Source organism: Bidens hawaiensis, unplaced genomic scaffold (assembly GCF_021521415.1).
Source record: "Bidens hawaiensis isolate Kalapana, Puna unplaced genomic scaffold, B.hawaiensis_p1.1 tig00004357_1, whole genome shotgun sequence".
In the NCBI taxonomy this organism is placed as follows: domain Eukaryota; kingdom Viridiplantae; phylum Streptophyta; class Magnoliopsida; order Asterales; family Asteraceae; genus Bidens; species Bidens hawaiensis.
The window spans coordinates 680,371-800,733 of NW_027491262.1; the positions used below are offsets into that span (position 1 = coordinate 680,371).

The following is a 120,363-nucleotide window of genomic DNA, read 5'->3' on the forward strand; positions in this document are numbered from 1 at the left end:
GACATGCAGAAGATAGAGATAACTAGTATAGTGATATTTAATTACGTAAATTTGCTTGGATAAAATACAAACAATTGTACGATAACGGGTGAGAAACATATAAATATAAATAAAGGGAAAAGTTAAAATAGAAAGGGATACAAAATTAAGAAATGCTAGAAGATTTGTGATCACATAAAACTCTCTAAAAAAATTCAAAATAATAATAAAAAAAAAATCATAACTCAATATATAAATAGAAAACGAAAAAAATTAAAAAACTAAAATGCCCCCCCCCCCCCCGGTCATTCCCGTTAAAAAGAAAAAAGAAAAAATGATGAAAATGAACAAAAGACGCAATTATAACTGAAAAGGGGCACAAAAGATCACAAAATATAACACAATACCGAACAAAATATAACACAATGTTGAGTAATATATAGCACAATATTAAGGAAAAAAAACATAATGTCAAGGAAAAAAAAACACAATCAATGACGAAAATAAACACAAAACACAACGATAAACAAAAAGACGCAATTATCTTTTTCCCTCAACATTGTGTTTTTTTTCCTAAAAACGAGGAAGACGGTGGAAAGATTTTTGTGTTTTTACTTTTTTTGTTTTTTTAATTACATTTCGAGTTATAATTTTTTATTATTTTTTGGGAGGTTTTCTTGTGTGATTAAAAATAGCACTCATTCTTCTCATTTTTGCGTCATTTGTAGAATAACTTGACCATATAAACAAATACATTTATTAATTATGCTAATACTGGAATAATTATTATTACTTTATAGTTTTTGAATTAGAGTGATTATTATTAGTTTACTTTGTCTTTTTTTTTATTTTATGTGTAATTACTGTAGTTCAAAACTATAGAGTAATAATAGTGACGCTAGTTAATTATACGTTTAGTATGTTAATTTTATTTGTGTCGGACACCACCCCTACACAATTCAAGTAAACAAACATATATACAAATAAACTTATTAATTATGAGCATCCCAACGTTGGATCCTTGGGAACGCTAGCTAATCTAGTGGTGTTGTAGCGTGTTGTTTTCATATAATTTGATCATTCGTTCTGGCATCCACGATTTTACTACTATTTCCAGTTATGTAACTGTGACTGGAATTGTTACCACCTACAATGTAACTATCAATACATATTTGAGATGAAGATAACCGTCAATGCAAACGAGACGTTAATGACACGAGCATATATGCTCAGTAGAAGGTGTTTGTGGCACGGACATGTAATGCTATTGACCTTGTATTATTGTATTTCTATGGTTGTATGGATTTGTTATGTATAAACTTTTATGTGTTTTTTAAGTTGGGATGATCAATACGAATGCTCACACACCCATCTCATTTTACTGTACATGCTAGCTACATGTCTACATCTTTACCTACTTACTACACTTATGTTGTTTGCATGTTCCCATGTGTTTATTGTTTCATTTGTACCATATATATCATACTAAAAACATGATTTCTATATCATGATCTCTAACTTGCTTCTCTATTGTTGGTTAAACACGTTGCATTTTATAAAACTCTGAATAAAGTTTTGCTAAATAAGAGCATTCATGTTGGAATCGTCATCCCTATTACTATAATTTAGCTAAAAAAACGTCTTAATCATCGAAAAAACCCTCATACTTGGTTTTTCGTATCTATCTCTATTGAGTTAAATAATAGCAATTTGTTCTTTTTCTCTTTCTTCAATCAAAACCACTAAAAAAATACCGGCAATAGAGAGTGAATAATAAAGAGAGTTACAGAAGATAAAAAGTTACATCGCCTACAAAGTTTTGGATCAATCATATAACGGACAAAGATCCGATCAACTATACATATGGACCTGATTCAACGACAGAGATAATTTTGGATCCATTGGGCTATTCATGAGTTTGATAATTGTTATTATTTTTACTTGAATTGGGCTTGGGCTCACTGAGCAGTTGAAACTAAAAGAAAATTGAGGGTTATATTCCCAAGTCCTAGCCTTTACTTAAAAATAATAATAATAAATAAGAAAAATAAAGTGAGTACTCTTTTTTAACCAAAGAGCCTTTGGACTAGTCGTATTCAAGCGTGATGTAAGGTCGACCTCCAAAGATGTTGTGGGCTCTAGTCTTGATGTGAACAAATGGTATAAATATAATAGTAGATTTAGAGTGTATGCAAGTGTACCGTTAATAAAAATACTATACTTTTACTTTCAATATTTTCTATCTTTTATTTTTTCTCTCTTATCTCATGTTCTCCCCACTTAGTATGAAGCAACGGGTTGTTCCACCTTTCCACTTTACTCGTATTTACTGATTTGATTTCTAAGTTTTTCAGTTTAACTTGTAGCCTAATCATATGTGTCAAGTCACTTTAATACAAATAAAATTATATCACCTCACTTCAACCTAATTCTACTTGTTGTATACCGACTTTCATTTTCTTAAAATGTGAGTTACTTTGTATATTCTAAAACGCTTCTTGTTATTTTTAAGATAAATGTAATTTATATGAAAATAGAGTAGATAATAAGTTTTTTTCAGGTGTCTTGTAATTTGCATGAAGGATGATGAAAAATTATGGAGAGGAATAGACAAATGAGAGTGTGTCACCTTAGACTTAAGAAGTGTAAGGAGATTGATGGAGGATATAAATAAAAATTATAAAAAAAATAGAAACAAGGCGAACCAAATCTCCCCCCCCCCCCCATCCGTTTCAACAACCCGATTATGAAAGCCGATCTTCTAACCTGATTTGTTTGGGATGATGGATGCCGAGGGTAACTCGAATGATGCCCCTAACTGTTTAAAAAGATAGTCCTCTTCATAATCTTAATCTCTTTTTATTCTTTTGTTTTATTTAGACGACTAAAGAAAAGTATAAATGTGTTAGCTAAAGGAGATCTAATGATGCCTTATTTGTGGAAAAAAAGATCCCAATGACTAAGTGATTATTAGTAGAAAAAGGGTAATCATGGCTTTAAAGCCCATGTTTTCTTTCCTTCATATGAAAAGAAACTTTAAGGCATCTTTCCAACCAAACACATCAACATTATTGGTCACAAAGAATCTTATTGTCACACAGTGTATAAGAAAATAAGAATAGAAGTCATATAATAAATGGCAAAGTTTTTATTTCCTTAACTTATTTCCTATTATAATCTTTTTAAGATCATCTGTCCAATACAAGTTGCAATTTATAGGATCTCGTTGCTTAGCGAAGTTTTAAATCAACCTCATAAATTTTTCGATAACGAATTCTCATCATTATAAAAAAAAAGGTTTGGGTGTGTGTATCTGACTTGTCTTTCTCTACCTCCGTTGAGAATGAAAGATTTAAATCAAGAAGAATCTCAAAACCATCTTTATATCACCTTTTGTGATTTACAAGTCTCTTATGTCTTCATCTTTTTGTTCCTCTCAGTTCTTCGTCTTTTCATTCCAACGGACGCACTTCTAATATTTAATTGTGATCTCACATGCTTTCCTTTATTTCGAAACCTTAATTCCTAAGTTTTAGTGCTATGATTTGGAGTATATATTCCTCTATCCTCCACATACCGACTTATTTCTTTTTATTTGCTAGATATGACTTGTTAGATTTCTCTCATTAACACTTGATAGTTTACCTGCAAATAATAAGTAAAATAAATTATAATTTTTGATTTTTAAGGTTTGATATTTAATGATGTAAATTTACATGTAGTAGAACTTAATATATTTATACAAGCACAATTTGGAGTTGCTTTAAATTACATTTTCATTCATTTGTTAAGTTATTAGTGTCTATTCAAAACACATGATCACAGCCTAATTACCTTTTTTTTGTTACAAGTTTGTTTTCAAAATGATGTACTCTAATAAGACACGAAGCAATGGGCATGAAAGACAAGAGGGCTATAATAGGAGAGGGGGGCTCTATGCGAGCTGTCAAGGTATCGATGGAAAGAAGTTAGATTCCGATATAAGAAATATTCTCACATAACAATGAACTTGGATGGAAACCCAAAGGGCTATGATACGAGCGAAGTGAATGTCGCATGAGATCACAAGAAGTGACATGTTCACCAATGTCTCTAAAACACGAGTTCTAACATGGAGAAAATATCAAAGAGGCCCACGTAATGACATAATATTCATATACTAGAACTAGTAAACATTTTCAGTATCGAAATTCGTCTCAAACTTCCCAAGAGAGGGGCTAACGGGATAACTTTCTTGTTTTGGGCCTCAAGCCGGACGAATATTGTCTCAAGCACATCATTGGAGATTCACCATCTTCAAGTATGATAACTTATGCATCATTGTTTCTAATAAGCATGAAATGTCTAGCAAAACTATGTGATTGAATAAACATATAATTGGCTCACTTGCTAGTCGTGGTCTTTTCTTTTTCCGTTTATATAATTAGTTGGATAAATATCCCCCCCCCCCCCCCCCTTCAAATTGTGTTAACTTGACAGGATAAGTGTTTATTTAAAATATGAGTTTTAATTTTTGTTTGCAAGTTATTTAATTAGGTATTATGTGAATAATCTAACAACATATAAGCATAAGTGGAAGAAAAGAAAACTAATTTTATAAGGTACAATTAACCGAAAAAAAAAACTCGAATCTTGGGATAAAATCTTAAGAATCACACTTTAGAATTTAGGCCACATAATAAAAATAGCTCCTTCCACGTGAAATAAAAGGCGTTCACACACTAATAAATTATTAATTATCACATTTTATAAGTGTATACAATGCAATATAACTATTGAGGACACTTTAAATGATGAAATAGAATAATTTTAGGAAATTAATTGCTCCCTTTGTTAACAACTTATATTCTTCGTCATGTTAAAACTTAAAACGATTTAAAAGTTTCAATTGTTTTAGAAAACAATATATTATGTGTGAGTAAAATGATTTACACATGTTCTTGCCTTAATATATTGACTAACTTGTGTAATGTTATGCCATGTTATATTCTATTTGCCCGCCCAACTATTAGTGAAGGCCAAACTACATCAGATCATTGTTAACTTGTTAGATTTACATAAAATGAAATTTTGTAAGAGTATTCACGTTTGGTACTTCATCCCCATTCATATAATTTATCAAAACTCATATTAATCCTAAAATTTGTTTTTTCTTTTAAAACTCTATATCACAAATCACAACGTGTTTATTTAATTACATAATATTTTTATTAGAGTTTTTCTCTTTTTTCTACTAACTGTCTTGTCTAAAACAGAAGGTGGGTAATGGATGTAATACTTTATTTTGGCCTAACAATTGGTTGGGGATTCTTCTTTATGCATAATTTGATTGCACCGGTTGGAGGCTTAAAAAATTGCGAGACAAGTGATTGTCGGGGGGGGGGGGGGGTGGAATTATCAACTCCGGTAGTTGAATCAAGTGCTAGAATTTTATGTTTTAAATGTTCTGGATAAGTAGTCTTGGTTTATGGATAGTGTCTATGAGTTTTCAGTTAAGGTAATTCAAAGTTCATTACTAATTTTATTTTACCAAAAGAGTCATGTTATACGATATGCAATCGTGGTTCCAATAAAATTTTACACATTGGCTTAGTGACTTTTGCCTAACTAAATTCCATCAAGGTTGAATTTAATCGACAAGGGGATTTATGTTCAAGTCCTTTAGATCCTTTGAGTTCCAAAGAGGCGGACATGTGATTCATATTATCAAATTTTGTGACATTACTAAGAATATTTGGAATTTGATTGAAAAGCGGCTGAATATTTCCTCTAGTTCTTCAAATTGCCAAATTAGCTAATGGGTTTGGTAAGCCTGATTTATGGCTCAAAGGTGATAAGGTCGATCTTACGTTTTTACTACTTGATGCATCATTTGGCGATTCCAAAATATAACTTTATTTTACAATAGCTAGTAACTTTATAGTATTTTTTTTATTTTATAATTTCACATTCTTATCTTGTACTTGTTTTCTCTTCTCCTGACTAGTTACTTGTTAGGGGTGAGTTACATATAACTTATAATATCCCAACTTTAAAAAAAACAAGAAAAAACAAAAAAACACATGGATAATTATTGTAATTATCATTACTGACTATATGAATAAATTAGGTTAGAGCCCGTGTTCCACACGGGTGAACAATACAATAAAAATAAAAAATTATTATATGTAATACATAAATTTAATTGTTTCATATAATAATTTTTATATATGACTTTTTATTAAGATTTTGATATATTATACACTATAATTTTAAGTTGAAAATCAAATCTTGATGTTTGATTTATTTCAAATAAAACATTCATGTCGATATTGTTATATTAAATATTGTGTGTATAAAAATGATATTTATAACAAAATGTTGTCACAGATTTAAAAACTAAATTTACAAAGACTAAGGTTTTGTTATAGGTTGTGTTAAAGAGATATAAGAAGACAATATCATATTGTGAATTATGAAAATGTTAACAATTAAATATAATTTTGGTTTTATACTTGAAGAGAAAGCACATTTATATATGTGAAGTTAAGAAATCAAACATAATTACCATTTTAGTGGAGTTGGTAAGCACAGTTGGTTTGAAACATGAGGTCTTGGGTTTGAAACCTGTATCACACAATAATATATTTTTCAAAATTTTATAAAGCCTTACGGGTCATGATTATAATAGAAAAGCGGGTCATGGACCATAATATAGTAGGAAATAGTGACATGACATCTACTTGGTATCTCATATGAAGTGCATAGTTAAATGTCATGTAAACAACTTGTGTTGCTTTAATAATATAAGTAGATTAGATTAGATGTGTTTAAAGCGTTATAGATCATTTATAAGTGCATCAATCATCAGTCTATTCATGCTTGTATATTTAAAATTAGTAAAATCTGATTGTATTTGAAGAATAATAAAGTCACATCTAACAAGCTGATGGTTTTTCGGTTTTAAACCTAGTAACGAGTCATGAAGTTTGATCATATTATTTCACTGGTGCGTCATGAAGTTTTAAACCTTGCTAATGAGTCATAAACTTGGCTTCGGCTTGTCATATTTGACAAGCTGATGGCGTATCAGTTTTAAACGGCACTAATGAGTCATAGAAGTTTCATCACATCATTTAAGCTGTTCACAAAAATTGTTAACAATTAATGATGTTAAACAATAAAAACATGCATAGACATGACAACTGATTTAAACTAGCAATGACACGTATAAAACCATCGAGTATACATGGACACCTAACTCTCGTTACTCAAATATACTATGAATAATCTCTCTTCAAACACCAAAGCATCAAAGATGGTCCATGTAACATCTGCCCCGATCCGACCCGACCCAGGTACCCGTTTCTCTTATCCGATCTCTTTCTTTTATGATTTAATATTTATACTTATATTTTACTTTTAATAATAATAATAATGTTTTCCTTCCCGCCTCTTTCTCTCTCTTTCTTTCCGCCGTCCCGTCCCTCCTTCTCTCTTTCCGCCCTCTTTTCCCTCTTGTCGTCGTCCCGCCCTTAAGCCTTGTTTCCCTTTTTTTTTCTTCTAACTCTTTGCTTGTCCTTTGTTCCTTCCCGCCTAAGGTTGTCTGCGCAGCTCCACACGCCAGGCTCCTTACAAGGAAGCCTGCGTGAAGACCATCTGTTCCAGCGATACGGGAAATGAACTCTTCTCGCAGCGCGCTAAGAATTGTAATTCTTCTCGCAGCGCGCGAAGGACGGTAGTTCTTCCCGCGACGCGCTAAGGATTTGTAGTTCTTCTCGCAGCGCGCTAAGGATCGTAGTTCATCCCTCGACGCGCGAAGAATTATAGTTCTTCCCGCGGCGCGCTAGGAATTTTAGTTCCTCCCGCGGCGCGCTTAGAAATGAAGTTCTTTCCGCGACGCGTTAAGGTTGTTTCTGTCTGCCTTCGCGCTCGCGCTCTCTTGACCTTCTGTGTCTGCCTTCGCGCTCGAGCTTTCTCGCGCTGAACCCTTTGAGTTTTCTTCTGTTTAATCTAGCCGTTGCTTTTGTGATGTCTTATCTTTTGAGCTGTTGACCTAATCTGCTTTATGTCTGAAAAGTTACTTTCGGCGCAGCATGCGCACCAACCCCATTGGTTGACAGAAAAAGTGACTGACATTATCTTTTGAGATCTGCTTTTTCCATGCTTGACCAGTACCTTTTTCTGATCTGCCCATGCCTTTTTACTGTTCCCTGTCAGCTTTTTCTCTTTTTCCCTGCTGCCATATCTTTTGATATCTTTTGCTTTTGGAATCTTTTACTTTTTGAGATCTTTTCCCCTTTTTCTAGGGATTGTGTCCCCTAGGGTTTCTCTATAAATAATAATGTTATTTTCCTAACACTACACACACAAAACACTTAATCTCTCCTGTTCTCTCTTGCTCCTTGCTCTCTCTGCCGTCTTCCTCTCTGCCTCCGTCTTCCTCCCTGTTCTGTCCTGCTTTTCCGGTAATATATATATATATATATATATAATAATTTACTTATGCTAACTTATAACCAAGACTTAAAACAGATCGTTAAAACAATAATCTTATTTATAGGTTAACTTGTGCTTGTTTAAAGTTGGTTCTTGCTTTATCTTACACCGCATCGTTTATCAAGTGAGTAATCTCGTACCTAATCCCTTTTTATTTTTAATGTTTTGGGATGTTCATGTGTTCATACAAACTTAGAGTCTTAAACTTGTTTATGAACTTTAGTCGCGCAGTATCCCATGTGTTGAGGACGTAGACTTGGCTGTTTATTTGTATGTGTGGATCATTAACCGTCTTGTCGGTCTATTCCGCAGTTCTCATGGTACCATTAGATGAACACGGGAGAACTATCGTTTATGATTTTCTCTTTTGTTTACACATGCACAGTTTGTCTTGTTTGTGAGCTCAATTGTGAGCACTGGCAGTCTATGAATCTTAGAGTTGGTCCCGATCAGATTACACCCTTGTTGAAAACCAGACATACACATGTTGCGCGCAGATTTATTGTTATCTATGTATTGTATTAAACTTGATTTCTCACCAACACGCAAGTGTTTGACGTTTTATTTTAACACATGTTCAGGTTTGCAGTAGCTGTTTTGGAGCTTGTGGACACATAGGAAGTTTTCTTTATTTTGGACCTAGATTAAAATGTATCAAGACAAGTTATTGTTGTTCGAATATTATGATTTATAATATATTGATTTATGATGTTTTATGTTATCTTGTTTACCTTGCGCGTGCGCGAATGAATGTATTTATTAAATATTGACACCCAATAGTGTCACGAGTAATGAAACAATATGTGGCGCCCCGATGTATAATCCGCCTTTGGTCGGGGTGTTACAGATTGGTATCAGAGCTCGTTGACTTTAGGATAGGTGGTTAGACGTAACGGCCTAGAATACCTAAGAGTCCCTTCTCGCGCATGAGAGAAATCTCATGTTTGCGCGCTTATTGTTAATTACTCGTTATTTATGAATATGCTCGCGCTTGCGCAGTGTATGATTTTATGTTTTATTTCGCGATATTTCGATTTTTGTTGAATTTCGATTTTATTGATTTTACTTACATATTCGTTTGTTGGGTTTGAAAATCCGAAAAGTCATGGTGATACATGAATAGTTGATTTTTAATTTCCATTTACGATTATGTTCTGAGGTTGGAGACTTGAAAAGTCATGGTGATACATGAATTGTCAACTTCCAATACTCATTTTCTTGTATATTTTATATTGAAGATTGAAAAGTCATGGTGATACATGAATCGTCAATCTCCAATACTCGTTTGCTCGTATATTTTAAAATTGGGAATTCGGAAAGTCATGGTGATACATGAATTGTCGATTCTTGATTCGAATTTGTTACCTTTATTAAGTCTGCATTTAGGATCATTTATTTTACTTTAACTTTTGATAGTAACTGACTCCGTGAAACCAAGCTTTTCGAGGTTATACTTTGCGCTAAAACCAATATATTAACTAAAATTAAAACTTTTATAGAATGCCTCCGCTATCTCGCCGATTTCAGAGAAGAGAAGCCTCGCGCATGCGTAGACAGCAACGTTCCCAGGAAATGGCCACCGCAATAGCCCAAGCTTTGAGCCAAAACAATACCAACACCTCTGGTTACAACATTAAGTCCTTTAACGCGGGTAACCCTCCAAAGTTCACAGGTCTTGAAGGAGCCACCGTGATGCTCCAGTGGCTTGAGAAAATAGAAAACACTTTCCTCCACACCCAATGCCCCTCAGACAGACGAACCCTGTATGCTTCCAGTGTCCTGGAATCTAGAGCGCTTACATGGTGGAATGGAGTAGCTCATGCGCGTGGCGCAGAAGCTGCTTCTAGCATGACATGGGAGGAATTCAAGGAAATTCTGACGCGAGAATTCTGCCCTCCCAACGAAGTTAAGCGCCTGGAGGAGGAATTTTGGAATCTTAAGCAATACAGCGGTGAAGCGCGCGAGTACGCGACGCGCTTCCACGAGCTAAGCTTACTGGTCCCTCACCTTGTTGCCCCTTCCCGCCGAGCCATCGAGAAATTCCTTGGGGGTCTCCCCATGGAAATTCAAGATTCTGTATGGGCCAGAAACCCAGCAACCCTCTCTGACGCCATCGAGTTGGCCGCTGTGCTCAGCGACAACCATGTCAGAGCAGGAACCCTGTTCCTGCGGGGAACTGAGAAGACCAAACCCACCAAGACTGCCCCTGAACCAGCAGAAACCAAACCAGAACCCTCAAACCGTAACAACCTCAAGCGCAGGCGCAAAGCCTATGCGCTTACCAGCCCGCCCATTGTCCAGCAACCCGCCTACCAACCTCCAGTACACGCTCCTAACCCACTGTCAACCTACCCAACGCCTCCTGTAGTCCATAACTATGCCTTAACCAATCCAGCACTCCCTGCCCCGCCAACTAAGAAACCTTACACAGGAAACCACCCCTTTTGCCCAACCTGTAGATTCCACCACCCACCTCAAGTCCCATGTCGACTTTGTACCCGATGTGGCCGCGCTGGTCACCTTGCAGAAAACTGTAGAGTCCCTCTCGCCAACCCAATTGCGCCAACACCACCAGTCTACCCGCAGAACCCACAACCAACCTACCAAAACCCACGACCCAGATCGTGCTTTAACTGCGGTGATCCCAGTCATTTCCGGAACGCGTGCCCGAGACTACAAGTGCAAATCACACAGGCGAATCCGGTGAACCAGATTTCAAACCAAGTGACGCGTGGACGAGCTTTTAACATAACCGCGCACCAAGCGCAAGCGAATAATGACGTAGTTAATGGTACATTTTTACTTAACGGATTTTATGCTTCTATACTTTTTGATACTGGCGCCGATCGAAGTTTTATCTCTCGCGCCCTCGAACAGAAGCTTGCGCGACCGCGCGATAACTTAAAAGAAGATTTTTCAGTTGAATTGGCTAATGGTGAAATTATTTTAATTAACTCAGTGATTAAAGATTGCACGCTTAACCTTAACGAAAACGATTTTCTGATTGACCTCATCCCTATGCCTCTTGGAAGCTTTGATGTTATCATTGGTATGGACTGGCTCTCGCATAATCGCGCCGAAGTTATTTGCGCCAAGAAGATGGTTCGCATACCTCGAGAAAATGGTGATCTTCACATCTACGGCGAAAAACCCTCCCGCGGTCTTAAACTTATGTCTTGCGCCGAAGCCCGTAGGCTCATGCGGAAAAGGTGTATTGCATTCTTAGCCCATGTGGTTAAACCTGCTGAAGAAAAGAAGCTTCGCGATATCCCTGTTGTGCGTGATTTTCCTGAAGTTTTTCCTGATGATCTTCCTGGTATCCCTCCCGCTCGTGAAGTCGAGTTTCGTATTGATCTTGTCCCTGGTGCTTCCCCCGTGGCTAAATCTCCTTACCGTCTTGCGCCCGCTGAGATGCAAGAATTGGCAAGCCAACTTCAAGAGTTGACTGCTAAAGGATTCATTCGCCCTAGCTCTTCGCCCTGGGGTGCTCCGGTGTTGTTCGTTAAAAAGAAAGATGGATCGTTTCGCATGTGTATCGATTACCGCGAGTTGAACAAACTCACCATTAAAAACCGGTATCCCTTACCGCGTATTGACGACCTCTTTGATCAACTCCAAGGTGCCTCTTGTTTCTCCAAGATTGATCTCCGCTCTGGCTATCACCAGTTGCGCATCCGCGATGAAGATGTTCCGAAGACAGCTTTTCGAACTCGTTATGGCCATTTTGAATTCTTGGTCATGTCCTTCGGTTTAACCAACGCACCCGCCGTTTTCATGGATCTAATGAACCGGGTGTGTAGGCCTTTCTTGGATAAATTCGTGATTGTGTTTATCGATGATGTTCTGGTGTATTCTAAGACCAAGGCCGAGCATGAGCAACATCTTCGGTTGGTGTTGCAAAAGCTTAGAGCTGAGCAACTCTATGCTAAGCTTTCCAAGTGTGAATTTTGGTCGGATGAATTACAGTTTCTTGGTCATGTTGTAAACAAGATGGGTATTCATGTCGACCCATCCAAAATTGAAGCAATCAAGAACTGGATTACGCCATCCTCTCCTTCTGAGATCCGTTCCTTTCTGGGCTTAGCTGGTTATTACCGGCGCTTCATTTCGAACTTCTCAAAGATCGCATTGCCTTTAACAGCTCTAACGCACAAAGGTAAACCGTATATTTGGGGCTCGAAGCAAGAAGAAGCCTTTCTGACGCTCAAGCGTTTGTTGTGTGAAGCTCCTGTTCTTGCGCTACCTGAGGGTAATGAAGATTTTGTCGTGTATTGCGATGCATCCAACCAAGGTCTCGGTTGTGTTCTTATGCAACGAGGCAAGGTTATCGCTTACGCATCAAGGCAACTCAAGGTTCATGAAAAGAATTATACAACTCACGACCTCGAACTTGGTGCAGTTGTTTTTGCCTTGAAGATCTGGAGACACTACCTTTATGGTACTAAGTGTATCCTCTACACTGACCATAAAAGCCTTCAGCATATCTTTGATCAGAAGGAACTCAACATGAGGCAACGCCGATGGAACGAACTCATCAGCGATTACGATTGTGAGATCCGGTATCATCCTGGTAAGGCTAATGTGGTAGCCGACGCGCTCAGCCGAAAACCCTGCCAGCTTAACTGTATCTTGCCGCGCACCCAGCTTCACTTCGCGCCGATCCAAAGCAACCTTGAATCGCGCATTCGTGACGCGCAGCGCGCATCCATCAGTAATGGTAACCTTCGCGCCGAGTTAGCGTGTGGCGCGGAAGCACATTTTGTCCCTAATCTGAGTGGAATTCTCTGCTATCTCAATCGCATCTGGATTCCCTTTGATGAGAATCTTCGCGCTGATATCCTGAGTGAAGCGCACAAATCTCGGTATTCTATTCATCCTGGCGCTGATAAGATGTACAAGGATTTGCGCATTACTTATTGGTGGCCCGGTATGAAAAAGGATATTGCTGTGTTCGTAGCTAGATGTCTGACTTGTTCTAAAGTGAAAGCTGAACACCAACGCCCATCTGGTTTGCTCGAACAACCAGAAATTTCTACGTGGAAATGGGAATGTGTAGCGATGGACTTTATTACCAAGTTACCTTTGACAGCAAGCAAACATGATAGCATTTGGGTAATAGTGGATCGTTTGACTAAGTCTGCTCACTTTCTGCCCATTCGTGAAAACTACCGTGTTGAGCAACTCGCGCAGCTTTATGTCAAGGAAATTGTCTGCCGCCATGGTACTCCTTTGAGCATCATATCCGATCGCGATGGCCGTTTTATATCTCGCTTTTGGAAATCTCTCCAATCTGCGCTAGGAACTCGCTTGGACATGAGTACGGCATATCATCCTCAGACTGACGGTCAGTCTGAGCGAACTATTCAAACTCTTGAGGATATGCTCCGATCTTGTGTTCTTGATTTTGGAGGTAATTGGGATTCACACCTGCCTTTGATTGAGTTCTCTTATAATAACAGCTATCATTCCAGTATTGGTATGGCCCCATTTGAAGCACTTTACGGTCGTAAGTGCCGCTCCCCGATTTGTTGGAGCGAAGTGGGTGAAACTCAAATCACAGGACCCGAACTTGTTCAAGAGACAACCGATAAAATCGCCAAGATCCGTGATCATCTGCTGACTGCCAGAAGCCGACAGAAGAGTTACGCAGATCGTAGGCGGAAGCCTCTCGAATTTCAAGTTGGTGATCTTGTTCTCCTAAAAGTATCGCCTTGGAAAGGTGTTGTCCGCTTTGGGAAGAAAGGTAAGCTTGCTCCTCGTTATGTTGGTCCATTCAAGATTCTCGCGCGTGTAGGAAAAGTTGCCTACAGACTTGACCTGCCGCCCGCGCTCAGTAATGTGCATCCAACGTTCCATGTATCCAATCTCAAGAAGTGTTTAGCTGACGAGAACCTTCACATTCCACTTGATGAAGTTCAAGTTGATGAAACTATGCATTTCGTTGAGAAGCCTGTTGAGATTATGGATCGCGAAGTAAAGCAAACCAAGCGCAGTCGTATCCCTATCGTGAAAGTTCGTTGGGAGTCCAAGCGCGGAGCCGAGTTTACATGGGAAAGGGAAGATCAAATGAAGATCAAGTACCCGCACCTGTTCTCTGCGCAACCTACTTCGAGATAAATTTCGGGACGAAATTTCTTAAAGTAGGGGAGACTGTAACATCTGCCCCGATCCGACCCGACCCAGGTACCCGTTTCTCTTATCCGATCTCTTTCTTTTATGATTTAATATTTATACTTATATTTTACTTTTAATAATAATAATAATGTTTTCCTTCCCGCCTCTTTCTCTCTCTTTCTTTCCGCCGTCCCGTCCCTCCTTCTCTCTTTCCGCCCTCTTTTCCCTCTTGTCGCCGTCCCGCCCTTAAGCCTTGTTTCCCTTTTTTTTTCTTCTAACTCTTTGCTTGTCCTTTGTTCCTTCCCGCCTAAGGTTGTCTGCGCAGCTCCACACGCCAGGCTCCTTACAAGGAAGCCTGCGTGAAGACCATCTGTTCCAGCGATACGCGAAATGAACTCTTCTCGCAGCGCGCTAAGAATTGTAATTCTTCTCGCAGCGCGCGAAGGACGGTAGTTCTTCCCGCGACGCGCTAAGGATTTGTAGTTCTTCTCGCAGCGCGCTAAGGATCGTAGTTCATCCCTCGACGCGCGAAGAATTATAGTTCTTCCCGCGGCGCGCTAGGAATTTTAGTTCCTCCCGCGGCGCGCTAAGAAATGTGATTCTTCCCGCGGCGCGCTTAGAAATGAAGTTCTTTCCGCGACGCGTTAAGGTTGTTTCTGTCTGCCTTCGCGCTCGCGCTCTCTTGACCTTCTGTGTCTGCCTTCGCGCTCGAGCTTTCTCGCGCTGAACCCTTTGAGTTTTCTTCTGTTTAATCTAGCCGTTGCTTTTGTGATGTCTTATCTTTTGAGCTGTTGACCTAATCTGCTTTATGTCTGAAAAGTTACTTTCGGCGCAGCATGCGCACCAACCCCATTGGTTGACAGAAAAAGTGACTGACATTATCTTTTGAGATCTGCTTTTTCCATGCTTGACCAGTACCTTTTTCTGATCTGCCCATGCCTTTTTACTGTTCCCTGTCAGCTTTTTCTCTTTTTCCCTGCTGCCATATCTTTTGATATCTTTTGCTTTTGGAATCTTTTACTTTTTGAGATCTTTTCCCCTTTTTCTAGGGATTGTGTCCCCTAGGGTTTCTCTATAAATAATAATGTTATTTTCCTAACACTACACACACAAAACACTTAATCTCTCCTGTTCTCTCTTGCTCCTTGCTCTCTCTGCCGTCTTCCTCTCTGCCTCCGTCTTCCTCCCTGTTCTGTCCTGCTTTTCCGGTAATATATATATATATATAATAATTTACTTATGCTAACTTATAACCAAGACTTAAAACAGATCGTTAAAACAATAATCTTATTTATAGGTTAACTTGTGCTTGTTTAAAGTTGGTTCTTGCTTTATCTTACACCGCATCGTTTATCAAGTGAGTAATCTCGTACCTAATCCCTTTTTATTTTTAATGTTTTGGGATGTTCATGTGTTCATACAAACTTAGAGTCTTAAACTTGTTTATGAACTTTAGTCGCGCAGTATCCCATGTGTTGAGGACGTAGACTTGGCTGTTTATTTGTATGTGTGGATCATTAACCGTCTTGTCGGTCTATTCCGCAGTTCTCATGGTACCATTAGATGAACACGGGAGAACTATCGTTTATGATTTTCTCTTTTGTTTACACATGCACAGTTTGTCTTGTTTGTGAGCTCAATTGTGAGCACTGGCAGTCTATGAATCTTAGAGTTGGTCCCGATCAGATTACACCCTTGTTGAAAACCAGACATACACATGTTGCGCGCAGATTTATTGTTATCTATGTATTGTATTAAACTTGATTTCTCACCAACACGCAAGTGTTTGACGTTTTATTTTAACACATGTTCAGGTTTGCAGTAGCTGTTTTGGAGCTTGTGGACACATAGGAAGTTTTCTTTATTTTGGACCTAGATTAAAATGTATCAAGACAAGTTATTGTTGTTCGAATATTATGATTTATAATATATTGATTTATGATGTTTTATGTTATCTTGTTTACCTTGCGCGTGCGCGAATGAATGTATTTATTAAATATTGACACCCAATAGTGTCACGAGTAATGAAACAATATGTGGCGCCCCGATGTATAATCCGCCTTTGGTCGGGGTGTTACAGTCCAACAACATATTTGACACCCAAAACTTACAAAATTGTAACAAAATTAAATGTAAATAAAAAGAAAAAAAAGTGAAAATTTCATGATCAAGTTTAAAAGGCAATCTAAGAGGTTAGATGTCAACCCACTTAACTCTAAAAAGGTTCCAACCAAGAGAATCAACAAAAGCCAAAGATAAACTTTCTTCCCACACCAAAACCTCTCAAACACAAAACATTCATGTTCCCACATCTTGTACTATGTTAACCACCACTTGTACCTTAACTAGTTTCACAATCCCCAAAAGCAAAAGTTTATTTTTTATGAAGATCTTGAGGAAGAAGCTTCTATGATATGGCTCAATCAATCAATCTTATGTCTACCCTCCTAAAGATGTATTGTCAATTCAATTAGCCCCATTAACCATACCCCACCACCACTTTCATTGGTTACAAAAGCTAATATTTAGCACCTTACAATACACTCTTTACATTACACAACATTAAATTGAAAAACTTCAATCTAACTTTAGCCCTTGTGTTACACTTGAGTAATGAAATTGCCCTTTGCCTCATCCCAAAATAATATCAACAGCTCTACTAGCATCAAGCATCAACTTACAACTAGTGGTCCAATTGAACCTAACAGGTTTGAACCCAAATCGGTACTAGACGTCAGACGAAGTCCGTCTAGTTATACTACTGGTACTACTACTGCTACCCCTACTAACAATAATAATAATAATAATATTGTGGACCAGCTTCCGCTGGAAAACAATAATAATAGTAACAGTAATAATATTGAGCATGGAGTCATGCATCAATTTGAAGAATGGGATTCAATAATGAAGGAACTCGGGTTACATGACGATTCGAGTAAGTCGGCTTATCCGCTCGATCTACCCGAGCTGCCCCCGATTCATACCGAAGCGAATAATCCAGCCGCGGCTTTGTTATTTCACCCCGACTTCGAAAACTTGAACCCGAATATGAACGCGCTTGATTTCATGAGCCACGACAACGAAAACGACAACAACGGGTATGATTACGTGGACGAGTTGATCCAGATAGCCGAGTGCTTCGAAACTCGGTCTATCCAGCTGGCGCAAGTGATACTCACGCGGCTCAACCAGCGGCTTCGCGCGCCTAACGGGAAGCCACTGCAACGAGCCGCGTTTTATTTCAAAGAAGCGCTTCAGGCACTTCTCACCGGCCCGACTCGGCCGACTCAGTCGCCTTCGGGTTCGGAGATTGTGCACGCGATTAAAGCGTACAAGACGTTTTCGAACGTCTCGCCGATCCCGATGTTCTCGGACTTTACCGCGAACCAAGCGGTGCTCGAAGCCGTGGACGGTGCGATGATCGTCCACGTCATCGATTTTGACATCGGTTACGGTGAGCATTTAGCGTCTCTAATGAAAGAGATTGCGGAAAAAGCGGATGTGCGAAAGGCTCATCCGCCCACGGTGAGAATCACCGCGGTGGTTTCGGAAGAGTTCGAAACTGAGTCGAAATTGATCAGAGATAATCTCTGGCAATTCGCGCGTGGTCTTAGACTACGGTTCGATATTGATTTCGTGTTGTTTCGAAATTTCGAGTACTTATCGTTTAAATCGATTAAGTTCATCGACGGTGAAAAGACCGCAGTTCTCCTAAATTCGACGATTTTTCATCGGATAGGCGCGGGTTTTATTGACGATGTGCGGCGAATTTCGCCGCACGTGATCGTGTGCGTTGACGAGGAAGGACTGTTCGGGAGCGAACAGTTCTTCTTCCGTCAGACGGTTATAGATGGTTTAGAATTTTATTCTACGCTACTAGAATCGTTGGAGGCCGCGAACGTTGGCGGTGGCGGTGGCGGTGGTGATTGGATGAGGAAGATTGAGATGTTTGTGTTGTTGCCACGGATTACGGCTGCGGTGGAGGCGTCGGGGCGGCAGGTTCCGTTGTGGCGGGAGGTGTTCGGTAGGGCGGGGGTGAAGGCGGTGGCGCTTAGTCAATTCGCGGAGTTTCAAGCCGAGTGTTTGTTGAGGCGAGTGCAAGTGAGGGGGTTCCACGTGGTGAAACGACAAGCGGAGATGGTGTTGTGTTGGCATGGTCGTCCGCTTGTGTCCACGTCAGCATGGAGGTTTTAGGGTATAGGGTTTACGCCATGTAGTAGTAAAAAAATAATTGTCAAATAGACGAATACGTGAATACCATCACAGGCTGCTATTTTGTTTTTTGTTTTCTGGCATTGTGAAAAATAATTGGGATTTAGGGGATGATATTGTGGCGTTGTAATCACCTAAAGAGATATACAAGCACATATATTAATGAAATGATCTTGTGTTAATACTTAGTATCAATATATTCATCTGTGTACATACTTTAGGCCTTAAAGAAAGTTGGCTTTTAGAATGTGTCTGAACTTTGTTGTCAAACACGAAAGCGCATATCTATCGCTCTCTACTTATTGAATAAGGTTTTATGGTCGACACGGTTCTACGGTCGATTTTAGTAAACCAAAGGCAGCCATAGGATAATCTTGTTGAAAAATTAGTTTATGTAAGAAGGCTAAAAAAAATACTACTATGTATGTTTTTATTTTATTATCAACCTAAAGACAACAATCTTTTATTTATAACCACTAAAATCATGATTCATCTTTTTATATCTATGTGATGCTATATGGTTGTAATCTTTGATTACAACTTTAATTGACCTTTTTACCTATATCTATACAAACTTTTGTGTACAACCATAAAAGAACATAACATTACATATCTTTGTTCTGTGTAAACAGTATACTTGTCACTTTTTATCTTTGTAACCATTATAGCCACTCATTATTCTTTCTACATATCTACTTTTGAAAGAGAGAGAACAATACCAAAGGAAATGTAAACATCGAGGAACAAACGAGGAAATGAAACAGGAATAATAATACATTAACAAGAACAAGAAGAGATATCCCGCATCAACACGTGTATCTATGTTTTGTAGGTTCCGTATCACTCGTGTAACGATGAATCAATCTTAGCAAATACATTTAAGTAATATTTTGAGGATAATATGATGGAATAAGCATGATAATCACTGATTGAATATAATAATTGATCTTTTAGATTGATCAAAGTCGGATGATTGCAAAGACTAAGAACAAAAATACACATTTGGGAGGGATAAAAGGGACAAGAGATTACAAATATTCTTGGTTCATTCACTCACAAAAAGGCTTATATACCTAAAAGCCTTTTCTCTCAATCTAGATAACTAATATACCGGTAAGGCAGTAACACGACATGAGTAGTTATGCATCAAGCGTTGAAACCTCATCATGTGTCGCTGATATGGTGCCATTGGGATCGTATTATTGTTAGTGGTTAGGTCATGATAATCAAATTTGTAAGAGAATATTCCTCATTGATTGCATTGTGATGGGAGCATGCGTGTCCAGTCTTGATAGTAATCAAATAATTTGAGCAGCTAACGAGCAAAAACTCACTTAGGCTCGAGCTACGCTTGGAATTTAAACAAGTCAGCTCAGATTGGCTTGAATGAAACCGATTTTGAGCAAGTTTTTTTCAAGCGAGCTTCAAGTCATAATCAAAGCCAAGAAAATTGTTGGAACAAAATTCGGTTCGGCCCAACCCAGTTCACAACTTCCATTCAACTCGGCCCACGATTTGTTTGCCGTCATTAAACAAGGTTAAGACCATCAAGCCTCGGTTTGTGCTGATTAGCCGGATAGGCCCGTTGGACTCACTGGAATTATAATTATAGCTAAAGAAGGTGAAATCTAATCAGAAAATACTCAAAAGTTTCACAAGTTTCCTATCAGATGCCACCTCTTTCGCTCGGTTTAGATTCACAACATTTTAGTTCGACCGGTCAATCCTACAGTCAGTTTTCCATAATACAGACAAATATTCATCCTAAAGTTGTAGTTTTAGCAACTAAATTGTCTGATCATGTCACATTCTTAATTCTGACCTTCATCTGCCCGAGATTTACTATGAAGTATGAACATCAACTTCCGACATGGCTTCAGGTTCACGAAACTTACTTAGCTTATCCTGTTCAAGCAACATCAAGCTATTAACTATCAACAATTTAAGACAAAAATAATACTAAGAAAGCATTTTATTAGTAAGTGTAAATTATTTGGAGTTGGCGCAAACCTTTATTGACTCATTTTCGGACTTTAGCTTCTTGCATTCCTCTGAGAGTTTTTGCAGCTCATCTTTTAGCCCCTGATTCTCATTGCTTAGTACATCAACTCTAGCTTGTAACTCTTCACACTCAGCCTGCATATACATTATTAATATACAACTAAATTTAAGAGGTTAAATCTGCATGATTTAAGTGCGACTAGTAGCAAAAAAGAAATTAAATGTCTGATTATACGTCACAGGTTCATATCCAGCATCCATATGCTTCTAAAAGCCATTTGGTTTGGGTCAGTTTTGAGCTCAAGCCAAACCAAAAACCGAAAATTTAGTTTTTTGGTTTTTAAAATCGTTTTGTTTTGGTTTTTTCGGTTTTGGTATTTGAGCTTGAAATTTTTTGGGCCAAAAATTTGCAAAAATACCAGACCCTTGGGGACAAAAACAGGCACAATATAATGAATTTGGGCTTGAAACTTTGTGTCTAAAATTGTTTGTTAATTAATGATTAATTGATTATTACACATTTGGGCCTAAAAGTTTTGGGCTACACAATTTATTAACTCTTCATGAGTTAACATTTGAAAATAAAAGTTATAATCCATAAATTCAATGACAAAAATCGATTTTTCCGGTTGTTATGGGTTTGGTTATAAAAGTCAGGTTTGGTTTTTACAAGTTGGTTATTTGGAACATGCAAAACCGAAACCGAACCGCAAATTCAGTTTTTGAAAGAACATAAAACCAAAAGTCGGTTTTGGGTTGGTTTCGGTTATTTCGCTTTCATGCTTTTAACTCCTTAAAGGCCACCACCCGGGGAAGTTGCAGTTTACCTGGTCCCATTGGTTAACATGATAATGGTGGGGCCGTGAGTTTTATGGTTATGGGTTCTCACAGTTGCTAATAAAAATAAAAATCAAGCTAAATTTCTTTTATTCGTTCATTTAATAACTACCTGCTTGCGCATTCTCGATCTCCTAGCTGATTCACGATTAGATTGCTTTCTCTTCTGTCGCTTTAGTTCCCGTTCATCCTGCTGTATGTTGCATTACTTAATTAACTTAAACATTGCATCCATATGATATAAACCATCTAATAGCATCTAAAAAAGCCTATATACATCAGAAAAAAAAACTTCTTAATTTTATACATACCCGTGCCCACGGTCCCATTATCGGTGGTGGCACCATTGTTTGAGGTGCACCAGAAGGATTAGATTGCATGTCTACAGCAACATTTCTATCAGTTGCAGGCATATTAACAACAGGATTCTCATTCTGCAAGTTGGCTGCATAAAATGAAAACTATAACTTTATATCATGAATCAAAAGAGGCAAGAGTAAAAGGTCAAGGTTTGAATTACCATCTGAAGAACCATCATTCTCACTCTCAGCACTGTTAATATTCAAACTTTACAATCAGAATTACACAATAAAAATACAAATAATGTGTAAATTAAACTTAAAAAAAAAACACTTTAAATCTGCATGATGCATATTCACCTTTGGGCAGTGGGACCCTCGTTCACTGAACCTGATGCTACCTTCGGGCGGGTTCCCATATTCGTACCAGGATGAGCAAAAGCTTCTGGCGGAGAATATAGAGCAGGATACGGAACCGTAGCCCCGTATGGTGGCATCATAGGATGCTGAAATTAGTTATGCATATGCATACATTAGTATATCCATAAATCATAAAATCTAACAACTAACTGTAGATGATGAATATGATGATGATGACCTGGCCTCCCCATATGTATGGATGTGGAGTTGGAGATGCAACAATTGAGGGAAAGAATGGTGGAGGAGCTCCACCACCATAATAAGCCTGACACAAAACACGTAAACCTCGATAATAATCTAACAAATTTCTAAACAAAATGATTATATCATATTATTCATTCACCTGCATTGAGGTTTGCCAATCAGCATAAGAAGGTGGATTTGCTTCCTGAACATCAGGTAAGAGTGTGTGATGATTTGTGTGACACAATTAAAAAACGTGTGTATATTATAGAAATGAACAGTTAATAAAACCTGAATTACAGTAGGTTTTGAAGGCTTAGCTGTTGACTTCCCTCCTTCACCAGCTCCCATATATATCAATTGGTTCAATATATGATATGCCAACCTTCTTTCAATTACAAAAACAAACTAAGCAAAACAAATCATAAAATATCACAATGTGTGTGCACGGTTCGGTTTGGGTCGGTTTCTTAGCTAAAACAGAAACTTAGATTTTTGACTTTTTGAATATCGTTCGGTTCTGGTTCTTTCGGTTTTGCCACTTAAGCTTGAAAATTTGGACCCCGAAAACTTTTCTTTGGCCCAAAAAAATGAATTTGGGCCTAAATCATTTTGTTAATTAGTAACTAATTGATTATTTCACCATTGGGATAAAATATATTTAAGTAACATAGTTATTAAATTCTTATAAATTACTTAACATAAAAAATAACGAAAATCTATAAATTCGATTCCGTTTGGTTTTTTCGGTTTTTGTTAAACACAAAACCAAAACCAAACCGTAAAACTAGACCGTTGGCCTTTGTTTCAGTTCGGTTTTCCGCTTTCATGCACAGTTCTGCAATGTCTATTTCTACCAAAATCATACATAATAAGGTTCAAGCCCTAATCATACTCACAACCTATAATTAGCAACAACTGACTATACATAAGAACAAAGTTTCTACCAAATTACTTAACTACAAAACGATTTATCTAAAAAAAACTGTTGAAAACAGAGTAACTGATAACTATCAGATCCAGATCAGAATATGATCATTCACTACAACAGATCATATAATAACATATTTATACTATTTATATACGTAGTAATAGATCTGTTAACAAAAATAGATAAAACCTAAATTAAATAGATAGTAGCCTGTTCAGCTGCCGTTAACGGTGTTACGAAAGAATTAAATCAGTTATGATGTTAATATTTATGTGCGTAGTAATAGATCTGTTAACGGAAATAGATAAACCTAAAATTAATCGGAAATAATAAGCTTTCGTTGAAGCGGTTATCCGAAGGAATTGAATTGAATTGAACAGATATGATGTTAATTAGGTCATATTTATAGATCTGTTAACGGAAATATTTAAAAGCTAACATTAATCGGAAATAATAAGCTGTTGTTGAAGCGGTTATACGGAGGAATTGAATTGAATTGAACATATATGATGTTAATTAGGTCAGATTTATAGATCCGTTAACGGAAATAGATAAAACCTAAAATTAATCGGAAATAATAACCTGTTAAGCTGCGGTTGAAGCGGTGATGTAATCGGAGAATGATCGGAATAGATTTCGTTGGTTGAATTTGGTAGTTCCGCCGAGAGAGGGTGGTGCTGCGGTGGTCCGGTGGGAAGGTGAGATGGAAAGGATTAGATTAAAGAGATGACACGTAAGGTGGAAATGGCACCAGGTGTCAAACGATGAGAGGTTGGATGTGACGAGGCATCGAGTGGTAGGTGATGTGGATACAGATGGATGGTGGTTGTTTAATACGTGTTAGGAAATCAAAAGCAAATGGGAGTGTACTTCCTCACTTGTCAAGATTAGGAACCATGGGTTTGTTACGGGTTAGACTATATTGAAAGCGAAATCAAGTAAAATTGATAAACATGATAGAATCTTTTAAAGAATCCATACGTGTTTCTCACATTTGTTTCTTTTTTTTTATATTTGGTTTCCTGACGCCGGAAGCTGTGAGTTTTTTTACTCGGGTCCAATGGGTCGTACATGGTACTTTTTCGGGCCCTAAGTCATTAAGTTTCGTTTTTAGCAGGATTAGGTTTGCTATTCAAAATGGGATTGCGGCGTAGCTTGTTGTCGTTTACCCGTCACTTTATTGTAATACAATTGTGTGACATTTGTCAATTTCGGGTTATTTTATACTTGTATTCTTAATGTAAACCCGACCCGTTTTGTATCCCGAACCTTTCGATATTATCAAAATGATGAATTGTATGTTAAATATTTGTTTTATAGTTGTTGGATAAAAAAAACACCCTTTTCGGTTCTTAAAATTCCCCGAAAATGCTCAAAACGAACTCCAGGGACTAAAACTACCAAAATGGAGACTTGAATGACCCATTTGTAGTTTGTGCTTCTTGGGTCTATAACCAACCCATTTTCATGAAACACCCTTTATGAAAGACCCATTCAACTTACTCTATATATACACACCCATCTTCTTCATTTGTGCTTGCTCATTTCTTCATTTCTCTCTCAAATTATTGAATTCTAAGGTTGTTCTTCATAAGCTAATCTTTCATTTTAACTAACTTCTCAATACCTAAAGCTTGATGTTACAACATATATATAATATACACTCCTTGTTTACCTTCGGTCTTTCATTTCTCCGGTCTCGGCCGGTTGAAATGTCGGGCTAGTAAGGCAAGGTTACATAGAGGACTTTGTAGTCCTTGTTTATATATTTAACAAATCTAACCATATAACTTGTTATACTTGCTTAACTTCTACATATTTTAGTTTATTGTTCATATTTGTCAAGTTCCATGGTATTGGGTATGTGGTGACTAGCCTCGGTTTCATCCCGAGTTGAGAACCGAACCAAAAACCGAACTTTTGTTTAATTGCATTATTGTTAACTTTTTGAATGTAAAACTTGAGTATTATTATTTATAAGTTATTTTACAAGTTCCATGGTAATTGGGTATGTGGTAACCATCCTCGGTCTTATTCCGAGTCAAGGACCTAACCAAAAACCGAACTTTTGTTTAAAAGCTTTATTGTTAACTTTTTGAATGTAAAACTTGAGTATTATTATTTATAAGTTATTTTACAAGTTCCATGGTAATTGGGTATGTGGTAATCATCCTCGGTCTTATTCCGAGTCAAGGACCGAACCAAAAACCGAACTAAACCGAGTTCATTCGCTTAAGACACACAAGTGTGTTTTTAGCCACCAAAACTCATATTTTTCTTCAAGATTATATTTTAAATCAATTTTAGTTAGTTTCTAAACATACTTGGCATGTCGGTAACCAACTTGATCTTATAACAAGTTCGAACCGATAAGGTTGTATACTCGCTTAACGAACGTTAAGGTTCTTCACAATAGAACTACATACTTGGTTAAGTCTATTTTGATTTTATTGAGTTATCTCATAACATTTATTATTTTGGAAAGTTAACTGTGAGCTTGGTCAATTATCAAGTCTCGAACCGACAAACCCGAACACTCGTTTAATCCTCGTTTTGGGTATTCTTATAACCAAGGGTTTTGCAATATCGCATTTTAACCCACATTATTACTTAACATAGGTTGAGTAAAAAAAAAGAAAAAAACTAATGAATAGAATACCGAGACCCGGTTTCGAGTAAACTTATTTTACAAAACTCGTTTCTTTAATTTCTCAAATATTTACATTTTAAATCCTAAACTTTATCTATTTACTTTATTTGTCATCTATTTTATTTTAAACCCTTCCAAGACTACCTACTAACATAAGACCCGTTTAATATAGGTCTTGCTCGTTAAACCGATCTCTCCGATTATTCACGACACTATCTTTCAAGTTACTTGTTAATGTGAGTACGTTTTCATCCCCCGTTTTCCATCTTTCATTTTGGGGGTGTCATTGCATACTTATTCAAATTCAAATGATTTATACTTGAGTCTTAAACCACAACACGTATTGTATATGTTTACTTAAATAAATGCTCGATTTGGTGTTATATGCTTTACATGATTATGTGCAAATTCTTGAATGCTAAGGCGGGTAGCCTCTTGAATGCTAAGGCGAGTAGCCTCATCAAAGTATGATCATACGTTAATTCCGAGTATATATGGTATCCCCATATAGAAAGGCGTCGTCAATGTATTCTTATTGACGATTTCATTATTGTCGTCAATGTATTCTTATTGACGGTTTTATTATCTAAATTGTTGCTATTATTTATTGTTTTCACATACTAGTTGTGGATTTCATACTATATACTTATTGTCCAAAACTATGAAAATTGCTCACCAACCTTCGTGTTGATAAACTCTATTTTATGCAATGTTACAGGTTTGATGTTAGCTTGATTGGATTACTTGAAGAAACTTATTATATTGGCTTTAGGATATTAGAAAATAAAAGAACAAGTTATTTGTTTATCTATCTATTTGGCATTTTGTATGAACAATTGTTGTGTTATTTATGATGATATGGATTTAAATGAGTTGTTTAAATATTGTAACTTTATAGTGTCATTGTGCAATGAGCAATCATGTCGCGCCTCGATGTTTCCGCCTTCATTGGTCGGGGTGTGACAAATTGTTTCTAGTTAATTAAAATAATTAAAAAATAAGAATATAAAATTATAAAATTGAAAATGGAAGCACCATTTCTACTTAATCAAGCCTGCTTATTTTGTGGATTGGGTTAGTTTGGATGGAGTCGAGTCAGAGCCTTATGGCACCATTTCTACACACGGCATGCTTCAGAATATGGTTATGCTAAATCAGCCTCATGACTCATGAGTAGGGGTGCAAACGAGCCGAGCTGCTCGTGAGCTACTCGAGATCGGCTCGTTAAAAAGCTCGAACGAGCTGAGCCTTATCGAGCCCGAGCCCAGCATGTGAAGCTCGTTGGGCTCGTCAAGCCTTATCGAGCTTGTCATAATATTACTTCACAACATTACAGCCCATGTAATATGATTCAGGCCTATTATAAAATTACTTCTGACCCACTTAATATTACTTTCTTTCAGAATATTATAGCCCACTTAATATGATTTCATAATATCCAGAACCCTTTGCCGCCTTGGATATTGAATCGACAGATTAAGAAATTAAAATACTCCAGAACTCCAGAAGACCAAGACCAAAACGGTGATTGTGTTTCATAGTGAATGACGATAAACTGCCTGCCCTAGAAATAATCGAGGATACTTAGCTGTTGATCCAGGTTTATTTTGCAACTAATACTGTTATATTGTTTGATTTTATTAACCAGGCACTATTACTCTATTAGTCTATTATATATAGATTCACTTTTGTTCAATTGATGCCATCATTTGATGTTTATTGTTTTTATAAATGAAATTATCTACAGATTGTGTTAAAAAACATCTTTTCATCACTGTCACAAATTAATATTCAAAATATATTTATATATTCTGTTGTATTGCATGAAAACTAAAAAGCTAGTACAATATATTATTAATATATTAGTATGTAACTCATGTATTCAATATGTTACATTCACGCACTTTAATTTAAGTATTTAACATATTGTTTCTGTTATGGTATGTTGATGAATGATGATGGCCTTCTAAATTCATGAGTGACATTTGTTTTTCCGTTGATGTTATCAGATCTTAATATTAATGAAACAAGAAACTAAAAAAAGATTTAGTTCAATGCAAGGCTCAACATCAAATTCAAAACAACAAGGAGGTAAAAAATAAACCATCTCAATCTGCACAAGATTACATTAATCTTGATGGGGATGAGAACCTTGATGCACCTCATAATCAAAATGTTAATGAGGCTGCAAGTGCAGAACCCGATGATAAAGATGATGTCTCTCTTAAGCGTAAACGCACAAGGAAAGCAAAAGTGTGGGAGGATATTGAAGAAGTGACTCTTCCTGATGGGACGGAAAAAGTCAAGTGCATTCATTGTAAAAGACTTTTGTCTGTAAGCACATGCAAGCCTACATCAACATGGGCAAGACACATGGAGAGTTGCACGAAACGAAAACAATTATTAAGAACTCAACAGTTGCTAAACTTTCAGCCAGCTGATGCAAATCCGGGTTTAAATAAGTCGTTTCCTTTTATTTTACCTAATGCAAAGTATGATGCTAACAAGATGAGGGAATCAATAGCACACTGGATAATGGCAACCGAGTAACCGTTTAGCATTGTTGAAGATGACATGTTTATATACATGATGAAGACGTCAAATCCAATGTTTGAGAAGGTAAGCAGGACCACAATAACGACAGATTGTTTTAAGGTATATGAGCACGAAAAGAAAAAATTGAAAGCTTCTGTAAAAGAAGCTTCAAATGTTAGTTTGACAACTGATTGTTGGAAGTCATCTCACCAAAAAAATTGAGTACATGGTCATCACCGAACACTTCATTGATCCGAACTGGAAGTATGATAAACACCTCTATACCTTTTTTTTATTTCTTTTATAATGTTATATGTATATATTCTTTCATTTATTTATTTTATTAATTCTGACTTTAGAAATTATACATCATAGATTGCAGAAACATGTGTTAAGTTTTATGCATGTACCTCCTCCTTGCACCGGTCTTGATATTGCAGATGGCATTTATAAATGTTTAAAGGAGTGGGGAATTGAGAAAAAGATCTTCTCCATTTCTGTGGATAATGCTTCATATGATGACAGGGCAGTGAATACTTTAAAGACTAACTTTGATAGAGTTAAGAAACTTCCTTGTGGTGGAAGGCTATTTCATGTCCGGTGTTGCGCGCATATCTTAAATTTGCTAGTTAAAGATGGCCTTTCAAAGATTGATTTCGTCATTGAAGAGGTTCGTGAAGCTGTGAAATGTATAAATCATTCGGAGGCAAGGCGTCAGACATTTTTGACTGTTGCACATCAGCTTCAAGTGCGTGATAGAAAGTTACTAATTGATGTTCCAACGAGATGGAATTCCACATATGATATGTTATCACTTGCTATGAAGTTTAAAAATGTTTTTCCAAGGTATGTTTTATAAATTTCAGTGTATTTTATATTCCATAATTAAGTCTTTATTTTCTTAGGTTTATGTTATTTTCTAGATATGCAGAATACGAACCACATTTTAAACACTTACCCACCGAAAAAGATTGGGAAAATGTGAAAGATGTGTGTGAAGTTTTGAAGGTTTTTAAGGATTGCACAAATGTCAAATCTGGTAGTGATTATCCCACTGCAAATTTATACCTTATGGAGGTTTACAAAGTCAAAGAAATATTAGACAAAAGTGTATTATCCGAGAGTAATTTTATTCGTACCATGACTGAAAAAATGAAGGAAAAGTTTGACAAGTACTAGGGAGAGTGTCACTTATTGATGGCCATAGCTGCAGTGCTAGATCCTAGATTAAAAAAGTGGTATGTTCTTACCCACAAATATACCCAAAAGCTGAAGCCAAGAAGAATATTGAAGACGTGTTAAATGCATTAACTAACATGTATGTAGAATATTTGAAGATGTATGAGGAATCAATCAAAGACGCTACAAGTAAAAGTGGATCTTCTGGAGGGAGCACTACTTCAACGTCTAATTAAAATGCAACAAGTTCAGGATGGGAAAGTGGAGAGGCCAAATAAATCTGAACTTAAAATGTATTTAGAAGAAGGTGTTATTAAAGGACGTAAACAAATGAACTTCAATGTGTTAGATTGGTGGAACACTCACAAGCTGAAATATTATGTTTTGTCAAAGATGGCATCAAATATACTTGCAGTTCCAGTTTCAACTGTTGCTTATGAGTCAACATTTAGCGCGGGTGGGAGAGTTATTGATCCATATCGATCTACATTATCGCCTTCTACTGTAGAAATGCTAATTTGTGGAGGCGATTGGATTAGACAAATGTATAGAATAAAGAAGCTAAAGATAAGTTTAAAAACCTTAAAAGATATATGTTTTTTTTATTTTATATTTTAAAGTGCTGACTTTATGTCTTTGTTTTTATAGAAGGATGACACACCGTGTGAGGTTTTACTACCAAGTGGGAAACAGTACTAAAATAAAGGTACACATATTGAATAAATTGTTTAGCTAAAACTTACATATTGACTAAAGAGAACTAAATTGCACATACGTTCTGTTGTAGACTTCTAGTAAACTTTCTTGAAATTTATTTAGTATTATATATAAATTATTGAATATATTGTTGATTTATTGTTTTAGGTTTTATATTACAGTGGCTCGGGACTTTTGTTGAACATTGGCTATGGAAATTGGAGAAAACGGGAAATTTGGATGGCCGTTTTGTTATTTTTTTTGAAAAAACATTAACTTGTTCTAGCTACTCTATATGTTTATTTTTGTTGGTTTTGTAAGTTCGTATGGTTATTTGGACTTATTTTGGTGGTTTGTATGGTTATTTTGGTTGGATTTTTAATGTTAACTTTTATATGAGACTTTCAAGTTTCTAATCAAATTTCTCTATATTTATCATTGAACCAGTTACTGCTAAATCGAGCTTATTGAGTCGAGCTTTGGCGAGCTTAATCCGAGCCTGGGCTCGTTTAAAGAGTTTTTTCGAGCCAATCGAGCCGATCCCGAGCTTTAAGATGTCCATACGAGCCCGAGCTCAATCCTGAGAACATAGGCTCGACTCGAGCCGAGCTCGAGCTTCTGAAGAACTTAACGAGCTGAGCTCGAGTAGTGCATGGCTCGGGATGAGTTTCAGTATTTGGTTAAGATGTTGTCTAATAATGCCTAACCAGCTTACGTGTCATTTTTCATTGATTTTGCCTACTTTTGAAAAGTTAATATTGAGTGTTTATCTAAAAAGATTTATTTTATCCACACGAATATTTTGAAATTTCAGTGTTTTATTAAGCCTTTGACTGTGCTTTATTTATATATTATACGCATGTTGTTGTTCGAAATTCCTTTGGTGAGGTGTGGGAAGATAAACCATGACTAAAGCTATTTCAAACTTGTAATCGCCTATCTAATACTAGTCTAGTCACTAGTGTAGCGAATTTATTACTTATTCATGGTTGTGTTGCCACAATGACTAAACACACAATGTTATCGTCCACTTTTTTTTTAACTATGACTTTTATAAAAAGCACTGAATAACCAAAAGCAACTTTCACAAACGGAGAGAAATCACCAACAAAACAAAGAAAAGAGCTACATGAAAGAAAAATTACACCACCTTGACCAATCTACATTCCTATTTTTCGATCTATACTTGTACCAAAGAAATCCGAGCGATTTAATTTCTCCAATAAAATCTTCCAAATTCACCTGTTTGCCTTCAAAGATCTTCTCGTTTCTAGCCTTCCAAATACTCCAACACGTGATAATCACGATCTTGTGAAACGCCTCCTTTTCAACTTCTCCAAGAACGACAAGCTTATAAAGATCTAACACGTCTCTTACCGTAAAACCAAAAATGGGAGGAACTTTGCACCAACGACTGATATGTTCCCACACCACCGCCGAGATCAAACACCCGATGGTGATATGGTCCACCGTCTCGTAACTGAATCAAATAAAGCACACCGGCAATCCTCCACCACAATGTTCCTTTACCAAGAGCATTCTTTGTTGGAGTTCTGTTCTTTTTTTACCGTCTACTTTTACTACTAGTTTAGACTAAATTAAATTTATGAATTATAACCTGTATTGTTCAAAAACCATACTCTTTTTTATGCATAACATTTTCCTCACCTATATAAACAAATAAATCCACCAGTAAACTTGTTCACTCTATCACAATGGCTTCCAAACAACTTCATGTTGCACTACTAGCCAGTCCGGGCATGGGCCATTTAGTCCCAATATTTTTACTAGGACACAACCTTGTCACACACCACAGCCTCCGTGTCACCATCCTCGCCGTCACCGCCACCACCACTCACTCCCTAACACAACTCCTTACATCCTTCACCACCACCACCAACCTATCCATCATCCAAATCCCCGCCCCGGACGTCTCATCCGTCCTCCCCACGGACGCCAAAGTCATTACACAACTTTGTGTCATGATGCGTGAAACAATACCCGCAATTCGCACCACAATATCCTCAATGAACCCTCGTCCCCACGTCCTCGTTGGCGATATATTCTCGACCGAATCTTGGCAAGTTGCCGAAGAATTCGGGATACCTAAGTATGTTTTTGTCACGAGCAGTGCGTGGTTCACCGCATTCTTTATTTATTCTCTAGTGCTAGATAAACAAGTGGTGGGACAATATGTTGATCAAAAAGAACCGTTTGAGATACCCGGATGTAAACCGGTCCGACCGGAAGATGTGGTTGACCCCATGCCGAACCGGTATGATGAAGCTTATAGCTTATATCTAGACCAAGCTATTGGTGTGACTTTAGCAGATGGCTTGTTAATTAACACGTGGGAAGATCTTGAACCACAAACTCTTGATGCATTAAGAAATAATGAGAGTTTGGGGCGTAAACCGGTTTACACGGTTGGACCGGTTTGCAAAAGGTGCGAACCGGACATGTTACAACACGAGGTTGTTAAGTGGCTCGATGAAAAACCGGATAGGTCGGTTGTATACGTGTCGTTTGGGAGCGGGGGATTAATATCGTTAGAGGAAATACATGAGTTGGCTTGGGGTTTGGAGATGAGCAGACAACGATTCGTTTGGGTGGTTCGCCCTCCAGTTGAACATGATCCAGACAGTTTATTTTTTAAATACGGTCAATTTGATGGTCCATGTGATTATCTACCACAAGGTTTTTTGTCAAGGACTAAAAAAGTAGGGTTTGTGGTGCCGTCGTGGGCCCCACAAGTGGAGATTTTGAACCATGTGTCTGTTGGTGGGTTTGTGACACATTGTGGATGGAATTCGGTTCCGGAGAGTATTACTTCTGGATTACCAATGATTGTGTGGCCATTGTACGCGGAACAAAGGATGAACGCAACTATGTTGACCGAGGAGTTGAAGGTGGCGGTGCGGCCCGAGGTGTTGCCCACGAAGAAAGTGGTGGGAAGGGAGGAGATTAAGAGAATGGTGGTGGATTTGATGGAGGGTGAAAGAGGAAATGCAATGAAAACGGAAATGAATAGATTGAAGGAAGGTGCAAAGAAGGCAATTAGCGAAAATGGTTCGTCTTATCTATCAATTTTTAAGTTTATTGAGGATTGTTGGTCTCGTATTCAGTAGTTAAAATTACTAGTGAACCATAACGATATGTATAATTTACCAAAAGATGACAATGGCAAAAGAATATACATATAGATTAGAGCATCTCCACCCATTGGTTTTTGTTGACATGGCATGACGTTTGAATTGGTTTATGGGTGAAAACAAACGTTTGTGTTACGTTTGGTTTGCATTCTCAAACGTTTGGGAGGTGTGTTTGTAGTGGCCCCACCACAACCACTACACACAAATCATATATATATACACACACATATATATACATATTTATTATATTTTAAAGAGGTTTAGATTGGTTTATGGGTGGAGGAAAAGTGAGATTTTTTGATGAAAAATTTAGTATATGATGTGACGATGAGGTGGACATTTGAATTGATTTATGGATGGGGATGCTCTTTTATTGTAACTTTATGTTAAACCTAAGTTTTAATGTTGTGTTGAATGCTTATGGTATAATCTATTAAAAAGGCTAGTAAGTGTGTGGTTCCAACCTACCTACTCTACTATATAGTACTTATTATTATATTCAAACTGCCATTATTAGTAATTAGTCAATAAAGTTATACCGCCATTTTTTGTAATCAGTCAATAAAGTTATCTTTTCATTTATGATTAATTAAACCAATGATCCAGTGTTTTGTAACCGGCCCCGGCCGACCGGACCTGTCTAACTGGGGAAAACCCATTTTCCTATTAAATACAAAATAAAATGTGCATGACGGGATTCAAACCTGGTGTTATTTTTGAGATAGAATCTTTAATAATTATCGCATGAACCAACCTACTAAGCTTCATTGACATTTTATTGATCAAACATAAATGATATGTATTTAAAAAACATGTATAAAACATAAATATATGCTCACAATTTAACAATTTAAATTTAATAACAATAACAATAATATTTAGTATTGATAAAAGGTACCATTAAAAGAATGCATTATCCGCGTTTTGATATTAAATTTATTTCAGTCGTTTTTGTTTCTTGACGCACATCAGTTATCAAAGTGAACAAACCAAATTTATTTACTTAATTATTATTAAACCACATTATTTAAAGAAAAATAGTTATTTTATTCTTACAATACTAAACTAGATATGTTTCACACATCGTTTACTACAATGAACCAAATTGATATTAACCGAGTTTCTGTCGAAACGTGCAGATTTAATCCACAAGTTATAATAAATGATACTACACAATCTTAAAAAAATTAAACTTTATTTAGAAAGAAACCAAGGAAAAAGATATAAAAAAGGGGCCCCTACACCATGTGCATTCTTCCACACGACAAAACAAAAACAGCCCCACCTATGTGGACACACAATGAGACACTTGAGACCTCTCTAGCTCGTAAGTTGTTTCAAACGTGAAACTTAAATTAGAGCTTGTATACACGGGTTAATAGGGCTTAAAATGAACTGGACGTTTGTTTGATAAAATGTTTGTTTATGCTCTTCTGTTTAATAAAGGAACCAAATATGAACAAAAAAAAATTCATTCAGTAATTTTAACGGACGAATGCAGACAGAGGTTACACTCGATCAATAGTGTTCGTGAACGTTCGGTAATGTCCGGTAACATCCGTCTGATTACGTTCGTTCGGCAATGTATAATATTTTGTAATTAATATGTTTTATTTATTTGGTTTTCTACCAGATTACCCAGCCTTCGTGGCCTCATATATAAACCAAGTGAAAAATAAAACAAACCTTGATCGTTTATGTTCTTATGTTCATTATAGTCGTTTATGTATGTTTATCAATTAATGTTCATTAGTGTCCATTAGTGTTCGTTTGTCCATTAATGTTAGTGTTTTCGTTTGTCCATTAGGGTTTGTTAGTGTTCATTCGTCCGTTAGCGCACGCTTACAATATTAACGAACGGACTCAAACGGAATGGACGGACACAGACACAAATTTTCGTTCGGTAGAGTGTTTTTGAACAGTCCGTTTGTGAAGAGGTAGGTCCCAGCAGAGCCCAGTTGGACCCGCAAGACTCACCTCAAAGAGGGACGTCTGCGCAGTTGAAACCGCAAGACTCACCTTCAACAGGGACGTCTGCGCAAAGGCTAAACTCGCAAGACTCACCTTGAAGAGAGACGTCTGCGCAGAAACCAACTGGATCCGCAGGACCCACCATGCTCAGAGACGTGACGTCCTTACGCGCAGTACGCAAGCTGTTCCCGCAAGAAAAGCCTCCCAATGGTCGACGTACTCCGCCTGTTCCCGCAGTAACGGATACTAGCCATCAGGGAAGGCTACCCGCGCAGCAAGGCTACACGCACAAGGCACTTAACTCTTAAATAATTCAGTATGTCACCTGAAGAAGGAATGAGCAAGCCGGGAACACTCCCGCCCAAAGCCGGGAATACTCCCGCCCAAATGAGGCAGTCCGTACGCTACTGGAGGACCTTTTGTACTGTACCTGACGAGGTATGGACAAAAGGTCTGACCAAAGCAGCGACAGCTCACTGTGACAAAGGAATAATACACAGCCGGCCTGGTCACTATCAGCCGCTGCCTACTCACCAACCCCTGTCACTATTAGCCGCTGCCTACTCACCAACCTGTCGTAGCACGTGCATAGCCTGCAGTTGGTGGAAAAGAATAGTACACAGCCGGCCTGGTCACTATCAGCCGATGCCTACCCACCAACTACCAGCATGGCATGTGCGTAGCCCACAGTTGGCAGAACAGGAATACTATTCAGCCGGCTGTACCTTCTTGGAAACCTACCTTCGGCTATAAATACTCCAACACCTTGGAATGGTATGGACACATTACATTACCTTACATTATCTGATATCTCATTATCTTATCTTCTCTAGCAATATCTTAATATACACTTATATTTAAGAGCAATCTAGTCTGATTCTCACGCCGGAGGGTGGTCACAAGGAGGTACCCCCTTTCTCAGTGACGAGCTCACGGTGTCTGTTTTGCAGGTCATCAGAAGAACTATCTTTGCCGGACCTAACCCCTCGTGGGAAACATCTATTTAACCCCCAGATTATCCGTAATCTGCCCGGGGTCGATTAGTGTTTCTTCATTGGTGCCATCCGTGCATAAAAGCTAGAACTAATTTTCTCAGTTTTTTCAAAACCTCCGAAAAGATGGTTAACGTTACTCCGGTCCCAAGGCCAGGGAGTAACCAAGAAACCCCGGTAACCACAACCCCAGCTACTGGGAGGAACACCAGCGAGTACACAAATTTTACGAACACTACCCCGGTTACTCAAGCCGGGGCAAGTGCAGTAAATTTTACGAACACTACCCCGGTTACCCGAGCCGGGGCAAGTGCAGTAAACAATCCTCCCCTGGGATTCATTGATACCCAGGTGGAAAGACAACATACGAGGCCCCCCCGCCAAACACTCGAACAAGTTAAAGCGTGGGCGGAAAAACGTCAAAGGGAATTCCAAGCTGAGTTGGATGAACGCTTACGTTCACTCCAACAGGCTGAAGAATTCGGAAGCACTCGACAGCAGCTCAACACGAGCAGTGAGTACGAGTACTCGGACGATGATCGGGAGGAATCCGACACCGACGTGAACCCTCGCCACAGGGCAAAAGGGAAGCGTAAGGAAACGGACTTCCAACCGAGAAGGCATTTCGGAGAAACCTATAAACCAAGGAATGCGGCGGGAAACCCGCGTGACTTCTCCAAAACCTTCAGACCAACTGCTGCAAATGCGGGAACGTCCAAATTTGCAAGGGACATTGCGGAAGCAATCGCCCCGAAAAGTGCCAAACAAATGTCCAATATAGGCACATATGATGGTATATCTGACCCAGACGATCATTTGAACAGATTCATAGCGGGGGCAACCGTCAGCAATTGGACGGAACCCACGTGGTGTTATATGTTCCAGATGACGCTGGTTGGAGCAGCCAGAGCGTGGTTTGACCGTCTACCGATCCACCACATCTACGATTGGGCAGACTTCCAACAGAAGTTCAGCCAACACTTCAGTCAACAAAGAAAATACACTGAAGAGCAATGGACAATCCTCAACTGCATCCGAGAGGAAGATGAGTCTTTACTAGACTTCATCACGCGCTTCAATTCAAATAAGCTAAGTCTGGGCAGTATTAGCGAAGATCTTGTTCGCGCTGCTTTCATCCAGGGCGCGAAAGACCCAGAGCTCATCCGCACCTTAACGGGTAAAGATGGCATGCCATCCACATGGGATGCCATCATGACAGCAGCTAAACGTTTCGCGGAAACGGAAAAGCAACTGGGTAGAGATCTTTCCCAGAGCACAAACCTCTACACCCAGAAAACAAGAGAAAACAATGTCTTTACCGCTCGACTAAACAAAAAGAGGAAGCTAGGTATTTGGCAGTCAAGGGTAAACTTCGACACCTCATCCGGCTCGCACCCTCGGTTAGGCAGAAAGGACAACAGGCAGTCGTCGAACCGGAACCCCCGGTGGACGCCGCTCACCAAAAGCGTCACCGAGATTTTCGACACCGAGAGGCTCCCATGGCCAAAGGCTCCAATAATCCGAGAGCGTCACAACGCTGATCAGAGCAAATTCTGTGACTTCCACAGGACAACAGGCCACACCACCGACGAATGCATAGACTTGAAGGACATCATCGAGACATTCGTCAGAAATGGAGAACTCGCACACCTCGTGGCGTAAAGGATGCTGAGCAGGCCAACGCGTCTAGAACCCCAGTTGGGAAAAACACTAAAATGCAGCTACAATGTTGGAGACTACATACTGCGTAAACAACGAGATTCCGAACCAAGTGCATATCGGCTCGATGGCACTCCCATCCAAACAACATGGAATGGAGCTCAATTACACAGTCTGCATGTAGATCAATTCCAAACTTGTAAAAGAAAAGGCCCAGAGCCACTTCTAATGGAAATGATTCTCCTTATCACATTGACGCTGATAATCTTACATTTATACTTATGAACTTTCCACACTGATATGCCGGTCTTCACCGCATACATAAGTGGGGAAGTAAGTCGTTGCGTGTGGAAGGCGGCAAAACCCGCATAAACACAAAAAACGGCCAACCTTCACGCAGGTCAGTTATAGGTAAAGTTGGGTCATCCCACTAAATGAAAGTGCCGGTCCTACCCGCACAAATCATGATAGAGGAAACCGAACTAACCTATTGACAACCGCGCGTCGAACGGTTAATTTATTCAAAACACTGATATGCCGGTCTTCACCGCATACATAAGTGGGGAAGTAAGTCGTTGCGTGTAGAAGGCGGCAAAACCCGCATAAACACAAAAAACGGCAAACCTTCACGCAGGTCAGTCATAGGTGAAGTTCGGTCATCCCACTAAATGAAAGTGCCGGTCCTACCCGCACAAATCATGATAATGGAAACCGAACTAACCTATTGACAACCGCGCATCGAACGGTTAATTTATTCAAAACACTGATATGACGGTATTCACCGCATAAATAAGTGTGAAAAGTCGTTGCGTGTGGAAGGCGGCAAAACCCGCATAAACACAAAAAACGGCAAGAATTTCTAAGGAAAATATGAGGAAAACCTTCACGCAGGTCAGTCATAGGTAAAGTTTGGTCATCCTACTAAATGCAAGTGACGGTCTTACCGGCACAATCATGATAGAGGAAACTGAACATTAACCTATTGACAACCGCGCGTCGAAAGGTTAACTTATTCAGAACACTTAGAAAATCTCTTAAGGAAAAAATGAGGAAAACCTCCACGCAGGTCAGATATAGGTAAAGTTTAGCCATCCTACTAAGTGAAAGTGACGGTCTTACCCGCACAATCACGAAAGAGGAAGCAAAACTTTAACCTATTATCTACCACGTTGAAAGGTTAACTTATCCAAAGTACTTAAGAAATTGCTAAGTTAAACTAAAGTATGCACAAGCGAATCATATATTGTTTATGCGGCAAAACAAGTGCCAAATTAAATTATAATATGCATGAGCAAGTCGTATAACGTTTATAAAGCAAGAGTGACGGTCCTACCCGCACAAAAGATTTATATTCCATAAAAATTCAACTGTTACAAGAATGGCCGGGTATCTACCCGCCTACAAGAATATAAATCTATACAAAGACGTAAATCTATCCTAACAGTGGGAAGGGATTTAAAAGATCAAGCTTCAGGGCTACTCCCTCCAAACCCACTTGTACCCGCACCATCAGTTGGCTGTGGCGATTCAAGGAAGGTCTTGAGAATGGTTAGCCCATCATCAGCAGCAGCAACTTCGTTCACCTTCTCCACCACCGGGTGCGGGAAGGCGGCATACTGGTTCACTGCTTGGTCATATACAGCTTCAGTATCCACATCATATAAAGGGAAGTTGGAAGGCGGGATGCCCTTCTCAACGAACCCTAGACCAAGCAGGAAGCCAGCCTTTTCCCCATCCTCATGAGAAGCGTTGAGGGCTGCGCTCATGGCATCGTCATATGATGTGTCCGTGAAGACCCGATGCACAACCTACAAAACAAAAATACAAGTATCAAAACCTTTTCTAAGTACAAAGAAAAGCGTAAAGATATTATGAAGCTATGCATACCTGCGACAACGCTTCTCGTAGAAGCCATTCCTTGGTAACCAGAGCCTCCTGGAGGGCAGCTTGAGCTTCATTACGGGCGCGTTCGGCTTCGTTCTTTGTAAGGTTGGCAAGCAACACATCTTTGGCTGCAGCCTCTTCGACGCCCTTTAGCTTACGCTCAGTATGGTCAAGCACCCCCCTCTGTTCCAATATCTCTTGGAGCTTCTTGGCATCTTCCATGGCCAAGGCATCATGAGCCTGCTGGAGCCTCTCTAGTTTGGCTTTGAGCTCCTCATTCTCGGCGCGCAGAGGCTCCGCAACAGCTTCAGCCTTGGTGGCCCTCTCGGTTGCGTTCCGCGCAGTTTCCTTAGCCAACCGACGCTGTTCGTTAACAGCTTGGGTAGCCTTGGAACGGGCCTCGAGACGGGCCTGAACTTCAACCTCAAGGGCCTTGAAGGCCTTCTCCTTCTCCTCAGCGACGGCGGAGTGTCTCCTGTTCTCCTCCCGGATAGCCCGCGCCTGAGCTACTTCTTGGATACGAGCCGCCTTTAACTTGTCGTTTTCACGACAAAGCAGCTCGACGCGCGGCTGCATCCGGGCAAGGAGAATTCGAAGCTCGTTTGTCAGCCTACCCTCCTGGTAGCTCGACATAGCTTCCCCCAGCGCCCCACTTGGAGCGGCGTGGAGCGTCCACTCGACGCAGTCCACAGCCGTCCGAAGGGTTGTTCCTCGGCGGATGTTCCAACGTGGAACATACACTTCATTGGAATTTCGACACTGTAAAAACAAAAAGCAGTTAGGAAAAGATGATATATAAAAAAAAAACAGAGAATAGGCCAAAATAACCCTACGCTCCTGTAGGGTCGACAACAGGCCGGTAGCCGCCGAACCCATCACCCGAACCTAACGGATATCCATCCAAGAGGTCAGGCAGATGGGAAGGAGGCAGAGATTGGCTAGAAGCCCCAAACATACCTGCTGAACCGGCCGGGGGCAAGGTAGTCGCCGGTGCCGGAGGCACGGTTGAAGCCGCCGCGGTAGAGACCATCGGTGGTGAACTCACTGGAGGTGAACTCACAACCGTGGCCGCCGCTGCGGAAGAACCCACAGAAAAACTCACCGCCGGCTCAGTGAAGGACGCCGTGAATATGGCACTGACAGCCGGCGGAGATGACGTTACAGTTGGAACAGTTGCCTCAACAGGATGAAGAACTGAACCAATACTGCAAACAGGCGCAGCCGCCTGGGTCGTCGCCTCGGGTAGGTTGACCAAACCTACCGTCATGGGTCCAGAACTGCTCCTTCCCGTTCCACCCTGGAATGCGGTTGCATCCACGCCTGCATGAAAACATATTTAAATATAATGGCGGAAAGATATGAAGTTAAAGTTAAAGTTTACACTTACGAGTTCTCTTCAGCTTGAAGGTTCTGATAGGCGGGGACGAACCCGATGGAGCCGGCCTCTTCACGCCGCTCACCGTCGTCATCCTAGGCGGCCCGGAGGTGACAGCTGTCTCAACCTCCTGAACAGTGGTCTCATCACCACCAGGGTTCCCCGCCACCTCTTCACTCTCGGTCTCCGACTCTGACCGATTCCCCTGATCGGCAGTAGAGGCAACCTTCGCCTTACCCTTCCCGCCAGCAGCCTTCTTCTTCCGCGTGAAGAAAGGACCATCTGCGGATTCCTCATCAGAAGATGACAAAATTAGAGGAATTCCAGCAGAGGTTTGAGCATTGACAGGGCGAGGGTTAAATAACTCCTTACCTGGCCGCGTGGCGCTCAGAATCGGGTGGCCCAGCTGGTAGACCTCCACAAACCGATCCGCCGTTTGCTCCAAGATGGGCAACTCGTTCTCATCAAGAGCACGGGTACCCATCCGAGCGGGACCACCAGCTTCCCGCGGATGCAGGAGCGATTGTAGGTCGTTTCCCTCTGAAACAAAAAGAGAAACAGTTAGAAGAAAAACCCTAAATCAGCAAAGAAGACAGAGCATACCGTAAGGGATAGAGTTCAAACCGTATTCAAGGACGATGGGAATCTGTGGCGCCTCCGCCCCAGCATCCTTCCACACCCGGCTTATCCCGAGCATCACCATCCCGGACTCCGCAAAGCGGTAAATCGGAGACTGGACCCGGGAAATCTTGGAGAACCATTCCGCCTCCTCGTAGTTGAAGGCGTGAAGGTTCGGGAGAGCTCTCCCGTTCTTGAACGTCATCGCTATGGGGACGACGCGAGCGGAGATATAGAAGAACTCTCGCTTCCAAGACCGAAGACTGCGCTCGGTAGCGCAGATCTTCAAACCCTTGATCCGAGTGACCAAGGTATACCACCCCTGGATGCACCTCCAGGAATAGAAGGTCATCAGGCGGTCGACATGGGGCTCAACGCCCAGAATGAGGCACACCCATTCAAAATGGCGAATCTTGGCGATCGCCATTGGGTGTACCTCCGTCAGATGTACACCGTGTCTCTCCAAAACACGGTACACAAACTTCGTCAATGGGAACCTGAGATTCCCATAGATGAAGAATGCAGCATACACCCCTATTTTGGCCTTGGGGGCATCGTACACCGTCTGGTGTGGCTCAGGAAACTCAGGCTCGAAAGGCTCGAGCATGAACTTCCTGACGATGTACTGATACTGGTCGACGGGAAGAGCACACTGGCACTCGCCAGCAGTACTCTTATCGTCCCTATCAGAAGTGGACGTCGGGTTCTCGGAATACACGTCCGACTCTTCAGCAGTAACTTCAAGATCATGAGAAGACATGTTTTGAATGTAAAGAACGATTTCAGGAGAATGCTCGACAGAAAAGTTAGAGTATTCGCCGGAAATCGTTTAGAGGAAGAAGAGAGGTGAAACTGTGAGTTGAGATGCATCATCTCCTCCCTTTATATACTCATCGCAATGAATGCGATGAATTTAATGCGGAAGAGAGAGGAAAGCGCAGGTGCAATGAAACTATGACACGTGGAATATGCAAGCTGGCAACAACTGTTGACAGGACGCGTGCCGTAAACTTCGCGGCCACGCGCCCGAAAACTCGCGCCCACGCGCCTGAAAAAGCGTCTGGAATGACCATATACTGTCACATCGCCATAACTTCCTGCACGTCTTGACACTGTCAGAAGAAACCGTCGGACGACGTTTCAACAGTTTGGACTGTTCTTATCCTTTCACCAACTCTTCAAATTTCAAAAAGATTCAAAAAGATTCAAAAAAGATTCAAAAGTAAGCGGGACTATACCCCTTACCTTGGCAACCAAGTAACTATAAGACAGGTGCGAGTACAGTGTTAAGGCAAAACCCTTCACATACTTAGCACCTGCAGGGAATTGAAGCCAAGAATACCTCGGCAACCAAGTAACTATAAGACGGGTGCGGGTACAGTGTCAAGGCAAAACCCTTCACATACTTAGCACCCGCAGGGAATTGAAGCCAGGAATACCTTGGAAGTAAAGTAACTATAAGACGAGTGCGGGTACAGTGTCAAGGCGAAACCCTTCACAAACCTAGCACTCCGTAGGGAATTGAAACCAAGAAGGATCTTCTGGGCCATGCTTGCGGAAACGGGAATAACATCCCCGCATAGCGGGAACGTCGAGAACTAGATTGTTTGAAGCTCCAAGATGGAATTGGTTGTTTAAACATAATTGATCACTATGTTCAAAACTACCAAAACCTCATGGAGAATCTACACAAGTGGAACTCAACGCTCCTGACTTGCGAGGAGGTTACAGACCTACCCGCATCATACCCAAAGATCAAGCAGAAAAGTCGGGAATTTCTGCATGTGATATTAGGACTTCCGCGGGAAGAATCCCCATGGAAAACCTTAAAACTAAACCCTTTGCTTAAGTCCAAAAGTTCACCTCACTTATTAACAATTCATGAGAAGAACATTGGACTGGGAGGACTTGAAGAGGTAGGTCCCAGCAGAGCCCAGTTGGACCCGCAAGACTCACCTCAAAGAGGGACGTCTGCGCAGTTGAAACCGCAAGACTCACCTTCAACAGGGACGTCTGCGCAAAGGCTAAACTCGCAAGACTCACCTTGAAGAGAGACGTCTGCGCAGAAATCAACTGGATCCGCAGGAACCACCATGCTCAGAGACGTGACGTCCTTACGCGCAGTACGCAAGCTGTTCCCGCAGGAAAAGCCTCCCAATGGTCGACGTACTCCGCCTGTTCCCGCAGTAACGGATACTAGCCATCAGGGAAGGCTACCCGCGCAGCAAGGCTACACGCACAAGGCACTTAACTCTTAAATAATTCAGTAATGTCACATGAAGAAGGAATGAGCAAGCCGGGAACACTCCCGCCCAAATGAGCCAGTCCGTACGCTACTAGAGGACCTTTTGTACTGTACCTGACGAGGTATGGACAAAAGGTCTGACCAAAGCAGCGACAGCTCACTGTGACAAAGGAATAGTACACAGCCGGCCTGGTCACTATCAGCCGCTGCCTACTCACCAACCCCTGTCACTATTAGCCGCTGGCTACTCACCAACCTGTCGTAGCACGTGCATAGCCTGCAGTTGGTGGAAAAGAATAGTACACAGCCGGCCTAGTCACTATCAGCCGCTGCCTACCCACCAACTACCAGCATGGCATGTGCGTAGCCCACAGTTGGCAGAACAGGAATACTATTCAGCCGGCAGTACCTTCTTGGAAACCTACATTCGGCTATAAATACTCCAACACCTTAGAATGGTATGGACACAATACATTACCTTACATTATCTGATATCTCATTATCTTATCTTCTCTAGCAATCTCTTAATATACACTTATATTCAAGAGCAATCAAGTCTGATTCTCACGCCGGAGGGTGGTCACAAGGAGGTACCCCCCCTTCTCAGTGACGAGCTCACGGTGTCTGTTTTGCAGGTCATCAGAAGAACCATCTTTGCCGGACCTAACCCCTCGTGGGAAACATCTATTTAACCCCCAGATTATCCGTAATCTGCCCGGGGTCGATTAGTGTTTCTTCAGTTTGTCTGACAAAAGCTTAATGGACGAACACAGACAAAGTCTCGTCCGGTTCGGTTCGGATCATTTACATCCTTACAAATCAATATATGTTGTAGATTAATTTTCTTCGTTATCCAACCATCTAAAAGCAATAATAAAATACAAGCTTTGAGTCGACCTGCAGGTTGCAATACATGCGATCGTTTTGGATCCGAGTAGTAGGGAATGAACTTGATGGTTCAATTGGGAACAATCTACAACCTCGCTGGTTTTAGGTGGTGATAGTTTCAAAAATTTGAGGTGATGCAACTAAACAAACGAACATCATGTTTCATTCGGTCATTTATGTTCACAAACTTTCGTTTATGTTTGTTCATTTATTTCCGTTTAGATTCATCCATGTTGATTTACATATTATAGAAAATAATTAAATATTATTTGCATTTTACTAATTAAATCACCCTAAAGGCCTAAACTAATACAAATTTGTGTGTTTGTGTTCATTTATGCTTGATTGTGTTTAATAACATTTGTTCAAATATGTTAATTTATGTTTATTTATTTGTATTCAGTTATATTTGTGAACCGTTTATTTAAATTTTGAATGAACAAACATAAACATGTTCTTGTTCGTGTTTGTTCGGTTCGTTTACATAACTAGTTTTTTGATTATGTATAGACATGTAAAAAAAATTGGTTAATCGAAACCTAAGAATACCAGTTCATATCTAAAGCCGGTTTCAGCTAAACCGGTTCCCAAACCGAGCTGGACCGCCGATTCGTAAAGCGGCTTGCTCATTTCACAAACAAACTTTTTTTTCCCTCAAACCAGTTTAAAATGGAACCGAACCGGGTTTAATCAGTTTGATAAGTTCTACAGTTGGACTGGTTTGGGTCAAACCGGTTTTGACCATGCCAAACCCAAGCCGGTTCAGTTTGAAAAAAAACCGGTTTTGTACAACTCTTATTAGAGGTGTACAAAAAACCCAGTTTCACCCAAACCAGCTCATGAGCCGACTCAAACCGCCGATTTTGGTACCCGTTCCCCTTTTGAACAATCAAACCAGTTTTAAAGCAGAACCGGTTTGAGGAAAACCGGTGTTTAACCGGTTCTAAACCAAACCAAACTGACTTGGACCAGGTCAACCTCTCTTGCTTCTAAACCGGTTTTTTTGTACTCCTCCACGGCCCCACATCTGATTGTGTAACCTCGAAATGGACTTAAAACATTGGGACCGGGCCTGCGAAAGTTTTGTTTTATCCATCCACTTTGGGTCCAATCTTAAACAGGCATACCTCCATGAACTATCTGCATGCAGTCCACGTGTACAGACACACCCACAAACAATGTCTATGTCCGAATAAAGCCAGGAATCTCCTTTTGTTGTTTACCACACACCTCCAAATAATTCTCAAACCATCCAAATCCCACTTATACTCTACGCAATATAAGTTGTACCATAACCTAACACATAGCTCATACCTTGTTAAACAAGCATAGTGGAGTGCTTATTAATATTTCATACATAGTTTGGGTGTGGTTAAAGCATCTTAATTTCCCTTTGACACTAAGGTGTTGTGTGTGTGTTTGTGAGTGTAACAATGGAGGTTGGGAGAACTGGTAGAGGTTTAATGGTGCCGATTTTGGCCGCGAACTTTGTCGTGTATATAATCGTGGTCGGACTCGCGGCGTGGTCTATCGACAAGTATATTGACGGCGAGCAAAGCCATCCTCGTAAGTCGTTTCCTTAGAAAATAGTTTGTTTTGTTATTGTGGTAGCAATATTGTACTTGGACACTTTTGATGTATCTAAGTAGAATAAGTTGTTTTTTACTTTTTAGGATAAGTTTATAGTAGGTTACTTTGACAATTTAATGTTATCTAAGTTGGTTTTTGGAGTAACTTTAAAATTGTGGGCTTTCATGGGCCTTGTGCAAGTGATAAATTAGTCAATTAGGCCCGTATATAAATATATATAAAAATTTATGGGCCATGTACGGCTGCACAGCCGTCACAGGTTACATAGACGGCACGGGTTCCCACGGCTAATTTTTAGCATTATAAGATCGGGTATGAGACAAGTATGAGATTGAGATTCTTAAAACAAGTCTCCACCAGCCGTCTCTGAAAATTCCACGAAAATCCTTGAAAAAACGGAGCGCGGAACGAGTAGAAATATTTGGCCTGTGAAATTTTTAATTTTCTTTTCAAAATATATAAAATTAAAAGAATTTAAAATATGTAATTTTTTTTGTTTATATCATTTTCTCTCGAGAAAACAGGCAAGAGTGATTTTTCCCTATAAGGTTGTGTACATCGTGTCTTTTTATGTCTTTTTATAAACAACTGTGCATTTCCCCCAATAAGGTTGTGTATGTTGTGTCTTTTTGTCTTTTTATGGGCAATCGCGCATTTCCTTTATATGGTTGTATACATTGTGTCTTTTCGTCTTCTTATGAACAACGTGTAGATTTAGTTGCTTTATAAAGTAAAAATCAAAATTTATACTAAAAATTTATATGCATGCTAAAAATTTATAATAAGCAATATGTTGAATTTGAATTACATGAAGACTTGGGAGGGAACCCGTCCACAACATACATGTTAGAATTTGGATTACTTGGAGGTGCAACCGGACTATGCTCACTTGTGATCGGGTTCATGCACCACCGAGCATGGCGTAGCGCGAGTTTGGCCAGTGCTTCATCTTCGGCATTTATCTCTTGGGCTATTACGGCTGTTGCCTTCGGGTACGCAACGCAAACCCTCAGTTTCATTTTATTTTTGTCTACATTTTCGGCTGACAAATTTGTAAACACAGTTTCGTTTGGAAGGAGATCAAAATGGGAGGACGACGAGGAAAACGCTTGGTACGTAATATAACTTCTTCAGTAAAGTAACACGCATTATTGTAACACATTGTTTACTAAGAATGATGGTATATTGTAGCAAACACTTGAATTGTTCATAACAATATCGACAATCAGCCAGATGTTGTATCTAATGCTTCTACATGCCGGAGTTTTCAGCCCCAAGTACGGGCCTGATTATCTTAGTCACAGGGATGACACCGTTATTCATCGAGTACCCACGCAGTCTCAGTCGCAGCCCAGCACCTCCTCTTTGGACTAAAACAAGGTGGTTTCATATTATACACGAATTATATGACAAAATGAGACACAATTTGTATATATAGTTTGATGAAAGTATATTATGAAAATGTATACTATAAACACAATCATTTACCATTATATAAACATCTATATTAAAGAGAGCCTTGAACCTAATACCTCCCAAGTAAGAAATATTGAAATATTATTGGGATACTTGTGGACCAATTGGCCTTTGGTATTGGTCAAATGAAATATTGAAATATTATTGGGATACTTGTGGACCAATTGGCCTTTGGTATTGGTCAAATGATTTAGTTGGTTAACTAAGTAATACCCCTAGGGCTGTAAATGATTCAAATGTTCAGCGAACAGGTCGTTTAACAAATATTGAATCGTTCGACGAGAAGTTTGGTTATGTCGTTCGTTTAACAAGAATTTCGTTCGATTGGTTAAAACAAACGAACACAAACAGAGCTCATGTTCGTTCAATTGTTTTCGTGAACGTTCAATAATGTGTTCATGAGCGTTCGTTCATGTTCGTTTGTATATGCTTCTACATTTATTTATATTATATGCGCATTTTATATTCTTTAAATTATTAACCCTAATATAAAATAGAAAACCTAGAAAACCGTATTTTAACATTGTTATTGCATTGTTTCCATTATTTTCTCATTATTTACATTGATAAATACATCGATCTCAATCTTTAGGCTTCACCGATTTTATTTGTGTCCGTGAACACAGTAATTTCCTTAATTAATGAACACGGACATAAAATCTCGTTCGGTAAGTTTCATGAACCGTTCGTGAACACACAATTTTCTTAACAAAGAACATGAACAACGCCTTGCTCGTGTTCGTTCGGTTCGTTTATAGCCTTATAGAACACATTTTATAAAAGGGAAAATTCCCAAATAGCCCATTTTAAATAGAGAAGTCCTAAAATAACCCTTTTTTCTTCAAAATCTTTTATAATTTGGACTGTCAAGACGCCTTGGGAAAAGATAAAAATAAAGAGGGAACAGGCCAAATTTCGAAAGAAAGTCAGGTAAAAGATGAGATTTGGGGAAATAATGTCGGTAAAGTCCAAATTATTTGTAATCTTGGAGCAAAAGTTCAAATTTTTCAAAAACTTTTGTACTCAAAAAACCGTCTTGAGAGACTGTATTATTTTGTTTCCTACCTTTCCCGTCCATATTTTTAAATTTTTGGAAAAATATATTTTTTACAATTATACCCCTAATTAAACCACCACCACCATCCACCACCACCACCCACCCATCCACCATCCGCCACCACCATCTGTCACCACCCACCACTCACCGGAAAACAATGACGTCACCACACCTCCTCTCTTTCTCCGTCTTCATTCTCCTTACCTCCGCCGTAGCTCACAACCGTTAAAGATGATGGTGGCGAACGGCAGCTACCTCTATAGCGCATACAAAATGTCAACCTAGTGTAAACATAACATAAATAAAAGCAACTTTTTTTTTTCGAAAATGAATAACAGACCTGGCGAACCGAAAGCTTTGGTGCGCATCTTTGAGGACTCAGGATATCCATCCTTATCCAACCGGATCACCTTTCTTCTCAAGCTCCGCCGTAAGCTCACTGCCGTAACGGCTCTCCGGTAAAGATGATGATGGCGAACAGTTATTGTTTTCCAGTGAGTGGTGGGGAGGATGAAGACGGAGAAAGAGAGGAGGTGTGGTGACGTCATTGTTTTCCGGTGAGTGGTGGTTGGTGACGGATGGGGGTGGCGGACGGTGGGTGGTGGTGGTGGTTCAAGTGGGTGATGGTTGTTTAGGGGTATAATTGTAAAAAATATATTTTTTCAAGAATTTAAAAGTATAGACGGGAAATGTAGTAAACATAATAATACAGTCTCTCAAGACGGTTTTTTTTGAGTAAAAAAGTTTTTGAAAAATTTGAACTTTTGCTCCAAAATTACAAATAATTTGAACTTTACCGACATTATTTTCCTAAATCTCGTCTTTTACCTGACTTTATTTCGAAATCTCGTCTTTATTTTTATCTTTTTCCAATACGTATTGACAATTCAAATTATAAAAGATTTAAAAAAAAAGACTATTTTGAGACTTTTCTCTAAAAAAAAGTTATTTTAGAAATTTTCTCTTTATAAAATAATAGGTATAAACAAAAGCTGTTAACCCCCATTTAAAAAGAAAAGAATATTCAATGAGCATGTTGTTACAATATTTAAGATCTCAACGATCGGCATAAAATCTTTCAGATCTAGAATATTATATAAGTTTCACACGGTATGAACTCCGAGTATTTATCCTTTATTCCATTAAACTGCATTTATTTTTGTCCTTTTTATAAAGATGCCAAAAATAATAATAATAATAATAATAATAATAATAATAATAAAAATACGTATACTTGATTTCCTTAGATATGGTAAACTAACATTGTGTTTCCGAGTTTCATTTAAAGAAGGAAAAAAAAGAAAAATGAGGGATGGAAAAAATTTGTTGTGTTTCTGAGTTTCATTTAAGAAAGGAAGAGGAAGGAAAATATAAAAAGGGTGTTCCGAGTTTCATTAAAGGAAAGGAAAAGAGGGGAGGGGGGAAAAATAAGGAGTAAAATAAGAAAAAATGTATCTTTTCAAATTGAAAATATTAGGAAGGAAAGAAAATTAAAAAAAAAGGTGATGCCAAAAGAAAAGATAAGAAGAAAAATTTTTCTTTTTCTTTCACTTACTTTTTATAAATGAACTCGGGTATTAAAATATCATACTTGCAAGAGAATCATAAATTAACTACGAATAAACAAAAAAAAACAAATAAATATTTCAATAATATTTATAGGTGAAAAGTGTAAGGAAAACATTATAATATTGGGCTGGTATTGTAGATTTGGTAATGGTATCCCAATCAGATAAATAGAAAGTTTTATTAAATTGAGAATGTATTTTCTATGTGAAAATAGAGTGTTGATTTTTGTTTTTGTAAGAAAAACATGTTTGAAGCACACCAAAAAGGAAAAAAAAAAACTTTCTTTTACAGATAAGAAAAGAAAAATCGCCGAGTATGAACGTTATTACTGTTGATGATCAATTACCACTGACCATCAGTTACCAACGGACGAACCAAGTTTCAGCTTATTAGTTACTAATGATCGATCACATTGCTATTAATGGACAAAGTTGATGCTAATTTTCGTTACAACCAATGAACAATAGCAATTTGCTTTGGAAAAGTTACAACCGAGTATCCTATATTCATATTCATACAAATTCGAAGTAACTTCTGTTAGAGGCTCTAACCCTCACCTATAGGGTGCAACCCTGTTGGAACTTAGTGCATGTGTGCTGCGTTATTGCATCCTAAAGAAAAAAATCCAAAAAATCAAGTCGTAATATCCCCAAATTTGTTACGGTACCGATACTCGCTATAAAACCCAAAAGAGAAAACCCCCAAAATAAATTCGTGATATGTTAAAAAAAATATCAACACGTGTTTTACAACGATCAAAAACATAAAAATAAAATGTCAGTACCGATTCCAATAATACCGATACCTATATCAATGTTGTTTGATCGAAATCACTGTCTTTCGTCACGATACTATCATATATCATGACACTGACACTTATATAACTTACTATACAAATACTCTGAGTTGATATACAACAATATCAAATAACAATGAATAAAATTTTAATATTATTAGTTACTTTATTTTGAGACATGTGACTGTTATTAAGATCCAACAACATAGTGTGCAAGTGGAAGTTGGACCAGTTGACCAACATGTGGATGGGGTTCATATCCGATAAGATCACTAAAATCTTGATTCACAATGAACCGTTGACTGAAAGCTGTCATTGAATTTAGAAGATGATGACAAAACATGTCCGAACATTCGTTGGATCTCCAACCGTTATATATGACATAGAGTTCTAGATCACATTACACACAACCAACTACAACTAGTCTTGTAATGGCTACAATATCATTAAGTCAACGGTCAACTAACTTTCACCACCCGAAAAACGGTTTGGTGGTTGAAGAGATCAATGGGTTGATTCGGGTTCACAAAGATGGCTATGTCGAGAGACCTCCGGTTGTGCCTCATGTTTCTTGCATGGTCCCGTTGGGAGTCGAGGTTGCTGCTACAGACGTTACGATAAACAAGTTTACTAACTTGTGGGCGCGGGTGTATGCCCCTAGCAAGCAACGGTTTTTATTAAAAAGACCGCTGGTGGTTTACTTTCATGGAGGAGGGTTTTGTGTGGGGTCGGCTTCTTGGGCTTGCTATCATGACTTCTTGATAAATCTAGCTCGGGAAGCGTGTTGTGTTGTTGTGTCGGTAAATTACCGTTTAGCCCCTGAGAACCGGCTCCCAGCGGCCTATGATGACGGGTTCAATGTTTTTATGTGGCTAAAACAAGAGGCTTTGAAGGGAAGTGTTAATGAGCTAAAAGGGTGTGATTATTCGAACTTGTATCTCGCCGGTGATAGCGCTGGTGCGAACATAGCGCACCATGTCGCGTCACGGCTAGTGTCTACGCCGGTCTTGTCACCAAAGGGGATTATTTTGATACAGCCCTTTTTTGGTGGTGAATCAAGAACCACGTCTGAGAAGTATTCTACACAACCAGCTAACTCTGCACTACAATTATCTGCTTCTGATACATATTGGCGGCTCGCGCTCCCAATAGGGTTCACACGGGACCACCCATAGTGCAACCCTCATACAAGGGGTGCACCAAGGCTGTGTGACATGAGGCATTTCAAGACATTGGTTTGTGTATCTGAGTTAGACATATTGAAAGATAGAAACTTAGAATTCATCGGTACACTAGGTAGCGTGGGTGCACCGGTGCAATCTATCGTCTACAAAGACGTTGGACATGCATGCGTTTCAAATTTTGCATAATTACCCGCTCGCTCAGACCCGAACCCGTGAGATGATGACACATGTTAAGGCTTTCATTAACCAATAACTAGTGGATGATGGCTCTTAGATTGTAAGATATAGAATAGGGTTTTATTCTTCTTTCTTTAGTTATATAAAAAGTGTAATCTACATGTTACTCATGATTTGATATATATATTCTATACTCTATAGTCTACAGATGCTTGATAAGTGTAATCTACAAGGGCTATTTGCTAGTTCAGTTGGGTTAGAAGCTAAGAAGTAATATGGTTCGTTTTAGTGTTTGAAAAACCAAGTTTCACGGTTCAGTTTACGATTTGAAACAACCGAAAGTAAATTAGTAAACCAAACTGACCGAGATATTCATAAAAGATATTTTCTTTCAAAAAGGGGTAACAACGCAGTTTGTTGCCCGCTTGCCTTCTGTTTCGATGTAATTTAAATATCGACAGTAATTTGTTTTTTTCATAAATATTATGTTTAAAACTAAAAAAAATAAAAATAATAATTGAACAATTATAATGAGTATAAGTATATTTAATTATAATACTTAATTACATATAGATTATTAATTTAAACAATTTCGTGCACTTTAATACTCAAAAGGGTAAAATGGTTGATCTTTTTTTCCAAGGTTACCATCTTACTAAACTATAAAAGATCTAAAGGTCCGATCTCGTATAAAGAGATAAAAACCAATCTAACAAAACCGGTTTGGTTTAGTTCCTTCAAAAATCGTAGTTAACATGTTGGATAAAAATTTCACCAAACCCCGTCGAACCCGATATTAATTCAGTCCCACGATGGTGCCTCAATGGTTAGGAATTAAACCCGACATCACCCGATTTACTCTGGAAATGTGATATAACCTCAAACGTGATATAACCTCTCTCATGTTAGCAGCGGAGTAGGTCAGTTTAAAAAAAATAAAAATATGTAGTTTTGGAAATGATAAGAAAAAGTTTTATTTCCATTTTTAAACTTTGAAGAGAATATTTGGGAATTGACATAAGGTATTTTGACTAGATACAAAGAAATCCATATATTTAAATTATGGGGCACTTTACATGGAGTGTGTAACATAAAGCAAAACAACATTCTTCAACTTCTGGTTCTTATGAATTATGATAGAGATTTAAGTCAACTGGTTTTAACTTTTAAGCTTATCAAAACCGTATTTGGTGGATGTTAAGCTTTGAGTAGTTAGTCAACACTTTGATTATCATGTAATATTTGCCTGGTGAAGAATCTATCAAATTGAATAGAGGTGTCAATATTCGAATTGGACTCAAATAACCTAAAAACTCCACTAAACGCCTACATCAATTGTTCGATCAATTGATTTTAACGTTTCATCTGGTCGCTAAATCACTAATATTACTTTAACACTTGATAAATTATATTTTTAAATGCAACTATTTATTTTATGTTTAATTTTGCATATTCAAATGGATTTGAATTCGACCTGAATTCAAATAAGCTTATTTGAATCAGTTTGTGCAAATTTAATCGAATCTAGTTTTAAAATTTTCTAATTCAAATAACCAAAATTCAATTTGATCAAACACCAAAAGTGTATATATTCACAAGAATATTTATTGGTAATGATGTGTTTTAATTTGACTATGAACTTTGTAATTATCTTTTCAAAATACGATATATAATAATTTGACTAGAAATAAAAACTTTTTTTAGACCGAGTGACTTCAAACTCACTTCTTTTCATATAATTTTGTTTCTTTGATGTTTGGTTAGTTTTTACTAACAATCATTTTCTATTATCTTTTTCCGTCAAAAAAAATAACGAGTCATCTTCTTTTTAAACATAATCTTATCTTAAAGATATATATCAATACATATTATGGCTAAGTATAAAATAAAAACTCACTTGAGTTGTGAAAAATCTAGAACCCCATTCTCAACCACATGTTTTAATAATGTTTAAATTTTGTAGTCCACATTAAAGTGAATAAAAAATATAAATATAAATATAACTTTTTCTCTTTCCTGAAAACATATATAAAAATTAATAAAAAAATGTTAAAAAATAGCAAAACAATTTTTTTTTTATGTTTCGATGTTTTGTATTAAATGTTACAAAATATATTACATGTAACAAAAAAAAACGATGTTACATAGGGTTTTCACGGGTTTTCACAACTCAAGTGGGTTTTCATTTTAACCTTACCCTACATATTATATCAATAACTATTTAAAGAGGTTATTTGTATAACTTTCATGGCTTTAAAACACGAGTCTTTTATAGATATGAATTATTTCATTGAAATTTGAAAGTAATATTCATAAACTTTTGCATAAGTTGTTTTATTGATTAATATATTTTCTAATTATGAATGTATATTTGTTTAAATCATACGTAATCAAATGTTAGTTTTGTAGACAGGGATGGAAGAATAAAAGTTAGCTCGATTGTTACATAAAGATGAAAAATTAGTTCAATTTGTCACATCACAAAGTTTCGTAGAAGATGAGAAATGATCACTTAATATGGATGTTCATGGTCTGTTTTGGCCGTTTTTGATGAATAAATTCCTCAATCAACTCAATCACTATCTTCTTTTGAGAAACTAAACTGAACTAGGGATGTCAATGGGTCGGGTTTGGGTGGGGTTTAGGTATTCCCAAACCCATACCCGGTTATAAAGGTCCATCCCAAACACATCCCAAACCTGTCGGGTTTTAATCGGGTAATTACCTATCGGGTTTCGGGTTTTCCCATCAGGTTTCGGGTTTCCTATCGGGTTTTGACAAAATATTCGTCGGCTATACCCGGCTCAAAACCTGTTGGGTTTCTACCGAGGTTTTGACAAAATATAACTAAATCGATTACAAAAATAGTTACCATAAAGGTAAAATATCTCAAATAATTGACATAAACAAGTTTTGACAAATAATATATTGGAATATAGTATATGTATAATATAATAAGCTATATCGGGTACATCGGGTATATAATCGGGTAAATGGGTTTATGTTATCGGGTAATCGGGTCAAGTAATCGGGTATATTAGAAATCCCAAACCCGCGAAAAATTTCAAAACTATTCCCAAACCCGTCCCAAACCCTAATGGGTCGGGTATTACCCATCCCATTTATGTCGGGTTTCGGGTTTTGCCATCGGCTTTCATTGTCATCCCTAAACTGAACCTGCCATATTGTTATGTTTAAGGTGTTAAATGGGATGTGTTCGTGGGTTAGTAGGTCTAACCTGAACACCACCAGAACCCAAAAATCGGATAAGACGCGTGGACTCGGACACGATCCCCATATTTACGGATTTAGCTGAACACTGCTGGTTAACTCGAAAGTTATATTTTTACAAAAAAAAATAAACAAAAGTTTCATTTAATATAAAAGATTGTGAAAATATTTTCATTTAACTATAAAATTTCCTTTTTAGTTAAAATATTGGCAAAACATACCCATTTGATTTAATGTGTTACCTAAAAGACATTTTAAAATATAATAGCAAGAACCCGCGTAATACAGCAACAACGATTATTTCCATCCTAGTATTCGTTTTCTAGTTAATTTATCAACCCTCAAGAACTCGCGTAGTGTCACGGTTCATAAGTCATAAATATTTTTCAGGTTCATGTCAAGTTCGACCCACCAACCCATAAACACGACCCATTTAAAACTCCTACTTCTAGTAGCTCTGTCGTGCTACTTGGTATAGACGGCCCAACCCAAGCCCGACGTGAACCATTTATTCAGGTCCTCGTCATGTCAGAAATTCACTCCCAATTGATTCAGCCGGTACAATTTTACACCGACCTTGACATTTAATCTTCAAAATATTTGTATCTAAAACTCATAGTTAAAGGACCAAACATATGAGTTTGGAAATCTAATGACAAAACAGAGTGTTCCAAATTCCAAAAACACAACTCATTGATTTTGAATCAATCAGTCAAGAATCAGATTTGGTTAGTATTTCTATCTTTTTCTAGAATAACAAAAAGATAGAATATAATTTAATAATAATAATAAATCACACATGGTATTAAATATTATTCTTCCAAACTTTACAACCAAGTTTCAGTTTCACAATAATCATCATATTTATATCAACAACAAACCTCATCATCATATATCTATTATCCACTCAAAGCCACCATCGTTTTTAATTGTTTTAATTAAGATGTTGAAGGTTGAAGAATTAACAGATGAATTGAAACAAATACTAAATGCTAATATGGATGATGTCAAACAGAGGCGTGCTGCACGTGAGGCCTTTAAGGATATTCAGCTTAATATTGATCATATTTTGTTCAAGGTAATGAATTACTTAATTGTTTTTATTTTGTTTCTTTCTTTTATTCATTGGTTGGTGGGATGTATTTAATACTTATTGATGGATTTAATTTGTCGGGTGGGTGGTAGAGGCTCTTGTCTTACAGGTTGTATTATTGGTGTAATTTAGAAGGAGTAGATGCTAATTAAAAAAAGTGTGGTATGAGCTTTTCTTATTTTCTTAAGTAACTAAAATTAGTAGGCTAGACTCCGTCATTTTACCTTATTGGTATATGAAACTTAAAATTGTCTTATAATCATGACATGCAAAATAGTTTAAAGAGTTGTATTAATGTCTGATATTTGTGTTAAGCGCGTTGTTTCTAACATGTTAGACCTGCTAAGACACGATTGTCAGTCCTATTAGAAAGTAATAATAAATGGAATTTGTGATTTTATTAAATCTCAGACTTAAAGTTGTGCACAAATTTAGATCACTGTTTGGGGTCCTTGGGGATGTTAAGCTACTATGATTGCAGTTTTGACATTTTTTTATGTGTTATTTATGAAGTTGTTCTTTATGGGCGGGGTTGGGGCTCTTTTGGGCTTGAACACCGCTGAGGGGCGCTAAGAAAGGGGCGTCGGGGGGGGGGGGGGGGGCTCATGAAGACGGTTGCTATGTGGGGTGGGGGGGGGGGGAAGTGGGCCCTCCTCCTCTTATACGCACACATACATATATATGTATATATATATATAATGGGTATTAAAGGGGCTTTTGGTATTTTGAAAACCGTTCGGCTTCGGTTTTTGGTTTTCACAATGGGTTCGTTTTTGATTTTTTCGGTTCTTGCTTTTCACCGTGGGTTTGGTTTCGGGTTTTTTGGTTTTGGTATCACATGGTTTCAGATTTTTGGGTTTTGCCATGCTTGAAATATTTTGGGGGAAAATGGTCCAATTTATGAATTCGGGCTTTTTAGTCATTTATTGATTTTTTTAATAAATTACTTAACATTCAAGAAATAAGATTTATAATTCATAAATTCAATAACGAAAGTCGTTTTTTCCCCGGTTTTTTCGGGTTCCATTCGGTTATAAAGTCAGTTATTTCGGTTTTTGGTGCGCGCAAAACTGAAACCAAACCAGAAATTCGGTTTTTAGAAAAACATAAAACGAAACCGTTGGTTTTGGGCTGGATTCGGTTATGTCAGTTATTTGCAGGTCGATTATTTTGGTTTACACCTTTTGGGCTGGAAAAATGTAGTTCTAGCTTTATGCACGGATGGCGCCAATGAAGAAACACTAACCTGACCCACGACAGATTACTGGTAACCTGGGGGTTAGATGTTTCCCACGAGGGGTTAGACCCTTGGAAGATGGTTCTTCTGATAACCTGCAAAACAGACACCGTGAGCTCGTCACTGAGAAGGGGGGGTTCCTCCTTGTGACCACCCTCCGGCGTGAGAATCAGACTAGATTGCTCTTTAAATATAAAAGTATATTAAGAGATTGCTAGAGCAGATATCAGGTATAATATGATGATAATGTGATAAGATATGATCATACAAGATAAGATGAGATGGTCATACCATTTGTGGTATTTATAGCCGAAGGTAGGTTTCCAAGGAGGTATGGCCGGCTGCAACAGTGTTCCTGTTCACCAACAGTAGCCTACGCACGTGCCCTGCTGGTAGTTGGTGGGTAGGTAGCGGCTGATAGCGACCAGGCCTGCTGTATACTATTCCTTTTCCACCAACTGTCAGCTACGCACGTGGTATGACAAGAGTTGGTGAGTAGGCAGCGGCTAACAGTGACATACAGTGTAGGAGCATGCTGCTCGCCATACTGTTGTCTATAAGCTGTCGTATCTTTAGTCAGATCTTTTTCCCATACCTCGTCAGGTACAGTACAGAAGATCTTCCTGTATCGTACGGACTGGCTTATTTGGGCGGGAGTATTCCCCCTCCCGCCCTTGTGCGGGATTGTTCCCGGCTTCGCTCATTCCTTCAGGTGACACTGAACGATTGAGAGCTAAGTGCCTTGTGCGTGTAGCCTTGCTGCGCGGGTGGCCTTCCCCAATGGCTTGTATCCGAGGCTGCGGGGACAGGCGGAGTCCTTCACCATTGGGAGGCATTTCCTGCGGGACCAGCTTGCGTACTGCGCGTAAGGACGTCACGTCTCTGAGCATGGTTGGTCCTGCGGATCCAGTTGGTTTCTGCGCAGACGTCCCTGTTTGAGGTGAGTCCTGCGGGTCCAACTGGGCTCTGCTGGGACCTACCTCTTCAATGTGATATTGACATATATGTGTATGGCAGTTGTGAGTGTTGGTGCAGCTCTTTTCTTATTCCAACAGCTGGCTGGAATAAATGCTGTTGTTTACTATTCAACCTCTGTGTTCCGGACAGCAGGAGTTGCATCTGATGTGGCAGCCAGTGCTCTTGTTGGGGCTGCAAATGTGTTTGGTCGGTCGCCCTTTTGCTTACAGTCTTTCCGATTGACAGTTATAACTTGTAACTGACAATATCGTGATTTCATTGCATTTTCAGGCACAATGATCGCGTCTTCTTTGATGGACAAACAAGGAAGGAAAAGTCTTCTGATCACAAGCTTTTCTGGAATGGTATAATATATTGCTATGCCTTATTATATCTCAAAATATATTCTACATTTTGTAATAATTGTTTTTTTTTTCAAGGCTGTTTCAATGTTGCTGCTCTCACTGTCTTTCACTTGGAAAGTTTTGGCACCGTATTCTGGACCACTTGCTGTTATCGGGACTGTTTTGTATGTTCAATCAACTCAACCTTAGCTAGGAGTTTTAATGAGCCAAGCTGGGCTCAGGTTCCCCTTGTTTTGAGCTCTAGTTCTAAAGCTTTAGCTTGGCTCCTTCACTATTTATATATTAATTTTTATATATTTGAAGAAACGTGGATCTACTCGCTGGTAGCAGATCTACTTTCCTCGGGTTTTGATTGTACTATTTCACCGATGGTTCTTCTGGATCCGTGTTCTTCCACCTACAAAATGAACAAACGCCGTTAACTTACCCCTCAGAAAGGGACAGAGGGGTCCTCCTTGGGGTAACCCTCCGGCGTGAGAATAAGTATATGGTGGAGAAGATAATAATGTGTGTAAGGGAATCTCAAGAGTATTGCTTAATAGCTGAATACTCTTTGATTGTGAGACTGTGTGTTTGTATGTAACTGACTGTGAGTGAATGTAATTCAATATGATTGAATGTGATATCACTGCCTGTAACTGTCAATGATTGAGTATGAATGTGTCCATCAAAGTGGAGTTGATGCTGTATTTATAGTGCTAGGGTTTCCACTAATTGAGCTGAGATCAGATTAGGGTTTTGTTGGCCTCCTCCAATCGATTTGCGCCACGTGTCCTCGGAGACACCTGGTGCTTTTTCATTGGTTATAATCACGTGGTAACCCATGAGTCATGCTGAGCTGTCCACCTTTCATTTAGCAGCTGTCAACATCAGCATATCCTTATTCCTTAAAAAGATGCCTTCTGGAAGGTTGTCTGACGTGCACAATCAAGGTTGCCCTAATCCTGATTTGGATAAGGACGAGGTTGATTATGTGCACGTGTGATATGCGCCCATCCTGAGGATGCGCGAGGTCTTCTCTTTATTCTCACGCGCAGATATTTCATGCGCAGATGTGATATGCACGAGCATGTGATATGCGCCGCGCGCTGATGCGCTGCGCGCATATGTGATGCGCGAGCATATGTGTGCCTGGGCAGATGTGATATGCACGAGCACGTGATATGCGCCGCGCGCATATGTGATGCGCGAGCATATGTGTGCCTGGGCATATGATGCCTGAGCATGTTTTGTATGCGCCATGCGCATAGGTTTTGGCTTTGTGCCTTCATAATGTCTTTATCTTGTGGGTTGACCCGCCTTGCTCGGTGTTGAGGCGGGTACATACCTCTTCAAGCCCCCCCAGTCTAATGTGTGTCTTATCTCGCGCGAGCGCGGTAAGATAGATATTAGACTTACTGATTCGGTCTTTTAACGGGTTTTTTTTTCGTTTTCTTGGTTGTTTCCATCATTGCGTGAAGTTCTATCCATTCGGTTGAAAACGAATCGTCTGTGTACGTGACGGTTGCTGACGTGGGTCAGTGATGGAGACGTGTCAGACATTTCGTGTGCTCGAGGTGCTACAGTTGCCTTTCGTGTCCCCTCACATGCTGTCAGGGACACGTGTCGCGCTCGTGTTGGTCCGTTCCTGCGAGTGGGGGCACGTGAACTCTGGCAGCAGCCGTATAGTTTCCTTTCATGTCTCCTCACACAGTGTCAGGGACACGTGTGACGCTCGCATTGGCCAAGACCCGCGAGTGGGGGCGCGTGAAGTCCGTTCATCATCAAAATTTCTCTCTCCTGGGCCTATAAAAGCCAACCCTTAGAGTTTTTATCCTTCACCTTCTTGCTTATTCTTCTAAGCTTTTCTTTCTTTGTCTTCTGATTATCCTTTTTTCTGCTTCCCAAAAATCTGTTCTTCAGAAGTTTCCGTTTGATTTTCAGTTGTATGTCTGATTGTTCGGACTCCTCAAACCCGTCGATCACCTCAATCGTTTCTCGAAAACGCCGCGTGAAATCCGTAGTGATGTCGACGTTGAAGAAGAAAGGAAAGGGGAAGAAGGTTGCTGAGGGCTCATCGGAGGAGGTAAGGAGGACCAAGGTGGTGAGGAGGTGGAATGAAATCCCCTGCAAATTGAGGCAGGCTGATCTTGACAGCCTTATCGCCTCTCAGGGCTTTCCCACCCTGTTTGGCTGCATGTTGCCTGGGGACGGGCAAACGGCGGCGGACCTGCCTGCCGGCTATATATCCCTATATAGCCATTTTTTCACCCACTGCAACCTTCGTCTCCCGATAACAAGGTTTGTGGGTGCACTGCTGAAGTTCTATGGGATTCATATATCCCAAGTCCATCCGTTTGGACTCGTGCGCGTGACTCACTTTGAGTTCATGTGCAAATCCAAGCGCGAGGAGCCCACTCCTCGGCGCTTTCAGTATTTTTACAAGCCCAAGATCCAAGACAATTGGTTCTCTTTTATTCCTCGCAGTCAGAAGGTGAAGTGCTCCACTGTTTCATTCAAGAGCCTTCATGACTGGTCTGAGAGGTTCTTTTACATAAGGGCTGGTGTGATCCCCATCCGTATGACCATGCGCTCTACCTCTTCTGCGCCTGCGGATGAGGGTGTCCTCAAGAACCCAACTGGCTCCTGGGTTAATAAGCTGACCACTGAACCATCCCCCGCCAAGAGCATTCGCGAGGAGGCGCTGGTGGGGGTCGGCATGAGTAAGCTGTGGGCTGACAGCGCGCTTGAGCCCGTAATCCAAGTCGACGGGTTATGTAAGTTTATTTCATTGCTTTATTTATTTTTCTGCGCGAACATAATTGTTTTGCTGATATCACTTGACTTGTTTTTGCGCAGTCACCAAGGATTATATCCACGCCGCCTATGATGATCAAGTGGAGGGTGGCTCCGTCGCGCTTGGCGCTGGGGAGGTTGGTTTCCCAGATCGCTTCGATGACATGTTCATCCCAGTGGATCTGGAATTTGACTTTGATAGCGACGCGCCTGGTAAGCCTTCGCACTTATGCTTATTCCTTTAGAATACCAAAGTTTATTAACAATTCTGTTCCTTGTTTTTGCAGATGCGCTCGAAAACTATGCGCTGGAGCTCGCGGAAGAGGAGGAGGAGGAAGAGGAGGCGCCCCTACTAAAACGCAAAGCTAAGGGGAAATCTGGCGCAGGGGCCAGTAAGAAACAGAAGAAAGATGACACCCCTGTCGCTCATCCCCATGCTCAAACGAAGGGACCTAAGGAAACCCAGGTGTTTACCACCAAGGTTTCTTTAGCTTCCCTGCCTGTGAGAGTGGGCAGACCTCCTGTCCACTTGAGGTATGGTGGCGTCACCTCCTCCGTTCGCGCGGCTGAAGAGAGAAGCAGTGCCGCGCCTGCAACAGGTATACTTTGCTTGTCTTCATCTGATTGAATTGTTATTAAACCTTTGCACCTTTGAATGTTTGCAGGACCGGCGACGGTAGCAGATCAGCCGCAGGCGCCACAAGGTGCTACGGCTGCGCCGGGGGCTGCTTCGAAGTCCCCTGTTCTACCCTCTGAAAAGGGTATAATGAACTTTATGGCGATGTTCGCCGCGCGAACAGAATTGCGCCAAGGTATGTTTTGCACATTTGTCTTCTGAAATTTTCTTTTGGATTAGTCATAAACCATTTTTCCTTGTTGATTTGTTCATAGGAGTTGTAGCTGGCGCACAAGTTGCTGGTGACACTCCTGGCGCCGTTGCCGGCGCCGCTGGTTCTGCTCCTGCTCCTGCTAGTGCTGAGTCTCCCCTTATTGGGATTACCAAGGAGCAGGAAACCGTATTGCGCGCCGAACTGGCGGCGTCGAGACCTCCCTCGCCTCCTCCTACACGCAGCCCTCCCCGCGAGACTGGTTTGGAGCCCTCCAGGTCGCAGGAGAAGAGGCCTATTGAAGAAGATGAGGAGGATAAGGGGGCTCAAGCTGAAGACTCCTTGGGAGACCGCGCCAGCCCTGCGATGCCACAAGAGTTCACAGCGCAGACTTCTGGTGGGGCTGGCGCTGACTTTTCTGCTTCATCCCCGCAGGTATGTTTTAATTTGTTGCTCCGCTGCGCGTACCTCCATATAAGTATGTTTTATGACTTAGAACATTTCTTGTGTTTTGCAGGAAGGTGACCACGTTTACCGCCCGAGATGGAATATTAATGAAGACAGTTCCTTCCAATCCATGGGCGTATGCGAGGACTTCTGGGCTCATGCCGTGCCTCCTACTGAAAGGAGGTATCAGGAGGAGCGCACCCGCGCGGACTTGTTGAACGACCATATTTTCGCTGGGTCGGCTTTCTTTGCTGCTTCCCAAGAGCTTCGTCGTGATTATATTAAAGTACGCGATGCTCTTGTGGAAGCCCAGCGAGAGGCTAAGGTGGCCGCCTGGAACCTTTCTGATGCTCGCGCACGAGCTGAGAAACTCCAGGCGGAGCTCAGCGAAAACCGAGCAAGTGCCAACACCGCCTTTATTAAGCGCGGGCATGAGCTCCAAGCTGCGCGGGAGAAGCAGCAGGTGGCGGAGGCCGAAGTTGCCAAGTACGCGCGGAGAGTGCGTGTCTTGGAACAGCAGGCTGAGGCGCGTGACCAAGCTATCGTCCAGAGTATCACTGAGAAATCATCACTGGAGAGCGAGGTTGCGCGCCTGAAGAAGAAGTTGGCGGCCGCGCAGGCCGATAGAGATGAGGCCTTGGCGACGGCAGCGTCCAGCCAGGAAGCACTTGATGCTGCGCAGGCGGAGAAAGAAAAAATTTTGGCGGCAGCAGCGTCTGATAAAGAGGAGCTAAAAAAGACCAAGGAAACTGTTGAGTTATTAAACTCCCAGGTTCCTGCCCTCGAGACGTCTGTTGCTGGCCTCGCGCAGGATCGCCAATGGCTGGTGTCACAGGGCATGACTCGTTGCGCTTTGGCGATGAAATATTCCGCCGAGTTTCAGGCCCTTGTGATGGACTGCAATGCTGCCGCGCGCTTGGTGGGTCGAGCTGAAGGGTTTACGGATGGGTATGAATACGGCATGTTGAAGAAGAACCCATCCGAGTACCCTTACAAGAGCGACGCGGCCTGCGCGGACATGGCCGCGGTGGGGGAGAAGTATATGAATACTCCCATCCCCATCCTTATGCAGGTACCTTGACCTTAATGAGTTTTATTTGACTAATTTTCCAAGTGTTTTGTACTCAATATTTTCCTAATGATTTGCAGATAGCTGCGCTTGCTGACCAGCCCGACCTCGGCGCGCTAAAGAAGTTGCTCGATGAATGCGAGAGGGCTGGTAGCGATGATGGTGGCGCGGGGGATGTTGCCCCTGCCAGCGGCTCTGGCGCTGCGAAAGAATCTGCTCCTGACACCGTCGTGATAGAAGACTCCAATGAGGAGGAAGAACTTGACTATGGTCAGTTCGGAGATGAGGAGCAGGCCGCGCCAGATGCTGAGGGAGATGATGAGGGTGATGAAGCGGCTGACGTCGACGTGGAGACTTGAGAAGCCCTTCATCAAATTTTATTTTATTTTATTATTATTTTTTTTTTGTACTTGTAATTTGTAACTCATCATACTTGTAAATTTCAATTTTATGGAATGAAACTTGTTTTCTCTTTTTCACATCTTGCGCATTTCCATTCATCTCTTCATGTTTGCTTGTATAGATATAAGATATGCTTGCACGTTAAAATAAGAGCAAGGTTGTAAGGAAATTATTCACTTAACCATAGTCCTATTTTGTAAGTGGTTTCGCAGTATCTTGTTTATGCCGACATGCGCGATAACTTTTCACAATTCCTTTTCTGCGCGTCGTTGTCGCGCGGTTTTTATATGGAAGTATGAGTTTTAGCCATTACATGTCAGCATGTGTTACTCAGATATCCACTATGATTCCTCGCGCGACCTCGACCTGAGACCTTAACAACTATGATATGGCATGTACTCTGCCTAAGTTGTGTTTAAGGATTTTTATGATCAGGCTGCGCGGGATGTAAGATGGATGTTTGTGAGTGTTTTGAGCTAAGGCTCTTTGTTTTGGGCTAAGGCCCTGACGTTTTTAGAGTTAAGACTCATTAACGTGTTTGAGCTAAGGCTCGTAGGTTTGGGCTAAGGCCCTGACGTTTTAGAGTTAAGACTCGTTAACGCGTTTGAGCTAAGGCTCGCGCATGTATGTTTGACTTCGTTTTATTTTGTTTTTGAAGTCAATATAGTGTTGTCATATTGCTCCAAATTAATAAAGGAAGTGTGAAACATGTATGCAAAGGTAATAGAACAAATATTGAAAGATAGCGCGAATCATCATTCATGATGGCTTAAAAGCCTTGATTACATATTTGAACTTTTACATGAAGCATTTTCTAAGCTGTGCCGCGTTCCACGCGCGCGGTATCTTTTTTCCATTCAAATCTTTTAAAGTGTACGCGCCTTTCCCCAAATCTTCTGAAATTTGATAAGGTCCCTCCCAATTGGGGGACATTTTTCCTGGGGCTATCGCGCGGCTAGCTTCATTGTTTCGAAGGACAAAATCATTTTTCTTGAAGTGGCATTCTTTAACGCGCTGATTATAATATTTTTCCAGCTTTTTCTTGTATTTGGCTTCATTAATGATAGCCGCTTCTCTGCGTCCTTCAAGCAAGTTGAGGTCCAATCTTCTTTCGCGCTCGTTATCAGTCTTGCTCATCATGAGTACCCTATGGGATGGGCATCCAATTTCTGCTGGGATCATAGCCTCTGTCCCATAGGTTAGGCTGAACGGGGATTCGCCATTGCTAGTTTTGCTTAATGTCCTGTGCGCCCACAGGACATTAGGTAACTCTTCGACCCAAGAATGGGATTCTCCCTCCAACCTTTTCTTCAGCCCATTTAACAAACTTTGATTCGCGCGCTCCACTTGGCCATTCCCTTGAGGGTGGTAGACCGAAGTGAAGATTTGGTTGATGTGCAATTCTTTGAGCCAGCTGGATATCTTCCTGTCAGTGAATTGTTTGCCATTGTCGCTCACAATTTCCATAGGAAGGCCAAAACGGCAAATGATGTGGCTCCAGATAAATTGCTTCATCGCCTCAGCTGTGATTTTTGCTAGTGGCTTGGCCTCAACCCATTTCGTGAAATAGTCTATCGCCACTACCAAAAATTTCACTCGCCCTTGCGCTTGCGGCAGGGGCCCCACAATATCAATGGCCCATTTGTGGAAAGGCCATGCGGAGGTCACTGGAATCAAGTTGTTCTTTGGCCGCATGGTGTTTGGCGCGTGGCTCTGACATGCCTTGCATTTTTGGATTTCTTTTAGCGCATCCAAGTACATGCCTGGCCAATAGTAGCCTGTGCTCATTGCCTTGGCAACCACCATGCGTGGGCCAGCGTGTATTCCGCAGATTCCTTCGTGAATCTCCCTAATCACATAGCTTGCTTCTTCAGCATCCAGGCATTTCATGAGCGGTCCAAGATAAGAGCGTCGATATAATGTACCCTCAAGTAGTTCATAGTTCTGCGCCTTGTGTCTTATCTTCCTCGCCTGTGCGCGATCGTCCGGTAACTTCCCCTCCTTCAGGAATTCCATTATTGGAGTTATCCAGGATGAAGGGGTTGTATGAATTACAAGGACCGATTGCGTTTGCACTGACGGGCTGCTCATTACTTCCACCCTGACATCTTTGCCAAAGTGATCAAAATTAGTTGACGCCATTTTACTCAACGCGTCAGCGGACTTGTTTTCGCTGCGCGAGATGTGTATGATTCTGAAGAAGTCAAACTGCTCAACGAGCTTTTTTGCCTGCTCTAGATATAGAGGCATTGTGTTCTCCTTTGCGTCATATAGGCCGTTGACCTGAGCAGCTACCAAGTAAGAATCAACATGGGCCTCTAGCTTTTTAACCCCAAACTTGCGCGCAATGCGCAGACCAGCCAGCAGGGCTTCATACTCAGCCTCATTGTTGGTACTCTTGAAGTCCAACCTAATAGCATAAGTATATTCATGATTATCAGGGTCCACCAGTTTGAGGCCTGCGCCGGACCCTTCGTTGTTGGAGGCCCCATCAGTGAATAGCCTCCAAACATCTTCTTCATCATTTGCTCGCGGAGGGTCTACCTCGCGCTGAGCTTCTTCGATCTTTCCCTCTGGGATTTCCGTGATGAAATCCGCTAAAACTTGACCCTTTATTGCTGGACGGGGCTTATAGGTGATCGTGTGTTCACCTAATTCTAGCGCCCACTTTGTCAGCCTTCCGGAGAGCGCGGGGCGTCGCAAGACTTGCTGGATGTTGTAACCAGTCAGAACTTCAATAGGATGACCGTTGAAGTATCTATGGAGCTTGCGCGACGCGTGTGTTAGTGACAAAACTAACTTTTCCATGATGGAATAGCGCGTCTCAGGGTCTGTCAGCACCCGACTCACATAGTATATTGGCGTTTGGATCCCCTTGCGATCCACCAATAATACTGCGCCGATGGCGCGGTCTCCAGCTGACAGGTACAATGTAAGGGTTTCGCCAGGAAGTGGATCTGTTAGCGCGGGCAGCTTTATGAGACATTCTTTTATCTCACTGAAAGCTTGCTCAGCCTCAGGCGTCCACTTGAATTGGCTCTTCTTCAAGCAGTTCCTTAAAGTGTTAACGAATGGAGTAGATTTGCTGGCGTGGTTCGCTAGGAACCTGTTGATTGACACCAATCTACCATTCAGCTTCTGCACCTCCTTCATGGTGGATGGTGAAGGCATGTCAAGGATGGCTTCCACCTTTTCAGGGTTCACCTTGAAACCATCCTTAGTGACCATTACACCAAGAAATTTCCCCTCTTCCGCGCCGAAAGTACATTTGCTCGGGTTGAGCTTCATGTTAACTTCCGTTAGGCGCTGAAGAGTTTCCTCGATGTCTTTGAGCATTTGTCGCTCCTCCCTGCTCTTGATCACCAAATCATCAACGTAGACTTCTAGATTTCTTCCGATTTGTTCACTGAAAACCGAATCCATAAGTCTCTGATAGGTGGCGCCCGCATTCTTTAAACCAAAAGGCATTTTTGTGTAACAAAAAACACCCTTGTCGGTTCTGAAGGCAGTCTTGTCTTCGTCCTGTGGTGCCATTTGAATCTGGTGATAGCCTTTGTAGGCATCCAGGAAACATTTGAGCTTGAATGGCGCCACGGAGTCCACCTTTGCGTCGATGTTTGGGAGGGGGTAACAGTCTTTCGGACATGCTTTGTTGAGGTCCTTGAAGTCAATACACATCATCCATGACCCGTTGCTTTTCTTTACCATCACAGGATTGGCTACCCACGTCTGGTATCGGATCGGGCGGATGATGTTTGCGCGCAACAGGTCCTCCACTTGCTCATTCATGGCCTTCGCCTTTTCATCCCCCATGATTCTCTTTTTCTGAGCAATTGGCTCCACCGACTTGAACGTGTTAAGAGAATGTTGCGCCAGGTCTCGCGGGACCCCCGTCATATCGGAGTGTTGCCACGCGAAAACCGACGTGTATTTTGTGAGCAACCTTTTCATTCTCAATCTCGTTTCGTCTGAAATGGTAGCGCCAATTGTGACCGTTTGCTCTGGGAATTTTGGGTTTAAAATCCACTTCTCTGGCGCATTGTCCGCCATTGGAAGTTTCATTCTCCCTTCCCGCGGCGTACTTGTCACTGCGCACAAATGATCGCGGTAAACAAATGTTACGCCTGTTGGTGTAGGGAACCCCAATGCGCCGTGCGCTGGCGACGGTACAACATTAAATTGGGCAATCGTTCCCCTACCCAGGATCATATTGTGGCATGACGTGGTGGGCAAGACCAAGAAGTTGACAACTTCGGCTCGCTTGTGCTCATCATCCCCCATAGTTAGTTCAAACTGAATTTGGCCTAGGGGATGGATGATTTCATTTGAAACACCACAGATTGGTGCGTTCACAATTTCGAGCCGCGCTTGGTCTGCCGGGTCTAACTTTCTGAAACATTGCTCATACATAATGTCAGATTCGCTTCCAGTGTCCACCAGGACCTTTGACACTTCGTAATGAGCAATGTGTGTGGTGATGACGAGAGGACTGCTTATTGAAGGGCCTCCCCTGATTCTTGGGAAGATGACTTGCTGCTCGCGCCAATCTCCGTGGATTTGCGCGCTTCTCTTTTTTGACGTCTGCCCTTGTCGTCCCCCCTCAGCCACACAGATTCTTTTGTATTTCTTGCTGGCAGAGGCTCCTTCCGGTTGCTCATCTTCTATTCTTTGGTTTTTCACCAAGTGAGCCAGCCTGCCTGATTTTACATCCTTCTCGATCGCATCCTTTAAATGATGGCATGCGTCGGTGTTGTGGCCCGGGGACCTGTGAAATTCACAATATTTGCCACTGTTTTGCGGTCCCTTGTAGTGTAGTTGCTTGGGGGGCTTGAATTGAACATTCTCAGTACTTAACACCTGTGAAGGTGTTTTAGTGAGGGGTGTCCATATTCTTGGCAGAGGTCTGCTAGGATCTCTGCCGCCCTCCCTCTTGTCACCCCCCCCGCGATTACGAGCATCTTTTTGGGGCTGGGGTGAGCTTGGTTGCGCTTGCTTTTCTGCGGAAGAAAAACTTGTTGGCTGCAACCTGGACCATACTGAGTTCTGTTTGGCCCTCTTCTCTTTGCTGCGCGGTGATTCAGCCTGATGCGCTCTTTCTCTTGCCCTATCTTGGGCAATCTGTTTTTCATTTCTCGCGAAAACTCGCGATGCCTCCATTAACTTGGCCCACGTGGTGGGCATGCCATCTTTGCTTACGAGAGCTCGTCGTAATTGATCAATGCGCGCGCCTTGTATAAAGGCCACGCGCAGGAGTTGCTCGGTTATACCTCCGATTGCCAGAGACTCCTGATTGAACCTAGTGATGTAATCTTCAATCGTTTCATCATTCCTGCGTACGCAGTGCATGATGTCATCAGGATCGCGCGTGTGCCTGCGCTGCTGTACGAAGTGGGCTTGGAACTTTTCTAATAGTTCCTCGAACCCATCAATTTGCCCAGTCGGCAAGCTCTCGAACCATACTCGCGCCGCGCCCGTTAGGCAGCGAGCAAACATATGACACCATGTTGGCATCGTCCAACTCTCCAGGTTTCCCGTGTTGTAAAAACCTTGCAAGAAATCGTCTGGATCTGTCGTGCCGTCATACTTACCCAAACCACTTGGCATCTTGGTCTTGTGCTGGATGGGAGCCTGCGCGATGCGCGCAGTGAACTTTGAGTGTTTTACCAAGATGGCTGGTCTGTAGGGTGTGGTTACGTCCACTTGCCCTCTGACTGGTGGGCTGTACGGCATGTGCAGATCCAGATCGGCTCTGGCTCCAGGCGCCATGTTCACAGGCGCGCGGAGCTGTGAGCCTCCTGCATGAGTATCCCGCGTCTTCCTCATGCTATGCACTTCTTCATCACTGAACTCAGTGTGTGCAGTGTGAATAGAATGTCCTTCTTCCGGCGCGCGCGACCTTTTTGAAGTCTGCTTATCAAACGTTTGCCTTTGTGTTTGGTCGGCTAGCTTCTTCTGTTTGACCATTTCATTGTACTTTTCCATCAGACGCCGCTGCTCGTTTATGAGCCATTCATTCGGATCATTTGTTTCCTCTTCTGGACCCATTGGTCCTTTCAGTTTCGCGCCGGCCATATTTTGTAACGTGAGATCGTCTGGAGGAGTTTCAGTCTGGCCGTGAGGGGTTGTGACGAAGGGACGGTTGCTGATGGTACGCGTAGAATCACGCGGAACCCTCAGAACCTGCTGTTCGTCGTTAACACCCTCACGCTCAATATCCTCCAGAGCTTGATCAACGTTACGAACGCCAGAAACCATGGTGATTGATTTTTTTTATGTAGATCTGATGAGATCTGATTGCCGATGTAACAGTGGATGGCGCCAATGAAGAAACGTGGATCTACTCGCTGGTAGCAGATCTACTTTCCTCGGGTTTTGATTGTACTATTTCACCGATGGTTCTTCTGGATCCGTGTTCTTCCACCTACAAAATGAACAAACGCCGTTAACTTACCCCTCAGAAAGGGACAGAGGGGTCCTCCTTGGGGTAACCCTCCGGCGTGAGAATAAGTATATGGTGGAGAAGATAATAATGTGTGTAAGGGAATCTCAAGAGTATTGCTTAATAGCTGAATACTCTTTGATTGTGAGACTGTGTGTTTGTATGTAACTGACTGTGAGTGAATGTAATTCAATATGATTGAATGTGATATCACTGCCTGTAACTGCCAATGATTGAGTATGAATGTGTCCATCAAAGTGGAGTTGATGCTGTATTTATAGTGCTAGGGTTTCTGTAACACCCCGACCAAAGGCGGATTATACATCGGGGCGCCACATATTGTTTCATTACCCGTGACACTATTGGGTGTCAATATTTATTAATACACATTTATCGCGCGCGCGCGCAGCGCAACACAAGATAACATAAATCAACAAAAATCATTACATAATAAAGCAAAGTATTCGATCAACATAAACTTGTCTTGATACATTTTAATCTAGGTCCAAAATAAAAGAAAACTTCCTACGTGTCCACAAGCTCCAAAATAGCTACTGCAAACCTGAACATGTGTTAAAATAAACGTCAAACACTTGCGTGTTGGTGAGAAATCAAGTTTAATGCAATACAGTAAATCTGCGCACAACATGTGTATGTCTAGAGTTTAGCAAGGGTGAAATCAGATTGTGATCAAGCCTAAGATAGATCATAGCTCATAGTTCAATCCGTGCTCCCAATTGAGCACAAAAACGAGAAAACATACTGTGCAAGTGTAAACAAAGAAAACCGTAAACGATAGGTCTCCCGTGTTCATCCAATGGATCCATGAAAACTTCGGAATAGGCCGAACAAAGCGGTTAATGATACACACATACAAATAACAGCCAAGTAAACATCCTCAACACATGGGACACTGCGCGACTAAAGTTCATAAACAAGTTTTAAGACTCTAAGTTTGTATGAACACATGAACATCCCAAAACATTAAAAAGATAAAAAGGGATTAGGTACGAGATTACTCACTTGATATAGATGCGATGAAGATAAATAAAGCAAGAACCAAACAAGCAAAGTTAACCTATAAATAAGATTATCGGTTTAACGATTGGTTTTAGTGTCTTGATTATAACTAACCATAGGTAATATGCATCGATTTACTTAAACAAATTATAAACATTTACTAACCGAGATCTGGGCAGAAAAGAAGAGAAAGAAAAGCAGAGGCAAGGAGAGCTGGAGTTATGTTGACGGCTGTGCTGCGAGGATCTTCAGCAGGGAGAAGGAGAAGAGATTAAGTGTCTGTGTGTGAAATGTTTAAGAAAATGGCTGGGTATAAATAGGCAAACCCTAGGGAACACAATCCCGGAAAAAGGGGAAAATATCTCACCAAATCTAAGCAAAAGATATGGCAGCAGGAAAAGGGGAAAAAGCTGTCAGGTTACTGTTCACAGCACATGGGATATGTCAGGCAAACACTGTTCAAGATAAGGAAAAGAAGATCTCAAAAGATATTGTCAGTCATCTTTTTCTGTCAACCAATAGGATTGACGCGCATGCTGTGCCGAAAGTAACTTTTCAGACACAAAGCAAGTTAGGTCAACAGCACAAAAGATAAGATATCACCAAAGGTAAACGGCTAGATAAATCAAGATAAAAGACACAAGACTTAGCGCGAGAAAGCTGAGTGCGCGAAGGCAGACACAGAAGGTCAAGAGAGCGTGAGCGCGAAGGCAGACAAACAACCTTAACGCGTTGCGGAAAGAACTACATTTCCATGCGCACCGCGGGAGGATCTACATTTCTTAGCGCGTCGCGGAACCAACTGAAATCCTTAGCGCGTCGCGGGAAGAACATAAATCCTTAGCGCGTCGCGGGAAGAATTACAATTCTTAGCGCGCTGCGAGAAGAACTACAAATTTACAGCGTGCCGCGGGAGGATCTACAATTCTTAGCGCGTCGCGCGGAGAAGTATCATTCTTAGCGCGCCGCGGGAAGAACTATAGTACCTAGCGCGTAGCGCAGGAACAGTCAATCTTCACGCAGGCTTCCTTGTAAGGAGTTTAGCGCGTGGAGCTGCGCAGACATCCTTAGGCGGGAAGAGCCAAAGGAAAAGCAAGGAGTTAGGGAAACAAGGCTTAAGGGCGGGACGGCGACAAGAGGGAAAAGAAGGCGGAAAGAGAGGCGGAAGAAACATTTTAAAAATATATATATATACATAAAGATTTATTAAAGGTTAGATTTATAAAGATTATAAATAAATTTTTAAATCATAAAAAGAATCGGATCAGAAAACGGGTATCTGGGTCGGGTCGGATTCGGGCAGATGTTACAGTCTCCCCTACTTTAAGAAATTTCGTCCCGAAATTTATCTCGAAGTAGGATGCGCAAAGAAAAGGTACGGGGATAAGGTCGATCAAAAAAAAATCGTTTTCATTAAGGTTAAGCGTGCAATCCATGATTATAAAGTTTATTAAAATAGTTTTGTCATTAGCCAATTCAACAAGTTTTCCTCAAGTTAATGCGCGGTCGCGCGAGCTTCTGCTCAAACGCGTGAAAAATAAAACTTCTATCGGTACCAGTAACAAAAAGTATAGATGCATAATGCCTGCAAAAAAAAAAAAAAAAAAAAAATGTACCATTAACTACGTCATTAAACGCTTGCGCTTGGTGCGCGGTTATATTAAAAGTTTGTCATCGCGTCACTTGGTTCGAAATTTGGTTCACCGGATTCGCTTGCGTAATCTGTACTTGTAGTCTTGGGCACGCGTTCCGGAAATGACTGGGATCACCGCAGTTAAAGCACGATCTTGGTTGGGGATTCTGGTATGTTGGTTGTGGGTTCTGCGGGTAGGTTGGTGGTGTTTGCACAATTGGGTTGGCGGGAGGGACTCTACAGTACTCAGCAGTGTGACCAGCGCGGCCACATTGGTTACATTGCCTACACGAGGCTTGAGTTGGGTGATGAAATTTACAGGTTGGGCAGAAGGGCTGATTTCCTGTGTAGGGTTTCTTAGTTGGCGGGGTAGGGAGTGCAGGATTAGTTAAGGCATAGTTATGGACTACAGGGGGAGTTGGGTAGGTAGACAGTGGGTTAGGCGCGTATACTGGAGGTTGGTAAAGGGGTTGCTGGACGAGTGGGTTAGTGAGCGCGTAAGCTTGATGATTGGTTTTGCGCCTTCGTTTATGGTTTAAGGGTTCTGGCTTGGTTTCTGTTGGTTCTGGGTCAGTCTTGGTGGGTTTGGTCTTTTCAGTTCCCCGCAGGAACAGGGTTCCTGCTCTGACATGGTTGTCGCTGAGCACAGCGGCCAACTCGATGGCGTCAGAGAGGGTTACTGGGTTTCTCGCCCATACAGAATCTTGAATTTCCATGGGAAGACCCCCAAGAAATTTTTTCGATGGCTCGGCGGGAAGGGGTAACAAGGTGAGGGACAAGCAAACTTAGTTCGTGGAAGCGCGTCGCGTACTCGCGCGCTTCGCCACTGTACTGCTTCAAGTTCCAGAATTCCTCCTCAAGGCGCTTGACTTCGTTGGGAGGGCAGAATTCTCGCGTCAGAAGTTCCTTGAATTCCTCCCAGAGCATGCTAGTAGCAACCTCTGCGCCTCGCGCATGAGCTACTCCGTTCCACCAAGTAAGCGCTCTAGATTCCAGGACACTTGAGGCGTATAAGGTTCGTTGGTTTGGAGGGCAATGGGTATGGAGAAAAGTGTTTTCAATTTTCTCAAGCCACTGGAGCATTACGGTGGCTCCTTCAAGACCTGTGAACTTTGGAGGGTTACCCGCATTAAAGGATTTAATGTTGTAACCAGAGTGGTTGATATTGTTTTGGTTTAAGGCTTGGGCTATTGCGGCGGCCATTTCCTGGGAACGTTGCTGCCTACGTCTGCGCGCGGCTTCTCTCCTCTGATAACGAGCTGATAGTGGAGGCATTCTATAAAAGTTCTAGTTTTAGTTAATATCATGTTACGAGAAACCGTTTTAGCGCAAAGTATAACCTTGTTAAAGCTTGTTTCGCGAAGTTAGTTGCTAACAAAAGTTAAGGTAAAGTAAATGACTTTATATGCAGACTTAATAAAGGTAACAAATTCGAATCAAGAATCGACAATTCATGTATCACCATGACTTTCCGAATTCTCAATTTAAAATATACGAGCAAACGGGTATTGGAGATTGACGATTCATGTATTACCATGACTTTTCAATCCTCAATATAAAATATACAAGTAAATAAGCATTGGAGATTGACAATTCATGTATCACCATGACTTTTCATTCTTCAACTTAAAAAATATAAAGTAAATGGGAATTGAAAGTCAACTATTCATGTATCACCATGACTTCTCGGATTTTCAATTCCAACAAACGAACATAAATAAAAATCGAAAGATCGCGGAATAAAACATAAAATCATATACTGCGCAGGCGCGAGCATATTTATAAATAACGAGTAATTAACAATAAGCGCGCAAACACGAGATTTCTCTCATGCGCGAGAGGGGACTTAAGTTTTCTAGGTCGTTACGTCTAACCACCTATCCTAAAGTCAACGAGCTCTGATACCAATCTGTAACACCCCGACCAAAGGCGGATTATACATCGGGGCGCCACATATTGTTTCATTACCCGTGACACTATTGGGTGTCAATATTTATTAATACACATTTATCGCGCGCGCGCAGCGCAACACAAGATAACATAAATCAACAAAAATCATTACATAATAAAGCAAAGTATTCGATCAACATAAACTTGTCTTGATACATTTTAATCTAGGTCCAAAATAAAAGAAAACTTCCTACGTGTCCACAAGCTCCAAAATAGCTACTGCAAACCTGAACATGTGTTAAAATAAACGTCAAACACTTGCGTGTTGGTGAGAAATCAAGTTTAATGCAATACAGTAAATCTGCGCACAACATGTGTATGTCTAGAGTTTAGCAAGGGTGAAATCAGATTGTGATCAAGCCTAAGATAGATCATAGCTCATAGTTCAATCCGTGCTCCCAATTGAGCACAAAAACGAGAAAACATACTGTGCAAGTGTAAACAAAGAAAACCGTAAACGATAGGTCTCCCGTGTTCATCCAATGGATCCATGAAAACTTCGGAATAGGCCGAACAAAGCGGTTAATGATACACACATACAAATAACAGCCAAGTAAACATCCTCAACACATGGGACACTGCGCGACTAAAGTTCATAAACAAGTTTTAAGACTCTAAGTTTGTATGAACACATGAACATCCCAAAACATTAAAAAGATAAAAAGGGATTAGGTACGAGATTACTCACTTGATATAGATGCGATGAAGATAAATAAAGCAAGAACCAAACAAGCAAAGTTAACCTATAAATAAGATTATCGGTTTAACGATTGGTTTTAGTGTCTTGATTATAACTAACCATAGGTAATATGCATCGATTTACTTAAACAAATTATAAACATTTACTAACCGAGATCTGGGCAGAAAAGAAGAGAAAGAAAAGCAGAGGCAAGGAGAGCTGGAGTTATGTTGACGGCTGTGCTGCGAGGATCTTCAGCAGGGAGAAGGAGAAGAGATTAAGTGTCTGTGTGTGAAATGTTTAAGAAAATGGCTGGGTATAAATAGGCAAACCCTAGGGAACACAATCCCGGAAAAAGGGGAAAATATCTCACCAAATCTAAGCAAAAGATATGGCAGCAGGAAAAGGGGAAAAAGCTGTCAGGTTACTGTTCACAGCACATGGGATATGTCAGGCAAACACTGTTCAAGATAAGGAAAAGAAGATCTCAAAAGATATTGTCAGTCACCTTTTTCTGTCAACCAATAGGATTGACGCGCATGCTGTGCCGAAAGTAACTTTTCAGACACAAAGCAAGTTAGGTCAACAGCACAAAAGATAAGATATCACCAAAGGTAAACGGCTAGATAAATCAAGATAAAAGACACAAGACTTAGCGCGAGAAAGCTGAGTGCGCGAAGGCAGACACAGAAGGTCAAGAGAGCGTGAGCGCGAAGGCAGACAAACAACCTTAACGCGTCGCGGAAAGAACTACATTTCCATGCGCACCGCGGGAGGATCTACATTTCTTAGCGCGTCGCGGAACCAACTGAAATCCTTAGCGCGTCGCGGGAAGAACATAAATCCTTAGCGCGTCGCGGGAAGAATTACAATTCTTAGCGCGCTGCGAGAAGAACTACAAATTTACAGCGTGCCGCGGGAGGATCTACAATTCTTAGCGCGTCGCGCGGAGAAGTATCATTCTTAGCGCGCCGCGGGAAGAACTATAGTACCTAGCGCGTAGCGCAGGAACAGTCAATCTTCACGCAGGCTTCCTTGTAAGGAGTTTAGCGCGTGGAGCTGCGCAGACATCCTTAGGCGGGAAGAGCCAAAGGAAAAGCAAGGAGTTAGGGAAACAAGGCTTAAGGGCGGGACGGCGACAAGAGGGAAAAGAAGGCGGAAAGAGAGGCGGAAGAAACATTTTAAAAATATATATATATACATAAAGATTTATTAAAGGTTAGATTTATAAAGATTATAAATAAATTTTTAAATCATAAAAAGAATCGGATCAGAAAACGGGTATCTGGGTCGGGTCGGATTCGGGCAGATGTTACAGTTTCCACTAATTGAGCTGAGATCAGATTAGGGTTTTGTTGGCCTCCTCCAATCGATTTGCGCCACGTGTCCTCGGAGACACCTGGTGCTTTTTCATTGGTTATAATCACGTGGTAACCCATGAGTCATGCTGAGCTGTCCACCTTTCATTTAGCAGCTGTCAACATCAGCATATCCTTATTCCTTAAAAAGATGCCTTCTGGAAGGTTGTCTGACGTGCACAATCAAGGTTGCCCTAATCCTGATTTGGATAAGGACGAGGTTGATTATGTGCACGTGTGATATGCGCCCATCCTGAGGATGCGCGAGGTCTTCTCTTTATTCTCACGCGCAGATATTTCATGCGCAGATGTGATATGCACGAGCATGTGATATGCGCCGCGCGCTGATGCGCTGCGCGCATATGTGATGCGCGAGCATATGTGTGCCTGGGCAGATGTGATATGCACGAGCACGTGATATGCGCCGCGCGCTGATGCGCCGCGCGCATATGTGATGCGCGAGCATATGTGTGCCTGGGCATATGATGCCTGAGCATGTTTTGTATGCGCCATGCGCATAGGTTTTGGCTTTGTGCCTTCATAATGTCTTTATCTTGTGGGTTGACCCGCCTTGCTCGGTGTTGAGGCGGGTACATACCTCTTCAATATTTTTTACTTATTATTCTTATATATAACATAATATTTATTATATAGTTGTTTTTATTATAGTTTTATTACTTTATAGTTAAAATAAGAATATATATTTAATATATTAAATAAAAGATATATAAATAATAGGCTCATTTAGGCTCGTGAGCCAGCTTGAGCTCAATAAGTGAGGCTAAATCTTGGGCTCGTTTATTAAACGAGCTTTTTTCTAGGCTTAGGCTCGATCTTGAGCTCGTTTAAGCTTGGATCAAATTCGAGCTTTTAGTGAGCCGATCTTGAGTAGCTCCCAAGCAGCGTGACTCGTTTGCACGCTTACTTTTAGCTAAATTTTTTTTTTCAATTTTAATCTTTGCTATTTCTCATTAAAATCAAAACGATTACAATAAAGTGGCAGGCAAACGGGCAACAAGCTGCACCGCAACCCCCTTTTGAATAGCTAATTATATGACAAACATTATTCATCGACGTTAATTCTACAGGCACGTGCTGTCATTCTCTCTTGGTGCGGGCCCCGTCCCAGCTCTTCTACTACCTGAGATTTTCGCACCCCGAATCAGAGCAAAGGCAGTTGCTTTGTCACTTGGAATGCATTGGGTAATTAATTTTGATTTTGCTTTTATCAGTCAACAAGATTAATATTTATCAAGTATTTTATACATTTTGCTTACAAGTGGTATTACATTGTTGTTGAGCTGATATCAAACTTCGTGATCGGCTTGTATTTCTTGAGCGTTGTAACCAAATTTGGCATAAGCAAAGTGTACCTGGGATTCGCATCCATCTGTCTCTTGCTGTTCTGTACATAGGCGGTAATGTTGTTGAAACAAAGGGCTGATCATTGGAGGATATCGAGCGTGAACTTAGCCCTGCAACTTGAGAGTATTCACTTTTTAGGTGTTGATTTTGGTGGGAATAATAAGGTATAGCTTTTGGCTTTTGCAGCTCATTACATTAATCTTGATGGAGGCTATAGTTCTACCTTTCAACTTGTTTCATTTTGTTCTTCGTGTTTTAGAAACTAACCCGCATTGTAAATTTATGGGTATTTTCTTCTTCGATGAGACTTGGGTTATCAGTATCTATTTTATCCCAATTTCAATCTTCGATCTGTCGTTTATTAAAAAACGCCTCGTGTGTGGTTCTTATCAATTGAAGGATAAGAAATTATCATCATATCACCCGGTTTGTTATATAGTTGCGTTTAACCGATCATAGTCGCTTTATATAATCTCGGTTATTAACTTTTATCTAGGTAATCTTTAATATATGTTTGAAAATTTTAATGCCGTAAATCAGTGTACATAAGATGGAAATATGGTTTATTATGTGTTGCAAGTGTTACCGATTAATGTTATAAAACACGTCTGGCTTAGAGTGTCAAAATCAGTATTGATGGTTGACATTCCGTTTCAGGAATGCTCGCTCATGTATTGGGGTAGTTCCAAACGCTTATAAAAAAAATTATATAAAATACGCCTACCATATAAGAAAATGAAAATGCTTGATGGATTTCTTAAATTCAAACCAATAGAATGGAGAGTTTGAACAAGAAGTTAAAACTACACTTAGGAATTGTCAAATCCAATTTGGTAATGTCTCTGTCCATTCATGGAAATTTAAAGTCACAAGATTCTTCAGAGTACGACAAGATCAATTTAAAATGGTGAGTGTTCGAACATGCATTTGACCAAACTTTATGTGTAGTCATTTTGTCTTTGAAAAGTAGTTCTATTGCAATTGGTCCTAAAGTTATTTCAAGTTTTTTATCACTAATCAATCATGTATTTTATCATTTGACTTTTCATTCTTGAATCTTGATTTGTTGATGATAAGTGTAACATATATCCTCTCATACTAATCAATATTATTTGTTTTGTCCATAAAAAGCTCTCTTTGCTTAACCCTGGAGCTTTTTAATCATATACAACTGTTACGTCAAAAACACAGTGATGATATATAAAACGGGAGATCCTTCTGGATCAATCTCTCTCGTGGATAAAACAGAACAATGTCCAATTTTCTTGATAAAAACTGTATTTATCATTAGGATAATGTGTATTTATCATTAGGATAATGTGATATGTTAATAATGTTATTGTCAACCAGACAATATATGACCATGTATTCACCAACAACTTCCATCATATTTAAGATATGAAATATCCGTTTCTAATTTAAGAGTATGTTATTCCCGATCATGGTCATGGTTGCAAAAATTGCCTTTAGGTGTCGAATTTTTGACAAGTGAGTACTTGGCGAGTAATTCCAAAGTACTCGTAAGAGTTGGTAGTGGCTAGAGACTACTGCAGGCAATGTTTTAAAAACCGGTACGCACCGGCCAATTGAACCGGTTATACTGAATTTTCGTAAGACAACCGGTATTTAGAGCCCGATATTTTTGAACGGTTTGCTAGAACGTCGTTCCGCTGATTCTTTTAAAAATACCGGTTTAAACTGGCAAACCGGTTTTAATTCCAATAGATTTTTTATATTTTTTGCGGCCCGTATTTTTAAAAATGGCTTTTAACATAGGGGGATAAATTGAAACGAGTAAACACGGTAAATGATGGTTCATTAATCAACAATTTTGTATCATATAAATCCCATGTTGGTTTATTTACATATTAGGTTAGATCCCGTGTTCCACACGGGCGGAAATTATAATAAAAATTATTATATGTAATGCGTAAGTTTAGTTATTTCATATAATAATTTTTATTTATGACTTTTATTTTATATTCATTTAAAACAAATTATAACTTAAAGTATTAAAATTGAACTATATGTATATAAAAAAAATTAAAAGATTTGTCCATAATTTTCACCATTTAATAATTTTTCAAGATTTTAGCCATTGTGTTGATTTATTTAGTCGAACTTTTGTTATTGATTTAAATGATTATAAAACAAAATTAACGAAAAATTTTATATTGAATCGTAAAAGGTTAAAGATTAGCCTTTCTAAATTTATATGAATAACTTAATATAATTTTAGAATGGTAATTAAATGAAAAATAATGGATAGATGATTTTATGCATTTAATGAATTGTTATACATTTTAATGAATGTTAAATAATGTTAATTAGGTGAAAACGTATTTAAGGGAATTTACTTATGTGGAATCCAATGTGGACACTCCATAAGGCTGTATGTTATGGTGAGGGGCATCGAAGCCCCTTCACAGCGCCACGTCAGCGCCACGTTATCGCCTCGTAAAAAGCCGAGGCATCGAAACCCGTCCCGCTATGATTTAATGCCCCTTGGGTGCCCCAATATATATATATATATATGCATATATATATGTATGTGTGTATGTGAGAGAGGAGAGAGAGAGCTCTACCAATGGCACCGGTCGTCCTCATGCCCGCCCCCCCAACCTCCATGCCCGCCTCCACCGCGCCCCCCAACGGTGTTCCAACTCCAACGACACCCTTTCTCCCCCCTTGAAGGCGCCCATAGTGCATAGTCTAATGGTGTCATGTGGAAAACTTATCTTGCTTTAATAGTATAGTTAGATTTTGTAATTGACTAATTTCGTATACAAAGTACAAACTTTATATCTGACTCGACAATTCTTCATGTGTGATATTTGGTTCAAGTATGATGTTTATTAATGTACTTTTGGGTTATTTTTTGAGCTGAAATTGCATTTATATGGAATTTACAAGGTAAATTATTCAACTCGGTTGAACCTCCCGGTTGTACCATTTTTAAACTAAATCCGGTACGAGTAAACATTGATTGCAAGTTTGAAACCAGAATCTTGATTAATCCCGATTAATCAGTCGTCACTACCCCACCGTCCGACTAACGTGTAACAAGTTCTCCAATGCTACTTGTACTCGACGCATAACCACTTGTACAAGATGCTTCCAAAACCCGAGTCACATGCCCTCACACTCTCCCTCTAATTTATATCGCCATCTTTCTTGCTTTCCCCCCACCCACTCCACTTCTTCTTGTCTTTTCAAATCTTGTCAAAACCCCACCAGCCGCCGGACCGGAATCTCACCGTCACAACTCCACCGATCACTTTCCGATGGCCGATCACTTACAACTCTTCTTAGCCGAGACCACTTGGTACAACCAAATAGTCCTCGGAACTCTACTGCCGGACAAACTGTGGGCCCCACTCCCACACTTTGTCCAAGGCTGGCTTCGCTGTTACATTGCCGGAACTGTTCTTTACCTTGTCTCTGGCTTTCTTTGGTGCTGGTATATTTACCATATTAAGCGGAATGTTTATGTGCCCAAAGGTTAGTCTTTTTGGTTTCAATTAGTGGGGTGCACACCAAGTGTTTGATAAAATGTTTAGCTTAATTTTTTTATTTTTTATTTTTCGTAAATTGGAAATAAATAATCCCATATTTCATGGATCGACCGATAATAATATTTATGTTCCCAAAGGTGAGTTTTTTTGGTTGCACACCAAGTGTTTGATATAATATTTAGCTTAACTTTATTTATTTATTTATATAAATATTTTTTACTTTTCACTAACTTATAACTTATTAATTTTTTGAAAAAGAATAAAGTGTTTGGGATTGTTTTTGACGTGAGAAGGAAAAGTTAAAAAGTCAAAAAGTTACATTTTTATAACTTATTAACTTAACGAAAAGTTAGATAAGGAATCCCAAACGCCCCCTTGTTAGTTATATTACTAAGGGCTTGAGATGTGAATCGCATATCGAGATTTTTATAGATTGTTGTACACTTGGAATCGATGAATTGCCGATTTCATTTTATGTGTTTGTACGGATGAGATCGGTACGGTACCTGAAATACCGATACCGAAAACAAGTATTTTTTGGTTCTTTACTTTTATTTGGTGCTTGTATATTTACCAAATTAAGCGGAATGTTTATGTTAATGTTCCTAAAGGTTAGTGTTTTTGGTTTGATAAAATGTTTAGCTTAATTTTTTTATGTTAATTGTTGGTTTTTATTTATGGGTATTGTTTTGATTGAATCTTTAGGTTATGACTTATGACAGTGATTGGTGAGTTGGCAATCTAGATTCTTGGATCTGATTCCATTTGTTTTTGCATAAAAAAATTGGAATCAGAAAAGAGTGAGAATGACAGTTTGATTCCAGCTAGGGGTGTAAATGATCACGGTGGCGGCTCGTGATTAGTTTTTCAAGTTCGCACCCGGCTAGTATATTATTTATTAATTAATTTTTATATACTTATAAGTATTTTTAATAATTTCAATTATAATTTTGTATATAACATAATATATATTATTTAGTTATTTTTATCATAGTTTTATATGTAAAAATAGTTAAAAAACACTATATAAATAGCAGGCTCATTGCTCGTGAGGCGTGAGCTGACTTGAGCTCGAAAAGTGAAGCTCGGGCTCGGGTTCGGGTTCATTTACCAAACAAGCTTATTTTTAAGCTCGGGCTCGATTCGAGCTTTTTACGAGCTGATCTCGAGTAGCTCACGAGCTTCTTGGCTCGTTTACACCTGTAATAATTGCTACCTTAATAAGCAAGAAATTGAAATATTGAGAATTGCTGATGAATGATGAAGCACATACTTGAGTGAGTCCAGATTTAAATTTGTAAAAATAATAGCTTTATTATCTTTACTTCAAAGTTCAAAGTTCTACTTTATGTTCTTAGATCTTATAATTGTTAACAGTGGTATCATTTGTTTCTTCAACAGTGAAGAAGTGTTAGATTTATGAGTTAAGAAAACAATACATTTGGCACTCAAAAGTCAAATCTTTATTATCTTGCAGATGCTATTCCTACTAAAAAAGCAATGTATTTGCAAATATATGTTGCAATGAAGGCAATGCCGTGGTACTGTGCTCTTCCTGCAATCTCTGAATACATGGTTGAAAGAGGATGGACCAGATGCTTTTCAAGTATAACCGATGTCGGATGGGCTTCATACGTCTGGTACTTGGCTCTTTATTTGATATTCGTCGAGTTCGGCATCTATTGGATGCATAGAGAGTTACATGATATTAAACCTCTTTACAAATGGCTTCATGCAACTCATCATATCTACAATAAACAAAATACCCTTTCACCATTTGCTGGTTAGTACCCCTCTTTTCTTTTCAATTATTTTTAAGGTTAATATTGTAAAAAAGAAAAATAATAGAATACTTCGTTCTTTTTCTTGAAAAAGTTATTCAGCATAATTTTGGTGTATAAAAGTTCTTGCTAGGTCTTTAAACGAACCAAACGTTCAGTGAAGTGTTTGGCAAGAAGTTTGTTCATTTGATAAACAAATGAGCATGAACAAATATTTTTGATCGTTTAGTTAAACAGACGAAGATGAACAAATGTCTTGTTTGTTCATTTAGGTTCTTGAATATTCGTTTACACGTTTGCTCATTTAAGTTCGTTTACGTTAATTTATTTTCATTAGACATTAGCTTACTTTTGTTTAAGTTCATTCGTCAATATATTCACATAAGTTTTATTAGGCTTATTACAATTTATTTTTTATTTTTAATAACGTTTTAGGCTCAGCATATAGTTATGTTTGTGAACTGTTCATTTATACCGTTAGTGAACGAACATAAATTAGCACGTTCATTTTTAACGAATGAACATGAACAAGAAAACCCCATTCGTTTAATTGTTCGCGTTCAATCATCTGTTTGGTTAAAGTTAAACGAACGAACACGAACATGCTCTGGTCGGTTCTTTTACAGGCCTAGTCCATGCACATGTAAAAAAGACATAAAAGTCCCTCAATTCAATTTTGTTGTATTCAAGTCCCCATATACCTGTTTATAATGCACACTATTGTGAATAAATATTTAAAATACTAATCTGTCACCTCTTAAATTTGTAATAGTTTGATGAAATGAAATTCAACCTTTTAATAGTATTAACTCTATTTTTATATAAGAAAGCTTCATGATATAAAAATATATAATCATGTGTGTACCTTTTAATCTTCATAACCAGGGTTAGCATTCCACCCTCTAGACGGGATATTACAGGCGGTGCCACATGTCATCACGCTCTTTCTTGTGCCGACACATTTCAGGACACACATCGTGTTATTATTCCTAGAAGCTATATGGACAGCAAACATTCATGACTGCATTCATGGGAAGTTGTGGCCTGTAATGGGTGCAGGGTACCATACAATACATCACACAACGTACCGTCATAACTATGGCCATTATACAGTTTGGATGGACTGGATGCTCGGTACCCTTCGTGATCCTTGGAAGAAGAGGCTAAGAACATATAATAACTACCATTAAAATGGGTGGACTGTGACTGTGTTTGTTTGTAAATGAGCGTGATGGTTGACTTCCTTGACTCGCGTTAGGGGAGAGAGATGGGGTTTGCGGAACATGGAGGTTTACTTTCCCTTTATAGTTGAAATTTTAGACCAAATTGATAGAAGTTTTAAGATTTGTAAGTGTTTGTCTGGACTAGGTCTATGTAGTTTTTTGAATTTTATTTTGGTCTTGTTTCTGGTTTGTTTTGAGTTGTGCTGGTGAAATGTATGATATTTGATCATGATTAGCTGTTGTTTTTTCTTTTTCTTTTTTTTGGGAGGGGGGGGGGTGTTACCAAATCAAATACAGAGTTTTGCAGTAATACATGTTTCTCGTGGATACGAACAAACTGCAATGCAGTCATTAACTAAATAGTTATATAAGAATGAATATAAAGTTTGCCCGCTGTCCCAACCTGGACCCAACTACTTTCCCGTCATCATCGAATCCGATGAAGGCGGATTACTACAATCATCCACCACAATATCAACCACCTCCGGTTTCTGAACACTCAACTCCTCATTCCGAATCCCTCTCAGACTCTCCACCACTTCTCTCATTGTCGGCCTCATATCCTTCTCACGCTGCAGACACCTGAACCCCAACTCCGCCACCAAAGTCACCACCCGCCTCACCAAACCATCATTCTCAAACCCAATCCTCTTATCGACTAACTCACCCAACCGCCCATTTTGAACCCGGTCCATAGCCATGCTAGCCAAGTTAATATCATGTCGGTGCTTGTTCGTGTCAACGGCTGGCAACGATGACAAAAGCTCCATTAAAACCACCAAAGTCACCACCCGCCTCACCAAACCATCATTCTCAAACCCAATCCTCTTATCGACTAACTCACCCAACCGCCCATTTTGAACCCGGTCCATAGCCATGCTAGCCAAGTTAATATCATGTCGGTGCTTGTTCGTGTCAACGGCTGGCAACGATGACAAAAGCTCCATTAAAACAACCCCGAAGCTATAAACATCACTCTTATCAGTCAATCTATAACACTGATAATATTCTGGGTCAACATACCCCGGTGTCCCTTGTGGGGCTGTCGATACATGCGTAGCATTCATCGGAAACAACCGTGACAACCCAAAATCCGCCACCTTGACACGAAAACTCGTGTCCAACAAAATATTACATGTTTTCACGTCACGGTGAATAATATCTGACTCGTGAAGGTAAGCCAACGCATCGGCCGTTTCTATCGCAATATTGAGCCGTAACGGCCAACTTAGCCAACTCGAACCGGCTAGTTTTCCGTGTAGATGATCCGCAACCGTACCGTTGTTAATATACTGGTAAACTAAAAGAAGCTCTCTACTTCTTCTTGAAGTGCACCCATAAAACTTGACAAGGTTTTCGTGGTTTAACATCGTTAAAATCTCGACCTCGTTCATGAACTGCTCGACTTGTTTTAAACTGTTCTGATACAACCGTTTAACCGCCACTTCCCGACCATCAACAAGTTTTCCATAGTAAACTGTCCCGAACCCACCGTCTCCAAGTTCTCGGGAATCATGAAAACCATCAGTAGCGGCTTCAAGTTCGGCTTTCGTGAAAATGTGGGTGCCAAAATAGGTGCTGTGACCGAGTTCTGTTGTTGTGGAAGTGTGGGAAGTTGTGGTGGCTAGGAAGTTAGTTGAAACGGTTGTAATGATGTCTTTGGTTGGGCTTTCTGTTACTTCAGTAGCTCGTTTTTTCTTACGTTGCTTGCAGAACAAGAAACCCGACCCGATACCTATTGTAGCAAGTAGTCCACCAGTGATTGGAAGTGCTGGAATACCAAGAAAATGAGTCAGAGGACGAAAAGTGTGATTTTATCGTTATATAATGTTAAAGAGTAAATTACAGTTTTCGTTGTTTATGTACATGCCAGCTTCCCGGCTATGTCTTAAAACTTAGGTTATTACAAAAGAACGTCATTTATTTTAAAAGTTGTATGCTAATTTGTGTTACAACTTTTGATAACATTTTTTAAATGACTATTCTGCCCTTACACCTAAGGCCTAAAGGACAATATGCAAGTTGCCTCATGTGTATGAAAAGTTAACTAAGTTTTAAACAAGTGTCACTGAAAAGGACTTAATGTGTTACAGCTTTTCAAATAAAGGATGCTTTTTGTAATTAATATAGTTTAAGGACCCAGTACATAAGTTGGTATATATAGGGGTAAAGTTAAATAGAAAGGGAGACAAAAATAAAAGTACGAGAATAATCCTTAACCACACAAAAAATCTCTTAAAATAAATTCAAAAAATTTAATAAAAAAAGCATAATTCAAAATATAAATAAAAAACAAAAAAATTTTAAAAACTAAAATGTTTCTCCCATCATTCTTGTTCATAAAAAAAAACCCAATGAAAAGACACAATGCCAAGATTAAAGACACAATGACGAAAATGAATAAAAGACACAATTATAACTAAAAGAAATGACACAATATATCGCAAAATATAACATAATGTTGAGTAATATAACACAATATCAAGAAAAAAACACATAATGTCAAGGAGAAAATACACAATCAATGACGAAAATAAATACAAAACACAGTGATAAACAAAAAGACACAATGGTGTTTTTCACTCAACATTTTTTTTACAATAAGAAAGACGGTGGAAACATTTTTGTGTTTTTACCTTTTTAGTTTTTTTATTAAATTTTGAGTTATGGTTTTATTTTTTTGAGAGGTTTTTTTGTGTTGCTACAAATCCTTCTCATCCTTCTCATTTTTGTTCTCCTTTGTAAAATAACCTGACCCTATGTATATATATAAATAATAATGAACAAAAACTGTAATTTACTCTAATTTTAAGTTATTATATGAAGAACTAGATTTTATCCCCCGTATTATGAGGGTGGTTTTACATTATTCGTTTTTAATATTTATATATGTATATTTGGATTTTAATTTTATTTATTGTAAAAAGTTAATAATTAATATACTTGAGGTTTGATGATAAAATGGTTTTACAAATAAATGATATGTTTTAATTCGATTTAAAAGCTATTTGGGTTTGGTATTACCCATTACCCATTTATTTTTTTTATTATAAAATTGTTTCTTAATTATAAATAATATATTTTTTTAAATAAAATAGGATATTAATTTTTAGTATATCCCTATTTTATAGGATTTCATATCAAATATTTATTAAATTTTAGTATATCCCTATTTTATAGGATTTTTATATCAAATAATTGGTAAGAATAATTTTTAATTTAATGAGATGCTATAACCCGTTTAAGAGCTATCTGGTTTTGGTAAGACCCATACCCATGAATTTGGGTTAAATCAATGAGAGGCCTCTGTTTAAAAATCAAGCAATCTGGTGGCTTCCATAAAAGGGGGGAGTGACCACATCGCGACATGCAGGATTTTAAAGGTTTTGTTTATATAGATTATAGATGTAAGTAATACCTATAGTCAGGGACTTTTGTTTCTGTGAGGAACTGGCTTGGCTTGTGTTAGCCATGGTGCAGCTATCTGCACCCAAAGGCGAACCCGGGCACGAACACGCGGTCTGGTTCGTGCCATAATCGTAAAAACAACGACCGTTAGACTGGGTACACTGGCTGCAACCCGCGGTATCCAGCTTCCACTTGACCTCAAACCCTTCCCTTAGAACCTGATCCAACCCACTCGAATTCACCAACCCGGTGGACCCGAGTGCCATAACCGGAACAGGAACAATCACACTCTTGTTACATATTCCCGGGCCTTGATCTCCGGGTAGTACCAACACTTTATCAAACCCGTTATCATTACACGAAAACGTGTCCCCATGAACATTTAAACTATTCGGGCACCCGTATAGGAAAGTGATGTTCATGTAATCTGGAAAGTATGCAAACAGGTTATGATTAATGCTCGTGTTGGTGAAGTCGTGTGGACATATCTACTCGGTTACATCTTCTCTAATGATCTTCAATATTCGAGATGAGTGATCAATGCTTAAAACTTTGTAAGTCATGTTGTTCATGTTAATAGTAGGCGAGTTCTTGTCGTTGCAGCCGAGCTGGAACCCGGGATACCCACAGTTCTTGGGATCTTCGTGTCTCGAGAACGGGTATTGGATCCCGGAAATGGTCCCACACGAGAACGGCATGGCGCAGTTTTTATAGGATTCATATAGGCTGCTTGAAGCTTGTGGAACTGCAGCCACAAGTAGCACGGTTACGATGATTAGAAGCTTCATCAGGGAGTTATTCGATCGTCGTGTTTGAGTAATCGAGTGTTCGAGCCTCGGTTCTTATATGAATGAAGGTATGTTAGTGTGTTGTTACTTTGGTCAACATTATATGCACCTAATTATGCAACTAACTTCAACTATAAATCTTATTTAAGTTGAAAGTTGATTAATATTGGTGAATGTTTGGTGGACTTTTAAGGACATTTGATCAACACTCTAGTAACCTATACACTTATGTTACACATTAGTCTGTTTAACATGTGGTAAAGATTTAAAGATGAAATCTTGTTGAACAAATTGACCCTAGAAAGTCAATGAAGGCTCAGCTACTTCTACTTAGAGGTGTGCATGAAATCGTAAATGCCGACCCGAAACCAAAAAAATAAAGAACTGAAATAGAAACCTGATAGTTTGGTTTTACAGTTTCTGTAAAAACCAAACTTACGATTCGGTCTTCGCTTTGCATGTAACAATAACCGGAAAAGCCCCATCCGAACCGAATTTCTTGATTTCCATTTTTCATTTTAATAAACCGAAAAACCCATCTGAACCGAATTTATTGATTTTCATTTTTCAATTTATAATAACTAACATATGTGTAACTGAAATATTTTAGCTCACATGCATAATAATAATCAATTAATTATTAATTAACAAAATAATTTAGGCCTAAATTCATTATTTTGGGCCAATTTTTTGTCAGGTCCAATATTTTTTTTGGACTCAGATGGGAAAACCAAAGAAAAGAAACTAAAAAACCAAAACCGAATGGTTTTCAAAAATCAAAACTTCGAATTTTTGTCGGGCCCAGTTTGTTTTTTTTATGGCTCAGATTGTAAAACCGAAGAAAATAAACCAAAAAAAACCAAAACCGAACAGTTTTCAAAAATCGAAAACCGAAGTTTCGGCTTTGGCCCAAAACCGACCCAAACCAATAAAATCCCAATAAGATGTCAACCACAAATTCATCTCCAAATGTCAATACAAAGTAGTACAAGACTGTGACAAAAGGGGTACAAAAAGATAGTTTTTTTTTTCCTAATTTCATCATGATTTCATGTGACTCATTATAAAGAAATAATAACAATAATAATAATAAAGATGTTGATGATCATTATGCAAGATCACCATTAGTGACAGTTTGCAGCTGCTGCTTCTTCTCCAACATATCAGAACATATCTGGCCCATCATGTGATAAAACAGATTAAGATCAGATAACTGTTCAACTGTCATCTTTCCCATTACAACTCTTGCTAGTTTCTCTCTTTCTTCATTCATCTTCAATCTCTCCATGTATGAAGATGCATTCCTCACTGTTGCTCCCATCTGCTTCAACCTGTTTTCTTGTTGCATGCTTAATGCTGTATTTGACTGTAACCAATTCCCAAAAAAAAAAAAAAAAATCATTAGTCAACTGAAAAAAACAAGAACGGAACGTTCATGAACTATTCGGCGGGAAATTCGTTTATTTAATAAACAAAAGAACACGGACACAATTCTTTTTTTCTTCATTTAATTAAATGAATGAACACAAAGACACGTTTTGTTCGTTTATTTATGTTCGTTTAAATTTTAATAAATACATAAGTAGCTATATGTGCTCGTTTGAATTATATGTATATGTATATGTGTGCGTGCGTGTGTATACACTTGGTTATGTTTGGTCATTTATTTTCATTTGCGTTCGTTTATGTTTGTTCTATTAAATTTTAATAATACGACCATGCCCATTCTCTTAATGAACGAACATGAACACAAAAAGTTGTTCAATCATATGTTTGTGTTCGTGTTCGTTTAAAGTTAAATGAACGAATACAAGCATGTCCCCATTCGTGTTCGTTTAGAGGCCTATGTTGAATCATTAAGCATACCTCAAGAAACTCTGCTCCTGGTTTGAGATCAGACTCTTTACGTTGACGATTATTATTATTATTATCGCCTTCTTCGTATAAGTTTCTTGCAAGAGAGAAGCTTCTAACAATAACCTTTCTCTTTTGCTCCAATTCTTTGTCAAGTTTCAACGATGTTGGCACCCTTTTAATGGCATTTAGCTTCTTTTGATACGCTACAACCGCCTTCACAAATTCCTGAAACCATGTGACACAAGTGATTCAATACGCAATGACTTGAAAATCTCGTTTTTAAGAATAAAAGGTTAATGTCATAAAAAATCAATATACTTTCTCATTCTTTTAAGAAAATAGTTTGTTTATGAACGCACTTTTATAAAAATTTTAAAATATTTAAAAGTTGATAGTGACATTCAACCTTTTTAACTAAAAAAGCTAAATAACCTTATTTTGACGAATTTAAGGGGTTACAAGTTATTATTTTAATTTTTTTTTCATGACTGTAATCATTTTAGTCAAGTATAGGGACTTTAATGTAGCAAAATTGTGTTAAAGAGACATTTTTGAGATATTTTGACATGTGCATGGACTTTTATATGTCCAACAGCACATAAAAGTTCTTATACTGTTAAAAAAAACGTCCATATGCCTAGTAAGTCATAAATTTATCTAAAATGTGTCACTTGTGAAAATATATTTTTAACGTCCTTCGACCTAGTTTTGCTATATTAAAGTCCCTACACTTGTCTAGAATATAACGCTTGTGAAAATATATTTTAATATAATGACCCATTAGCTCTTAAATTTGTTAAAATTTGATTAAGTTACATTCTAACTTTTTCGAGCAAAAAATTTAAACAAGTTTATTTTTTTCCACAAGTATATACTTTTTCGTGATTTTTGAAAATGTGTAACGACTTTTATAAGTTAAAATTATGTCAAGTGACATTTTTTAAAAAACGAGAAAGTATATTGGTTCTTATGATATTAAGTTATCAAAGAACTTGGATGAAATCTATACCTTATAAGCAGCGGTGCATCCAGGATAATCAAACTCATCCGAATTCGGCTTCCTCATACGCTCCGGATGAAACTGCAGCCCCATAATAAACTTACCCTCTTCCGGATTATAAACATCCGGGTCATAAAACCCTTCAACCAGCCCATCCGGTGCATACGCCATGGGCTTGAACCGTTGCGCTAGCCTCTTGACCCCTTGATGGTGATAACTATTAACCTTTATCTCCATATCATCATGCAAAGAGTCTTTAAACCATTGATGCAAAGGTGTGTCCTCAACAATGCTAACCACATGCCTATGCCCATCATAGTTATCATAGTCCATATGCACCACTCTTCGGTCCGGTGCGCATGTTTTCGATAGCTCTTTACCGATATCTTGGTAAAGTGTACCGCCACATGCTACATTTAGAACTTGTGACCCTCTGCATATGCCTAAATAAGGTATGTTTCTTTCTAAGCAGTGTTTGGCTAGTGCCAGCTCAATTGTGTCTTTTTCTTTATCGATGGCGGTGTCGCTGACGTGTAACCTTCGGATTTCTTCTAGTTCCTCGGTCGATAAGTTTGGTTCGTCGTCTTCGTATAGGGACGGGTCGATGTCTTCGCCTTCGCAGAGAAGGACTCCGTGGATCGGCTCGAAGCTGTGTAAGAGCGTGTGGACCCCGGATACGCGAGGGACGATCACTGGGACCGCTCCATACCCGACGATAAGGTCGAGATGGTACTCACCTGGTAAGTTAAATGAACCACATTTCTGTCAGGCTTATTCACAAACACCTTATTATTGGCATGATTCTGCCATGTTATAGGGGTGTGCATGAAACTGAAAAAACCGATTCTAAACCGAAAAAACTGAACCAAAAGAAAAATCGACTGTTTAGTTTCATGTCTTTTGTAAATTATTGACATGATTCGCCTATGGTGTACTAGCGGTGTGCATCAAACCGAAAAAAACAATCCGAAACCGAAACAACCAAAAAACCAAACCGAAAACTTAACCGAATCAAAATCAATCGTTTAGTTTCATGTTTTTTTGAAAACCTTTTTTTTTTCACAAGCTGTGCCGCAACCCCTTTTGAATAGCAAAACCAATATGAAGATTTTCACGTTTTTTATATGAAGAATTTAATAAATATGTAACTCAAATTTCAAGCTCGGTAAGGCTCGACAAACCTAGACTAGCTTCCCATGCCAGCTTAGCCTCGATAACGGAACAAGCTTTATTTGAGGCTCGGCTCGGCTCAAGCTCGAAAACGCTCGGTTGGTTTCAAGCTTTCTATCGACTCGCTTCATTTGCATCCTACCGAATGAACCCAAACCAAAACCGAACGGTTTTTAAAAATTTAAAAGCAGAAGTTTCGGGTTCGTCCAACACCGACATAAACCGAACCGAACCGTTCACCACCTTACATCATTGTAAGTAAAAGGAGATTGAGTTATTATCTATAATAATTTAATTAACACGTGACAACATTCATGAAAAAACGATCCAAAATGCAATGATTCAATTAAAAAAAATAGGGTTAAAAAATCAACAAAATCCATAAATGGGAAATTAAAACGTACCAACGAAATCAACAAACTTGTTCTTGCGAAGGCTACGTCTAGATACGATGATAACACGAGGTAAGATGTCGGCGAGATCCGAGGTTGACATGGCTGGCGTTGTTTGAGAATCGAAAACGATAACGATAACAATAACAATAACAATACGCCGCGTAGGCTATGAATTAATTAATTAAATAATATTAATAATGTTATTATTGATGATATTTGAAAGTGAGTATGTGATATATTTATAGGGCATGAAGATGTGGAAGCCACGTGGAAAGCCATAGGAGTGTTGACTCTTGGGACGTCAGATGCAGGAGGAAAGAGGCAAGTGGTCAATTTTGAAAACTAAATAAATGCTTTAGCCACCGGTGGAGGCTTTATCCATTTGATTTATTTAGGAACCAACTAGCCCGATCATTTTGGAAGGTTTAATTTCTTTCTATGATTTAAATTTTGGAGTTAACTTTTAACTAACCAACATATATTTTTGTAAAAAATTATATTGATTTTTATTAATTTCAACTATTGTCATTTTATTACTACGCTCCCAACTAATGAATTGGCTACTGACAGTTTCAAATTTTAACGTATTTGTTTTTAATGGTCTATGACTAACATAATCCTAACGTTGTTAGTTTCAGATCGTCGGAAAAACGATTTTGGCTGGAAAAGTCAAATTTGTTGAAAGTTTGTAACAAATTTAATAAAATATGAAACCAGAAATTTATCGGGCCATTAATATTAAAACTTACTGAGCCTCTTTTATAAAAAATTATGACCTTATAGACATTGGTTGAACCAAATATAAAAAAATTGATGCATGAACCTTAAATAATAATAATAATAATACACTAAATTTGTTTATATAATTCGTTCGGGCTTTTTTTTATCGGTTAGCTATTATAGTATGTCATTTTAATACTGTGTTATGCTATGTTTATTGCTACAACATTAATCGTCGTTTAAAAATTTTATTTATATAATTCATTCGTGCTTTTCTTTTCGACTCGTATAGTGTACTTGAATGGTTTATCCATCTATATGTTTCGTTGAGTAGCTTCTTGCTTCAATGCTTGACTTCACCTACAAGTCTACCACCATTTACTAAGGCATGCTATTGCCGTCACCTATGACACATTGTCCATCAAAATCGTCGAATATTGAGGAGATGATGCACTTGTAGAGGCTTGGAAGAAGGTCGTTTCTAACAACGATTTGCATATGTGTTAGTTAGAAAATCACTAATTCACTAGTTGTCTTCTTTGACTTATTTCGATTCAACAAAGGATGTCACAAGACCCTATTCTTACACTTCAAGCCATAAGTAAGCTTGAGTAGTAAACGAATCAAATTCGAACTCAAATATTAGCCAGGTGTATTAGGATATTATTACTAAATACACCACCGGTGGAGGCTTTATCCATTTGTAGGTCTTGGATCTATTTTTTAGGGAACATGAACAACTACCCTCTTGAAGAAACACTAAGTGACCCCCGGGCAGATTATAGGTAATCTGGGGGCTAAGTAATGTTTCCCACGAAGGTTAGGTCCAGCAGAGTAAGTTGTACTTCAGGGAACCTGCAAAACAGACACCGTAAGCTCGTCACTGAGAAGGGGGGGGTTCCTCCTTGTGACCACCCTCCGGCGTGAGAATCAGTCTATATTGCTCTTTGAATATAAAAGTATATGAATACTATTAGAGCAGTTATCAAGTAAGTTATACGAGATAGTAGATGATGAAATGATAATACCATTTGCTGTCTTTTATAGCCGAAGGTGGGTATCCAAGGGGTTTAGCCGGCCCAACACGCTACCAACTGTAACCTATGCACGTGCCTTGCCTGTGAGTGGTGGACAGGTAGCGTCTGACATAGAGCAGGCGTGCCGTGCACTCTTCGTCTTCTACCAACTGCAGGCTAGGCACGTGCTCTGGCAGGAGTTGGTGAGCAGGCGGCGGCTATTGGTCACAGTGCAGTGGCGTGCTGTCTGCCACGCTGCTGTCAGTGAGCTGTCGCATTCTTGGTCAGATCTTTTGTCTTTACCTCGTCAGGTATCACGCAAAAGATCCTCCATCATACGGACTGGCCCATTTTGGCGGGAGTTTTCCCCCTCCCGCCTTTGCTCATTCTTTCAGGTGACACTGTATTTGTAAGTGTTAAGCCTTATGCGTGTAGCTATGCTGTGCGGGTAGCCTTCCCTGATGGCTTGTATCCGCAACTGCGGGAACAGGCGGGTTACTTTACCATTGGGAGGCTTTTCCCTGCGTATGCAGCTTGCATACTGCGCGTAGGCTTCTCTGAGCATGGTGGGTCCTGCGGGAGTAGATGGTCTTTGCGCAGACATCCCTGTTCAAGGTGAGTCATGCGGGACCAACTGAGCCCTGCTGGGACCTACCTCTTCAAGTCCCCCCAGTCCAATGTTCTTCTCATGAATGTCTAATAAAGTGAGGTGAACTTTTGGACTTAAGCAAAGGGTTTTGAAAAGGGGTTTTTGTAAGGTTTTCCATGGGGGTTCTTCCCGCGGAAGTCCTTGTCACTTGCAGAAATTCCCGAGTTTCCTGCTTGGTCTTTGGGTATGATGCGGGTAGGTCTGTAACCTCCTCGCAAGTCAGGAGCACTGAGTCTTAGTTGTGCGGATTCTCCCTGTGGTTCTGGTAGGTTTTGAACATAGTGATCAATTATGTTTAAACCACCAATTCCATCTTGGAGCCTCAAACAACGTAGTACTCGATGTTCCCGCTATGCGGGGATGCTATTTCCGCTTCCGCAAGCATTGCCCAGAAGATCCTTCTTGGTTTCAATTCTCAGCGGGTGCTAGGTATGTGAAGGGTTTTGCCTTTACACTGTACCCGCACCCGTCTTACGGTTACTTTACTTCCAAGGTATTCCTGGCGTCCATTCCCTGCGGGTGCTAGGTATGTGAAGGGTTTTGCCTTTACACTGTACCCGCACCCGTCTTATGGTTACTTGGTTGCCAAATATTTTGGCTTCAATTCCCTGCGGGTGTTAGGTATGTGAAGGGTTTTGCCTTTACACTGTACCCACACCCGGCTTATGGTTACTTGTTTGCCAAGGTAAGGGGTATTTTCCCGCTTATTTTTTTTGAACCTTAAGTCTTCAAATTTTTAAATTTTGAAATTTGAAGGGTTGGTGGATGGATAACAACCCAATACCTCAAACGTCGTGCGACGGTTTCTTCTGACTGTGTCAGGACGTGCCAGAAGTTATGGCGACATGACATTATGTGGTCATTCCAGTTGCTTTTTCAGGCGCGTGGGCACGGGATTTCGGGCGCGTGGCCGCGAAATCTCTGGCACACGTCCTTTTGACAGCTGTTGCCAGTTTGTTTTTGCCACGCGTCATAGTGTCATTGCACCTTTGCTTTCTCTTTCTTCCGTATTAAATGCATCGCATTAATTGCGATTACTATATAAAGGGGGAGAAGGTTATTTGCAATTCACACTTTCCACTTTCATCTCTTCTTCTCAAGTAATTTCCGGCGAATTTCTTTTTCAGTAAAGCATTATTCCGAAATCTCTTCTTTCTTCCACCATGTCTTCTCACGATGCTGATGACCAGAAGACTGCTGGTGAATGCCAGTGTTCTCTTCCTGCCGAGCTGTACCAGTATATCGTCAGGAAGTTCATGCTCGAGTCTCTCGAGCATGAGTTTCCTGAGCCCCACCATACTGTGTACGATGCCCCAAGTGGCAAGATCGGGGTTTATGCTGCATTCTTTGTCTATGGGAACCTTAGGTTTCCGTTGACAAAGTTTGTGTACCGTGTCCTAGAGAGGCACGGTGTGCACTTGACAGAGGTGCACCCCATGGCTATTGCCAAGGTCCGGCACTTTGAGTGGGTGTGCCGGATACTGGGCCTTGAGCCCCTCGTTGACCGCCTGATGACCTTCTATACTTGGAGGTGTATCCAAGGGTGGTACACTCTTACAACCCGTATCAAGGGTTTAAAGATTTGTGCCACCGAGCGGAGTCTTCGCTCATGGAGGAGAGAGTTCTTCTTCATATCCGCTCGAGCCATCCCCATTGCCATGAAGTTCAAGAATGGCCAGCCGCTTCCGAACCTTCCCGCCATCAACTACGAGGAGGCGGAATGGTTCGCGAAGATATCCCGGGTCCAGTCCCCGGTTTTCCGTTTTCCAGAGTCGGCGATGGTGATGCTGGGGATGAGCCGGGTGTGGAAGGCGGCGAATGCGGATAAGGTTCCGATCGTCCTTGAATATGGTTCGAACTCTACCCCTTATGGTATGTCTTGTTTCTTTTTGCTGACTACGATTTTTTCTAACTTTCTTGTTGATTTCAGAGGGTAACGATCTTCAATCGCTCCTGAATCCGCGGGAGGAAGATGGTCCTGCGCGGATGGGTACTCGTGCTCTGGACGAGAACGAGTTGCCCATCTTAGAGCAGACTGCGGGTCGGTTCGTGGAGGTTTACCCGCCAGGCCAAGAGATCCTGAGCCACCGACGGCCAGGTAAGCCTATCTTCTACCCTGATCCTCTCAATGCTGTGCCTGCTGCTGGAGTTCATGACATTTCTTCTTCTGAGGAATCCGCAGAAGGTCCTCCGCTGGTGCGGAAGAAAAAGGCTGCCGTCGGGAAAGGCAAGGAGAAGGTGGCCTCTACGGCCGACCCGGTAGTCCTATCTGACTCGGAGTCAGATAATGCAGAGGTGGCGGGGAAGCCCGGTGGTGAAGAGACCACCGTTCCGGAGGCTGCAGGTGTTACCTCCGGGGAGGCAGCGACGACGACGGTTACCGGTGTTAAGAGGCCGGCTCCATCGGGTTCGCCCCCGCTCGTCCGTGCGTTCAAGCTCAAGAGACCCCGTAAGTACCCCCATAATTCTTGTCTAGATTTGTTCCGAATAAATTTTTCTAACACTTTTGCTCGTGCAGGTGCGGATGTTGACGCATTCCAGGGTGGAGTTGGAGTAAGTATTCCCCCGCCAATGACGGTAGGCTCGGTCAGCCTTCCCGAGGCGTCGACCCAAGCGTCTATGCTTGCTTCCGCTGGTTCCAGCCTTCCTGAGGCTGTTCCAGCTGCGAAGGTGTCTCCGCCGGCCGTGAGTGCAGTTTTTACAGCATCTTTCACGGAGCCGGCGGTTACTGTTGCTGAGCAGTCGGCGCCAACAATGGCTACCACGGCGGCTGCCACTATACCTGCGCCAACGGCACCGACGGCCGGACCATCAGGTACGCGCCGGGCTTCCCGCCGATCTATGCCACCTTCCCGTCTGCCTGACCTGTTGGATGGATTTCCTTTAGGTTCAGGTGATGGGTTTGGCGGCTATCGGCCTGTTATTGACCCTACAGGTACGTAGGGTTCTTTTTTCTTTGTATATTTTTGTCATCTTTTCCTAACTGCCTTTGTTTCTTTTGCAGTGTCGGATTCCAATGAAGTGTATGTTCCAAGATGGAACATACGCCGAGGAACAACCCTTCGCACCCCTGTGGAGTGCGTGGACTGGGCTCGCCACGCTGCTCCTCATGGTGCGTTGGGGGAAGCCATGGCTAGCTACCAAGAGGGTAGGCTAACCAATGAGCTTCGGGTTCTCCAGGCCCGAACGCAGCCCCGCGTCGAGCTGCTTTGTCGTGAAAACGACAAGTTAAAAGCAGCTCGCGCCAAAGATGTATCTGAAGCGCGGGCTCTTCGGGAGGAGAACCGGCAGTTGGCCGCTGCCGCAGCCGAGAAGGAGAAGGCATTCAAGGCCCTCGAGGTTGAAGTCCAGGCGCGACTCGAGGCCCGCTCCAAGGCTGCCCAAGCTGTGAATGAACAGCTTCGGCTGGCTAAGGAGACTGCGCGAAACTCAACTGAGAGGGCTGCCCAGGCTGAAGCTGTTGTTGAGCCGCTTCGCGAAGAGAATGAGCAGCTTAAATGCAAATTAAAAGCTCTTCAACATGCTCATGACGCCTTGGCAATGGAAGATGCCAAGAAGCTGCAAGAGATCCTTGACCAGAGGGGGGTGCTTGACCGCACTGAGAGGAAACTTCAAAGCGTCGAAGAAGCTGCCGCCAAGGAAATTCAACTTGCCAACCTTGATAAAAGCGGAGCCGAACGTGCTTACAAAGAAAGTCAAGCTACCCTCCAATGGCTGCTTCGAGAAGCGTTGCCTCAGGTATCCTCTTTTTCTTTACGCTTTCTGCTCGTAATTAGAAAATGTTCTAACTTTAATTCTTTTGTAGGTTGTGCGTCAGGTCCTTTCAGAGACCTCTTATGACGATGCGATGAGCGCAGCCCTCAACGCTTCTCATGAGGATGGGCAGAAGACTGGCTTCCTGCTTGGTCTAGGGTTTGCTGAGAGAGGCTTTCCGCCCTCCAACTTCCCTTTATTCAATGTTAACACTGAAGCTGCTTATGACCAAGCTGTGAACCAGTACGCTGCCTTCCCGCATCCAGTGGTGGAGAAGGTGAATGAAGCTGCTGCTGCTGATGATGGGCTAAACATCCTTAAGGCTTTCCTTGGGCAGCCGCGCTCTGATGGTGCTGGCCCAAGCGGAGGTGGCCCTGAAGCCTGATCCTGAAGATCCCTTCCCGCTGCTAGGATAGACTTAGCTTTGTATAGATTTCTTTTAGGCGGGTAGTTACCCAGCCATTCTTGTAATTGATTGTGAAATATTAATCTCTTTGCGTATAAGATTGTTATTTCCTTCCTTGGGTTCCTTGCTTTATAAACTTATGACTTGCATACTTAGTTTGATTTAGCAATTTTCCAAGTGTTTAGAATAAGAACCTTTGAACGTGGTTGATGATGGGTTAAAGTTTCGCCTCCTCCTTCGTGATTGTGCGGGTAAAACCGTCACTTGCACTTGGTAGGATGGCTAATCTTTACCCTCTATCTGACCTGCGTGTAGGTTTCCTTTTCGAAATTTCTAAGGCATTAAGTTAAACCTTTGAACGTGGTTGATAATGGACTAAAGTTTTCGCTTCCTCTTTCGTGATTGTGCGGGTGTAACCGTCACTTGCACTTAGTAGGATGGCTTTAACTTTAGACCTATATCTGACCTGCGTGTAGGTTTTTCTTCTTTTTTAAGTGTTCATAAGTTAACCTTTTAACGTGGTAGATGGTAAGTTAAGTTTGGCTTCCTTGTTCGTGATTGTGCGGGTAAGACCGTCACTTGCACTTACAAGGATGGCTAAACTTTACCTTCATCTGTCCTGCGTGTAGGTTTTCCTTAGAACTTTTTAACATTTTGGCGTTGTGTTTATGCGGGTATTGCCGCCTTCCACACGCAACTACTTCTTCCCGTAAGGGAAGTTCATAGGTTACAAGCTATCAATACATCATGAAAGGAGAATCATTTCCATTAGAAGTGGCTCTAGGCCTTTTCTTTACAAGTTGGAATTGATCTACATATAACATTTGCGTAATTGAGCTCCATTCCATGTTCTAGGGATGGGAGTGCCATCGAGCCTTTCGAGCCGGTACGCGCCCTTTCCCAGAACTTCTTTGATAATGTATGGCCCTTCCCAAATCGGGGCCAACTTTCCTGGGCGTTGTTGGTTCGAAGCCTCGTTGTTACGCAGTATGTAGTCTCCTTCCTTGAAGTTGCAGAGTTTTACCCGCGTGTTGTAGTACTTTTGCATTTGTCGTTTGTAGTTTTCTTCACGCACGGCGGCTAAGTCTCTGCGCTCTTCGGTTAGCATAAGGTCTAACCGTCTTTCCGCATCATTGTCTTCTGGTTGGATTAAGACCCTTGGTGAGGGTAAACCGATTTCGACTGGGATCATGGCTTCAGTGCCATAAGTGAGACTGAACGGGGTTTCTCCCGTACTGGTCTTCTTCAGCGTTCTGTTTGCCCAAAGGACGTGCGGAAGCTCGTCCACCCAGCCGGATCTGTGTTCCAAGAGTCTTTTCTTGATGCCTTCGACGATGCTCTTGTTTGCTCTTTCTACCTCACCGTTACCTTGCGGGTGTGCCACTGAGGTAAAGGTGTGGGTGATTTGAAGTTCTTTCAGCCACTGCTGTAGCTTCTTGTCAGCAAAGTTGGTGCCATTGTCGCTTACCAAATTCTGTGGAAGTCCAAAACGACAAATAATAAATTCCCAAATAAATTTTTTGATATGCTTTGCAGTTGTTTGGGCTAAAGGTTTCGCTTCTATCCATTTGGTGAAGTAGTCAATGGCTACCACTAGGAACTGAACATTCCCAGCTGCTGTTGGAAATGGGCCTGTCACGTCAATGGCCCACTTCTGAAATGGCCACGAGGAAGTGACAGGAACAAGTTCATTTTTCGGGCGATGCGTGTTGGGTGCGTAAAGCTGACAAGATCTGCATTTTCTGATGTATGCCAACGCGTCCATATGCATACCCGGCCAGAAGTATCCCGCGTTGTTTAGCTTGGCTACCACAGCGCGGGGGCCTGCGTGTACTCCACAGATGCCTTCGTGAACCTCCCTTAGGAGGTAGTCAGCATCTTGGTTGTCTACGCATCTTAACAATGGGCCAAGAAAGTTACGTCTGTAAAGGGTGTCATTGACCAGCTGATAATTCAGTGCTTTACAGCGTAGTTTTCTTGCCTGTGACTTCGACTCTGGTAACGTTCCTGCTTCAAGGTATTTTATTATTGGGGTCATCCATGTTTCTGTACCGGTTTGGATGACACAAATTTCCTTGTGCGGGACTGATGGTGTTTCGAGGAGTTCCACGCGGATGTCCTTTCCCAAGTGGGTGAAGGCCAGTGATGCAAGCTTACTTAACGCATCCGCAGATTTGTTTTCGCTGCGCTTGACATGTATCACTTTACAATCATTAAAATCGCGCATGATGGCTTTGGCCTGGGCGAGGTACAGGGCCATTGTGTCATTCACAGCCGTGTACGTCCCGTTTATTTGGTTTGCCACTAGCATGGAATCTACATGGGCTTCCAAATTTTTTACACCCATTTTACGCGCAATCCTCAATCCGGCCAGGAATGCTTCATATTCAGCTTCGTTATTCGTACTTGGGAAATCCAGCCGAATAGCATAAGTATATTCCTGGCCTGCTGGGTTTGTTAATTTTAACCCTGCGCCTGAACCCTCGTTACTAGCTGCTCCATCAGTGTAGAGTCGCCAGACCTCATCGATTTCGTGTGCTGGGGAGGGTTGAACCTCCTCCTGGCACTCTTTCTCCCGCGCAGCGGGGACTTCTGCAATAAAATCAGCCAGGACCTGGCCTTTAATGGCTGGTCTCGGCTTGTATTGAATCGCATATTCTCCCAATTCAATTGCCCATTTGGCTAGGCGTCCCGATAACTCGGGTTTGCCTAGAACATTTGAGAGTTTGAAGTTGGTGAGAATAGTGATTGGGTGACCCTGGAAATATCGTCTCAACCTGCGTGAAGCGTGTATAAGTGCCAAGACCAGTTTTTCCAGGGTAGAGTACCGGGTTTCCGCGTCTGCCAGCACGCGGCTAACATAATAGATTGGCATCTGGATGCCTTTTCGTTCTACAAGCAGGACTGCCCCGGTTGCTCTATCTGTTGCGGAGAGGTATAGGATTAACTCCTCTCCCGCTTGTGGTGCTGTGAGTGTTGGGAGTTCGATCAGGCGTGATCGAATCTCCTGGAAAGCTGCTTCCGCTTCTGGTGTCCAGCGGAAGTGCGTTTTCTTTAAACAATTTCTTAGTGTTGACACAAATGGGAACGACCTATCCGCATGGTTTGCCAAAAAGCGGTTAAGCGCGACTAGTCGTCCGTTCAGCGTTTGAGCCTGTTTTATGGTGGTAGGTGATTCCATTTTGACAATGGCTTCGACCTTTTCAGGGTTCGCTCTGAAGCCATCTTTAGTAATAATGACTCCCAAGAACTTCCCTTCTTCCACCCCAAATGAACACTTGCTCGGGTTGAGCTTCATGTTTATCTTTCTGAGCGTGTTGAAAGTTTCCTCAATGTCTTTCAACATCGCCTCTGGCTCGGGGCTTTTGATGACCAAATCATCCATATAGACTTCCAAGTTTCTCCCAATTTGGGCGTGAAACTCTTTGTCCATTAGTCGTTGGTACGTGGACCCGGCGTTCTTAAGTCCGAATGGCATCATTTTATAACAAAATGTGCCATCGGGCGTCCGAAAGGCGGTTTTGTCCTGGTCATCTACAGCCATGTGGATTTGATGGTACCCCTTATACGCATCCAAGAAGCATTTAAGGCGAAATGGTGCCACCGAATCCACATTGAGATCAATTTCTGGTAACGGATAACAATCTTTGGGGCATGCTTTGTTCAAATCTTTGAAATCTATGCACATGCGCCATTGTTTGTTATTCTTCGGTACCATTACGGGATTTGCAACCCACGTTTGATATTTGCTAACGCGCACGATGCCCGCATCAAGGAGTTCCTTGACTTGGGTTCTGCACGCGTTGGTTTGCTCGGGCCCCATTACTCTGCGCTTTTGTACGATCGGCGTAACGGCCGGATCGCATTTGAGCTTATGCTCTGCCTTACTCCGGGGTACACCAGTCATGTCGGCTGGTGTCCACGCGAAGATGTCTGCGTTTCGCTGCAGTAAGCGCTTGAGTAAGGTGCGTGTTGGATCAACAATTGTCGGGCCAATGGTAACGGCCTGATCGGGATATTTCCCATTGAATGCCCACTGTTCAGGTTCAGTGATGGTTTGTTTGGCCATCTTCGGTTTGGGTTTAGAAGAGACAGATGCGATGCATACCTGGGGAATGCCCGTGATCATCGCTACGCCGTCAGTTGTTGGCCATCCCATCATGCCGTGGACTGAGGATACCACGGCGTTGAATCTTGCCATCCCGTCTCTCCCGAATAGGATGTCATACGTATGATGTGGTTTTTTCATTACAACAAAATCCACATCCTCCGTGCGTGAATAATTCCCATCGGTGAGAGTGACGGGGAAAGATAGGATGCCCAAGGGAGTGTTCATGCTGCCGTCAAACCCCTCCATTGAAGCGTAGACCGTCTCCAGGCGTTCCTTGTCTTCATCGTCGAGCTTGTCGAAGAACTGCCTGTACATCACTGTCGACGATGCGCCATTGTCAACGAGTGTGCGGGAGGTGATGTAGTGCCCCAGCTGGCTTTTAATGACAATGGGGCCTTCTTTGTTTGGGCCTCCCGGCACTCGCGGGAAGCGCACTTCTGCTTCCTTCCATGCGCATGGCTCGGTCATCGGTCTCTTTCTTCCTCTGACCTTACCATGGACCATGTTGATGCTGATGTCGACGGGCTTTCGTCCGTTACCCCTGTACCTGTTGTCGTTTCTTCCCCCTTTCTTGATAGATGCCACGAGGTGTTGCAACCTCCCATCCTTGACGAATGTCTCGACGATGTCCCTCAAGGATGTGCACTCCTCAGTGCTGTGGCCCTTTGTCCCATGGAAGTCACAAGACTTGCTTTGATCCGCATTGGGTTTCTGTCGGATCGCTGGGGCTTTTGGCCATGGCAGTTTTTCCGTGGCAAATATCTCCGTGACGCTCTTGGTGAGTGGCGTCCAACGGTTCTTCCGGTTGGAAGGGTGCGTGTTGTCCCTTCCGCCAACCAGAGGGCGAGAGCTTGAGGGGGTGTCAAAGTTAATCCTTGACTGCCAAATACCTTGCCGCCTCTTTTTGTTTAGCCGGGCGGCTCTCACATTGTTCTCCCTTGTCCTCTGTGTGTAGAGGTTTGTATTCTGGGGGAGATCTCTTCCCAGCTGTTTCTCCGTTTCGGCAAAGCGCTTGGCTGCCGTCATTATGGCATCCCATGTGGATGGCATGCCGTCTTTACCCGTCAAAGTGCGGATAAGTTCTGGGTACTCAGCGCCCTGAATGAAAGCGGCGCGAACGAGGTCTTCGCTGACGTTGCCCAGACTCAGCTTCTTGGAGTTGAAGCGGGTGATGAAGTCCAGTAAGGATTCATCCTCTTCTCTCACACAGTTGAGGATCGTCCACTGCTCCTCAGTGTGCTTCCTCTGTTGACTAAACTGTTGACTGAACTTGTTCTGGAAGTCTGCCCAGTCATAAATGTGGTGGACCGGTAAACGGTCAAACCATGCTCTGGCTGCTCCTACCAGAGTCATCTGGAACATGTAGCACCACGTGGGCTCCGTCCAGTTACTGACGGTTGCCCCCGCAATGAACCTGTTCAGATGGTCATCTGGGTCGGATAGACCATCGTATGTGCCAATGTTGGACATTTGTTTGGCACTCCTCGGGGCGATTGCTTCTGCAATGTCCCTAGCAAATTTTGACCTTCCTGCGTTTGTGGCAGTAGGTCTAAAGGCCTTGGAGAAGTCACGCGAGCTTTTCTCCGTGACTGGTTGGAATGCTTCCCCAAAATTCCTTTTTGGCTGGGGGTCCGTTTCCTTACGCTTCCCTTTCGCCCTATGGCGAGGGTTCGCGTCGGTGTCGGAGTCTTCCCTCTCGTCGTCTGAGTACTCGCACTCACTACTCATGTTGAGGTGCTGGCGAGTACTACCGAATTCCTCAGCTTGTTGGACTGAACGCAAGCGTTCTTCCAACTCAGCCTGAAATTCTCTTTGACGTGCCTCGGCCCATGCCTTCACTTGATCAAGTGTTTGGCGAGGGGCTCGAGTTCGTTTTTCCAGCTGGGCATCAGTGAATCCCAGTGGAATATTTACTCCACTTGCCCCTACATGAGTGACTGGGGTAGTGTTCGTAAAATGTACTTCACTTCCCCCAGCTTGGGTGGCTGGGGTAGTGTTTGTAAACATTGTGTTGCCGGTGTTTACCCCAGTGGCTGGGGTTGTGGTTACCGGAGTTTCTCTAGTCATCTTGGAAGTTTTGAAAAACTGGAGAAAGATGTAGTTCTAGCTTTTATGCACGGATGGCGCCAATGAAGAAACACTAAGTGACCCCCGGGCAGATTATAGGTAATCTGGGGGCTAAGTAATGTTTCCCACGAAGGTTAGGTCCAGCAGAGTAAGTTGTACTTCAGGGAACCTGCAAAACAGACACCGTAAGCTCGTCACTGAGAAGGGGGGGGTTCCTCCTTGTGACCACCCTCCGGCGTGAGAATCAGTCTATATTGCTCTTTGAATATAAAAGTATATGAATACTATTAGAGCAGTTATCAAGTAAGTTATACGAGATAGTAGATGATGAAATGATAATACCATTTGCTGTCTTTTATAGCCGAAGGTGGGTATCCAAGGGGTTTAGCCGGCCCAACACGCTACCAACTGTAACCTATGCACGTGCCTTGCCTGTGAGTGGTGGACAGGTAGCGTCTGACATAGAGCAGGCGTGCCGTGCACTCTTCGTCTTCTACCAACTGCAGGCTAGGCACGTGCTCTGGCAGGAGTTGGTGAGCAGGCGGCGGCTATTGGTCACAGTGCAGTGGCGTGCTGTCTGCCACGCTGCTGTCAGTGAGCTGTCGCATTCTTGGTCAGATCTTTTGTCTTTACCTCGTCAGGTATCACGCAAAAGATCCTCCATCATACGGACTGGCCCATTTTGGCGGGAGTTTTCCCCCTCCCGCCTTTGCTCATTCTTTCAGGTGACACTGTATTTGTAAGTGTTAAGCCTTATGCGTGTAGCTATGCTGTGCGGGTAGCCTTCCCTGATGGCTTGTATCCGCAACTGCGGGAACAGGCGGGTTACTTTACCATTGGGAGGCTTTTCCCTGCGTATGCAGCTTGCATACTGCGCGTAGGCTTCTCTGAGCATGGTGGGTCCTGCGGGAGTAGATGGTCTTTGCGCAGACATCCCTGTTCAAGGTGAGTCATGCGGGACCAACTGAGCCCTGCTGGGACCTACCTCTTCCATATTGTCTCCTTTCGAGTTTTTTTCTTTTTCTATTATATCGGTGTTTGTATCAAAATAATAATGTATAAGCTACAAATAAATATAGATTATAAAAAATAGGAAAGTGAAGTATTAAACACTAAATAAATTAGGCATATATGTAACTACTAATATCATTTTTATTATTTCATTATTTGTAAGTTATATATTAGCTAGGTGTGAAACATAAAATGAATTACACATTTATACAAAATCCAAAAATGTTATTAGTTACAGGAAAGGTTGATAAAACTAGTTTGAAATTAATTCGTATAATTTAAAAATTAATGTTTAAATCAATCTAAGCTAACTATACTATTAAAGCAATATTCCACATAAAATGCCAAGTAAATGTTACGTAAGTATTTCCTATTATATTATTAACCATGACCCGTTTTTCTATTATAACCCATGACCCGTAAGGCTTTATAAAATTTTGAAAAAATAAATAATTGTGTGATACGGGTTTCAAACCCGACCTCATGTTTCAAACTAAATGGGCTTACCAACTCCACTAAAATGGTAATTGTGTTTGATTTCTTAACTTAACATATATAACTGTGATTTCTCTTTAAATATAAAACCAAAATTATATTTAATTGTTAAAATTTCTATAATTCACAATATCATATTGTCTTCTCGTATCTCTTTAACACAACCATTTAAGATTGTTCATTGTTTCTCTCTTTATTTTAAAATATAATATATGTTTATTTATTTTCTTTTACAACAAAACCTTAGTCTTTGTAAATTTAGTTTTTAAATCTGTGACACATTTTGTTATAAATATCATTTTTATACACATAATATTTAATATAATAATATTGGTATGAATGTTTTATTTTAAATAAATCAAACATCAAGATTTGATTTTCAACTTAAAATTAGAGTGCATATATATCAAAAACTTAATAGAAAAAGTCATAAATAAAAATTATCATATGAAACAATTGAATTTACTATTAAATATAATAATTTTTTTATTTTTATTATATTTTTCATCCGTGTGGAACACGAACTCTAACCTAGTACAATTTATAGAAAAACTTCTCTGAGATAATCCACGTAATAACTCGCATAGAACCTATATAAGATAAAACCAACACCACTTAAACGCTAACATATTGTATCTCTAGTAACCTAATTTCTTTAAGTCCTTTTCCAGCTCCTTCTCACATAATGATCTCGGTCACTCCTTTCATTTTATCAAATACAAACCTGAAGACTACGGTTGATTCCATCATTTTCCGATCTATAACCTTAATCACATAGCGATTAAAAATCATGTCTCGTTAAGTCTTCTTGCCTCCTTGCTTGCAGTGGCGGATCCAAAAATTTTTTTCGGGTGGTGCACTACTTTTAGATGTTTCAATTTCACCGTTCCGGGTATAAAAAATTCCGGGTCAGTTTGAGGTTCCGGTCTGTTCGATGGTTCGGGAAAAGTTCATTACATAATAAATATACGATAAATTAATAAAAGAGACACCGTCATTAGAAATTAAAAAACACATAATATCTATACAGTAGTCTTTACGAATTAAAAATAAAATGCTTATGATCCAAGGTTCTATGGTTCACTTTGATAATATATCTTCACATTCAACATACCTACAAATCAACAATTACAAACTAACAAATTTAAAACTAAGAAAGTAACAAATTAAAACCAATAATCTAACAAACTAAAACTAAATTTAACAAATAACTTAAACAATTAAGTAGTTAACACTTAACAATTAAGAACAATTAACATTTAACAAGAAGTCAAGAACAATTAACATTTAACAATGAATTATAAATGTAAAATTACCTTCAAAGTGGGAGATTAAGAGGATTCGAGTAAGGACTGTAAGGAGACGGCTGACAGAGGACGGGGATGGCCGGCGGCGATGGTCGGAGTGACGGTGCCGGAGTGCGGGAGTGACTGAGTGAGGCTGCCGGAGTGGGGGAGTGACCGAGTCAGGGGCTGAAATCAGGTAAGGGGTGGAGAGGCGCTGTGTTGTTTGTGCTGGTTATGTGTTTGTGTTTGTTTAAAACCCTAACTGATGTTAGGTAAGTTAGTAAAAAAAAAGAAAAAAAATTAAAAAAACGAGATTCGATCCCGCGACCTCCGGATTACAAAACCGGCGTGTTACCAGACAGACAAACACTTCAAATGGTTATATGGTGGTTCCTTTCTAATTTATAGGGTGATTCCTTTATTATTTTCTATATATAATTACACTATTATTTTAAAACTCGGGTGGTTCCGAGGAACCACCCGATATCACTGTAGATCCGCCCCTGCTTGCTTGACCTACCAATCTACCATCACCTATAACCCGTTGAACAAGTAAACTTATTCCATACCATCAATTCACCAATGCCTTAAGAGAGGCTCGAACGCACGCCACCTATACCGCTGGGGTAATTGTCTTTTGGTTACAAAGTAACCATAAATTAATCTTTGTAAACAATCAACCAAATGGATATTAGACAGAATATGGCTAAAAGCTTAACATTTTGTTACACGTTTATTTAAGTTATCCAATTGAAACAAGCAGAAGACAAATTAGGTGAGTAATGTAATAGATAATCAATTAAATCGACACTATTAAAATGATTTTGATAATCTAATTTATTGTGTGATATATTATAAATGTCAATCTTAATATCTAAAAGTTAATAAAATATGAAATTCACATGTCAAATACCAATTTTATGTTCCTTGGTAATACAATCCAAACTATTTGGAGCCCCACATGACCTTTTTTTATTGCGCATGTCAAATTAATTTACAAACCAATTTATAACGTGTTTATCTATCCTTGGACGGTTGAACCTCTGTCCTAGTGATACTAACATGTTGGATAAATGTGTCTCTCGTTAAAATGATAAGATTTTTAGTTACGTGACAGACAGAATAAATGTAATTTAAAAAGGTTGTGAATTTGTTTGAACCCATAAGTGATAGATCTAAGAAGAAGCAGCTTGGCTTGAATTCCATAGCTTCGTTATATATATTTTTTATTGTATAAGGATATAAGGATAATATTTATTTATAACAATTATAAGTTTTTAGAAAATATGTAGTTCTTATGGCTAATTACTCATTCTTAAAAATATACTTTATGGTAGTTGTAAACGTGTTAAAATTGATATTTGATTAACTATTACTTATTTTTGTTTAGTTATGGCTGTTAATGCTCTTTGTTGACTTTTAATCCTGGCGTTAATCCTATTACCTTTTATTTTAATTTTGGCTTCTAAGATCTTACCAGTTGGCCTGTTTTTTAATATAATGCACAGCGGTCCAAAATATAAACATATTTTTATGCACTAATTGGTGATAATTGATATAACCCTTTAATTATTTTAACTATTTTATGTTTAATATCTAATTTTATGACTTTTAATATATTAAATGTTTATATAATTTCAAATTCACTATCTTGATTACTAAACATGTGCTAGCTTTTCCAACAAAATGTGCAAGCAAGGTACAATAGAGTGGTAAACAAATATAAGACTATATTAGCAATACAAGATAGTTGAAAACAGAAATAAAATCAAATTATGCATAACTTAATGTGCTTTTAACTTCGGGCCCGCATTTTCTTCACGTACGCGTAGGAAACTACAGTTTGCTATGCATTTGTGACAAAAAAAAATGGCGGAAACTACCACGTAGAGGGTCTTGAAGAAACGTGGATCGACTCACTGGTAGACGATCAACTTTCCTCGGGTGTGATTATGCTATTTCACCGATGGTTCTCTGGGATCTGGATTCTTCCACCTACAAAATGAACAACACCGTAAACTTACCCCTCAGAAAGGGACAGAGGGGTCCTCTTTGGGGTAACCCTCCGGTGTGAGAATAAGAGTTTGTAGGAGAAGATAATAATTTGAGAGTAAGGAAATTGGAGTGTATTGCTTAATATAGCTGAATACTGTGTAATAGGGCATACCTCTCCTTGTGGAGTTGATGTGGTATTTATAGTGCTAGGGTTTCCAATGATTGGGCTCAGACCCAATTAGGGCCTTTTTGGCCTCCTCCTATTGCTTCGCGCCACGTGTCCTTGGGACACCTGGTGCTTTTTCATTGATTATTCTCTGTGCAATCACGTGGTAGCACATGGGTTTTGCTGAGTTGTCCACCTTTCATTGGCAGCTGTCAACATCAGCATATTCTTATTCCTTAAAAAGATACCTTCTGGAAGGTTGTCTGACGTGCACAATCAAGGTTGTCCTTACCCTAATTTGGATAAGGACGAGGTTGATTATGTGCATGTGTGATATGCGCCTATCCTGAGGATGCACGAGGTCTTCTCTTTATTCTCACGCGTAGATGTTTCATGCGCAGATATGATATGCACAAGCATGTGATATGCGCCACGCGCGGATGCGCCACGCGCAGATGTGATATGCGTGAGCATGTGATATGCGTCACGCGATATGCGTGAGCATGTGATACGCGTGAGCATATGTGATGCGTGAGCATGTGATACGCGTGAGCATATGTGATGCGTGAGCATATGTGATGCCTGAGCATATGTGATGCGTGAGCATATGTGATGCCTGAGCATATGTGATGCGTGAGCATATGTGATGCCTGAGCATATGTGATGCGTGAGCATATGTGATGCCTGAGCATATGTGATGCGTGAGCATATGTGATGCCTGAGCATATGTGATGCCTGAGCATATGTGATGCCTGAGCATATGTGATGCGTGAGCATATGTGATGCCTGAGCATATGTGATGCGTGAGCATATGTGATGCCTGAGCATATGTGATGCGTGAGCATATGTGATGCCTGAGCATATGTGATGCGTGAGCATATGTGATGCCTGAGCATGTGATGCATGAGCATATGTGATATGCGTGAGCATATGTGATGTGCGCCATGCGCATAGGTTTTGGCTTTGTGCCTTCATAATGTCTTGATTTCAAGCCTCTTGTCTATATCTTGTGGGTTGACCCGCCTCGCTCGTTGTTGAGGCGGGTACATACCTCTTCAAGCCCCCCCAGTCTAATGTGTGTCTTGTCTCGCGCGAGCGAGGTAAGATAGATATTAGACTTAATAGTTTGCTCTTTTAGTAGGGTTTTGTCTTTTTCTTCTTATTACTCATCGTTGCCTGAAATTCTATCCTTTTGGTTGAAAACGAATCGTCCCTGTACGTGGTTGGTTGTTGCTGACATGCGTCAGTGATGGAGACGTGTCAGACTTTTCGTGTGCTCGAGGTGCTATAGTTGTCTTTCATGTCCCCTCACATAGTGTCAGGAACACGTGTCGCGCTCGCGTTGGTCCGTACCTGCGAGTGGTGGCGCGTGAACTCTGGCAGCCCCTGTATCGTTTCTTTTCGTGTCCCCTCACACAGTGTCAGGGACACGTGTCGCGCTCGCGTTGGCTTACACCTGCGAGTGGGGGCGCGTGAAGTCCGATCAGTACCAATTTTTCTCTCTCCTGGGCCTATAAAAGCAAGCCCTTTTGAGTTTTTTATCCTTCATCTTCTTTGTTGTTTATTCCGAGCTTTTTCCTTTCATTCTATTCCGATTGCCTGTCTTCTGCTTCCAGATCTCTGTTCTTCAGAAGCATCCTTTGTCCGATTTTATAGTTGTATGTCTGATAGCTCAGACAACACAATCTCCCCCAGCCATCGCCGTGTGAAATCGTTAGTAATGTCTACGTTGAAGAAGACCGGCAAGGGGAAGAGGGCTGCTGTGGCCTCATCGGAGGAGGTAGGGAAAACCAAGGCAGTGAAGAAGTGGGATGAGACCCCTGTAAACTGAGGCAGTCCGATTTTGACAGCCTTATCGCCTCTCAGGGTTTTCTCCCTGAGTATGGCTGCATGCTGCCGGCGGCCGGGCAAACGGCGGCGGACCCGCCCACCGGCTATATATCCCTTTATTGCCATTTTTTCACCCACTGCAACCTTCGTCTCCTGATGACAAGGTTTGTGGGTGCGCTGCTTAGGTTTTATGGGATTCATATATCCCAAGTCCATCCGTTTGGACTCGTGCGCATGACTCACTTTGAGTTCATGTGCAAATCTCAGCGCGAGGAGCCCACCCCTCGGCGCTTTCAGTTTTTTTATAAGCCCAAGATCCAAGATTCTTGGTTCTCATTTATTCCTCGCAGTCAGAAGGTCAAGTGTTGCACTGTTTCATTCAAGAGCCTTCATGACTGGTCTGAGAGATTTTTTTACATTAAGGCTGGTGTGATCCCCATCCGCATGACCATGCGCGCGATCTCTTCTGCGCCTGCGGATGTGGGTGTCTTCAAGAACCCAACTGGCGCGTGGGTAAAAAAGTTGACTGCCGAACCATCCCCCGCTAAGAACATTTGCGAGGAGGCGCTGGTGGGAGTTGGTATGAGCAGGAGGTGGGCCGACAGCGCGACTGAGCCCGTTATCCAAGTTGACGGCTTGTGTAAGTTAACTCATTGCATTACTTCTGCGCGAATATGATTCGTTTTGCTGATATCATTTGACTTGTTTTGTGCAGTCAGCAAGGAGTATGTCCACGCCGCCTATGATGAGCATATGGAGGGTGGCTCTGTCGCACTGGGCGCTGGGGAAGTTGGCTTCCCCGATCGCTTCGATGACATGTTCATCCCTGTTGAACTGGGATTTCTCTTTGACAGCGACGCGCCTGGTAAGCCTTTGTACTTATGCTTATTCCTTTATAATACCAAATTTGGTTAACATTTCCGTTGCACGTATTGTAGATGCGCTCGAAAACTACGAGCTGGAGCTCGCGGAAGAGGAGGAGGAGGAGGCTGAGGTGCCCCAACTAAAGCGTAAGGCTAAAGGGAAAACTGGCGCAGGGGCCAGTAAGAAACAGAAGAAAGATGATGCCCCTGTTGTTCAGGATCCTCCTACTAAGGCGAAGGGACTTGAGAAAACCCAGGAGTTTACCTCCACGTTTTCCTTGTCTTCCCTGCCTCAAAAAGTGGGCAGACCTCCTGTCCACACGAGGTATGGTGCCGCTACCTCCTCCCTTCGCGCGGCGGAAAAGGGGAGCGGCGTTGCGCCTGCCGTTTCCTCTTCGACAGGTATACTTTATACTTTATGGTTTTATGAGCGCGATTCTGATAGAATTACTAATGAATCTTTGCTCACTCAAATGTTTGTAGAGCCGGCGACGTTGGTGGATCAACCTCAGGCGCAACAAGGTGCCGAGGCTGCGCCGGAGGTCGCTTCGAAGTCCCCTGTTTTACCCTCAAAAAAGGGAAGAATGGACTTCATGGCGATGTTTAACTCGCGAACGGCGTTGCGCCAAGGTATGCATTGCGCTTTTATTTTCTGACTTTTTCTTTTAGATCAAGTCATGAACCATTTCTTTTTGTTGATTTTTCATAGGAGTCATAGCTGGCGTTCAAGCTGCTGGCGGCACTGCTGGCGCCGGTGCCAGCGCCGTTGGTTCTGCTCCTGCTCCTGCAAGCGCTGAATCTCCCCTCATCGGGATTACTAAGGAGCAGGAGGCCGTTTTACGCGCCGATCTGGCGGCGTCGAGACCTCCCTCACCTCCTCCTGCGCGCAGCCCTCCTCGCGAGACTGATTTTGGTTCTTCTAGGTCACAGGAGAAAATGCCTGTTTCAGAGGATGAGGAGGTTCAAGTTGAAGGCTCCGACAGCGGCCGCGCCAGCCCTGCAGCGCCACGAGATTTCGCGGCGCAGTCTTCTCGTGGGGCTGGCGCTGACTTTTCTGCTTCATCCCCGCAGGTATAGGTTGGTTTTTGCTCCGCTGCGCGGACTTCCATATTAGTGTTTTGATGACTTAGATCATTACTTTGTGTTTGCAGGAAGCCGATCACATTTACCGCCCGAGATGGAATATTACTGAGGACAGCTCATTTCAGTCCATGGGTGTGTGTGAGGATTTCTGGGCTCATTCTGTGCCTCCAGCTGAAAGGAGGTTTCAGGAGGACCGCGCTCGCGATGACTTGCTCAACGAACATCTGTTTGCTGGGTCGGCTTTCTTTGCTGCCTCCCAAGAGCTTCGCTATGATTACGTAAAGGTACGTGATGCTCTTGCGGAAGCCAAGCAAGAGGCTAAAGTGTCTGCTTGGCATCTTTCTGATGCTCGAGAGAGAGATGAGAAACTCCAAGCAGAGCTCAGCGAGAACAGAGCAAGTGCCAACACCGCCTTCGTGAAGCGCGGGCATGAGCTACAGGCTGCGCGGGAGAAGCTACAGGCGGCCGAGGCGGACTCGGCCAAGTACGCGCGTAGAGTGCGCGACTTGGAGCTGGACGCGGAGGCGCGTGACCAAGCTCTTGTCCAGTCTATAACTGACAAATCATCATTGGAGAGTGATGTTGCGCGCCTGAAGAAGGAGCTGGCGGCCGCGCGGGCCGAGAAAGATGTAGCCGTGGCGACGGCAGCGTCTAGCCAGGAAGCACTCGATGTTGCGCGAGCGGAAAAGGAAGAAGCCTTGGCGGCAGCAGCGTCCGACAAAGAGGAGCTGAAACAGACTAAGGAAACTGTTGAGTTGTTAAACTCTCAGATTCCTGCTCTTGAGACGTCTGTTTCTTCCCTCGCGCAGGATCGCCAATGGCTAATCTCACAGGGTATGACTCGTTGCGCTTACGCGATGAAATACTCAGACGAGTTTCAGGCCCTTGTGATGGATTGCAACGCTGCCGCGCGCTTGGTGGGTCGAGCTGAAGGGTTTAAGGATGGCTGTGAATATAGCATGCTGAAGAAGGACCCATCCGACTACCCTTATCAGCTCGACGTTGCCTGCGCGGACATGGCCGAGATGGGGGAGAAGTATTTGAATACTCCCATTCCCATCCTTGCGCAGGTATTTTAACCTTAATGAGATTACCTTGACTTATTTTCCAAGTCTTTTTGTACTCATATTTTTCCTTATGATTTGCAGATATCCGCGCTTGCTGACCAGCCCGATCTCGGCGCGCTAAAGAAATTACTTGACGAGTGCGAAGGGGCTGGTGGCGGCGATGATGGCGCGGGGAATGCTGCCCCTGCTAGCGGCTCTGGCGTGGCCAAAGGACCCGCTCCTGACACTATTGTGATAGAAGACTCCATTCAGGACGAACAACTTGACTATGGTCAGTTTGGAGATGACGAGGAGCGGGCTGCGCCAGATGCTGAGGGCGGTGATGAGGACGATGAAGAGGCTGACGTCGACGTGGAGACTTGAGAAGCCCTTCATGTTTTTTTTTTTTATTTGTAGTTTGTATCTCATCATCTTGTAAACTTGTAAATTTCAATGCTTTGGAATGAAATTTTGTTTTTCCCTTATTCGCATCTTGCGCATTCCCGAATCATCTCTTTATATTGCATGTTTGCTTGTTGAATATAAGATATGCTTGCACGTTGAAATAAGAACAAGGTTGTAAGGAAATTATTTTACTTAATCCTTGTCATATTGTAAGTGATTTTGCAATATCCTGACTATGTTGACACGTGCTTTGGCGTTTCATTATTCCTCTTTTGCGCGACGTTATCGCGCATTTATTATAGGGAATTATGAGTTTTTTAGCCTTTACGTGTCAGTATGTGTTACTCAGATATCCATTGCAATTTCACGCGCGACCTCGACCTGAGACCTTAACAACTATGTTTTGGCATGTGCTTTGCCTTAGTTGTGCTTAGGTATTTTTATGGTCAGGCTGCGCAGCATGTAGGATGGATGTTGTGAGTGATTTGAGCTAAGGCTCACATTATTGGGCTAAGGCCCTGAGCTAAGGCTCATATTATTGGGCTAAGGCCCTGACGTTTTAGAGTTAAGACTCATTAACGCGTTTGAGCTTGAAGCTCGCGCATGTATGTTTTACTTCGTTTTATTTTGTTTTGATGTCAATACAATGTTGTCATATTGCTCAAAATTAATAAAGGGAAGTGTGAAACATGTATGCAAAAGGTAATAGAATCCACATTAAGAGAAGATAGCGCGTATCATTATTCATAATGGCTTAAAAAGCCTTGATTACAAACTTGACAATTTTTACATGAAACATTTTCTAAGTTGTGTCGCGTTCCATGCGCGCGGGATCTTCTTTCCATTCAAATCTTTTAAGGCGTATGCGCCTTTTCCCAATTCTTCCGAGACTTGATAAGGTCCCTCCCAATTGGGGGACATCTTTCCCGGGGGTATCGCGCGGCTAGCTGGTAGACGATCAACTTTCCTCGGGTGTGATTATGCTATTTCACCGATGGTTCTCTGGGATCTGGATTCTTCCACCTACAAAATGAACAACACCGTAAACTTACCCCTCAGAAAGGGACAGAGGGGTCCTCTTTGGGGTAACCCTCCGGTGTGAGAATAAGAGTTTGTAGGAGAAGATAATAATCTGAGAGTAAGGAAATTGGAGTGTATTGCTTAATATAGCTGAATACTGTGTAATAGGGCATACCTCTCCTTGTGGAGTTGATGTGGTATTTATAGTGCTAGGGTTTCCAATGATTGGGCTCAGACCCAATTAGGGCCTTTTTGGCCTCCTCCTATTGCTTCGCGCCACGTGTCCTTGGGACACCTGGTGCTTTTTCATTGATTATTCTCTGTGCAATCACGTGGTAGCACATGGGTTTTGCTGAGTTGTCCACCTTTCATTGGCAGCTGTCAACATCAGCATATTCTTATTCCTTAAAAAGATACCTTCTGGAAGGTTGTCTGACGTGCACAATCAAGGTTGTCCTTACCCTAATTTGGATAAGGACGAGGTTGATTATGTGCATGTGTGATATGCGCCTATCCTGAGGATGCGCGAGGTCTTCTCTTTATTCTCACGCGTAGATGTTTCATGCGCAGATATGATATGCACAAGCATGTGATATGCGCCACGCGCGGATGCGCCACGCGCAGATGTGATATGCGTGAGCATGCGATATGCGTCACGCGATACGCGTGAGCATATGTGATGCGTGAGCATGTGATACGCGTGAGCATATGTGATGCGTGAGCATATGTGATGCATGAGCATATGTGATGCCTGAGCATGTGATGCATGAGCATATGTGATATGCGTGAGCATATGTGATGTGCGCCATGCGCATAGGTTTTGGCTTTGTGCCTTCATAATGTCTTGATTTCAAGCCTCTTGTCTATATCTTGTGGGTTGACCCGCCTCGCTCGTTGTTGAGGCGGGTACATACCTCTTCAGGTCTCAATACGTTTAGGAATTTGCCACAAAAATATTTGTGTTGAAATTTTGTTAGGATAGCTACCGCTTTTTTGGTAGTGGAGCTTGAACCTAGGTCGAACCTAAACTGAATCTCGTCTAGTAAACACGTTCAAGGTTGGGCTTCATATGGCGACTCACTATGTTAATGAGCTTAAAAGTTATGTTTATAAACATATAAATCGTATTTAATATAACAAACATTTAATATAACAAACATATAGTTAAAAGCAAATGAATCATAATTAATAGCCCCAATTACGTAGTTAGTTCCTGAAGTTGATTGAAAGTAACTAGATTAGGTGATAAGGTTTAAAAGTTACATGTAGAAGGGGGGGGGGGGGTATTCAACTTGAAAGTTTGTAACAAA

The 120,363-nt window shown here is 40.9% G+C and overlaps 6 protein-coding genes and 3 pseudogenes across 8 annotated transcripts; 6 read left to right on the forward strand and 3 right to left on the reverse strand.

Moving 5' to 3' along the window:
* Window positions 1-17,144: 17,144 nt before the first annotated feature.
* Window positions 17,145-18,790, forward strand: LOC143626298 (scarecrow-like protein 15). The gene has a single exon (XM_077096436.1). It carries the CDS (start codon window positions 17,185-17,187, stop codon window positions 18,763-18,765), a length of 1,581 nt encoding a protein of 526 aa, XP_076952551.1. The 5' UTR covers window positions 17,145-17,184; the 3' UTR covers window positions 18,766-18,790.
* A 1,692-nt stretch (window positions 18,791-20,482) lies between these two features.
* LOC143626299 (G-box-binding factor 1-like) lies at window positions 20,483-24,066 on the reverse strand. The gene is made up of 10 exons (XM_077096437.1): window positions 24,037-24,066; window positions 22,815-22,911; window positions 22,684-22,728; window positions 22,519-22,605; window positions 22,281-22,426; window positions 22,142-22,173; window positions 21,933-22,066; window positions 21,734-21,814; window positions 20,794-20,919; window positions 20,483-20,688 (listed from the first exon to the last, which is right to left on the reverse strand). Exons 2-10 carry the CDS (start codon window positions 22,872-22,874, stop codon window positions 20,626-20,628), a joined length of 774 nt encoding a protein of 257 aa, XP_076952552.1. The 5' UTR covers window positions 22,875-22,911; window positions 24,037-24,066; the 3' UTR covers window positions 20,483-20,625.
* An 8,163-nt stretch (window positions 24,067-32,229) lies between these two features.
* On the forward strand, window positions 32,230-33,684 carry LOC143626300 (anthocyanidin 3-O-glucosyltransferase 5-like). The gene has a single exon (XM_077096438.1). It carries the CDS (start codon window positions 32,230-32,232, stop codon window positions 33,640-33,642), a length of 1,413 nt encoding a protein of 470 aa, XP_076952553.1. The 3' UTR covers window positions 33,643-33,684.
* Window positions 33,685-46,544: 12,860 nt separating this feature from the next.
* Window positions 46,545-48,263, forward strand: LOC143626302 (membrane protein PM19L-like). Its single transcript, XM_077096439.1, has 4 exons — window positions 46,545-46,864; window positions 47,703-47,880; window positions 47,952-48,000; window positions 48,080-48,263. Exons 1-4 carry the CDS (start codon window positions 46,732-46,734, stop codon window positions 48,260-48,262), a joined length of 543 nt encoding a protein of 180 aa, XP_076952554.1. The 5' UTR covers window positions 46,545-46,731; the 3' UTR covers window position 48,263.
* A 3,941-nt stretch (window positions 48,264-52,204) lies between these two features.
* Window positions 52,205-53,223, forward strand: LOC143626303 (putative carboxylesterase 17 pseudogene; annotated as a pseudogene).
* Window positions 53,224-59,712: 6,489 nt separating this feature from the next.
* On the forward strand, window positions 59,713-80,378 carry LOC143626375 (plastidic glucose transporter 4-like). The gene is made up of 5 exons (XM_077096492.1): window positions 59,713-59,872; window positions 59,957-60,030; window positions 60,106-60,194; window positions 79,718-79,831; window positions 79,933-80,378. The coding sequence occupies exons 1-5, from the start codon at window positions 59,713-59,715 to the stop codon at window positions 80,042-80,044; spliced, it is 549 nt and encodes a 182-aa protein (XP_076952607.1). The 3' UTR covers window positions 80,045-80,378.
* Window positions 80,379-83,278: 2,900 nt separating this feature from the next.
* Window positions 83,279-86,586, forward strand: LOC143626304 (delta(7)-sterol-C5(6)-desaturase-like; annotated as a pseudogene). Its single transcript, XR_013152410.1, has 3 exons — window positions 83,279-83,495; window positions 84,987-85,292; window positions 86,176-86,586. The product of XR_013152410.1 is annotated as a delta(7)-sterol-C5(6)-desaturase-like (transcript).
* Window positions 86,587-86,926: 340 nt separating this feature from the next.
* Window positions 86,927-90,716, reverse strand: LOC143626305 (LEAF RUST 10 DISEASE-RESISTANCE LOCUS RECEPTOR-LIKE PROTEIN KINASE-like 1.3 pseudogene; annotated as a pseudogene). Its single transcript, XR_013152411.1, has 3 exons — window positions 89,932-90,716; window positions 87,309-88,284; window positions 86,927-87,131 (listed from the first exon to the last, which is right to left on the reverse strand). The product of XR_013152411.1 is annotated as an LEAF RUST 10 DISEASE-RESISTANCE LOCUS RECEPTOR-LIKE PROTEIN KINASE-like 1.3 pseudogene (transcript).
* Window positions 90,717-91,778: 1,062 nt separating this feature from the next.
* LOC143626306 (putative glutamine amidotransferase GAT1_2.1) lies at window positions 91,779-95,244 on the reverse strand. The gene is made up of 4 exons (XM_077096441.1): window positions 95,141-95,244; window positions 93,576-94,303; window positions 92,576-92,791; window positions 91,779-92,075 (listed from the first exon to the last, which is right to left on the reverse strand). Exons 1-4 carry the CDS (start codon window positions 95,229-95,231, stop codon window positions 91,818-91,820), a joined length of 1,293 nt encoding a protein of 430 aa, XP_076952556.1. The 5' UTR covers window positions 95,232-95,244; the 3' UTR covers window positions 91,779-91,817.
* Between the last annotated feature and the right edge of the window lie 25,119 nt (window positions 95,245-120,363).

Bases quoted from the DNA above. Each gene is read 5' to 3' on its own strand.
- LOC143626298 (XM_077096436.1), top strand. From the start codon at position 17,185: ATGAAATTGCCCTTTGCCTCATCCCAAAATAATATCAACAGCTCTACT.
- LOC143626299 (XM_077096437.1), bottom strand. From the start codon at position 22,874: ATGGGAGCTGGTGAAGGAGGGAAGTCAACAGCTAAGCCTTCAAAACCT. The intron at 22,606-22,683 runs GTGAATGAATAA...GTTTTGTGTCAG, and splicing joins ATTGGCAAACCTCAATGCAG to GCTTATTATGGTGGTGGAGC. The intron at 20,920-21,733 runs GTAGTTATTAAA...ATGTATATGCAG, and splicing joins GATCGAGAATGCGCAAGCAG to GCTGAGTGTGAAGAGTTACA.
- LOC143626300 (XM_077096438.1), top strand. From the start codon at position 32,230: ATGGCTTCCAAACAACTTCATGTTGCACTACTAGCCAGTCCGGGCATG.
- LOC143626302 (XM_077096439.1), top strand. From the start codon at position 46,732: ATGGAGGTTGGGAGAACTGGTAGAGGTTTAATGGTGCCGATTTTGGCC. The intron at 46,865-47,702 runs GTAAGTCGTTTC...AATTACATGAAG, and splicing joins CGGCGAGCAAAGCCATCCTC to ACTTGGGAGGGAACCCGTCC. The intron at 47,881-47,951 runs GTACGCAACGCA...TTGTAAACACAG, and splicing joins ATTACGGCTGTTGCCTTCGG to TTTCGTTTGGAAGGAGATCA.
- LOC143626375 (XM_077096492.1), top strand. From the start codon at position 59,713: ATGTGTATGGCAGTTGTGAGTGTTGGTGCAGCTCTTTTCTTATTCCAA. The intron at 60,195-79,717 runs GTATGTTCAATC...TTAATTCTACAG, and splicing joins GCTGTTATCGGGACTGTTTT to GCACGTGCTGTCATTCTCTC. The intron at 79,832-79,932 runs GGTAATTAATTT...TGTTGTTGAGCT, and splicing joins TTGTCACTTGGAATGCATTG to GATATCAAACTTCGTGATCG.
- LOC143626306 (XM_077096441.1), bottom strand. From the start codon at position 95,231: ATGTCAACCTCGGATCTCGCCGACATCTTACCTCGTGTTATCATCGTA. The intron at 94,304-95,140 runs GTACGTTTTAAT...TTAACTTACCAG, and splicing joins CAAGTTTGTTGATTTCGTTG to GTGAGTACCATCTCGACCTT. The intron at 92,076-92,575 runs GTATGCTTAATG...AATTGGTTACAG, and splicing joins CAGGAGCAGAGTTTCTTGAG to TCAAATACAGCATTAAGCAT.